Consider the following 116695-nt stretch of genomic DNA (forward strand, 5'->3'; position numbering starts at 1 on the left):
CCCCTCTGCCTCACGTCTCTATTAACAGCAATTGCAGCTGCAGACTAGTTTCTATTGGTCAGAAAACATCCCTCTCTCAGTCTGCCATACTTAAGAGGATGAATCCTAAATGTCTTCCTACTTTGTAATTGTTGGTGCTACACCTGTTTTTTTTTACCTTTGACATTTAAGTACTTCTGAAAATGACTGACTATACCTGAGCAGGGTTTATTACTTAATTGTCATGCTGCAGTAAGTCCCACCTGTGTTCTCCCACTTTTTCAGTTTAGTGTCTATAAATTCTCTTCAGTGCTTGTTGGTGTTTTTACACTTAGGAAGCCTTTCTGCAAGTACCAAGTCTGCAATAAAAGGAAACTGCCAATGTTTCAAAACTCATAAGAAGCTATACTATTACATGTATGAATGACATCTTGGGTTGTGTACATGTCTCCCTCTTCATTTCACAATTGTTCATACTGTACTCTACTGTATAAGTAAGGTCCCTTCGCTAATTCAATATTTCATAATTGTTCGATGTAGAAGTCAGATAGCAAAATAACAAGGGAGCACTGTACTGTATTTCTAGGTTTAAACATTAATGTTGGCTTGATAAATTAAAACTCAACCAGGGTATTAGACAGGTTGAAAAGTGAACCTTTCAAACTCTACAAAGTCATAGCACAGTATAGATGTGGCGATCAGTCATTGGGCAGTGTTATTGGCACAATAATTTTAAGAAATATGCAGATGCGTGGAATTACTGTAGCTACAGATCATGTCAAATGGAACCTTTTACTGACCTGCAAAAAGCCCAATGTGGCAGATGAACTTATAGATAGTTGGTTTGAATGCATGTCATTATGGATGTGCCACAGTTTGGATGAGAGATCTTAATCTCATCTACTTCAGTTTGCCAATTTTACAACACATGCACAAAAAAATACTGTAATACCAAATAGTTGTTTTTTTGATAGCTGATACGATAGTTCAGACGCCTACAGTAAGTTCAGATTTGAAAACATTCTGTCGTATTGGATATCCTAAGAATGTCACTGAGATCCTGTCCAATAACATACTTGATTGAATAATGCTTCAGGGTTTGTTTGCTTTACAAACACTTGATAGTTTAATTAATTAATAACATGTCATTAGTGTCTGTTGGAATGGCAGGTCTCATACTTAAAGAGAATTATGAGATATTAAAATAGGAGGAGGAACTCCATTAGAGCTGACCTTTTCTTTTAAATTACTGATATTTGAGATTTAATTCGGAATTCAATGAAAACTTCATTTTTATTCTTATGGCCGGGCCTTTTGTCTTCCAATTCTGAAATGGGGTCTCCGGCAGGCTCCAGGTCATTAATTATGATCTTTATAAATTAAATTAAAAGCATGTCAGTATTTGATTTCTTTTTTTTTTTTTAACACTTAGATTACCAACGGAATAAGAAGTATTTTTTTGAAAACCTGCTACATGCAAATGTAAAAGTTTGTATTCATTGAGACGAATTTGTGTTATGCGACCAATGCGTGTTATGAATCACAGTTGCTGGCCTGATGTGGCTCGTCACAAGCCAAAGTTTGCAAGCAAGGAATTAGCCTAACCTTTAGTGCTTGGTGATAAGGGTCGTCTTAGATAAACTCTCAATTGGCTAACTCGGTCCAATAATACAATCCCTCACACACGCCTATTCTCAAATTAGACAGTTTACGGTAGTAGGCAAACATTTCAACTGCTTCCCAGTCAGGTTAATTCTATTATGCAAGACCTCACTAGGCCAACTGCATGGAGCTCCCATAAACCTTTGGGGTTCAAGATCACTTCAAATGGAAACCGTAATATATAACGAGGTTTGTTACGTCCATTATGAGAAGTATTAGCCCCTATTGGAATTCTACTGAAGGGACGATTTACATTAACTAAATATAATAAAATCATTCATTAAAGATGACATTATTGTACTATTTTTGAATGCCATGGAAAAGATTCTTTTGACATTCAAAATGCATGTCAGGCATATGAATCATGCCAATAAGCTTTTGACTGTTACTTTGACTCAATTATTATTTTTTTGCTAGATATTCAATTTTGATTTAAAAAAAAAAAATAATAATAATAATAATAATAATAATAATAATAATAATAATAATAATAATAATAATAATAATAATAATAAATCATTAAAAAAAGAACCGAGGAACATTTTGATCACCAAGTTTAATGGGGTTAATCTTTAAATAAAGTATTCAGGACGCAATTGCAACTGTCAAGCTTTATTTCTGTGAAAGTCGATATTTATGTCAGCTCTGCCAGGTTGCCAGGTTAATAAAAGAAGTCCCTTGGTGTCTGCCAGGGTGTCTCTGAAAGCTCTACCTGGCTTGTACACTGGCAGATATAATTGCCTGTATAGCTGGGCAAAATAGGCTTTTAACCCTGAAAACAGGAAATATATATTGATTTCATGACAGTGGCTTTCAAAGAGGACATTAGGTATGATTATAACAGGATTACGAGAGGAATGAATTAAGGAGCGTTCTGTAAGATTAGAGCAAAAAAAATGTTGTACACAATACAAGATAAATCCAAATAAAGAAATGAATGAATGAATACAAAAATAACCCCTTTGCCTGTGGCGAGCGTGACCAACTCATTTTTATTTGCTTTGCTAAACACTGATTACAGAATGGAGGTGCTATCAGCTGTATGGATACAGACTCCTCTCCTCACGTTTATTTATTCTTTATATTTCCTAATTCGGTTTGATGAATGAGTGACAGGTTTGACACCTCATTCGGCGAGATTAATAGAACGACACAATATTTACGTCGCACGGACAGCCAATTATCCAACCATCTATCATCGAGATTATCTTTCTGATTGAAAACTACTCGTCCATGTAATCGGAATTATTTGGAATTAGAAGGGAATTTATGGTTTCTCGTGTCGCTCTTTCTAGGCGATGGTAAATTAGAAATATTAGCTACATGGAGAGAGAGAAAGAAAAAAAACAGCTACAGTATGGATATACAGTTTGTGGATCTGTGATGGACTGCTGCAGAAGCAGGTATTTATTGCATCCATAACCATTTTTAACCACACTGAGTGCTTCTATTTATTAGAAATTGGCAAGTTACAAATGTCAGGCTTGGATTCATTGGGGCATACTTTTAAACAAGTGCCACTTATTGATGAATTCATATTAGACTACATGTCGGATATGCATTGAAGCTGTGCAGTATGTAGTTGTAGGAATTTATTTTGAATTCATTGAGGACAGGGGAAGAACCACAGAAGAGAAAAGGGCAGAAATAGACACAAAACCATCGGTTTATAAAAAATATCAAATGCTTTCTTTCATTTGTACACTCAGAGAGACTGGTTTACTCTAAAGTTCACATATACAGTATATACCGTACTAGTGGCTAAATAAGAGAAATCAGTACTTGATTATACTTTAATCTCATATGAAGCTATGCAATACAATACATTACACATATAAATAAAACGCCTGTTATTATCCAGATCAACAACACTGTTGTGATAGCAAAGTTTTGTAAAGCATAAAAATACAATGAAAGCATGTTATATCCCAGACAACTATGGTAAATCACAGACAAGAATGGTAAAACGCTGTGAATTCCATTGTTAGCATGATAAGATGTGGTTAACGTATACAGTACGGTAGTATAAGAATGAGGAAAGAATGAGAAACTGCAGAATTACTGTGCAAATTAACCATGATAAAATAAGGTCAAACACCCGAAAGCAATAAGTCACAGGCCATAGTCCTTATTGAAGTGATAATTAATTCCTTGTTAAGCAATTATTTCACTTGGCTACCTTATATTGATTCAATAGGAAATCATATAATACGTTAGCTCATGTCTAATACTATTGGAATTATTGTACTGACACATATTATAAGCTATTATTGTACATTTTTATCATGCAGTGTTTTGTTCTAACCCCTACAGTACCCCCCAGCTCACTCACATCCCTTCCCCAATCATCCCCACCATCTTCCTCTCTCTCTCTTTCTCTCTCTCTCTCTCTCTCTCTCTCTCTCTCTCTCTCTCTCTCTCTCTCTCTCTCTCTCTCTCTCTCTCTCTCTCTCTTAATATAATCCATGACACACACAGATAGCCTTCCAAATAATTGATCAGGAGGAATCAAATTGTAATTATGTTCCTATTATTTTAGTAACAATGTCATTCTTACACTTTAAGTTGTGTAGTTACAGTGTACAGTGTAGTAACTTCCACCCACATAGGCTTCTGCAGCCACCTTTCCCCCCTCAGAATATGCAATCCCCACACAAACACCTTGAAAAGACACCAAGCTGGCACCTAGCCACTGCTTGAAGAACCTCCTTGGCTGAAACTGTAAATAATTGAGATGTCATGAAAACCGTCAGGTAAGGGAAGGGAACCATGAATAGAACAGGAGTAACAGCAGAGTCACAGTCCCACGCTACTGTAGTGGCCACAGAACTCCAGTTTAAAAATAGCCCTTTTAAATTATACACCTTTTACAGTCTTCGGGGGCACAGATTCAATTTTTTTTTAAAATTATTATTTCAAGATGTTAACACGAGCCCCTAAATTAAATGTTATTTAGTTTGACTTTGGTAACTTTAGTGGGTTTGTTTTTACTTGTTTAAAACAAGTGTGCTCATAACTATAAAGAGGAAGAAATGTATAAGAAACCTATATATATATATATACTGTATATAGTTCCACAAACCCCCATTAGCACTCAGACTTCCTTTGCTACGTTAGGTAAGGTAGTCCAATATTAATGCTAATCATGTTCTTTGAAGTCTACCGCTAATGTTTTAGGTCAAGGAGCTAGCAAGGCTTCTAGATTATGAGATGGATTTGTGTGGATGTCTGACATTTTATGTAAATTCAGCTTTCAGCGTTGTCTGATTATTCCCAATAAAGGCTCTAAGTGAACAACATTTACAATGGCTAGCGTCTGTGGGATGACTCTACTGATCCTGGCAAACAACAACATCATGAATGATTATATGTCTCTTTTGCATCTTGGCCCATCTGGTTTGCAAATGATGCTATGTCAGAATCTAGGAAACTAGAGATATTCTCCACTGACTGTTCCAGTTGTGGGGTTGTGAAATTACTGTGGGAGCAATCCTCAAGTCCCGAATTGTGTTGGTATAGAAATCACATGTGTTTATTAAAGCGTTAACATGCTTGTGGTGTTGAACAGGTTAGGCAATTTCAGATGAACGTAATGTATGATTTTTCTTTAAACGTCTGACTTGCAGTTTGCCTTCTTGAAATTTTCTGTTTGGCTAATACACTGATATGTCATCCCTTTAGCTGTCTTCCCTGTCTAATATTGTTACAGGCACTTTTTTGTTTTAAAAATACAGTATGCTAACCGTATAGATAAAGGTTAATACCATTCCTCACAAACTCTGACTTATACAGTATATATATATATAGGATTATAGCATCCCCAGGCAGTGTTTCTGCAAGTACCTGGTTTATTTTTATCCTCATATTAAGGGACTTATATTCTTAAAGGATGCCAAAATTATCCAGGAAAATGCTGACATTGAAAAATGAAAGGTCTCTAACGGTTATTATAAGCAATCTGCTTGCATCGTGCACAATGTGACTGCTGTGGTTGCTGTAAGAGCAGAGGTGCCCTAAAGGACATCTAAGGGACAGCCATGTTTGAAAGTCATCAATGGAAGGTGTACAGTGGTGAAGAGGAAGGCTGGATGTCACTTTAAGATTTTAGTAGCATACGGCTGAATTCTGTACCGAGGATTATGCAGTATTTGTGGACACGTTGATGGAGGTATGTTATCAAAGCTTAAAAACAAGTCCTAATTGTTTTTGCATGTAGTATTTTAGTTTTCCAGACTGCACTCATTTACCACCTACAGTATGTGCAGCATACAGTAGAGCACAAGAGTAAGCCCCTCCAGGTGGGGTCCAGTTATTATCTTTAACTGTAGCACAGGACGTGAACTGTGGTAGGAAACATTGGTTTTGCCACCGTCAACATGAAAATTAAGTCTGTAAGAAAAGGGGTTTAGATTCAAAACACTGTTACCAGAGTTTTTCTTAAAGTGAAAAACATATGCACACTCATAAGGGGAGTAGTGAAAAGCAAATGATATATAGTAAGGGTAAGAGATTGGATTTTAAAATCTTAGACCCTTCATTTACATATTGCTGACAGTAATAACACTTCCTGTGCCACACAGTGTTACCTCAGCATTAAGGATTTCAATATTTACAGTGTTGTACAGAATGGCCATTCTCACACCTTGGGGAACAAATTAAACAAGTCCAGGGCTTGTTGTACCTATAACCTTTTTTGAATATGAAACCGCAGATTTCAGATCCTAGCCATTTCCATGGCAAGCTGCTTCCAAATGATTGCAAAATAAAAACATGGCATGTGTAAAATCCAAGGGAGGGGGTTTTGCATGGCTCGGATAAATGTCATGACTGTTTGCTGCAGTATGGTTTTGATCATCGTGAGGAAATCCCTAGTGAAACCTGTACCTGATCTTGCTCCAAGGACCTCCGCCTGCAGTACTGTACACTACAGTGTTCTGTAATGATGTCCAACATGACTTTTTGTGAATTAGTAGTGGTATCGAAGATTTGTATTTCTTGACAACTATCCAAATTATTCTAGAAAGAAAACTGCGAAAAGAAGACACCACTATATCTTAAAAACAATGTGCCAAGCTTGTATTAGAAATGTAATTAAGCAAAGTTATGGGCAGTGAAGGAACTGAAGATAATTTACAGTGTACAGGGTTTTCAAATATTTGTTACCATACCTTTCAGCAGACCTCAATGAGAATCTCCTGTATGAAGAACAGATAGGAATCCAATTCCCCATGCCCACAGAATAACACCTTCCTAAAAAATTCAGTAAGACAAAGGTAAACCCGTAATGTACCTGTACTGGATACAGCATAAAGCATGAATGCAGTGTCTTTGCAGAAAGTCACTGTTTACAATCGCTGTTGCTCAACGGGCAATGTGCAATGTGTGAACGCTCATGTATTTAAGCTGCGAGACCTTGGCTTTGAGGATGATGCAGCATTGTTTGAGGGAACAGAAGAAGGTCACAGACAATAAGCAGATGGGAAACAGAAGTTCCACTGAAGATTAAGTGGCTGAGTATATGAACTGTACCACCGATGACAAGGGGAGACAATGAACCATTGGAACTGTTCCAATAGTAGCTTCATTACCATAGAGGATAAAGCCTCTAGTGAGTGCTCAATCTAAGGGTAGGGAAAGTGGCAAGTATTTTAATATGGATACAGTAATGCATCATTTAGAACATAAGAACATAAGAAAGTTTACAAACGAGAGGAGGTCATTCAGCCCATCTTGCTCGTTTGGTTGTTAGTAGCTTATTGATCCCAGAATCTCATCAAGCAGCTTCTTGAAGGATCCCAGAGTGTCAGCTTCAACAACATTGCAGGGGAGTTGGATCCAGACCCTCACAATTCTCTGTGTAAAAAAGTGCCTCCTATTTTCTGTTCTAAATGCCCCTTTATCTAATCTCCATTTGTGACCCCTGGTCCTTATTTCTTTTTTCAGGTTGAAAAGGTCCCTTGGGTTGATGTAGATGTAAGATGAAGAGATAGCATATTGCTGTATTTGTGAGTTGTACAGTAGGGCCACTAGATGTGCTCGACCATGGTGAAGAATATGAAAATGAAGATCTGCTGTATATGAAACACAACACGCTGTAGGTGGGGTGGGGTCACCTGAGAGACCATGGTCGGTCACAACAGATGATCAAAAGGGTTAGCCTAGATATTCTTTTTGATTCGATGTAAAGAAATAACTACAGTTCAGCATTGCTTGTGCCTCTTCCTCTAATTTGTTCCCCCTGTCTGTCTGGTCATTCAGTGACAGCAGGGTTTCAAATCTCACCCCTGTGTCAATATCTATTTTCCATTCAGCAGTGCCTCCCAAGAAATCTGCCTGGAATCTGATTATTATTTTTTTTTTTTTTTTTGCAGCCAATAAAAATGCTCCTACTCTGAGGTAGTGTACTGGAATGTATATATTTTTTAAAAAGGAAGCAGGTGTTTTATTTTCTTCCACAATCCTGAGGCTTTTAATTCAAGGGCAAACACAGTGAAACATTTATCACTCTACTAGTGTTTTTATCATACTTTACATTCATACAATAATCCCAGTTCTTCTATGGTCTGTGCTGTCACAAAGATGGAAAGGACTTTCTGTAATTGAAACGAATGTGTTTATTTGTTAAACCAATCAATATGTTTTTGTTGTATGTTTATATTTTATGTGTTGATATTGTTTTCTCCTATGTATGCACTTACATCAGTTTTGGATGGGACATTTTTAAATCTCTGAATATTACATTTTTGTTAAGATGTAAAAATGTCTAGCAACAGTTTAAACTATAGACAACTAACGATCTAATTTTTAAATGGTGTTTAATCTAATTTTTAAACACCCCCAAAACATGTTCTTAACACTTGTTATTTATCCATTGCAATGTACATGTTAGATTGTGATTTTTATTTCGCTACCAATGTGTGCAACAAATCAGTATTGCTTTATTTTAAACTAAATATAACGTTCTGTGTTGAAGCGATGTTGTTCCTCCCGCTGTGTAACTGTGACTTTATCTATTCTTTGTCATCTGCCCGTTATATCAATCACAGAGACTGTGCCGGTGGGTCTATTTATAGGCTGCAGGGGACTCTGTCCTCAGTCATTGGTGAAAGGTAGGCTGCAGACAGTGCAGGAGGACTCAGAGAATCAGACAGAGTTACTTGGAGTGCCAATCAGAGAAACAAAACAACAAGCTCGAGAACAACCCCTCAAAAAACCAGTCTTCATAACACACCTTTACAACCCACAGCATGTAAGTAACTGATGACTTCACTGTTCCTTCTGTGTGACTTTTGTCATTCTTTAAGGGATATTGCATTTCCCAAAAGCGATGGTTAAGACTGTTGGTGCCAAGTAGTACTCTACCGAGTTTTTAAAGCGTGTATTATCATTATTATTTTTTATTATTTTCATTGAAAATACATCCACTGACAGAGAATGGAAAATACAGTATTTCTGCCTCTTCCTGATTTTCATATATAAGAAATATTTACACGTCTTTAGCTGGTCATAAATATTGTACGTATAGAATGAATTTATGGTCAGACTATATTCAGTATATTTTATACATTGTTTACTTAGCAGCAGTAAAAAAAAAATGCAACACCTTTTCCCTATGAGATAGTAACTATGATCTGTTGACGATAACATGATATCGATTGAATCATACCAGTATAGCCTGGTATGATTGATGGCTATCGATTGAATCATACCAGTATAGACTAACTTTTGCTGCCATAAGTAATTATTGGGAGATGCATCCATTTATTTATTTTTGTTTGTTTGTTTGTTTAAATATTTATTGTCAAAATTCGGACGTATTCGCAGTTCAGTAGGCTTTACAGCGTAAATTGTGCAAATAACCTTGTCTCCCTATACTTTTAATATTCATATTTTAATATTTTAAAAGTGATGCAGTTCATTTAGAAAACTTGACAGGGAAACGGGCAATGATGCAGATAGTCTATATTTAAAGGAAGAGATGATCTGGTGTGTGTGCTTTTCTTCTAAAAGGAATTATGATATGCGCTGTGATTCAGAGGAAAAATTATCGTAACTTTATGCTGGCGTTATCGGCTAATCGAAGCTGATGAAGAAATGGTTTTGCTGTTAGCAATAAGGGAAACCTATTAGTGTTTTCAAACAAACAAAAAAAGTTTAAGTGGAACACTATTGATTATAACATAAAACCGTTTCAATTACTTATCAAAATGTACTGTATTAATTGTGAACACATTACAATTAATATTGTTATGCATTTCTTTCAATTGAACGTGTATACATAATTCAATTCTGTCGTTGAGTGGAAAAGCATTAGAACCGATTGCAATTTGAAATGGTTCGATAGTTTGTAGCTTAGTAATGCTGAAAAGAAAAAAAAAACATCACATGTTTTTTTACTTTTTTCTTTTCTAACCTGTAGCTGTTGAAACTGAGCATTGTTGGTAAGATATTTCAATTAAACACACATTTTTACACCATTGATTGACATTTTGTAGCGATAGATATGTATAGATGCTAAACACAAACGTTATAAATGCTTAAGAATAAAATGAAATTTAGATATTCCAAATATAAATATTGTATTTTTGTAACAGCATAAATGAGTTCATAAGCAGATATTCATGACATACTGCTTTTCAAACGTGCATCTTATTAAAATACAGTTTAATAACGAGTTAAGGGGTACAAAATAGAAACCTGTTGAGGTGAGAGCTTTAAATGCGTATGCTGATTATTATATAGTGTAGATCTAACTTATTCATTTGTATTATTGGTATGATTCGCTTCTGAGCAGGTTCTACCCGAACAGAACAGTTCTCGGAATAATTAATCACAGCAGCCCTTGCGCTCTGCAGGTTCAATTCTACTAGTTAAGTTGTAGAGTTTTTTTTCCTTGCCTGGGGATTTGCACAGTGTAAAAGGCTCATTTCCTCATCAAACACGGAGCGAGTGATTTGGAATATTTATGAGGCTCGGAATTTAAGTTAAACATTTAACAAAAAGCATCAGATTAAAATTAAACTGCACAAAGAGTTAAACCCCCTTCGGGTATAACACGGGATAAAAATTAAACCAAGGTACGGTTCAAAAGATAATTTCATGTAAAAAAACAAACAAACGAATATTTAGATTTTACATACATGGAAAATAACCTGTATTTTAATGTTTTTAATCATACCTACATCAGAGTTGCAATTAACTGAATGGCATATTTAAATTGTATTTGTGTGTGTTTGTTTTTTTTTTTTTGGGGGGGGGGGGGGGGGGGCGATGTACAGCTAAATAAATAAATAAATAATTAAATAAATAAAATCATACATACACACATACATAAATACGTCTTTATATGCATAATCTACATCAAATAATACAATATCAATCACTGTTGATAAAGGTGTGATATATGATTATCACTGGAAAAAAATTCGGTGGTTCTGATTTTGTGAAAAGAACCACGTGCACTCACAACACACACAAACGCGCACACACAATGTGCAGGATACAATCACAATTTTGTTTTTAAAGAATATATGAAGCAAGTGGGTGTAATGTTTATTTTTAAGTTTAACATTCCTGGTTTGTCTTTTTAACATGATATCCTTTAAACTTATGACAAAAATTTTACACTGTTAATGTTCAGCATATCTGGTTTAACCTATCAGTGACACAATGTACTAATGTACTGTAATTGCTCTACCTGTAGTACCTCAGTAATACAATGAGTACCTTCACTGGTGACCAATTAATTCAGGTTACCATCAAAATGCTACTTTGAAACAAACAGCAGGCACTGAAGTAAGGGCAATTCATTATCATTTGAATCAGAATAGTGAGCTTTTTTGGTCTTTTACTTTTTGTGAATAATACCCAGCACAGTATTACCATCAATCCCCTCCACATTGATCACACTGACCACTTTAGCAACACTCTTCTTCTCAAAGTCCCTTTCAGGAGTTCAGGACTTACTGTATTCCCCCCATGTAGAAGCTGAAACTGCTGTGCGTTCTCATTGACATTTAGTCAGAGCCCCTGAGGAATTGAGAACCTTCATCAATCATGGAGGAAATAGTTCAGCAGTTATAACATGTAAAGAGCAGGACATTCTGCAGTGGGGGGGTCCTAATTTATTACTGATCACTGAGATTCTGTTATGACAGGGAAGCTCTTGACCGAGGCTCACTGAAGTCTACAGGGAGCGTTCATGTATTTCAATAGTTCTGGATTTATTGATCAAATTCCTTTATAGACTCTCAGTGAGTATTCATGGGTCCTGTCATTTGTGGCATAACCAGCTGCTTTAAGACAACTGTAATACACAGAGCCAGCCCTGTTCAGTGTGACTGTTCCTGCGGTCCCACGCTAATACTGCTCAAAAGATCGAACCTCAGTATTAGAAGATCCTGAAATAAGAGCCATGCTAAATAAATACATCACCTAATACAATGCAGTGCAAATGGTATAGATATCGCTTTTGTGTGGCATCTCAGATTGCTGTGCAATTTATAATAAAGACAGATCATTAGCCTATATTGCGCTTCCACAAATCATCCTAAGACAAGTTACTAAATGATTACTAAGTAGATCTTGCTACACCAAGTAGCTTTGAGACAAACAAAAATTGGAGACGTCAACAACAGTGCTGGTTTAATGTTCTTTTATTCCGGTGTAACGATAAGTTTTAAGCTAATAAATATATACTGTATATTCAGGTCAACAGCTCACACTGTTGTTAGTTTTATGAAATGATAGTGAACAAATACTTTCCACAAGGCAACTTGTTCAATAATACATGTGAGAATTAGCTGTGTTGTATCTGTATGGTGAGTGACACTAATTGAGTGGCAGTTGTTAACATGTGTTACCAGTGTGCATTAATGTCATTTATTACTGCACTTGATTTATTGTAATCTTCACAGAATTTATGTAAATTGTTCTTACTAACAGCTAGTGGCCTGGAGTGAACCACAAAGGTCTGCAGCCCCTGTGGTTCTATTTTTATTTCAGCAATGTCGTTGCAAAGCCCACAACATACTCTGGAGGAGCGCTTGTAACAGAAATTATGTTAGCGTCTAAAATTGCAACAACTTAGTACGTTTCAAACCAAGAGGTCTAGATTGCACAATTGTGTTACAATTCTGCCTTACCTGTTTAATATTCTATTGTGTGTATTCTGTATAAATCTCTACTTTTCTATTCTTGCACAAAAAGGCTTCTGAAAAGACTGAGGCTGATTTTTTCTAAGGTGGGGAAGTATATTAGTGTTGCACAGGCTCAGTCGTGCACAATGCTCTACCAATGGGCTTCACTGCACAGAGCAATGCTACTGTGCATCTCCATCTCAATGTGTGTAATAGTTGGGATAGTTAATAAGCATGGCAAATAAAGATGTAAGCAGAAACAGCAATAGAAAATCGTACTAAACACACACAATGTAATTCAATACATAGAAATTATACATGAAATAAAGTACCCCCTTAAAGGAGGAAACATGCAATAACTATCAGACCTTGTTTATTATCCAGCTTGAAAATCTCCAGTATGCATACTTGACCATGTTTGCATGACACAAGCCCTCGGTGGCCAGTATCCCACATCACAGACATTCTGCACAATTGGCACTGGGCACTTTTGCAGGCAGTCTCAAAATAGAGGCCAGGGATTGGATGGGTATGGAGTCTCCCTAACGCCCTAAGAAGGAGGGCCCTCCAGGCAGGCTTGAGGCATGTTCAAGGAAAAAAATAAAGAAATCCACCAATCACTCCTATTCCCCCTTATCAAACATTTACCACAGTCGCTTTGCAGTTTTCCCATGCTTTTCCAATGGTTGTACTCTGCATTTACCATACTTTACACTGGTTTGCCAAGTTTTTAAATTTTTCTTTACCATACCTCTCTGTGCTTTAAAGTGCTTGCCTTTGCTTCACCATGCTTTCACTATGCTTTATTACTCTTTGCTATGCTTTTACTGTGGGAAACTTTTATGACGGCCTTCTCTGTGGAAATGTAATATAACAAGTAAATGGCTATGTTTACCTAGAGTACACATCCAAAAACCAGTGCAGTTTATTTACACCTGACCGTTTCATGGTAGAATTCTTGTTAAATTGCTTTAAGAGCCTTGCATTTGAACAAGTTTACTTTCACATTTTTCGCATATTTCTTAATAATGCGGCCCCCGTTGAGAACCACTGGGTAAATGTGATGGACTCGCCACCACAGCACCTCACACCAGCTGCCATGCACACTTCACCCTGAGCTGCCGTGATCACGAGGTCTTGAAGACCCTGATCAACGCGAACCAAAGACCGCTAAACGACAAGCCTGGCCTCCCCCCTCCCAAACCAAGCTGCATCAACAACAGTCAAAGCTGCACAACAGCAGAAAACACCAGCGGAGGCCCGGAGTAAACCCCTGATGCTCACAACATCAATATACATTGTAACTCCTGAATGTGTCCAAGACTTTTGCACTTCAATGACCATATATATATATATATATATATATATATATATATATATATATATATATATATATATATATATATATATAATTATCCGGTTACAAGTGGATTTTGCACAAGGTGTCATTCTCGTTAGCCATTTGATAACAGTTCTGTAAGCACAGCTGGTGTTCCTGATTTTGAAAATCCATTCACTTTAATATGCCCCCAAGGCTGACTGCGTCACGAACGAGCAGCTATTACACAACTGGCTAGTCGAAATGGACATAAAGTAGTTAATAGTGTACTAGATAATTAATATCACATGGGGGTTTAATGGACTGTGACTACCCCTCATCAACTGCAGATCATGTGCCCAACTTTAGAGCACAAAACCTAAAGGCAGGGTAGTCATCTGACTAGTACAATATAGTGAAAGTAGCTCTATAGTGCCATTAAAAAGCATTGTTCTGTATTGCTCTGCTATAATAAGTGGTGCTATAATTTTGATTGAATCCTGCCTTTTTATTTAGTTGAATAAATATAAAAGAGAGTCTTTTTTTAACATTCTCTTATTTTTCAACAAATGGCAATCAGTCGTTGACCTTTTTGTTTTTACATTGTTTTAAATAGTATTTTCTCTTTTCCTATTGCCTGGTAGTTCTTGAGCTGGCTTGTCTGCAGTACTCATCCGATCAGTCTGCTCAGCCAGTTTAAACTCCTGATTCTTGATTCTCCAATCCTCTATCACTCCAGTGTAGAAGCAGAGAGTCTAGAGAGGCTTATAGTCTTCCTAAGCCTCCTTAGAGATCGTGGAAGCAGAGCACTCACAATCTGCAAGTGGATTAAACTTAAAGTAATCAAGTCAGACCTGGTTATGTTTCTTCTCCAAACATAAACACAATCTGCTTAATAAGCCTGTAGTTTCCCTTTCTCCTTGGGAATGATGACTTTCAGAGCCTGCTTGGCATCAGGAAAAGTTTCTGTTGATGTCAACTACGCATCGATGTCTTCATGATGGCTTCTGTTAAATACAGTGCTCACCACATATTCAAAACAAATCTTTACCCTGAACCATGTTACTGTTGAAAAGGCATGCAAGAAACACTTCAACATTATGTTGTGGATGTCCACACTAGATCGTATATCTCTACATCTATATTTGTATATTTCTTTGTATATTTAGATATAGGCGCTCCCTCATTTACTTTGTTTCACAATTTTAACAAATGTGCTTAATTCACCATAAAGCAATGTTGACAGTAAAGTGTACAGTGACAAATGTTTGGGCAACAAGTCTTCACATACTCATCTGAGAATCTTAACTGATCTGCTGGTTGTGATCTCCACCTCCACATCTAAATGTAAAACTGCAGGATAAGTGTGCAGGAATACAACTTCTACAAAATGCAGATTTCCCCAGAACAGATGTAGTCATTTCATATACTTTCATGAGGCCTACCAGGATGAATTACAAATAATACAAACAGCTTGGCCCCACTTGGTAGCATTGAATTAGGAAGAGGTGGATTTTTAATATCGCAACTGCATGAAATACCCAGTGTAATTGTTTTTGTTACCAATTTTATTTCTTCTATTTAATATTTTATTTTTCAACTACTTCAATAATTACATTTATGTTTTTTTTCATAAACTTTGTCACGTACGAATTAAATTCTTCAAAGGGATTACCCTGGTATCTGAGAGGTTGATTATTAACTGCTTGCAAGGTTTCATTTGAATTACCCCCGTTAAACGAGAAATTATAGGCTGGAGAGAGAGGCTAATAATGGTTATTAACCTCGCACAGGCGTCGCCATAAAAGTCTGCCTTAATAACGAGGCCCACCGTCAAGCCTGCCATTGCGCAGTCACGAGACCCCTAAGGATCGGCTAACTTATTAAAATAATGAATTAGCCGACCAGATTACTGCAGCCTGCGGCAAAGGCAATTATCCCACTCCAAATCCCTGGACATCGCTCCACGGCGTGATAAAACAAGCGCTTGGAAATCGGAGCTCTTACTGCAAATGAATAGATTGTTAATTAGGATCCCTCCCGCTGTGGGTTTCCTTATAGAAAACAATGGCGATACTAGCTGAGCAACAGTTTTAGATAGAAGCTAATCAGGCTGCGCTTTCTGCCTCCTCAAAACACATATTGTAATGTGTTTGGCTGATGCTGAGTCCATGCAGAAAGTCTCTGTACTGTGCTTGGCAGGAGTGGGGGAAACTTGCACAAGAAACATGCCAGCCACTGCCCGGTCATATTACAAGGCCTGACAATTAAAACCCCTTTCCTCTGAGGGGAAACTCATTCATCATCTAAGGGCCAGCGGAGATATGGAAGGAGCAATTAGGAAGGCAAATCAAACATTTCTGAAACTGGTTTAATATGCTCATACTGTGACACATTTTCAGTGCTATCTGGCTACAAATATTTGTCCCCTGATTTGTTGTTGTAAATATTTGTATTTAATTTGTGTTTGTGTGTTTGTGATTGAGCTTTTACTTTTGCTTAACTACTGTAACAGTCAGGAGTGGACATTAAATTATTATCATCGCCCACTGTAATATAATCATGTTATAAGAGTATATTTAAGTATAATGGCATTACCCTTATAAACATTTATCATAGTAAAAGTATAGCAAAGTGTAATAAACATAGTGAAAGCATAGTAAAGCATAGCATAGAATAGTGAGGTACATTATGTTAAAGCATATTAATAATCATGACAAACCATGGTGAATGCATAGTATAACTGTGCAAAAAAAACCCCATGCAAAACACAGTGGTAAACTTTTATAAGGGTACTGTGGCATGTAACAAGGTAATAATGGAACTCCTGATAAAGGGAGTTTGAGGGAGTTCCGTTATTACCGAGGAACATATCACACCAACGCCATTACCACAATTATACAACAGATTTTTAAAGTGATATATATGCCTTAGTTGGTCTGAAATCATCATTGTAGTGCGTTTCAAAGAGTTAATTTTTGAGAGCAGGGCCTGATCATCTGTGTGGCTCGTTTTATCAGAAAGCAGTGATTTTAGAACAGGCGTCATTACTTAGTGTCATCTCAGCCATGCTTTTTTTTGCCTTTCCGTTATTGAATAATAACGCAACAGCTGACCTCCATAGAAAACAATGCAGTGTCTGTTTGTTGTATAATATGTTATATTATGGTCTTGCTTTAAAATAACTATGAACAAACCTTTATGGACAGACTTACTAAAAGCTTGCTCTAATGCACTGCAAAGTTTGCACTGCTGCTTAGGTGCATATGATTAAATACTGAGTTTCTAGTTCAGAAGCATTGAGTTGTGTTTTTCTTTTGAAAACTATGTGGTGTAGCTTAGCCTCGAGGCGTTCTATTTAGGTATTCTTCTGAATAGTCCAATGAACAATGCGGGTGCATGCCTATGGGATTTAATGGTGTTAAAGTAGCACTAGGAGCCTAGACTGTATAATGAAGCTGTTGTATAATGTTCAATGGATTTATAACTTTAAACACTCAATCAACTGATACACAGTAGAATAAAAAGAAACTAACAGTAGTAATACAATTTGAAGATTTTCAATGTGCAGAATTAAAAAAAAATACCATTTAGAAATTGTTGGATTTTGTGTTTGTAGTGAGAACTGTAATCTGAAGCGTATGAAAACCAAATCAATACATTGCAAACAGCCTGTCTGTCCTTGCTGTCATGGCGTGCGGATGGGGTTAACTGTTCACTTGATGGCTTGGTTGATGAGTGAGAGGAGCAGGTAACATCCCTTAGTGACACATTTTACCTGCTTTAATAACTCTGTCATGCTTCACAGCCAAACATTTTTCTAATTTGCCCCAGGTTATAAAACTCTCCACTACACTAAGCAAAATATGGTACTGTTGGATCATTTTTCCACATAAAAAAAAAAGGTGTGAAAGTATTTTTTTGTAGCAGACACAGAAATGGACACAGGAATCAATGCATCCGTGTTGTAAATGATTATTGTTTCAAATATAATGTTCATTCAGTGTTGCAGGCACCTGGTATAGTGAAGCAGAGCTTTCACAGATTAGATAAGATGTATACTGTATACAGGGACTGTTTCTCCTCATCCCGGTACAGTGGACTCTACTGGCCAGGTGCCTGGTGAGCTCAGACAGACACCTGCAGGGCTGGCCTTTGTCCTTCAGAGTCCAGTATCTGCTCTTGAGTTCCTGGGAGGACATTCAGTTCTCCTAAACTGCGTGGGGAATTTACTGTGGTGAAGGAACATAATTGGACTTTAAATCAGGGAGAAAATCAGGGGTATAATAATAATAATAATAATAATAATAATAATAATAATAATAATAATAATAATAATAATAAAATGTGCACTGCTGTTATACTATTTGGGTTTTGACAAGATTTCCGACATTTTGTATCTATGGGTATAATGTGCCTGTGCTTTAAATGATGTATAAGGAACTATCAAATAAAACTGCTTCATTGTCCCCTCCCTCCTGCTATTTATCACTTAAAGCTTTACAGGGACAAGGAGGTGAATATTAATGAGATCATTTTCAGAGGAGTTCCACATGAAAGCCTCTCACGGCAACATACATTTTTAATCATTGAAAGAAACAGAACAAAAAATGCAGTAATTTGCAATGATATAGCACTGTGTACTTAACACAGGTTGGGGTTCTGTGGAGGAGCAAGCAGTGAAAGCTAATCTATTTATTATTTATTAATTACAGAGATGCAGTAAAGATTTTTTTTTTTTAGTGGTGCATACTGATTTTGAAAATTGTTTTTAAAAAAGTATACATTTAGTATACATTTAGTTAAAACACACTTAAGGCAAGTTTTAGTGATGGCACATGTGCCTGGATTAAAAAAAAAAAATAATAATTTGTACGGTTTGGAATTTATTAGATCTGAACAAGCAGTTTTTAATTAATTAAAGCCAGACCAACTTAACAAATTATGTTTTACTTGTCATGCTACAACATGTCCAAATTTTTTTAAAAAAAACCCTACCCTGGACAATCCATTCCTTTAATAGTAATTGTGTAATTTAAGAAAAGCACGACGTGAACACCAGGGGTACAGGTTTTTCAATGTGAAAACAAACGCAGATGAAATGTAATTACCTGTAAACCTCACAATAGCACCACGACAACCATTTTTTCAGTTGTCCTTCTATATATAAGTTGAGCCACAGTAAATTTTAAACATCTATTAGGATATGTAGCATGGAAGAAATATGCACATTGATACTGTAACAATTACATTCGGTCACTGAGGGTTGAGCATTCATTCCAGGAGTTAATGGAAGAGAGAACTTGCTACAGCCTCCAGCCTGTGTCTGTTTGGATCCTGTTTCCTTAAAGCTGACTTTCTGTGTCACTGATAAGCAAGCAATCTGTGATGATCACTTTCAATAACCTATAACTCAACCCACAATTGTGATTTCCAATGGCTCTATGAAGCACCCTAATGGCTCTTTCCTGCTATCCAGTTGTAAAGTGGCTGTCATTCCTGAAGAGAAGCCTCTTTAGCAGCAGCAGTTTGAGGGTAAAAAGGTGAAAGAAATTTCAGTACCAATACACCTGATCCCCCTTTTCACCTAGTAATGGTTTTTATTTTGCTATATAGAAATACTTTCAACACATTTTCCTTCCAGTAGGACTTTTCCAAAGGCACACATTAAGTCTACTTTGAAACAAGTGCACATTAAAATTGTATAAAGCTAGCAAGAAGCTGCTTTGAACTGCTTCTCTGTGGTTATATTTTGTTCCTTTAAATTAGTTGTAGCTTCATAAGAACATAAGAACTTTTACAAACGAGAGGAGGCCATTCGGCCCATCTTGCTCATCAAGCGTCTTCTTGAAGGATTCCAGGGTGTCAGCTTCAACAACATTACAGTGGAGTTGGTAAACATTACTGGGGAGTTGAGGTCCATTGAGTCAGACGAACTGGAATTCAAACCCTCTTCCTCTTCTGCAAGCGCTACCACATTTTTATATACTGTATTCATTCTAATATCTGATAAGCAGAGTGGGTGTGATTCAAATGCATTTGCATGCTAAAGGTGACTTAAACAGATATAAAACCTGTTCAGCCTCATGACTCAGGTTATTTGCTTGATTATTCCATGTATCCGACTTGGCCTGGAAAAGATGCCTCCTAAAGGAAACGTGGGAGTAAAACCTGACACTGCTGCTCCTTGTTCTGCCAGCATTTATCAATCTTAATCTCTGTGAGGGCCCGAGAAATTGGAAAACTAAGGAAAGTAATGTTGTGCTCAATGGAAGTTTTCCTTTGGAAACTTTGCTTTCCATTAAGAGGTAAATCAGTCCTTGGAACACTGCTCTCAGGAACAGTCTTTTTTTTTCTTTTAATTTGTGATTTATTAAGCTCTTGCGAGGGGAGCCAGGTTGGCAGCACTGGAGAGTGAAGTCCTCTGTTTATCCTCAGAGCAGGCCCAGAGCAGCAGCTACAGTGCGCTATAGAAGCAACCTTGCACAGCAAACAGGGCCGGTCACAATCAGGCCCGGGGAGGCATTTGTTAGAATCTGGCCCAGAAAAGTGACAGCTTTATTAAACTTAGTATGCTGTGAGTAGTGCCTTTTATGTGAACTGACAGCAATGTAAATATATTTTGCACATTTAGGGCCGGTTTGGAAAATAAAAACTTGAACTTGTCCTCAAGGACTGATCTTGGCAACTCTTTTCTTAGGACAAGCCTGTAACCTGTGTTAATTCAGCCACTTCATGTAAATATCTCAGTAGTTCTGTATTTCCATCATCCACAAAGTACGGCTTGAGATAAAAGCCCAAGGTTTTCACAGCCAACAGATAAAAATAATTTTCGATGTTGGAATTGAACCTGTGATTAACAAAGGTCACAGGCTTTGTATCGTATTTCGAAACCCTTAACCACTGCAACTTATCTGAGTTAGCATTATAATAATAATTATTATAATAATAACTGAATACCCCAGTTTCAGAAATGTTCCTGCTTATACTTGGAAATGAATGGTACCATAAAACAAAACCATTGTCTTCTGTGTGCTTTGAAGGCTTTTCCTCATAGCTTGATGAGTTCTATGTGGGTTGGGTGGTATAATAGGTCTTTTTTGTTCTTTCTGAGCTGGGGTCCTTTTTTCCCTGCTGGAGTATCTGTACCCAGCTGATGACAGCCGAGGCTGGAGGCTCTAGTTCTGAATATTACTGAGGTAAGGATTCAAGCCTGGGCTCCTATGGGACACGCGGACCAAGTGAAAGCTAACACTTTTATTTATCTAGTGTATTATGCCGAGTACTTTCATCTTTTTTTTGTGTGTATTTCCAGCCTCTCTATTTTCAGAAGTCGTTCGTTGAGAGATAAAGGTGTTTTTTTGGAGATCGCCTCGGGGGTCTCTCCTCACTGATTGCATTAAACTCACAGTAATTCTCTCCTCATTAGTGACTGCCATGTTTAAACTCCTCACCGGAATGGTTTGATGAAATATCCGCTGTTGTATTAGCAAGGAGGGGAAAGAAAGAAAATTAACCACAGAACGGGTAACAAAAAAGGCTTATTGAATGTCAGTCTTATCAATTGTACCTGGTTCTCTTTCTTTCAATTCTGGGTTATAAGAGGCATCCAAATTAGTGGAAAACCTTCCACCTGGAACCCGGCCTTGTACAGAGCAGTCGTGTCATTTATTTATTTTTTAACATTAATTCATTTGATCAGCTTGTAGAAAAGTGACACTGCAGGTGGCATAGGGACACATTAGCCCTGATAGATAACACAACTCTGATTTTGAAAAATGTATTTCGTGATAAAGTGATAATGAGCTTGGCAATGACTTAAACAAAGGAATTGTGAAGTTTAACTGTGAGCTCCCATTAGATTCCATTAGGATACTACTTTTGTTTTATTCAATAGTGACTGAAGCACAAAATGACTGGCGTAGGAGACCCAAGGTGGCATATCTGAGAGTCAGCATCCAATTCCCTATGTGATCTAGCTCATGCTCAGTGTTACAGAGACCATGGCACAGCAGGCACAACTTAGATCCTATTTTATTTTGCCTAAGGTACAATCACAAGCCTGCCACATTTACTTGTCTTTGCTTGGTGCTGTTGGAGCCAGGGTTTGTAGTTTTCATAGATGTGTTCTCGATACAGAACTAACTTCTCAAGGAGATGTTAATTAAACAGAAATGGAGACCGAGAACCCTCCATTATAAAGCAATCGTGTGAATGGCCACAGTAGAAACACAGAGAGCGTTGATCAATAACATGTGATGCTTTCCCCGGGCTTTTCTTCATATCTGTTTTGTTTTATAAAGAGGTCGCTAGAAGGGTCAGGTAGGTAGGGACGGAGGCGGGGTTCTGCTTCTTTATCAATCAGAATTTTAATTACACACGTCTAGGGCGACAGCTAGATTAGAAACCAATTGACGCTATCGGGCACTGAAATCTAATTACAGTTTATTGACAGATAAGGACAGTGCCCCTTCACTTTTCAACAACAAGATAACCCTTCTATAAAACAGAGGGGAGAACAGCAGGTCCCACACAATCAACATTTGGCTCCTTTGAAGGAACTTGTTGGCAGTAAATGAACGTTCAGATTGCACAAGCAATTCAACCTGTTGCAACTACGGGGAATGGGTCTTACAATAGAGGTATTTTAATTAGCCCGTATTCTACGTCAGCTTGTTGTTTTAATAACTGAAGGAAACTATAGATACGTTTAGATATTGCAACAGAAAAACACCAGCTGAACAATGCTCTTAGCCTGGCAGTAAACAGCTGCATTCTATTATCTTAAGCTGCAAAGGTACAGTTATTTAATGGGGAGAAGGAACTAGAAGATAGTCTACCCTGTAAGGGGGGAAGCATTTCGTTTTTGTCAACCTTGGCCATCTCAGTGGAAGGCTTTCTTTTTTTATACTCACAAACGGGCTGCTGGAATGGAAATGAGTGGAGAGTTTTTGGAGGTGATAGTTCCAAGGAGTGGGCGGGGTTGTCTCCTCTCAAGTTGCTTGCATGTTTTCATTAGTTCCTTTTTGTCTTGAAAACACGTGAAGGCCATCTTGTACTGCAATACGCTGTTAATATGATATTAACATGACTTTAATAGAATATTAAAACTCACTCGGCAGAGTTTGATGTATTTAATAAAATATGACTGCACAGCAAATTCTGTTGTGACAAGTTTTGGTGCACATACAAAACTGTGGCAGTATATAATATTTTGACAGCAACATGCATCACATATACATCAAAACAAATAGCAAGAGGCACTATAAATACAAGTCAATGCAGTTGAATTTAGTTTTATAGGTTCAGTAGTTACATTTTAACTTATTACACTCTCTGTAAGATCGGTAGGGAGGCAGTGAATACAACATGCATATTCTATTGTCTAGTACATATCCAGTGCAATCTCTTAGCCAGTAGAATACCCCTGCCACAGGGACCAGCATTGACTTCATTGCAGACAATGAAATGGCAGGATTTCTGTTCACCACACCAGTGCCCGGCTAGCTGAATGGAACGGATGCATTGTATGTTGCATGAGGTTAGCTTAGAGTGTGACGTGAGACACAAATACGTGCATCTCACTATTACAGGCTTTATACAGACGTATAAGGTCACAGGTCAAAGTGGGTGGTACCAATACATTTTCCATAACATAAAATAATGTGAAGTCTGGTAAAGAGACAGCAGCGACATTACTGGATGCTTGTGGAAATACACAGAGATGCTTAATAAATGTTGTCAAAGTGCTGCTGTTTAGTACTGGTAAGAGCAATGCCCTGTAAACCAGTCAAATCCCTGGGTTCAAAAACCACCCTGAGCAAATCTCATAATGTCTCAAATGAAACATGGACATACTTTGGACTAATGTCATTTCTCTTCTTGCCAATTCTACTGTTAAGCACCAGCATACTTTGTTTTATGAAATAGGGTACTTCACCAACACATACTGCAATCCACTGGCCTCTAGTTTATCAGCTGAGCTGCCCAATGTATCTGTGGTCTCATTGTAACCTAGAACTGTTAGCATTGGGGTGCTTTAGTCTGCACAGTCCTATATAGTCTATTAGTCTAGCGCATTTAATTTAGCCCGTCACATTAGAGCTTGTTAGCCCACCGCATTCGGTTCCCAGCCAGTAGAGAAGATGTACTTCACCTTTAAAGCTGAAAATCTGCCTCAGGTAAATATGGAGTAAATTATTGGATTGTTGTTCTTTCATTTGGCTGTGTAGTAATGGCTGGATTATAAACATTGCAGCATATAGATTTCCTGTCAGTTCCCATGAATCAGACATCCTTATCTTATTTACCGCTTGCATTCCCACCAATGCTGCGAGCTCTTTTTAAAAAAAAACAAAAAAACAGAGGCACTCCAAAGTCCATTCAAAGATTTCAAAAACCACTTAGTCCTCCTGTCCACATTGGGTAAGTAAGTAAATATAAAAACTGATGTGCACTGACTTCAGAGCCAGCAAGAAATGTATTCTGGATCAAAATTGGGTTAACTAAAAACATACAACCCAGGGGCTGGGCTGGTTGCAGCCAGCTGAACGTATAGGCACGCCATACAATCAGAGAAATGGGCAGATTCGTTTTAAAACTGTATTCTGTCCCCTTGTGATCAATGTTTTATTTAATTCAACAAGGTTCTGGAATTTCACTATGTATTGTATCAATCAAGACAGTATGCAGTAGACTTATCATATGGGTTAGGTAAGCTTAGCCTGGCAACAATAATGTTTTAAAGCACATATTCTAATTAATCCTGCCCTCTACTTAATTTAAAGTTGAAGGGGTGTGGTAAGCAATTAAATTGCACAGTGTTCCATTTAGTATTAAGTAAAAATAAATAAGCAAATAAAAAAACAAACAAATAAGACACAGAATTGAAGCACAGGGGAAACTGCTTTAATTCTCAATTTTCTCTGTTTAATTATGAATACATTATTTTGGTGAAGCTGGATAACGAGGCAGTGTCTGTACAGACATGGAAGATGCTAAGAAAGATCTATATAAAGCTTCAAGCAAAGGTATCTCTCAAGCTCAGGGTTAATTCAAGTTTTAAATGGAAATTAAAAGCTGATGTATTGAAAACTCAAACCGTATAGCACAATTCTTTCATATTTGTATTCTTTTGCAGAACATTTCTGTGTAATACTTTAAATCTGAAAACACTGATAGTGAACCCAAGTTTTATTTCTGCATACAAATGATATTGCTTAGATGGTACCACTGTTACAAATAATCTAGCCCTTCCAATGGGAATTGGTACTGCATCTTGCATCTTTGTACAGTTATTTTAAATCAGTCACTTCCTATAAGCATTTGCCAGTGTTTAGGTCAGACTGCAGTATATATTCCATTGCAGAGCCACTCAGTTAACAGTTAACTGTGTAGAATGCGTTTTTTTTGGTAGCACCTGTTTTTCTGTCCATCTACAGGACTGTATATTCTCAGACAATTAAAATAAACACAGCAATGTGTTTACAGGGGAGTATTGTTTATTGTTTCTTTATTGTTTTTAGGTTTCCTATTTTCCATCTCTGTCCACACTGTATAAATGTAATCTCGTATAGCTTTGTGATAAATATTTGTTCACATTTAAGACAGATTGTTCACTCTTACCTCGTTTATCACAGGTAAAGACTTCTGTGTGACATACTGTAGCATCAGGTTTATATATATAGCTGCCTTTAAAACCCTCCAGTTTGTAAGATGTTTTGCATTGTTTGTCAGGAATAGTGGGTCTGTAGATACATACTATTTTATTGTATTGTGGCATTGCCTTGTATTGCTATTCGGAGATGTAAATATGTTAAGAATATAAGTACATAAAGACATACATAAGTAAATTGCCCATACGCACATATAGAGGTAATGACCGTGATCTCTACAGTTAATGAAATACACTGTCTGGAGCACAGATTAGTGTATTACTATGCATGCCATCAGGTAAAACAACCAAGAGGCACAAAGCAGAGAAGGCTGGCAGAAACCTGTCCGAACAGAAAGTGCAAAAATGCTTTATTCTGCTCTTCCACAAGTTTCTCCCTCTCTTCTGAAGATAAAACTTACATGCGTTATTGTTGGTTGTTTTGCTATTGATGGTGTAGAGCTTGTTCTTAAAAACTGAGGTTAGCAGTTTTATCATCACCCTTATATTATACTCTTACTATGCACTGGTCTCACACCACCACAGTTTATAGGAGAATTACTGATTATTGCTCACCATGTATTCTAATAATAATAATAATAATAATAATAATAATAATAATAATAATAATAATAATAATATTAAACCTGCGGTAGACATTCATTTGATATATTATTGTTAATTGCTACATCTCATTTATGATACATTTTGCACTGGTTGAAAATGCATCAATTTGCAAAGTTCAAAAGACAAGGTCCTCAGAACAGGTAAATAAACTAATTGCATTTTGGTAGGAAACTGTTCAGGAAGTAGCTTCCAGTTTTGAGGAGATAATCTTCTGATCAGGCACCGTGCAGACCAAACAAATGTAATTCCAATGATCTCAGAAGAAATGCTTACGAAGCATCTGTCCAATGTCATAATATTTAATAACCTTTTGTGTCTGAATGGTCTTAAACATCTGATGGTTTTATGATCCCAGCTAATAACTTAATACCAGTACCAGCTCTGGCCTTTAAGAAGACCGAAATATATAATCTCCATTTCAAGGTTTCTTTTCATTGCGTCTTACACTGAGGCTGCTGCTAATAAGCCTGGGCAGAGGGATTTTGCACCTTTAACAAATTACATTTATAGATTTTCCCTTTGTGAGGGATAATCTGAGCTCATAATTTATACCACATCTGAATCTCAGCAGGGAAAAAAAAAATCTGATCTCTGAAATTGGAACATCTCTCAGATCTCTGCCTTATTATTTCATTCCCACAGTGTAAGAAACTGTTGTGTTACACATTCCTACAGCAGCAGTGTCAATGGGATTTTGTATTGATTTTGTTGTGTCTATAATTAATGACAGTATGCAGTATGTAGTGCTAATGATAGTACTAATGATTACTTCACGCAGAGGCCAGTGATTTTTTAAGTGTCTGAAAAGAAAAAGACAAACTGCCTAAACATGGTCTCAAAACCCAGTTCCAAACTATTTGTGTTCTGTCAATTAATATATAGCTCTGATGCCCAAGTGTTGTTTGAACCCAGTGCAAAAGTAAGCAGTTTATTATTGTATAATTTGTTTAATGATGAAACTGGAAACAGTAAAAATGCAATTGGTACACACCTGGCTTGAGTGTGCCTGTGAAAAAATGCTCCCTCTAGTGGTGGACCAGAAATTAACATCACACAATACATTACTAATGTCATTTTAGTTTTTTAGTTTTTTTGTAAGGGATTTTTACAATCTGCCATCAGGTTACAAAAAAAAAAAAACTATTAGAAAAACAATAAGATTGATAGAATATTTTTTGTACATCTTAAAGAATGAAGCAAAGAAAAGTCAAGAAGAAAGAATGGATGGTCTTCTTTCATTTTTGGCACACAGATAATTATGTACTATACAACATTTGCTAGCCTACATTTCCACATTTCCACACCTCTTACAAAACACAGTAAAATAATACACTAGCACTAAACAATAGTGTTCTAACATGTTGGGGGTTATTTAAACTATTGTGCGAGTCCGCCACTGTATAATGATGCCAGCTTGTGACAGTTTGTGATTTATGGTTTATACACTACCTGGAATTGTTGTTAGGCACCATGCCATCAATATAATACCTTTATAGAAACAGCATTTGAAAGTGTCCGTCTCAGTGGTACTGGGGTTTCCAGGGATTCTGTTACACACGCCGGACAAAAACTAATGGTAACTGTCCAGCTAATGCTTTGGCAAAATGCTCGGTGCCTGTTCCTCTTGCTTTACATTAGTGTCCAGGAATGGAGGTGAGCAGCTTTAAGGCTCTGAGGTGGTTTGTGAGTTTTAAAGTGTTTAGCTCAGTAGGCTGGGCAGTCTGAATGTAGGAGGAGGAGGAGGAGGAGGAGGAGTTGCTAGTCCTGTGTTAATAAACCCTACATTTACTAACACAGAGGCTGGGGCTGCCACTGTAACTCTGAGACTTCATTCTTCATAGCAGTACCTCCTGGGGAGTTCACTATGACCTACCTGTCTGATAAGGTAGAGTAACCATTCCTCCTTTACACGTCTTCTTTATCATGCAAGTGCAGTAGTTCTTTTTCTCATGTGTTTATACTGCATGTGATTGGGATAGGTCCACAAAACAAGGATACATGTTTTACTTGGAGAGTAAGGATTTTTTATTTTTTTAAATGCAAAGGTAATCTGTATGAGCCTATGAATCTATTTAAAGTTTTTTTTTTTTTTTTTTTAAGAGTTTGGAATTTTGTCTCTGATTTGCCTTGAATTAAAAGTTGTGCCTGAAGACATTGCAGGGGTCACGTAAAACTATGACTTTGCATGACTGGTGTCTTCTGTATGCTGTACCGTTCATGTGTTCAGCATGTGTTAAAGCTGTGATGCATTCTGTTGAAAAGTAAGTAAATGAAACTAAATGGGAAAATAAAATAAGAGGAAGAGAACTGTTGAGTTCAAACGAATGCTTGTTAGTCCAGTGAGTTTTCACTGATGGTTTGATGAAAGCAGCCCTGCTGGTGAGAATCTATTGGCTTGCATTTAAAAGAGAATGCTAGACTATCAGTCTACTGGTAGTGGACACCTGGTAGTCTTCAAACAGGGGTTAAGCATGAACACAGGAAAACAGGGAAGGGACAATGGTACTTCTGGTTACCCATATGTTTGTGATATTAGAAGTTATTTCTCTGTTTCCCAGTCAAGTCAAAGATGTACACCCTATAGAGATTGATTTATTGATTTATTTTGAGATGCCCTTTTTTAGTATGAGAGCTGCTGCAGTACTTGTGTTGAAATACTGTGTGACTTTGCTTGCTATGTGGAAAGCCCCGCTGTACAGTAAACTGCAGCTGTGCTGAGACAAAATACAAAATACAAAGACATCGGCACAGTTCTAACATCATGCCGTGCACGTTTTATTATCATTTATTGATACGTTTTTATTTACTGGGTTGTTTTTTTTTTTTATAAGAAAGTTGATATTTAAAAAAAATAATTTAAATAAGTAAAATGTTTAATTTAATTATATATTTTTAAATTGTAGTACAGAATAGAATTCATAACATTTTTCTAAACTAATGTTATTGCTTTTTCATATTCCCAACAGTCCTACTATATCAAATATGAATAAACAAGTGTAATTACTTTTACATCATTCTTACTGGTTTAATTAAATGAAAACAGTTTTAAAATATTATTCAATTCACACATTCGTATGAATTCAGTAATAGATACATATTCCTGTCCTGTGATGATGTTTCTGTGTCTGAATTAAATAGTAATATCATGGCAAGCAAACGCATACATAACATTCGGAACCTTGTGTCTGTCAAGTAGAAAATAATGCAGCATTTATTATGTTACATGTTATGCTCTAGCAGCACAAACAATTTATACTTCATGATAAACAAGGAACATTAAGCATTGTTATCTGATTGTTTTTTTGCAATACCTGGATTCGCTTTTATATCATTACATCCCACATTTAAATATATATATATATATATATATATATATATATATATATATATATATATATATATATATATATATATACAGCTGTATTTTTTGCGATGTACTGATTGGCAGTATTCTTAACTGTGAAATATGGTAGTATATTTAGAAACACTAACGTATATAATGATTTGACTTTCTCAATGTCTTGGCTGTGTTCTGTATTCCAGCCAACATTACACAAAGATATTAACATCAAGGGAACAAGGCATTTGAAAACGGGCCTATTACTTGACTGCAGCTCATTTTACTAGTAGGATTGATAATGCTTCTTGGTGTAAAGTTAATCTGTGCTTGTAACAGTATTTTTTCAGCTGAAAACATAATTATGCTGTGCATTGTGTGCTTTCCCTTTTTAAAAGTTGAATTATATAGGAATACAAAAGGTACCAAAGGATGTGCCATTGCTTTCATCTAAATGGAATCCGGAACCCAATTAGCCACATTAAACTAAATATAAGCTGAGCAGTTCTCTCGTACTTTTGTGTTGAAGGAGAGACTTCGTGATTTGAATGGCGGTGCTTGGAATGTAATATTCATTGAAGCCTCAGAGCCATTGTTCTTGCGCGTATTTTCAAAAACACATCAGGGGCTAATATATTAATCTTTTACAAAGCCTCCACGTGCAATATTTCTGTCCCCGAGAATAAAAGGTTCGTAGCTAGTCAAACTACAGATAGCTGTGCTCCATTCTTTTTAAAATGATTTTTATTTCTTTATTTTTTTTTGCTGATTTTGTAAGTGTATTATTACATGTTCACAAATAAAAAAAAAAAATCCCTTCACAAAGGATAGCAAACCAGATGCATGGCGTGCAGAGGGAATATTGTGTGCAGTAATTTCAGTAGCCCTCTTTTTTGGGCTGTGCACAGTTTGGTTGTAAATTTGTTTATTAAGACATTAAAAGGGGGAAATGTCAACCAGGTAGAAATAGAGAGAGTATGAGAGGACAGGTAGAAAGTGGGCAGAGATTAACGAGCTCCGCCTTGACCAGCTGCCATTGACCCTCCTTCACAACCTGGGTGTGCATTATCCTGGTTCAGTGTGTGCCTCAAGCCTGGGTCCTCTGTGTTCTCAATTACTGTAGCTGACTGCACTTCTTTATTGTTACTTGTATTATTATATGGCTGGATTATATTATCTTGCACTGCAATTAGTGTAAAACATAAAACACTAAAAAAACTAAAAAGAAAGAAACCATTAGAACCAGAAATAACCGGTCAGTTAGCTATTCAGAGAGAGAAAAAAAAAAGGTGGAGATAGGAGCTGGCACCTAGACCACTAGGTCACCTCTTTGGAAGATGGTTCAGATATCGAGGGTTTTGTCCCCTGAAGCAAGTGTTATAACAACAAGAATGGTCAATTCTGGTTGTAAAGGTGTATTATACAACTTGCTTTGAGGTGATGTCATTTCCTTAAAAAAAACCTCAAAGCCTTCTAGCTATTGTGTTTTATAGACAGTATGTTCATAGAAAAATAACTCAATTTGCTACTGTAGCTACTTCATTTAGACACCTTGTTTTCTCTGTTTAATAATAAACAAAAACATGCCTGGTCAGAAAGAAGTACAGTTTTAAAAAAATGGTATTTGTGGTGTGGAATAGATGTATTACTGGCAGATATTTAATTCTGTAAACATTTCGTTTTCTACATTGTCAAATGAGAATTTTAGGTGAGTTTTGATCTCACAATTTGCCCCTCAGAGCAGCAGGTTACTGAGATATAATGGATTATCAGATTATTTCTGTTTTTAACTTTGTATTATTTACTGAAAAATAACTGCTGTTATTAATACCAGCAGGAAATATTGCAGTGTTCAAAATCATTCCAGATGTATACTGTTATACAACATTATTAATGAATGGGCAATTATATACAATTTGCAATACATTTTCCAAATTATTTCATAGATTTTATGTTACAAATTACCAAAAAAAACCAAAAAAAAACTGTTTTTGTATAGCAAGAAGGTGTCCAAATTGTCATTTTGTTCCTAATTATTTATATGATTAATAATGTCTGTATATTGTCTCCAGTACGGTAGTGTTTTCCTGCGTGAGTATTTCAATTGTGACTGGCTGCCCCCACGTCTCCTCCTCCCATTCCTGCCTGCCTGCCTGCCTGCCTGCCTCTGCTCTGTCATTTTAAGACCAGCCCCTAAGAGCCAGCCAACAGCAGCTGCTCCATATTCATCAAGCCCTTCAGTCTTAAAGAGCCCTATCCTGACCATGGAGAGCTTCATTCCTCTCACTATCTCTCTCACTGTCTCTCGATCTTAGCTCTCTCTCTCCCTCTCTCTTTCACCCCCTCTACCTGTCTCTCACACATACATACATAAACACACACATACATTCTCACGCAGGGGTTTTGGGCAGTGCTGAAAGTGGTCTCTCTGTGCCTCTGCTGCTCTCCTACCTATTGGGGTGAATTGTTGTCAGTTCTTTCTCTTTTCCTCTCGCTGTGATTCCTGGAATGCTAAAACTGGACTGATGGACATTTCAGAACTTTGTATCCCAGACCCTATCAGCTATCACAACCAGTAGGTGCACTTCTTCTATTCTATTCTATTTCTTTTTCTTTTCTTTTTTTATAAATGTTTGCTTCTTCCTTGGATGAGTTGCAGTGGACCACACGCAACTTCTTCTCGTAAGAAACAATAATTGATCTCCCTCTCTCTCTGCTTCTATTTCAATGATGTGGTTTTGCACAATCGTTATACAATAGGTAGTAGCAGGCGCAGTATTATATCTGTGTTGAGTTTCAAGTGAATTGTTAAAAGGAACAAATGAGTGGTCTTATAGAAACATCCATAGTGCAGTGAAAGGAAAATTGTCTCGCAACTCAAAACTTTTATTTTGAGCAATGAATAAGTCAATAAATAACCAAACAGACCCATACTCCTCTTTCTGTCTGCCTTCTCTTTGGGAAGCACGCTGTTTCTTCACGGATAATAATGAATTATTGTAAAGGGGTTAGCGCTGCGATGCGTACTACAATAGCAGAGGAAGTTTTTCCGGCTGGTCCTGTATTTTCAGCTTGGCTCTCAGTGTGATGTGAAATAAATTCAAGCAGATTAGACACACTGAATAGACTAGATAATGAGCGGAGGATTACACTTTCAGAATATTTGCACACAGTAAGATAAATGAAGGCACCTTTAGCCCTGGTTTATGCTGAGTACCAGCTGAATTGTGGTAGAACAGATTGCCACTGAGTTTGTGTAACATCACAAAGCTGCTGAGGAGAGTTTGGCAGTTTTAAACCTATTTGTCTTTTAAAATGTGTATTTTAGTGTTGTGCTGCTGATTGGATTAGTTTAATTTGCCATTTGGAATAGGATAAGAAATTATATTAAAGTGTTTGTTAATGAATTGGTATTTCATAAAAGGGAAAAGCAGACTTGAGCTGCAGCAGGACATCAAGCAAAGGCATAAAAGTTCTAATAAAATGAACTATACCATATAAAAAGTGTGCTGCTCATCGCGTAACTTAACATGCAAAACAATTAAGGAGCTGTTTGAATGGTCTTTAATGCTTGACCTTTTTTGTAGATTTTATGAGAATTGTAATGTTTTCAAGCAGTTTTATACATATATACCTTTGTATTAATTGTTTATACAAAAGATACATTTAAATGTCTGTATAGCAATCTTATGATACACTTATTTTGCATTTGTGAATTCAATTTAAATATAAATTGGTTTGTTTTTGGCATAAGTTTAACTACTTGATATCAGCAGGTTTTGTTTTCCCCCAGTGATCTCAGTTATGGTTTATTGTTCTGAAATATATACCAATATCAATCAATAAATATCTAAAACAAATAGTTCTTGTCTTTGCACAATTAATTCACTCATAAATAAACATGCAGCATGTGGCACACGTATTGCATTTTTTAAATATTATAAGTATTTGCTATATGCAATCTGATTAGGGAAATTAATTCAAATGATTCCCCTTTTTTTTTTGTAACAATAAATGATGTATAATCAGTTATGTCTAACGTAACACAATGTGAAACATGTATTTAAGCATTGTTTAACAATGTAGTTTGAATAACTTTATAATTACAGTAATTAGCAAACAGAACCAGGAAAGTGGAAATTAATTAAGAAACTGGCATTTTGGTAAATATTTTAGGATCTGGTGCCCAGACATTAACCCTTGAATGACCAGGGGCCAGAAATGCCCTTTAACCCATTATCATACTCGCTTTAAATATGAATCCCAATTTAATCTGCTTTGTGTTTAATACTGATCTGGATTACAATGTTTTTTATATAGCTCTGCACTTTTCACCCACGATTCAATATAAATTGGATGGCTTAAAATCTTCGAAGAACATAAAAGTTAATATTTTTTCAATAAATTGTAGCAGATTGCAAAATTATTGTTGCACTTTTTATGTGCTTTATTTTAATGTGTTGCATAAAGAGTATCTTATAACTACACATCGATATCTCATGGTTAGCAATAAATAGATATCAGGATTTAAAAAAATATTTTTTCTTGCATTTAAATTGTTTTAAAAAAATACAAATATATTCCGTTTTTATTTCTCACATGGTGTAGATAAACTGGACTAACAACAACATATAATAAATTAATTTCACTAATGTTTATATAGGTTTAAAGCTTTTAATTAAATTAGACATAAATATATCAATTTGTAGCACATTTGGAACACATGTTAATATTTTAATAAAACACCAGATTCAATTTAAAGTGTATTACAGTTATAATCTAATCTGTAGGGCAGTTTATAATAAACAATATTAATAAACTATGCCCTGAGATACAATTACAATACATGTATTGGAGCTATACAGTGAAGATACAATTATAGTATATTGAAACATTGCATTTTACAGTTTAAGATTCATTTTTTCTCTCTCGCTGGGGTGTATGCAAACTTGAGAAGATGTTTTTAGGAACCGTTACAAGAATACTGTTCCACTGTACCACCTTTCACACTTCAGAAACATTTTTAAATACTTTGGTGAATATCTCATTTTTGAAAGAAAACTGGTGGAGTGTGATGAACACTAAATAAAAATGTTCAGTGTTTTTACAATAAATATAATTAAAATATGTGGCACTGTTGTATGCTTTCTAGAAATAATGGCATTGAATAACTGTATAATTTTAAAAATAATAATTCAAACTGCAAGGAGGTGCAGGCTATTTTATCAGATATGTTTGGGATTTGTTACTTTTTATATAAAATAAAAAAAATAAAAGGAAGGTGAATAAAATAATATAAAATTAAAATAAAAACAACATCTAATAACTGGGATTGTACAGATCTTGAAAAAATGTAATGAATGTGTAATTAAATATTTTAAATGTGGTGGATATATTTGAATGCTGAAGTGTTAAATGCAGAGAGTGTTTGTAACATCTCTAAATGTGGTGCACAACATATAATACTTTTATAGAAGTACACATGTGCTGTTTCTGCGCAGATTTACAAATGTGTTGAACATCTTTGTTGTTGTTTTAATTGTGACTATACAGTAGGACCAACAGTTTTGCATCACCCTATAGAATTAACTCATTTTGCTTCATAAAGTCCAGTGAAACCTGGTGAGTTATGTTATGTTAACATATTGAATTACATACCACTTTGTAGTTTTCCATATACTTAATGAAAAACTGACCAAAAATTAAAAATATAACATTTCCAAATCTAACATAAAAAATACTGTATTACTATTGTGGCTTTCTTTGATTACATGATGTTAAATAAAATATCTAAAGAGGAGTTTTAAATTTGACAGAGAATTAACTCGTAAAATGAATTCTAATGAGTGCAAGGGAAACAACTGTTTTACTGTTTATGATTGTATATATAGAGAAGAGTGTTTATCCAAAGCCAGGTACTTCAATATAAAATGTAAAAACCTTATTAAAACAATTATTAAAACCCAGAGTGGTTAAATTGGCTTTAGGTTGTCCGATTTGTAATGATCGAATGGGTGAATTTGACAGCGGTAAATGACATATTGATAGTTAGATACTAATAACATGCTCTAGATGTTTAAATAATTAAAGCACTACCAACGAACCTAAAATATCTCCCGAAATGTTTTCGCTTTACAAATGACCTTTGAAAGGAGAGCGGTTGGTGGAGCGCGGTAGTCAATATACGAGGAATTCAGGAATGTCTAATGTCTCAAGAAAATTATTCGCTTGATTAAATTCAACTTCCTCCACACTTTCATTCCAGGATTTACAACAAGTTCTCAATGTGCATTTATAATTACATCTAGTATTTCTTAGCCAGTTAAACCAGACACAGAATATACATGCTATGGTGAAGAATACTTTTTAAAAATGTGTACCGTTCTGTATCAGTCACAAGTCATTTAGAGTACAGAGATTGCAGATTAAAATAAAGTTTTCTCCAAATGTATTTGAACTTAGTGCCTATGATGCCAAAAGAGATTTCTTTTCAACAGAATATAGAGTAGGCCCTTGAATCCGCCTTGTTTTATACACTGTGTGTGATCTGTATGTTTAGGTTGTATGTCTAGATGTTTTTAGTGAATGCAGTTTATCTAAATGACAATAAAGTCACTATAGGAATCAAAATCCGTTCTTAATTAGTAATTGCTGAAGTTAAAGGGCAAGACTTTTTTTAAGACGTGTATTTTTATTTTGAATTGAATGAACTAATCATACTGTATGTAGATATCATTGTTTTAGGGTAGTTGGGATCCTAGTACACTATATGTACAGCCTTCTACATCCAAATATACCATATAACATTGATTTTTAAAAAGAAACTGAACATATGATTTAAAATGCTGTCTCTTTAAGGTTTGGTGCAGAACTTCCATATGAAAGAAAATAATTTGTTAATATTGTATTAAGCTTCTTCTAAGAAATTAAATGTGCCATCAAAATCAAATATGCTGTACACAACAAAAGAAACCTGAAAGATGTCTCTTGCATTCACATTTATCTTTGATTTTATATAGCTAAAAAATATACAGTCAAAAAATAAATATATATATATAGATAGATAGATATATAGATATTTTAAAGGAAAACTGCTGTGTACAAAAAAAAATGGGTATAATTGTTTTCTGCACTGACATATAAATGTTGCTGGGGAAGTTATTCACTAATGTATACTGTAAATTGCACTCATATCACAAATGTGGTCATTTTAATTGATGGACTTGAAAGCATGTTGAATCATGTCTTGTACTGCAGGTATGAAAACACCTTAATATTAATTAGTGAAAGAATGCATGATTTAACTTATATATATAAAAAAAAAACATAACTTTGATTAAAACAAAAAAAATAAATACAGCACATGTAGTATATATATATATATATATATATAGGCATTAAACAGTAGTGTTAGACAAAACCCTCGGTGGCTTGCAGGAATAAAGATTTGTTATATTGGAGAGTTGATATCAAATATTTTTTATGTAATGTTATCATGGAATGCACAGAGATCAGAGTGGAGTTATTTACAAGTTAGTTTAAAAACAGAGAAAAGCAATTCCATTAGTGTATCTCAAGTTAAAAGCTCTTTGTGAAATTACAAAGTGTTCCTTTTTATTGAAGGTAATCACATTTTTGTTGTCTTCCTCGAGATGGTATCGGTGGTTCAGCCAGTGGAGAGTAACTGATTCAGTCCTCACAGACGCTATCCAGATGGGATCAGCTGACAGTAATTTAGTTTCAGAATACATTAGTGAAACAAGCTTTTGGGCACGATCGGAGATCTTGGTATTAGCTGGGGTCCTGGCTTCAGTGTCCACTTCAAATAGTGACCACTGGCTATTTAATTAATCTGAGTAAACAGAAGCGACGTATCTGCAGATCTACAGACATGTAACTGGGGCATTAGGGATTTTCCTTAAAACCTAGTGCTTAAATTAAATTTTACACTTAACGGGGTTTCCATAAGAAAAAATCTAAATCCATTGCTTTATTTAAATCAGGGTTTATTTTCTCATTCATTATAATGAGTATCTCTACCAGACCCATCCCTTTTTATTGACAGCTTTATAATCTATACTTAGTAAAGAAAGCCAGCTGTAGTACAGACTCACACTGTTTAAAATTGCGGTCTTACATTTTACATGCTAATTGCACCTTATGGTGAAACCAGTGAATAGCAGTCTTTTTCAGGCAGGATTTCAAATCTCATAGTAATTGCACCCCTCCTCTGAAGCTCGTGCCACAAAAGACCTGAATTCCACCTCTCTGTAAATTGAATATCTATTGAAGGAGATTGGGATCCAAGGTTCCTCAGTCAAAGTGGCATTAGCCTAAACCTGCTAATCCACATTTACATATCTGAGTACATCTTGCCCTTTAAACAGTAATCTGGCAATTAGCGAGTCACCAGGAAAGGTGTTACAATTTTTAATTGTAACAACATTTACTTTTAGAACGCTCTTTTCTATATATAAATGTATAGTACTATAATAGATAGATAGATAGATAGATAGATAGATAGATAGATAGATAGTTCATTTCACTGACAGAATTGGCCAAATGATTCCTTTCTGAATAATCAGCAGGTTACATTTGTAAATCAAATGCAACACTTAAATGTAATAGTCAAGCTAATTTGTATCACCAGATGGAGTATTTCTGTGTAGTCTACTGCTGAGAGCTAATCCCTTCTGTTTTGCGACCATGCCTAGAGTCCACCCTTTACCAGGCTAAATGTATCAATGTTTTCCATGCATACGGAGTACAGACCGTCTATCTATATGTGTTGTTTTTGATATTTGTATTTACTGTATAAAGGATAGGAGTGAAAGAAAAGTTGCTGCTATAGACATGCAAATTCAGTCTCACACATCTTAGGGCAAATGCGTTAAACGACTTGCTTCTCTCCTGAAGCACCACTTGACCTCAGAAAGAGTTTTGTTAAGAAGGCAAAGCTACCTGCACTCCCAGAGGAGCCTTCCATTAGAAAAGTGAATAATAATAATAATAATAATAATAATAATAATAATAATAATAATAATAATAATAATAATAATAACCTTGTATTTTTTATAACAGAATAATGGCTTTAAAAGCACCATTGGTTAGTCTTTGGGATTCCATTAGGTAGCCTGGCATGCTGATGCCTCAAAGGCATTTGCTGCGCAATGGTGTCACCATCACAGTACCAGCATGTCAGCAATTCTCTGTTCGCTATAATAGAGGATGGCTTCTTGATTTACAGTTACAGTTACACCTAGGCATTTTCAGGGATCTGGTTGGAAGCCAAAGGTATACAGCCAAATAAAAACTTAAGATGCCCCATAAATTAAAAGCAGAAGGGCAAAATGTCATCTATGATTATTATTATTAGTAGTCTTTTTCAGAAATTGAGAAAATGTCATAGAACTAATTTACTTATTTGTCTCTTAAATATTCCAGATGCTCTTGAGGTTAGTGCTCTTATTGAAGCCTCAGACAGTGCTATTTTTAACATATTTGCCGCACGCATCACCCAGGCACTTTAAAGTTAAGTTAAAGCTGCACATTTGTACCGAAATTAGGATCAGCGAAATACATTTTTGCCAAGCGTTAGCTAATGGCTTCCTGGAAAATCAGCTGCTGTCATATTAATCCATCTTTTTTATTTTTTTATGGAGGAAAATGTTGAATAAAATATCAACTGATTGAGTAGTAAAGCAAACATCACATGACAATTTGATGCAAGGAACTGTCTGTGATTAGCACTGTTTCATTTTTAAGGGGTCATTGTAACTTTAACTAAAGAATTATAAGTCAGTTATTACACAGTAACACTTCTGTGTGTGGAAACAATTTAGCTGTGGGATTAATGTGCATTACTGTTTGCAGACAGATCACGGTAACAGCTGGCATCAGATACTATTTAAACATCAATCGTGTCTTCTAGTGTAACAGTGTTTCAAATGGAATTATACTGTAATACTCTGGTGAGATGGTTATTCTTACTCAGAATTAAGCATTACTGATAATTGGTTCCATTATTAATAGCACAGTGAGCATTCTGTCAACGTATGGCACAGTTTTCTCTTCTGGGGCTTAACACATAAATAAACTGAATATTTTATCTCATGTCTACAGGATTGTCCAAATGGAAATATTTAGTTAGAAACAAAACACTCTCACAACACATGGGAATGTGTTTTTATATCATCCCTACCTTTTTTTACAGGTAATAATAGGATATTTAATATGCAGCATTTAGACAGCATGTTATTGCTTGCAGTTTGTGGTCGTTACACACCGCAAGAAATTGTATTCAATACCTATATCATTGAATAAAATGTCACAGTAAATTGAGTAATAATGTATAGTATGTGTATTTACACATTAAAGAAAGACAACGTGCTTGAGCCAGGCATGCGGGTGTTTATCAGCGAATGGTATTGATATCGAGCGAGCAGTCGTTTGAAGGTTATGTTTCTGAACAGTAATTGAAATGCAAAATAACATTAGGATCGATGGTTAGCTCTGTTTATTTATTAAATCAATATTAAAACTGTCCTTCACAATACTCCCTCTGATTCTAACTGACAGCTTAACCAAGTACGCGATGTACACAGCTATTCAGTGACCTCCCATTGGCTCTCGTTTACATTTTGTTTTTTAATCTTACTCAGAAATGGAAGGGTTGACATTGGTTTGTATTTTATTGTCTGCACTAGGGGGTGGGGGGGTGGGGGGAGTTGGTATGCTTTCAATGTGGGAATTCACAGGTGTGGACATTTGTTAAGTGTTTTAGACCTCTAAGTGATGCTGGATTGACATTGGAGTTACATGGGACAGTGTGAACCGCCTCACAAAGCACTCTGGGGTGCAATGGCATCACAAGCACATTAGTGCTGAAAGTGCTTTGGTTGCAAGAATAAAGCACCACAAATGAATTCAATGTGAAGTAAAAGGTATTTAGTAATTTACTGACGCTCGATGAACCCCAAACAGCTGTGTGCTGCAGTGTGCTGACGGCAGGGTTTTATTTTATTAATACTCTCCTTGGGAGAGTGTGGAAAACCCTTGCTCTCTGACTATAGGCTGGGGCAAGGTCTGCCTGATCAGTCTGCCATTGACACTCAAAGAGAAGGAGAGAGCCTGATGTACACAGTGTTTACATTCACAGGCACTTCTACATGCTGAAAACGTTTCTCTCTGTGCTGCAAAAGCAACCTGATTCAGCTACATTGCAGTCGGTCACAACAACCTGTATGAAGAGGGATGTTTGGATGCACACACAGATGTTATTTATTTCTATATTATATAGGCAATATACTGTATACAGTATTAACCTTATGTATTATGTACCACAGAATGGATTGTTATTTTACAAACGTTCTCAGGGGAATCAAGAGATTTCTCTATCAATTCAATATTAAAGGAGCTATATTTTTCAACAAAAATCTTATGCTATAAACTTTCTCCTAAAATTTAAATAGAAACGTTGTTATAAATGATCTATGTCGTGGAGGATCGAAACACTGATGCCTTTTAAATATCGCTGACATACACCAATTAGACTATTTGGGTGAGATACATATACAGTTACTTTTTCAATGAACATCAGTGGTATTTACTGTGGATCTGACACCATTTAAAATGTACAATATACAGAGAAGAATCAAAATGCCACAAATTAATTAATAAAGGTTTACACAGTCCCGATGTGTAAGCAAGATCAAATAACATAACACATTTCGTTCTTTTTTATATTATGTTCATGAAGTATCCGTATAGCTGTTAGGGATCCTCTAGGCACCCCACAGGGAATATTTTGGAGATGCTAGTTTTTCCTTTTAATTCGATTTGTGAACAACATCAACAAAAAAAAAGTAAAAAATGTGGCAAAAGCTCAGGTCTGGTGTGATTTGCCATGAGAAATCACCCCTGTTATATCAATAGAGAAAATTACAAAAGATAAAGGGGATTTATTCTAATCTCATTATCTGGTTTTATTTTATTTGGACAAATAAGGACAGTGTTTATTTCCACGAAAAATAGAAAAAAAAACACCTTAAATTGTCTTGCATTAGAAAATGCTTGTTACTGAAAAATACATAAAATTTATTTTTGTTTCAGTCATCCAATCAGATATTGTACGTGCTCAGATAAGATCACATAACAATTACCGATAGTAAGATTCAATACAGTATGTTGCCTCTTCGTGGGCAATCCTAAATAGACAATAAACAACACACAGGTGGCTGCACAACACTGAAAAGAAAGCACAAGAAAAAAACAGATGCTTGAATCACAAAAAGCGTTGGAACTAAGCGCTGCCTTTGTAAGAAAAAAACAGGGACAACATTGAAGAAGACATTGGCCAAAACTTTTGTTTTTATACATTATATTTTTTTATACATTTATACTTAATTTATATAAATTTTATTACATAATTTATGTAACTGAAGTTTGAGAGAAACAGGACAATAGTCACTCCAGCGGTCAATAGTCAAAAAAAAGATTGCCTTCTGACATCACAGGTTTAATAAACTGTTGGCCTACTGTCTGTGACATTCAACCAGCCTCAACCCCAGCGAATATCTCTATATAATGTTCAATGACTCTAGTATTACTTTCTTTTATGATAAGTCATTTTCAGACTTTTATTTCCAACAGTGTTTACCAGCACTTGGACCTTCAAAGTTGCAGGCAATCTGAAAACTAAGTTCTGTGTAATTATTGCATACAAGGAACTAGAAGGCAATTTGTTCTCACCTTGATAAATTCACTTGTGGGTGCGAGGATAGGTTCTCCTGCACGGTCAATCAAACTGATCTGAAGGGTTCAAGCATTTATCAAAATGTGTAAGTGCAACAGTTAATTACTTTTAAAACACTGGCATTTATTTGAGTTTGTCTTTCTAAGTAAGCAGTCTATATTTACACGTCTTTTATTTGTATTTATTTATTTTAATACTCGGCATATTATTTTTTGACCATCACAATATAAACAACAATCACAACAAAACATCTGCAGAAGAAAGGAAAATCTCACAAGTCATGTGGATGCCAGGAGTGAGATGTATGTGTGGATTGCCCCCTGAAGGAGACCCATTAATTCCAGCAATTTCCCCACAGTTTAATTAATCCTGAATCGAGTTGTGCTGAACGCTGGGATATAAATCACTCAGGTCCACTGGAGTTTTTATTACTATCGCTGTTTATGGGAGAGGAGAGGAGAGATGGAAGGGAAAAGGTTCAGATGTGAAAGATCTACATTAGAACATAGCTGTTGAAGGGGGGTGAGCCATGCAGGGCGGCAGTGTGGAGTAGTGGTTAGGGCTCTGGACTCTTGACCGGAGGGTCGTGGGTTCAGTCCCCTGTTGGGGACACTGCTGCTGTACCCTTGAGCAAGGTACTTTACCTAGATTGCTCCAGTAAAAAACCCAACTGTATAAATGGGTAATTGTATGTAAAGATAATGTGATATCTTGTAACAATTGTAAGTCACCCTGGATAATGGCGTCTGCTAAGAAATAAATAATAATAATAATGCTGGCATTGCTATTAAACTCCTTTATCCTTGTACCCAAGCACTGCAGGGTTGACAAGTTCAGCCCTGTAGACTACCTGAGTTATATCTGAGACTGCCCCAGCAGTCAGAAGTGGCATCACACAGGCTCTGAGAATGCTTCTTGTTTTATTGTCTGAAACATTGCAATTCTAAGTGGAAGGGGCAAACAGACCAAAAAAAAAAAAAAAAAAACATAAACGGTGCTGTTGCCCTATAACTTTAAGATACCCTTCAACCGTAGTGGATTATCCGAGTTGAGTGCTGCTCAGCTACAAAGGCCCAAAGAACAATCTGCTTTACCAGGTGTTCTGCAGGTTATTTCAAGTCTATGACAAAGCGGTACACAGTCACAGGTGCTGTGGTAGAAAAATCTGTATTTACTGTACAGTCTCCTGAACCGAGTGGTCAACTGCTGTATAACTGTGAGTAAACCACAACAGATTTTACTTTTTCAAATGAATAAAAGAGGCCACTTGAATAAGCAGCCATTATTATTATTATTATTATTATTATTATTATTATTATTATTATTAGTAGTAGTAGTAGTAGTAGTATGACAAGCATGTGAAAGCACATGTGAATTTCATGCATGCACTTATTCATTATAAAATAATTTTCAAAAGCCAATTGAATTTGAGTGGAGTGAGCGGTTCTCTGTTACAGTGAAAATTCAAAGTAAAGAAAACAATACATACTCAATGGAATTTAATTGAGATTTTATAAGACGTTTATCATTACTCAACAGTCCTCCGCGATTATTTTAATAAACCAGACCTAACCAGTCTAATATCAATACTGCAAGGCTGGAAAACATAAATCATGTAACAGTGCACTTTAACATGATGTAGAACTACTGGGGGCTTATCAACAACACGCAGAATATTACTGGAGTACAGTAATACTGACAGTTCACTTCACATCTTACTTCAAATGCGATGCCTGCGTTTTAACATGGAAGAGATTCATCCTTTTTACTCACCCTATGGTCCAGACAGTGTATAAGTAATACATTTTTTTTAAATCTCAGATTTATGTTTTTATTTATTTATTTATTTATTTTTTTTACAAACTGAAATTTTAAAATATTAATAGTTTAAGCTAAAACCAAACAGTACTACAAAAGCTTTAGAGTGACTTACTATAAGTGTGTGTACATTTTTTTCAAACCTTAGTAGTTTGTATATTCATTATTTGCTTTATGGTACATCTGTAGGCCTGTACACCGGGTCAGTACTTTATTTTCATGGCATCTGTCTGAAATTCAACATCCAACAGCCCCGATGTATTAATTGCTGCAGCATTGCCCTTTTTATTAACTTTATATATATTTTACTTTTTTTGCAATGCCACAATCTCCCCTTTTTGCTGATGAACAAAATAATTTATGATTTGGGCAGGATGGGCCCTTTGTTTAAATTAGATAGAGTTTCCCTAAACAAGGACAGCCTATCAGGGGAAGATTAATGAACTAATTTCAAGCATGGCTCCTTGCCTCTGTCCTTCTGTACACCAAGTCAACCTGTGATTTACGTTGGACCTCATACAATGGGCTTTACCCCTAAAAATGATGTGCAAAAAAATGCCAATTATAGAATACACCCCCAAAACAAATGTTGTATTCAGTCCAGTAATGCCGTTGTATACTTTAATCTCTTTGATTACTTAGGCAGGCATATTTAAACTGTTTCCGTGGTTTCCAATATAAACATGCAGTCCACACATGAGAGAAAACATCCGATTTAGATTATGAATAATCAGAATGTTCTACAGTAGTACTAGAAAAAAAAAAATGCTTTCAGGTGAACAAATACATTTAAAAAATGTTCAGTGTTATCCAAGCTATACATCATCTATTTATAAGGGTATGGGACACTTAACCCGTGCTATGATAAAATGTGCGGCTTGAAACCTTCCGAATGTATTCATATTGCGCTAAAAATAGGAAGCAGAATGCTTTTATTAAGAAAAGATCAATTGATCAGGATTCTGGCAACAACAGTGCTATCTTGCAGGCAGTTTAAAACGGGTCTCATGTTGTAGCGCTGAATGACATCATTGCTTTATAAAGACACGGTTACATAGCTGGAGGAGCTAAATTTACTCCTTGTTGGAGACAGAATAACTTAATTGTCAGGGCTTTGCACAGCCAGGTCCCCCTGTGGTAATCCGGCACCATCTCGAGGCTAACCAGAGTATCGATCCAGGCACAGTCCAGATGAGCTAGCATAAACAACACACTTTCTCTCCCATTCAGACTCCATTTCCATTTATGCTTCTGCATTGCAAGCCTTGGAATCATAAATCTTTGTCAGCTTTACATATATAGTGCATTTTACAATAAAGAGGTCTGTTCTGTCTCCTTTCAGTATTAAGCAACAGACAAATGAATAGAGCCCACTATTAGGGGCGTCCCCAGCACAGGAGATTAAAGTGGGTCTCACTGGAACAGATGCAGTGCATTTTTTTCATCATCAAGAACCCCCTTCGTAATAAATCTGAAGTCATAATTGGATAATATCTTTTAAATAATATAAAAACTTTCCCCCTATTTTAGCAAGACTTATCAGGGTTAGCCAAATAAGTATTAATGGAGAACTTTTATTTCTGAAGGTACAAAAAGCGGTGTCTGTTATATTATGCTATATTTTTTATTTTAATCTTACGCTCTCCAGCATAGTACCTGTCGACTCCACAGAAGAAGCCTCTTCAATATTTCCACTCACAGAGAAACTGAGGGGCAGTTTGGAAGATCATTAGGCCGTCTAATCTCGGTCACAGCAGTATGAGCAGAATATTATTAGGGCAGGGAAATGTGGTTACGAGGGCCAGGTGCAATCAGATTAAAACTGAACTGCACATTATGCTTTGTGCTCTGACCACTCAGCATGAATCTTGATTGGTAAAGTGGAAAAAAAATAAAAAAAAGTATTTATTTCTTTGTCGACAAACAGAGTTAGCAGTACAGCTCAGGGAAGCATTCTGTGGTATGCTGCCAATTAGGACATCATTGTATTAGTGCCCTTTCCATACAAGTGGACCAGCAGGAGTATACATGTTGTAAAAGCAAATGTTTTTTTTTAATAAAACTAATATTTTTTAAAGGAAATAAGTTATTCATCAAAAAATGAATAATCTAGTCTTATGGTAATGTACATGCAAAGCTTAGGCTATCAGCTTGTGAAACACTTAATAGTTTATTAGGATTTCACCATCCCGCAATCTTCTATTAAACAGTAAGGACCAAGATCATTCTTTTGAAAACCCTGCTCCACAAGGTCAGCTGTTTTAATGGGGGGTATCCTGTCATTTTTTAAGTTTTAAGAGATATTTAGAGCTCCAATGAATATACATGAACGCTGAGAGTGACACCCGAGAATGTGATTTAATGTGACACGGTGACCCCATCCGTGTTAATTCAGGAAGCAAGGGTGAGAAAATAGCGTTGGCCTGCTGACCTGGAGGCCTGTGTTAGTGTGAACCCACCATCACCCAGACAGAAAAATTAAATCACAATGGAATGGGAGAAAAAAAACAGAGAACACGAGGAGTCACTTCTCAAAGTCCTTCAGTGTCTCCCGGTTTGGCGACGGCTGTGGGCGAGTGTTTGACTTTCAAGATGTTACCTTCTTGTCACTCTGTAATTGTCTCACAAATCCCAAATCCCAGAACTATCAGTTCTGATAGGCTGTCACGATGCAGTTACAGTCTGGGAGGTTATTAGTACTTTGATTCTACAAACTGAAGTCTTGTACGGTACAGCAAGCAGTGTGATATTGCAGGCACAGCATCTAAACCACAAAGCCTTTTACTCCACTTATCATAACATGAACCTCCATTCCGTGTTAGGCAAAGCATGTAAGCAGGACAATCATTTAACAAAAAGTCATTAAAAAGGCCAAAGAAAGCCAAAACCTGAGTATATTTCTTTGGTGGAAATATATGTTTAAATATTTTCATGTTTCAATTTTGGCAGTCAACTTATTAAAGTTCACATATTAACACTGAAATACACCTGGTCCATATTTTTTTGGTGTTTATACATTTTTTGGAAGTGATAACTAATATGGGAAAGCCAGGATTTCTACTCATTAAGAATGAAGTTACAAGCTGCGGCAATCAGAAGTTGTATTTCTCAGGCATTATTAGGGCTGTACTTGACATTTGCCACGGTGTGTGTCCACTGAGTGGACACTAATGAAAGACTGCCATGTTACACTACAGAAAGGTTAACCACAGTCTACTGCAATTGAAACACTTCCCCGCTGTTTCCTCAGTGTGAAGTGGCACTCTGTACACCACTGACAAAGGCAGGAGGAAAACAGTGTCGATTTCGAAAACCGACAGCAGGTGGAAAGTCGTGTTAGTTTTAACATTCATAAAATATTACAATAAAGAACACCAAGAGCTCAGTGTAACCTTTTTGTGAGGGGTCCTTTAAATGGTTTATAAGTTGTACCTGGCAAGGCTGCAGGGCTTATGTTTTCATAGAGTGCATGTTTCTCCACAATAATTCTTTTTTTGTATTTTTTTTTTTGTATTTTTTTTTTTGTAATCAAATTTGCAGGCTGCTTAACAGAATGGCCGTTGATGACCGACACTTGACCTCAAGCTGCGGGTCGTACATCAAGACAGAACCGTCCAGTCCTTCATCCGTTATCGACACGGTCAGCCACCACAGTCCCAGCGGCTCCTCTGATGCCAGCGGTGGATATGGCATCATCATGAACGGTCACTCCAACGGCCTTGACTCACCACCCATGTTCACGGCCGCGGGTCTAGGGGGCGGGGCCTGTCGCAAGCGCTATGACGACTGCTCCAGCACCATCATGGAGGACTCTCCCACTAAGTGCGAGTACATGTTGAACTCCATTCCCAAGAGACTCTGCCTCGTCTGTGGAGATATTGCATCCGGCTATCACTATGGCGTGGCCTCTTGTGAGGCCTGCAAAGCCTTTTTTAAAAGGACAATACAAGGTATTTCTATTTTGTCTTTCAGAAAAACACACAGGCCACAACTTTTACACCTTTTTTTTTTTAAATGTATTTATTTATCGTTAAGTTTTTAAAGTGATTTTAAGTTTAATAAGCTGAGCTAGTTGAGCTGCTGCTTTAGCTCTGTGGCATATCCTTCTGGCATATAAGCTTTGTACATACTGTACATTTCAAATGATTTCTGTGAACCACCCCATTGACGAATGGATAATGTATTATGTATGGAGGTAAGTCTGACTTGCATGAGGTGTACCGGCTTATAGATACTGTACAAAGTGGAAGTGTTAAATTATCTTGAAACAGTATGGTATTTACAGTACCAGTATCTTGATTTGTTATGTAATAATGTGTGCAAGTTAAGTAACTGAAGGTTATTGTCTTTAACCCTGAACATTTAACTCTTTTTTTTGTTTAAGTTTTAATTCAAGAGAACATATTCATTCACGTATAACATTTTACTTTTGATAACAAAGTGTTCTTCTGTAGGTCTGCTCCCACACACTAATGTACATCTATATTTATTAGGTTTTAAACCCACAACCATTTACTTTGGATTACTCATAGCTAACGCTTGCCCTATGTATGTAGACAAACAAAACCTATTTATATTAACTCTGCTGCTTGCTGACAAATCAGGTATTGACAAAAAACACTTTCACTTGAATAATACATTTAAAACCGAGATGTATTCCTTTTCTGAAAACATATAATGTAAACCCTGCGTAAAAAAACAGATATTTACAACTAAAGTCAGCTTCACACCAAACTACAGCACAGCGAGCTCCTGCACAATTAAGCGCAGAACCATGAAAGGAAAATTGAGAAAATACTTTTATCCTCACTTTGCATTGTCGATTCGAAATCCCTGTTTTATTTTCTCTCTCGTTGTGCTGCCTGTAAGTGTAATGGGACTAATCTGCTGTCGTTTGTCCGAGCCACAGGAGTTTTGTCAATAACAATCAGCGTTTGCAAAGTGTAATTAAGGACGAGGCTTTTCATTAGAAATAAAGGGAGGGGGCTGTCTCGAAGGAGAAGGCTGCCAATTAGAAACTCAGGCACGCGTCTTGCTATAATTTCAGGAGAAAAAGAAGACTTCTTTAGATTGGAGAGGGACCGGGCTGAGTCTTTCCGAGGAGAGGTCTTAATGGAATATTAATCAGAACTGGGCAGGAGCCTGGAAGAAGGCGAGGGATAATTTGGGGGAGGAAAGTCAAAATAAAATAAAAAAAAATGTTTTTAACAGAATACCAAAATTAAATAATGGAGTAAATGGAGTCTTACAATTTACATCTAACTGGAAACTTATTACTGAATGCGCTCTGACTAATAAAATAATAATTAGGCTAATGGGATCTCTGAATGCCAGACGACTTTCTTAATGAGAACAAAATAAAAAGGTTAGTTTTAATTCGTGACTTAATTTTAATCAATTAGCCTTGCACAGAACCTTAGTAAAATGTGCCATTCACTGCTTGTTCTGTTCTGCAAAGCCAGCCACATTACAATCTGCTTAATGTAAATGAGGAGAAGAGGAGGGTCAATCCTGTCTTTTATTAAGAAAGAAGTACCATTTTTGCAACTAAGATATTTCAGGTTATTATAATGAGTTAAAATGCCTGCAGTACAAGAGAGGTAGTGTGAGAGAATATTTCTTGTTGTTCAAATCAAATATAAGTTGGACGGATGACACACGGATGGAACTTTAATAGGATGCATCAGCTAATTGTATTTTGCAAAACACACACACACACACATACACACACACACACACACACACACACACACACACAAGGTACTGTCCAGGTGTAGGCACAGTATGGTGGTAGTATGTGTTTTGTAGTTGACAAATTTTATGACTGGGATATAATTACAACAAAAAAATTAAAACCAGTCACTAGGACACCAGTATTTCAGTACTTAACTATCCACATTGGTTTAAACAGTATTATTCGTTTGATTTTACAGATATGTAAAATATATAATTATACATGTATTTAGAAATGCACTAAAAAGGCTTCAGCTATCTGCTGTAGCCATCATCTAGTAATGTGCTTTTACCCCACCATGCCCTCCAGTGTTTTATAGATAGAAGTTACTGTATCTCTGAATGTGGGGTTAGGTAGGCATTGGAAAGCCATGGCAGGCACCTAGGCACCTATAAAAACATTCCATAAAAGAAACGTCAAGCTTGATCTGACCTGTACTCACCACCGCTAAACAGGTAGGTGCAGCTTTACTTGAGGTGTATTTTCCAAAGCCATGACACCTAAGTGTACTGCAGGTATACGATCAGACCAACGTAATTTTTCTGAATGGGGATAGAAAATCCTAATTAGTAAAGTCAGTTCCAAAAGTTTCCTCTGTGCATTTTGTCCAGGACGCGACCCATTGAATGTTTCTCCTTTAACTGCGGCAAGCAGTAAATCCTTATACAGAATATCACCTATCTGTCTGCCAAAGCCCATAGTCCCTGGCGTACACCCTAGATAGTTCCATTCATCAAGGCAAGTTACAAATTAACGTCCTGCTTTATCATCATCCATCCTTAAACCAAGTCAATTTCATTTACCTAAAATTACACCTTCATTCTTCACCTCTTGTGCACTACCAATCATCTGTTATTGAGCGGTATTTTTTTTTCTTCAACTGCAGTCCATTTTTGTCCTGATTTTTAAACACAGGTGTAAAATTGGTTTAAAAAAGTAAACCATGCACATATTTCTTGTCATTTGAAGTAATAGCCCTTGACAGTAAGCCTGTAAAAGTCTGTTTAAATTTTGATGAGAAATACCTGCCATTCTACTGTAATTTACTTACGAGGACCTACTCTCTACGACTCGAGACTTAGCTCCCTGGCACTGGTCCTGCAAACCCATAAAATAAATTGAGACACATACAAATCTTGTATTGGTTTAGTACATAACCTTAGAAGTATAAACATAGTATTGTGTTTTCCAGCACCATTCATTCCTGAACGCCCCTATAGTTACTTGCTTTTGGTGCTACTTTTTTTTTTTAGGGGGAGGGTAATAGAAAAAAAAAAAAATTTAATGGGGGTTGTTGTAACTTCTAGAGAGCCATTTCACCTGTAAAAAAAAGGGGTGACATTAAAATGATTCTAGAAGTGCTCCTGCCTACACAGTAACTGGTGGAATCAGATCAGTTCTGGGCTGCTCCTTGGGAAATGCAAATAAGTATTGCTTCAGTATTTCTATTAAATGGCTAAAGCTATGGAAATGGCATTAGATAGAGAAGAACTCTATTGTCTAAGCCTTGCAGGATTTACAACCTGAGTCCAGATGATCCTTTATTAGCAGGTGATACAGACTCTCAGTGGATTGGTGGATCAGCGGTTCAGCCACTGCCTCTGCAGAAGGCCTTGGGTTTGAATCCCAGCTGAAATTGAATTCTGATCCATTGCAATTGAACAACAACAGCAGCAGCATTACATTTGTATAGCGCCAGGAAATTTACAGAAATCTATTTAACAGCTTCTGTAAATAAACATAATGTATTGAGCACATTGTGATGCGAGAACTCGTCATTGCCGGAGATTAGCAGGAAAACCAAGAGATCTTGGAAATACCTCCAATTATAATCTGCTAGAACAGAAATTAAATGAACAACGGTGTGAATTATTATTTTTTTTTATATATGTCTGAGCTATTAAATATAAACATATATTTGTTACTATTTGTAACCAGGATATAGGGAGGCTTGGAAATTACAGACTTATTTTACCAAAGTCTGATGTATTGTTAAATAGTTTAATACAAGATTCAATATAAAATATAAGCTGCTCCAGCATACATTGAGCTGTGCGTTGATGATCAGAATTGAACCATTCAAGGCTTCTGGCTCACTATTATTTATTCTGTAAATTACCAGTAAGACACATTTGCCAGTTCTTGTTATTTAGCTCTGACTTAATGACCAAGATCAATGTCCCCAAATCTTACTTCTTTCCAAATGTTCTAATGTTTTTGTATCTATACAAGATCTAATGGCTTTATCAACATGTTTCCCATTAGGATCTTCAATGTGTAATCCATAATCAGTGAAGGAAACAAAGTGATTGATGTAAATGTAATGAGGAAGATTACACACGGTGGAGAGCACAAGTGTTACCCATTTTAATTCAATCCGAAGCTGCTCCTTTTCTGCTGCTAATGACAATACATTCACATTCATGTTTTTTTGTTTTTTTTTTTTATCACAGTGAGTATAATTTAGCTGGTACCCATACATTGTTAGTGAACTTTACCAGACGGTCCTGGGCCTGCTATGTAAAGTTACTTTTCCATTCGCAGCCTCTTTTGGATTCAATCAAAACATCCAAACAGTATGACCCACATTACTTACTTTTACATGGTCCTGTTTGTTCAGACTTCAAGACATAAGAGGACACACCACTGCAGCAGAAAAAAAAACAATCCCTGTTTTCAAAGCTTTTGTCATTGGATTCTCTATTTTCTGCTCTTTTATTTTTCTCCATGTTTCACATACAGTAATGTGCTTACAGTGATTGTCTCAGAGCATAACAGAGCCTGAGAATTATCAATTAATGCTAAGACCAGGAAATATAAATCAAAATGACTTGCACACCTGTGCCAAGGTGGTGAACACGATGCAGCATACACCACCATAGCCAAGATCAGCAATAGCATTTATTAACATATGGAGGGGGCGGAGAGGGGAATCATTTTGGCAGTACCATATATTATAGTATAATATAGAAGGTTTACATATGTGAAGAGCTTGAATACTTGTTTTCCAGGGCAGCTGACTCCTCGGGGGTTATTCTCTCCCACCACTTCCCAAACCTCCACCATGTGCCTGCTGTCTGCTTCCAGTTTCAATGGCAGATTGGCAGAGGCCCGCAGCCCATTTCTTGTGTATCTGACCTTCTCTTGTCTTGCCAGCTCTCCTGGCAATGAACCATGCCACACCACATGGCACTGACACCATCGGCGTGGTCACAAGTGTACTGCCAGCTTCTTCTGTCCCCCTACAGCAAGCCCAGTGATGGCACAGCAGCGCATCCTATTGTCTACATTTCTGAAACAAAAGCCCGAATAAGTAATTAAGAAGCCCACATCTTCCACAAAAAAATGTATATTGAAAATTATTTTTTAAAAGTTAGTGTAGCGCATACACTTTTTTTGTAAAATAACGTTTGAACTTGTATACATGGGAGCTGATGATGGCTTTGTAATTCTAATTCTATTAAACCTCAGTTTGAAAAGGGTTATTTTACAGCATGCACTCAAAATATAATTCAGTACACATATAGCCAGCTGGGGTTGAACAAGTGAAAAGAAAAAAATTCACTACAGCAGGTATTAGGATCTCATCTTTGCATTATTGAAGAATATGTGTTTTTTTTTGTTTGTTTGTTTTTTTAAAGCACAGGTTGCTACCCTTTTGAAGCAGCTACTAATATTAAGTACCTTTATATTGCTGTTAGAATGCTGGTCATATACTTTTGACCTTAAAACTGAATAGCATGTATTGTGGACTCATCTAATTTTCAATTTGGCCATGGCTTTAAAAGAAAAAAAAAGGAAAATGTGTTTCATAAATCCAATAAAACTACTAAAAATACTTTGGAACCCTTTCCTGTTATCCCAGATTTATCCCCAGAGCTGAAGGGAGAGTGGAGACATGCTCTGAATTAAGAAAATGACATTTGCATTGAGGTGTTTTGAGTGCCCCGCACTCTTCCAGGAGCGTGCCACAGGAGCTCACAATGTTCTGGCGAGTGTGACTCAACCAGATAACCCAAATTGCTTAAGAAATGGATACTGGACATACAGTATTACAGTCAGTGAAATGGGATTTACCAGTTTGGAATGCACTGTTTTTTTTTTTTATCTCTTACGCTGCCTCCTGAGCACCTCTCCAGAATTGAAACTTTGATTCTGTGGAAAGGAGATCTGTCTAGCTTGTGTAGATGTTTCCTGTGTGTGACCAATGAGAATGTCAAGATTTCAAGCATTGTGAAAAAAAACACAGCTGATGATGGGGCTACACATGGAAAGGTTACTGCATGGTATTGCAGGCAAAAGATACATTAATCTGTGTTTAGTTTTATTATCCCCCTTGTATTGACAATATGTATGTGATACAGAATACACTCTGCAATAGTGTATTTTGACATCAAGGTCTGGGTCCACAAATATGGACATTAAATGATTATTTAAATATTTAAATTACTGTTGTGTATAATGTTGAAAAGTACTTTAATATAATACGTTTATTTAACTTTTTTAATTATTAAAATTATTTTCTTTTTCATCTCTGTCTTCCATAGTGCTTACTTCACTTTCCAGTATTTCAATTTTTTAATTATATATATATATATATATATATATATATATATATATATATATATATATATATATTACCTTTACTTCTAATTGGACTAATTAGTAGCCCTCCTGATGGTCATTTCGTGGGTACTTTGAATGGTCAATGGATCACACGTTTCCAGTACTGAAACAGCATGCACTGACAGCCCCTGTACATCTGTCTCTCATTGCATTCCTTTCTTGCATAAGCATGAACTTTCTTCTACTTAGATTTTCTTTTCCCCAGGAGATACAGCTAGCCTTTCTTAGCTGGGTTAAGAATTCAGTCTACAAAATTGATAGCATTGCAGTATAAACAGGGGGGGTGTACACCTGTGCTGCTTTCAGCCCAAGCAGGTTTAAAATGTCCCTTGTTTTTAAAGGTTTGGTGATCACTCAGCTCAAGCTGGAACTGTTTAATATCATTCCCTATTGTCCTGATCTAGTTTCCTATAAAAAAATGCATTAAATCAAACAACACAAAAATAATACCAGCACAACTAGAAATAGTGCAGTGGCATGCTAAATAAATTGCAAAACAGCAGGTGGCTAAATGTTGCAGGTGTAAACTGTACCAGACAATTGCATTGGTCATGGGTTTCCAAAAGATGTGCATGAAATCTAAAATTCTAAAAGGTCATATTCATGTCATTTTTCTAATATGCTGGAAAAGCCATGTGTCTTCACAAGCATCTCTGTACATTTTTATAAATTGCTTATTAATCCAGCTTGTTAAAGATTCATATCAATAAGCAAAAAAATAAAATAAAGACAGATGGGTTTTAAGAGAGAAATTGTATGTTTGAATATGCCTATGAATATGTGTGTGAGTAAATACTTAATGAACTACAAAAATCTGAAAAGACTACAGTACAACACTTGATGCTGTATGTAAGGAAAACTGCTGGCTGTACATAAAGTATGGCGTCATGTTTTTAACAGGTAATTTAATACATTTGAAGAACACATATTTTTTTTCTAAACTTGCAAATTCAGTACATTTCCCAATTGCCAATGTATTGTACTTTGCTTGAAATCTGTGAAATGGTGGGTTATGTTATATTGACAACTCTATGAAATAGGTAGGAGATAATGGTGATGATGACGGGTGATTGTTTGCAATGTTGAAGCCTATCAAAGTAATAATTGGTTTGTTGTTTGTTGTAGGTAATATTGAATACAGCTGTCCAGCCACAAATGAGTGTGAGATCACAAAACGGAGACGCAAGTCATGCCAGGCCTGTCGCTTTATGAAGTGTCTCAAAGTCGGGATGCTGAAGGAAGGTAAGAGAGAAACAGCCAGCATGCTGTATTTGAATAAAAAAGCAAAGAGGCTTGGTGGTGCAGTGGTTAAAGAAAGGGGCTTGTTACCTGGAGGTTCCAGGTGCAATCCCAGCCACTGTGTATGACCCTGAGCAAGTCACTTAACCTCCATGCGCTCTGTTCTTAAAACTGAGGTCCTATTGTAACTGCAGCAGCAGTTGTGATGTATAGTTCACCGCCATGTCTCTGTAAGTCGCTTTGGATAAAAATGTCTGCTAAATTATAATAATAATGAACAAGTTACATATCAACATAGTCTTGTAATGCTGTTCTAGAGTGTGCACAACTTTTATTTTAGCATTGCATGCTTTTTTAAATGTTTTCCTATACACTTTATTTACATGGCACATAACCAAAAGATAGTTAAAAAATAACATTGCCCTTGGAGTATAGACAATGTATTGTGCACTCTGCATTTTACTAGCCCCACTGCACAACTGTAACAAATGTCAGATCTTATAAGCTGATATATAATTTAAATCAAAAGCAGATGAACCAGAAACGAACATTAATATATAGTATAAAGTACATGTCAGCTTTAGTCTGAAGTGGCAGAATAACACATTCTAAGTTTTGGACCTTACAGTGGAATTTACAATACAGCCTTGTCTGCGTGAAAGGGTCTCAGAATAGCAATGAGAATGCATTTCATAACCTTTGCTTCTGTAACCAGAAAGATTAATCTCCAATCACAGGTTCTGTTTACATTGACATTATTGTGATGTCATTTAAAATGTGCAATCATGGCACATTCATGAGGCCTTGCCAAAGCGTGAGGAATGTTGGCCACAGTTTGGAAAAACACCACTGATTTTACGAGATAGCCATAAACAATGAGCAGTTGGTAGGGACAAAAAAAAATGCTGAATAGGTCAATCCTTACTTCTGACTAATAGAAGTGTAACTGTATTCCGACTGGAAAAAAAGAACTGAGTCCCTTAGTGTGCACTGGAGTGGGTCTCAGCTCTCATATTGATCCAGTAAATGTTTTCCGAACATCTCTGCTCTCTTCCTGCGGATGGTTTTTTAAAGGTGGGCCACTGGGAATTCAGTGACAATTAAACATGCTGCCAATGGATTTTTTCAGCTCAGTTTTTTTTTCAGCTCAGTTTCTCTTGAGAGCACAGTGTTGCAGTAACTCAGGGAATTACTTTACCTGGGCCTGCACATTAATGGGATTTTTATTTAACTGTTTCTGACTTGCTGAGCTACGTGATGAATAATGTGAAACTTGGCTTTCAGGAAACAAAACATGTTTTTTTTAAGACCTTAGAGACTACCCCTCCTCCATACACACTTTCTGTACTTTATTGCTGTTACGAAACTGACTTCAAGACATACAACTGGTTAAATATTTTGGATTACCTTACAAGAACAGTGCTCATTAAAGTGAGGTGCTGTACCCTGTGGACAGGCATTAAGATAGCTTCATACCAGTACACATGAGTTCAGATTGAAGGCCCAGCAGAGGGCTGAGTTCAGCTAAACTGTGCTGATCTACTGTTAGATTCACACACTAGAGAGGACAGCCTCGTGAGTTAAACTACTTCAGCAGCTTCACTGACATTGACACTTGTCTAACACTTTTGTCTGTACTGTACTTGATATTAGGTTTTAAGATGCAGGGGACCAGTTACTAAGCCACCAGCAAAAATATTCAAAGTTGTTCAGATCTATAGAAACCAATCCACATGGTTTCCTGAATTGCACTGGTCTCCATAAAGAATACCACATGATAAAAGTCAGTAGTGGAATCAGTAAGTAATCACATTACTATGTAATGAAATATTCATGCAAATATATTACCTGGAGGAATAAAAGGCCAGGGAATAAGACATAAATGACTCACGAGTGTCAGATCAAAATGGATGATATGATCATTCATGAGTTCAGCTGTAATGTAAATGGTACAAAGCATGCAAAGGAACCAAATTCTAGTGCTCTATGTAACTGTATAGAGATTTTTTATTTATTTATTTATTTTTTTGTCGAAAAAGTTTGAAAGATGCTTTGAGTTAGATTTCTTTTAAGCCAGGGTTGATAGTATTTCGTAATAATTGTTTAGTAATCAGTCTCCTTTAATTAGGGCTTTATTGGCTCTCTGTGTGACCTTCTGTAAAACACAATTATATATTATGTGACTTGGTGTATAATGAAATCATTTCATTGCATGTGCTCTTTTAAACTTGGATATGTTTTTTAAATCAAGCCATTTTCCTCTAATGCAAGTTCAGGTCCTGTAAGTGCAAATCAAAACAAATCCGGGAGCCAATCAACACTACCAACCCCCCCACCCCCCCACAAAAAAAATAAATAAATCCCAGTGAGAACTTTCTGTTCTCTTTGCAAAACAAAAATGTACACCCATAGCGGGCAGAATGGACTTTCTGACAATTCCCATGTTTTCTCACGGTTGATAGAAATGGGACTCACTCTGTCAGTGTTTTGGAAATGGTACATTCTGTACTGTGACACTTTGCACACTAGCAGCAGAAAGATCAATCAAGTTCATTGCAGAAGAAAGGTCACCAACTGTGTGTGATTAATGCCATATCATTCGAACTTGAATTATAATAATGCCATATCATTAGAACTTGAATTATGCTGCTCCAAATAGGCAGACTACTCAAAGCCGGTTCCGTGAAGCACCGAAACACTGTTTTGTTTTGTTTTTTTTTAATTTATACAAACCAGCGTTTATCAGTTTTCATGAAACATCTGACTGCTGGCCTCCGGGGAATGGCTTGTGTGTTTATTTGTTTTTAATTATAAAGTGTTGCTCTGCACAAAGTGCTGTACAAACTACTTACAGTGAGTGCCAGTTCAAAGGAACACATTTTTCTATGTATTTACTTGCTGATGTTTCTCTCAGTCGAGGCAGATCATGCCAAAACAAACAGGTAGCTTGAGAATTACGTTAATAGGTTTGGCATGGCATTGCTGGGATTTAAAAAAAAAAAAAAAAAACGTTTACAGTTTAACCCTTTTACAACTGAAAATTTAGTCTGTTTCTTATATTTCAGCATACTGTATCAGAATTGGCCTGTTTCAATTTGATGCACTGGTCCCTTTAAAAGCACTGATGCCGTCATTAATCCACACAAAACCTGATGTGTTTGATACAAGTAGCTTTGCAGATTGGGGAAATTGTTATGTTTGTTGGTCTGGACAGATAAAAGATAAATGTTAAAATGGCATACAATGTGCTATTGCTCAAATTGGATTAAGTATAAGATTACAGATGCAATAACGTAAAAAGGATACTTGGCAGTTTTATTGGTAAAATGTTGTATGCTTTTGTTTTGATTTATGTCACATTATAATATTTAAAGAGTTATTGTCATGAAACACCTTTACACAATACTGAATTATGTTGTTTACGGAGAGCCTTTCTGATGCCCTGTACAATCATAGGAGGTGTCTTTTCATTGCAGTTGTAGTTTACTGAACATCATAGTCTTTGTTTCTCTGGAATTGCATGGCTTCATGTCTGAAAGAAGATGGGTCCACAGACAGCAGCCAAAGCTGCGGAGAGATCAACAGTATATTCTATTTTAGAAGCACGTACCTTGTGAGCATCAAACACAGGGCTCTTTTTTTTCAAGCCAGTACAGAAAGAGGAAGCAATCAATAAAAGAATCAGATGTCAGGGGTGGTGGGTTTACTTTCTGATCAATCAACTGAGATCAGAGCAGAGTCTTGGGAGTTTGGAAGCAGCTAGCTCTCGTGAGCTGACGTGAGCAGAACTAAACCGAGGCAGAGCCTTGTGTGCGAAAAATGGGAAACTCAGCCTGTTATTCTCAACTTCTTTTCATATCTGATGGCAAACGTTGTGCATTGATCAGCATGCTTACCAACACTCGTTACAGGGGAAAGGGCAGGTACAGCACAGACACGAGTGTCTTACCAGGTGTTCTTCAATAGTTCTTGTAGGGATTCCCATGGTCCCAAAGGACCTAGCCTCTGCATGAGAGTATTTGACTTGTTCTACTGAAAATGCAATTCATGGCTTTCCCAAAGGGTCCTGCAACATGGGAGTTCATGCTGTTTTTTGTCAAACCAGGGCTAAGCTAGGATCACCAAGATTCTTTTATCTGTGATAAATCCCAAACCACGCATCAAGGCTGCCAATATTTTTTAAGAAATGCAGTGCCAGATTCAAGCATTGATTTGTAGCATAGGGAAAACAAGCTGGTAGTATTGAACAGAAAATGTGTGTATTGTATAATCACTCAGTATAGTGTATACTTATCTAAAAATCTGTAATATTAGCATTTTGGCAGAATTTGCACTGGAGTAAATGCTAAGTGAAAAGGTAAAAAAAAAAATAGAATATATATATATATATATATATATATATATATATATATATATATATATATATATATATATATATATGTATACTGAGCTACAACCTTTAAGGTTTCAGTCAGACTGACAATTGTAAATCTCATTGGTTTTTGTTTGTTAGCATATGTAACTTCATTATTGGTAACATATGCATCAGATATACCATACATGGGTCAGATTCTAACAAGGAAATAATGGCAAACTGCAATATGAACTATTTAATGTTAAAAACTAGAAACAAGCATTTTAAGAACACATTATCACCCTATGAGCTCGTGGCTAGTTTGTAACATTAAGATTAACATCAGCAATAGCCTCCTTTGCACTTAGAGACCTTGATATATGTAGCCCATAGTCTTTAGGAGACCCCCAAGCCCATACTCTTCCTTACCCACTAAGAAGCCTTTTACTTTTATTGTTACACACCCCTCCCAGGCCCGCCATACTGAAGCCTGTGTCTGTTTTGTGGTCAGACAGGTGAGAGAATTGCAACAGGCGTGAACACGTGTTCACATAAGAAGGGGATTAGTTGAGCTGCTGAATTACAGCCCCTCACTCTCACAATAAATCACTCCTAATGGGAGACACAGCACTCACAATTATAGTGACAGAGTTATGGGACTCTCTGGAAAATACTTTCAACACAGAAAGGAAATAATAACTATGTGCACTTGCAGTAAAGTGTTTACAAGAGAAGAGTCACACAAAACAGAGACACAGTGAAGTCTATTGAACTCTGCATTCATTTGAATAAATCCAGTGCACATCTATTGGCTAGAAACTTGGACAGAACAACCCTTTGGATGAGACAATCAGCGTGCGCTCAGATTTAAATAGAGCGATTTGGGTCATCTTCAAGAATCTCTTGCTTACCTTGCAATACCACGCATTTCACTATGGGAAAATGCTTTGATATAGATCAGTATATTTTGAATGGTTTGGTTTTTCTCTGAGCCTTCTGTGTCCCTTTGTGGAAACTTGTGGATGTTTGGTTCTGCATCACTTTTATCTCTGCACTGTAATCTGATTGAAGTGATGGGTTGGTGGGAGTGTGGAAGAACAGATTATCTAGGTTATGTTTTCCTTTTGTTTTAGCTATGTAAAACGTTTAACTGTAAAACAATGCTTACATGACGGAAAAGGGGTTGTGACTTGACAGGTCTGGCTTTCTGTAGTGCCCAATGGGCGCAGCAGGTGCAAAGTGGTCCTTTTTCTCACACCCTGCGATTAAACAAATGGTAGCAATAAGCTTATGACCTACTCAGCCGGCAACAGGGGCCCTTTGAAATATTGCTGACAGGGTTTAGCAGCGGCAGCCTTGAAACGAGAGCGCGACCATGCCTCTGGGTAGAGCCTTCTGATTTTCCCAGCTAAAATAGGGTCCCGTTAAGCTCCCCATGGCACTGCCAACCATCCCAGTCATCCTGACACATTCCCTAGGAAGAGACACCCAGAACAGGTGAGGAGACTAAAATTAACCCCCTGGCTGAGACACAAAGTGAGTGAAGACAGGCCCTTTTGTAGGAGTATGTTCCGGAGGGGATTATTATTGTTTTTGGAGAGAAAGCGGAGCCCGGGTCAGCTGGCAGAACCCTCTGGACTGCGCTAATCCCGGCACAAACACTTCCCGTGTCTGCTGAAATCCTTCCTCAAACAGGGCTCCTTTGAAGGCCGATATTTGATAACATTGCTGTTGCTTTCTCCGCGGTGTCACAGTGTGGGGTTGTAAAAAGAAAAATGTTTGTTGATTAATCTGAGCTCACCCCTCAGCCCTCTGACTCCTGGAAGCGATTCGGAGGGTCACGCACACTTGGAATAACAGCAGTGTCCCCTTCCCAAAGCCTGCTGCAGCCCTCATAGGAAAATACACTCAGACGCATACTTTCAGAGTCATATAATACAATCTATCTATCTACTGTATCTACAGCATATATCTATATGTGTTTTAGAACAGGTGGTCAATGCACACTAATCTTTATTGATATGATAAACTTGTATGTAAAGAATCAGCTAAAATCTAACACGTACATCTATACCTGCACTAAATTCTTTTCTCAGCACTGTGAGAAGTTTCCTGGTCAATTTCTTTCCCAAAGCCTGCTTCAGCTGACTTCTTGCTGTACTGTGCTATACAGTACATTATGCCAGCTTTGCCAGTTTACACTATGTGACTCATGGAAGTGGAGCAATTAGATAGATAGATAGATAGATAGATAGATAGATAGATAGATAGATAGAAACGCCACTTTCCAATTCCAGCAAGCCATTGTTTTAAAATGAATAAAAGAAGGGGAATAATAGGGAATAACTGACATAAGAGATACAATAATTAAAGGGCATTATTGATCCTTCCATAAAGAAACATCTATTTGCAATCCTTGCTTATATATTTTGTCTGTCTGAGTGATTATCAATAGAAAATGAAAAAAGTTGTTTAAAGAAATGTGATTCCATTGTGACCTGACAGCCATGTAATGATCTCCCAGTGTTTGCTGGGAAGAATAAGCTCCCAGTGGGAATCATGGGTAATTAGGTTAGTGGGCTGCCAGTGTCAGGAAATTGAAAGACAGCCCTAATCAGATTCCTGTTCCGAGGGAATTAAAGAATGTATATATGCAGCAGAAATATCATGATTCCACTCATAGAAAGTAATACAGTTTATGTTACCTAGCCATGCGTACAGGTTGTAGCTTGAAAACCAATGTGGCCAAAGGCAAAAGCTAAAACAGATTTTCAGAACAGTGTTCTATGCAGTTTGTTAAAGATTGAAAGGCAGTTACCAGCCTTTGTATTGATAATTAAGTGCAGTCAACAGAAGGCTGATTTGGCAGGTGTACATTAAAAAAAACACCTCCTTCAGTAATGGTTCTTCCCCAGTTAATTAACTGCAATTCCAAACACTGGTATTATTGAACCAGTTGCAGCTCCTAACTTTCAATGAATCCAGTTTAGCTGAAGTGTTTCAACAGTAACTGCTTTTATAACACAAAATGATTGATTGCCATATATGACAGCCAGTTCAGAGTGTCTATATCCATATAACGATGTTTGCTTTCTCTTGCAAAAACAATACAAGCAAACACAAATATGATCAAACAAACGGATCCTAATGCTCAGCGATGAAAGGCTTCCCTATAGAAATCACATACAATTATGCATGAATCATTTGTATTTAGCTTCACTTGGTCACTTATCTATATCATAAAGATTTTACTGCAGTATCTTAATTGTGTTTAACTTTCTTTATGCATCACAAGTAATAATGCTGAAATGTTGTTTTTTTTTGCATAAGACTATTTTCAGTCCTACAGTAGGTGGTGATTTCCCCCTGCTCAATTGTATGCAGGATTCTCAGGCAAATAGAAAAATCCTACAAAGATTTCCTTTCAAGAGTGAATGGTGGTGCCCGGAGGCTGGTGGATTCATGAAGTCTTTGTTGTCTACAGACAGCTGTCTTTAACATAGAATAAAATCTATTCCTACACCAAACACTTCATTGACAGAGACACCGAGCACAGGCAGAAAAGCAGAATGAGTGAGTTGAGGTGTGTCAGCCGACAACCCTTTGGATAGTGGCAGAGATTCTGATTAGGATGAGATGTCAGTGTTTTGTGTTAATTGTTTGTAAGTTAATAAAATGTTAAAAAAAAAAAAAGAAGAAAGTGCGACTCACACCCTCAGGATCACAACAAAGCGTGTTTAAAGCGCCACTTGATCTATCACACAATAATAATAAAAAAAAGAAATGTTTTCTTATCTTGCATTAGATAATACATAACATCTGTTATGGACAGGGCTGCTGTTTCCTTATTTTCCAGTGTTGTACAGGCTACCTCATTATAACACTGTCCCTGGGTGATAAGGACTCTGCATGTTATAATAGATTGTGTCAAAATGAAGACATTTCAATAGAACAGCTAGAATTGTTACATAGAGCTTTGCAGTAGGGATAGTGTCAATAGATATTATTCATGCAGCTCCGGAGGAAGCGGAATGCTAAAAAAAGCATTGTTCTACGGAGCAGCCGTCCTCTACTGTGATTTTACAAAACCGGGGCCCGTAGCATATTGTGTACCTGCCAGTTCATTAGTATTCTGTCTGTCTTTCCTAAAAAGAGAAATAATTAGTCCTGGTCTGTGGGATCGTTGACCCCACGTTAAATATTCATATGTTTAGAAATCTGCCAGCACTTGCCATGTCATAGACCAGCCAGGCATGTTACATGTATGGGCAGATTTTTACTGCGTTGACATTTTTGTTTTGTTTTGTTTTTTTTGTTCAACGACCATACGATTTCAGAAACCATCACATATCATGCCCTAAATGTGCTTTTATATAGATTCCTTCAGTCAATGAACTTGTGACTTCTATGCTTCATCTTTTTCTGAAAATCGAGAGATATCAGAAAAAAATTCTCAAGCAGAAAATTCTTCTGTAGATTTTAAGTACACGGCAATAAGGTAAACATCAAAATATATTTATCTGATAAACTTGCAGGTTTGTTTACTGGAAATAGGTACATTACAGTAAGTCAAATTAAATGATAATTAGGTCTTATAGTACTTATCGTACACTGTAGGTGTGAATGCCAGTGAATGTGTGTTGATGTGTCGATGCTTTCCCTTCAGGGGTGCGTCTGGATCGTGTTCGAGGAGGGCGACAGAAGTACAAGAGGAGGATGGATGCTGAAAACAGCACCTATCTGAGCCTGACACTGCCACCCCCAGCAAAAAAACCATGTAAATACTCTCCTGTTCCTTTCTACAGACAACAAGGTCTGTTCTTTCAATGAATACATTGACTGCTACTGCATGTACATGCATCTGTACAATTACTAATTCTGGTGGGTTCAACAGTAAGCAGGAACCACACACACCCATTTTCTAATTGGTACAGTGAAGATGGGATTTTTTAAAGCCAAAAACTAAAATTGATTTCTGGCATGACCAGGCTTTGCTGTGTAAATAATTTTGTTAAAAAGCAGCAGCAGCAGCAGCAGCACTGTTAATTGTAGTTATTTTTCCTGCAAATCACCAGAGCATAGCACAGAAAATTACTGAATTAAAACCACTAATAACAACTGCATTTGTTTGTTGGTTTGTTTTTAATACAAAACAAATGTTTCCTTCCAATTTATTCCTTGGGTGATCCAACAATTATAAAAAAAAAAAACCTTCAGGCAATAACATTTTATCAAGCAAATCTAAAATCAATATTATACATTAACCTAAAAATAATTTAAACAGAATGTTAATCAACTAAAAACGTTTTCAGAATTTGGAATCTGCAAATTACTTGATTGTCATCCCTTGCATAGAACATACAGCACATTCATCTTCAAGAGCCTTCAGGTGGCTGACATGCATTGCTGCTGTACAGGTTGGTTTGCACTGTATTGAAAGTAAAAACTCGTTCTTTTCATTCTAGTAACGAAGATCGTCTCTCACCTGTTGGTGGCAGAGCCAGAGAAGATCTATGCCATGCCAGACCCCACGGTGCCAGAGAGTGACATCAAGGCTCTCACAACTCTGTGTGACCTGGCGGACAGAGAGCTGGTCGTTATAATTGGGTGGGCCAAACATATCCCAGGTATGAAACCTCCCAGCTCTTTCGATTCCTTTGTAGAAAATGCCCAGCGCTAAACCCCTTGAACACCCTTATGATTTTTGATCTAGCGCTAACAATACAGTAAGAAGCCCTTCAGTATACGGCACCAAGATTTTAAGACTTTGCTAGATTTCCGTCTTACTCTTTGAATAGTTCACTGTGGCATCCAATGCCCATCAAAAAGAAAAAAAAAAGAAAAAGAATAGAGAAGCATTCATGTCCTTTGTAGTGGATTATTATTATTATTATTATTATTTATTTCTTAGCAGACGCCCTTATCCAGGGCAACTTATTGTTACAAGATATCACATTATTTTTACATACAATTACATTATTTTTTTACACATTATTTTTTACATACAATTACCCATTTATATAGTTGGGTTTTTACTTGAGCAATCTAGGTAAAGTATCTTGCTCAAGGGTACAGCAGCAGTGTCCCCCACCTGGGATTGAACCCACGACCCTCCTGTCAAGAGTCCAGAGCCATAACAACTACTCCAAATTAACAGAAAACATCAAGAAAGCTGAAACCTTTCCCATATGAGAGCATTGTTGAAACAGATTACATTTCGTGGCAGCCTTTTTTTGCAGTTTGATGATCATTTAAATGCGAATATTATGTCTGATGTAATAAAATCCCACTATGAAAAGCCTCCATAGCCTATTAGCAGTAAAAGTGCACTAGGGAACCAGGGAGTAGCCTTTATGTATCTCTTGGTAGCCCCTTACCTCTCTGTGTGGTTGGCAATGGATGAGTGAAGATACCCCCCTCATATTTGAATTAACATTTGCTGCAAATGTGCACCTGGGGGAGAATCAAAGTCAGTCCAAATAAAATCGATAAACTGCTCAGTAAAAAAATGATTTAAATGGGGTGGTCCATTGGGCTCTCTTTGTATATATTCCATTATCACTCCAGAGAGAGAGGTCCTCTCAAGGAATAATAGCAGTACTTTGTTCAAAATGAATAACATTGATGTATTGATTTGTAAGAATAATAATAATAATTTAAAAAGCGGTTTTGATAGTAAGAATGACGGAATGTGAATGTGGACAGCCAGAGAGAGCTTACAGGAGGGAAGGTGGAGGCAAAGGGCCACCAATCCAGGTTCATTTTCAAAAACGGTTTGAACATTAGAATAATTGACCTGTTTGTTATTAACTAAAATACTCTTTAAACCTATAAAATACTTAATATGTGTAATCATTACCTCAGTACAGTGATTTAAAATTGAAGGAGTCTAAAAAAGAAGTACTATTCATAATTAAAATATTGAAAATATTTTCTAGTTATTTAAATATTCTTGAACATCTCTTTGGAGACAGTTTTCCTTACAAACATTATAATGCTGGGCTACATGTAGTTTAAATAAGAAGTCCCTCTCAACCAAACAATAGCAGTGATTATTGAGTGATTAATTTAATAGCAGTGATTGAGAGAGCAATTTTTTTTTTTTAACTTTTGCACAGAAACAAGTATTTTATTGGTTTATTTTGACTGTGGATGTTTGACATTACTTTGGGGGTAGTCCCCTAGTTGATCAATGACCAAAGATTAAAAACAAAACAAAAAGAGGTTTGCAACAAGGCCTAGTACTCAGGAGACAGTAAGCAGCGAGAGTGGTATATAAGTCACAGGGTGTTCAATAACCTTACACAGCAGCCAACAAATACTGACAGTGAGAGATTATAGGGAAGAAAATGATGGCCATAAAATCCCCATAGGGAGAAGACAACAGAAAATTGAAAAGAATGAAAAAATATATTAAAATTCCAAACAGACAACATTTCAGCACACCTGTTTACACAAGTCTGGCCACCTGTTGACACACATACAGAAATGAGAACCTTGGGGGTTAGTGATGTTGATAATTTTGAGACACAACTAACACTGCCTGAGGTGAAGCTCCACTGAGGCCAAGGACATCCGTAGCACGGTTTGTTTGGGCGTGACATAATTTACAACATTTTAATGATGGATTGCATGTATTCCATTATGGGGTTTCCATAGGGATGTCCTTGCAAGTCCTTGTGTTACGAAGCAGTTTTGCTCCGTTTTCGGGATTGCCTCTAATCAGGTGCAGGGGGAGGTGTTATCACATAAGGAGATTAGCCTGATGGTATCAGTGTAACCCCTTCAGACTGAGGAACGCTGCTGCGCTGCATCAGCAAGGAAAGGTTTACAGACCTGATTATTCAGGGGGGGATCACAACTGACCCAATAACTCAGCACAGCAGGGGAAGACACAGCAAATCCATTACAGCAAGCCTGTGCACCGCTAAAAACACAAGCAGGAGAAAAACCAGGGACCTTTGGTTACTGTTCTCAAACATTAGCGTTCGCGGCAGCTGGGCATTTTAGGGTTTTCGTTGCAATCTGTCACTGTGCAGTTTCCTGGTTTGGACCCATATTTGCTTTACATTCTCCCAAATCTCTTTACATTTGCCTACTCTTTGGTTTGCAAAGGATAAATATAATAACAATCGCTTCACTAAGAAGATTAGCATAAGCAGATTAAAATGTGCCTGTTGAACGTTGTGTTTATAGCCCAGCTTGTTATGTATTAGTACCTTGTTAATAGTGTCAGTGTTATACGTGAAGGTGCAGTGTGCTGATGGAAAGGGGAGGTCAATATCCAGGACATAGACACATTTGTTTTGCACAGGGTGCCCACTTTATGCATATGACATCCCCTGTCGATTATGGAAAATCAAATTTTGAGTCATGGATGAGTCTTTTTGTTATTGGGTAAAAAGTGCAAATATGACATGGAGGGCCCAGAACTAGTTTTGCATGCATCATGGTTTCCCTGGGGCATTGCAGTGGAACACACATCTGGCCACATCTGTCTTCTTTATACGTTTTTTTTTTTTTTTTTTAAACTGCTGATTGCATTTTGATAGATTTTTGTAGGCCCTGAGCATTGGAATTAAAAAGATTAACAGTTCATTATGAAGTGGGTCGCATTGATTAGAAAAAAGGCAGATGTACAACGGCCGAGTCAAGAGGTAACAATAGATTTGTCAAGACAATGGATACTTAGGTCGCTGATTGATTTTTCCTTACTCCTTGGACTTGCTTTTTTTTAAAAAGCAAATCCAAGCATTTATACAAGCAGATACTCTGGAGGTCATCCGTCATTTATAAAGAAGTGCAAGAAAATAAAACTGGAATATGTTCAGCTGTTATGATAAACATCAGAATTGGGTTGTCACGGTTTTTATCGGCACTCACTGGTTTAATTACAATTCATTATTTACCATGTAACAATTCTTACAGTATATTGCTGGCATTATAGGGATAAGGGCGTCTGCTAAGAAATAAATAATAATAATTAACATTGTTGCATTTTGTTTAACTGCTAAACTTAATAAACGTAATAATGCCTTCAGAAGGTCAACTGAATAGAGGCGTCAGTAGAAAGTCAAATACTCAGATATCTGTCTTGCACATGTCGCAAAAAAAACCCAGTTGTTGCAGAGGTATATCGAGTTCTGCAAGAATTTAATCTGCTGTTGGTTTGTTTGCAGTTAGGGCAAACAGTACAAAATGGTCCCTTTAAATGCATCGGTGCAGGGGCTAGCCCCTCTAATTTGATTGTCATTACATTGATGAGAATGAGCCTGTGACAGATAGCTTACGGTTACAAAGGTACTAAAGACCTTTGACACGTATTGCTATTTGTTGGGTAGCAGTCAATTTCTCATTCCCTAAAAGACCGAGAAGCTTTAAGTGTTGACAACTTGACAAACACGCCCGTACGTGCCCCGAGCGTTCTGTGTTAATTTACAATGGTATCTACCATTCCTTCATGTTTACCGTATACCAATCCTTGATCCAACAAATACTGCAAATACTGATTGTGCAATGAGGGGTGAGACAGTCACCCAGGACAGCGGAATCATATCTATACACTGACCATATGTGCCTGTTATTAAGTATGGATGTTCTATTTAATCTCCAGTTTATATATGTATGTGTACAGTATATTTACACATTGTTAAAATATGCTAAATTGATATACCCACATTTTCAAATGCATGCCGTATTTTTCCAGAACAGTATTCATTTCAAGAAATATCTGGATTATTTTAACAATATATTGAAATATAATGGCAGTGGAACTTTTACATACAATATGCAAAGCAACCAATTCATTTTTTTTCCTGCTGCCTGTTTTTTTTTTCTATTAAATTCTCAAATCTAGTTACTGTGTTGCAATGCTGATCCCACTCAAGCTGTGTAATCTCCTTGTAATAGAGTGTGAATACAGCAGGAGAACGGCCAGGCGATAAATCAGCACCTCATCAGCACACTTTATTAAATATAGAGACCAACAGACAGCTTTTAGTATATTCAATTTTTTGTCTGACGTGGAGTTATAGAGATAGATCGAGTAATCAAGGGGATGCTGCAACTAAACATCAATGAGGCATACTAGAGATTTTGAGAAAAGCTGAGGGGAGGGAAGTGGTAGCAGGGAGTGATAATATCTGCCGTTTGGAAAACTGGGAATGTGGTCAGCTTACACTGTGTTTAACCTGGAATTTGCTTGGCCAATGTCCTGTTTGCAGGACTCCTGGTTATATAAAACAGGCTCCTTAATCTTTGAATTTTATACAGTATTATACTTGAAATTGTGCTATTTGCAATGCTACTTGCAATTTATAATGATGCGAAAATCCCTATTCATATCTGCTGTAAGCCAAACGATGTTCCACAACTATGTGCAGAGTAACTAAAAGGCCATTCCCCTCGAGTGCCCTGTCGAATAGCAGGTTTACAAACACCCAGCTCTGGCCTTGTGAGCGCGTCCCTGTTGACTTTTTGCCAGTGCACATACTGTACCTATATCTGTCTGAAACATTGGAGGGCTCTACAAATGTTTCCGCTGCCATTGCGAGCGTCAGCACTGCCCTAAAGGGTATGGAAATATGTTTTAAAAAGCTGACAGTGCTGAAGCTAGTGCTTTTTTTAAAATTTGTTTTGTTTGGATAGATAAGGAATCATTGACCCCCATGCAAAGGTTTCTAGTCAGGAATTTACCTGGAGATACATAAAATTGTTTTAATGTAGCTGCTTATAACCATTTACCAGCAAAGGTTTAAATCATATTTAAAGCATGGTAAAGCATAGGGAAGCATTGTAAAGAATAGCAAGGTATGGTAAAGCATATTAATAAACATGGCAAACCAAGGTAAACTATGGTAAATGCAAAATATAACCATGGGAAAGCATGATAAAACTGCAAAAATACAGTACACTGGTACATTTCTATGAGGGGCATGGTGCAAATTATGATAAACTGTTGTTTCTAAGATCCCTCAAAATGAAATAAAATGTAATATGCACCCCTGAGACAGGGCGACTCTCAGTTAAGGGGTCTGGATTTGATACAGATTCTTACGATTTTTAACATTTGCTTGCTCGAATACTGAGTCCCTCAAGTGAACGGAAGTGACCAAAGGTTAAATGGGTTGGAGTGAGACTGGTGACCCAGATTAGGTTCATGTGATTTATCAGGCAGAGATAAATATATATAAAATGGTACCTATAAAATAATTCATGTAAAACCTACTTATATATAAGTAGGTTTTACATGAATTATTACTATCAATGTGCGGACAAAAGTATTACTATCAATGTGCGGACAAAATTGTAATATAGATAGTAACTCCTGAAAAAACGACGCTGTGGGGATGCCCACACTTTATAAAACACGTTTTTAAGAACCAAACATGCCTTAAAAAAAAAAAAAAGTGCCAAAATATTCAGTTTGTTGTCAACTTGCACCCTGTGTGGAGTTTTGTCTGACTGGATTTAGGAATAATAAATAAAAATATAGTGAGAGTCAATGAGAAGTCCCCACAAATACAAGAATGCAAACGTGTGTGTGTGTGTGTGTGGACAAGGTTCATGTGGTACAGTGTATTAGCAGGTCATTAGTTCATACGAATACTGTGTTAAGGACAGTATATTTCCATAAAATTATGGTAACTATAGAGACAAATAGCATTTGTAGATTTTGCATAGACATTTAATAGTTGACAAGGACCTTTAGATATAACATTCACCAAATGTTAGAGAGTGAGTGGGGCCATTTTGTACAGTAAAACTACTGAAGAATTGTAACTGATAAAACCTGAAGCATTTCCTCCATTTTACAGACTACTTCAGAATCAGTGAAATAAATTGATAAAATTGATAGTTGCAAAAAAAATAAAAGAGAAAAAAAAACATCAGACTTGTCACTTTTTATCATGATTTTTACATCAGCCTTTAAATCTGTATTTATCATTTATCATTTATCATTTTGGAAACTTCGATTTGGAAGCAACAGTGTTTTAACTGGTGAGATTTATAAATAGACGTTGAAAGGGTACTCTGCTTGTTGAAGTGAGATTGCCCCTAGTTACAGCTGCTGCTTTAGGGCCATTTTCCTGCTTGATTGTTAGCCGTGATAGATCTGCCCCTGTCGGGTAAGAATTACTCTCACTAAAAAAAAATTAAAAAAAAACAAAAAACCAAGAGCTGTGATTGAGAATGAAATACGAAGGGGCTGCATCTGGAGGGGCCACGGAGTCTCGTAATTACATCTGCTTTTATTACCACGACTAATGTCCCCCGGGGAGACGGAAACAATAATACATTAATAGAATATGAACTCTGCTCAGCACAAATTAGGAGATTTTAATTCTAGACCCAGCTCTAAAAGATGAACCAGCCTCTGATCATCGGTACAGCGGCCCTGCCCATAACAGCCCATAAAACCCACCTTTTATTATTTGTATTCTATTTTTTAGAAAGGAAATGCACCACATTTTTTAAAAAGTGTCCCTCCCGACTGTATGATTCTGAACAGATTTGTTTTAAGATAAAGATGACAGTTTGAAATTTATCAAGTGAGAAAGAGAGATTGCCCTCCCCCCCTTACTTTTTTTTTCTTTGCTGGAAGCTAAATAAATCGCATTCCACTGACTGGGAGAGCCGTGGAGCTCAGATACAGGCTCTGCTGATTATATAGACGCATTCAATTTTAATCACGTCGAAGAATCTATTTATCTTTTTACTGTCACCTTTACTGGTTAATCTTTTTTTTTTTTTAGGCATTTCTCTACCTGCTGTCTATTTTTTTCTTCTTTTTTTTTTCTTCCCACAGCAGGCGATGTTTTTTTCACACAATTGCTTGTGAATCGACGTGTGCTGTACACAATTTGCATACCATACAGTGAAATCTCTGTCAGTGGTGTGTCAGCACATTTTAATTTAAACGCTGTGGAGTCAGGGTCAGGGGTCAAGGAGGGACCTTAGCAAAGTTACATTGTCAGCCACCAAGGAAAGATTAAAACCATTTAGCCAAGCAAGGTTTATAATAAATTGCTTTACCTAGGATGGTGGTACAAAAAAGTCTGGTTAGCCTAAAAGTATTACATTCTGCCATTAGAATTACACCCCAGACAATTTCAGATGAGATCTGGCTGGTCCAGGCTCCTTTATTTTTACCCATTTCAGCATATACTGCAGCGTTAGAAATTGCATTATAATGCAATGCTGTAGTGGTGCAAAGGGATATTTTCAGTATTAATATATCCAAAATACAACTGTATTCACCTGGTATGGTTTTCTTTTAAAGACAAAATATTTAGTAAGCAAGGTGTCTAAGCAGGGTAAAACTGGAACAAATACCCCACCCCCATCATTTTTGCATGTGTCCATCTGTCCCATTATTTATATTACATCTGCACTGCAACCCTTCTTTTGTCATGATATTCTGATGAGTAAAAATGATCATGACCGAACAGATCTCCCTGTCAGTTACAACCCAAAGATATGTCATAAGTATAAAAAAAAAAGTCTAAACCACGTTAAAAGTGAAATGAGCGATGAACCTCTTGCTGGTACTGCTGTGCACCAGTGTCTGTCGTTTGCATCAGAGCAGAGGGACAGAGCTGTCACTTCCTGTGTGACAATATAGAACATCTCTCTCTCTGATAGCCGCACACAACTGTACAATAGAAGGTCTTCAGAGAGACAGAGATGCATGGGATTCTGTAATGATGTCTTTCTGACTCGTACACTCTATCTCTCCTGCTGTTTATAGCACAGATTGAAAGAAATTGAAACACCAGAGTAACGTCAGCCCAGTGTATTTCAGGGGAAGGACACAGTCCCTCTTGTTTTCACAGCTTTCTATTCAACAGCAATAACGTGATTTTACTGTACACAAGTTTAAGGCTATTACGGTGGGAAAAATGTTAACAGACCCAACTCAGGATCAGAAGAGATAAACAGCGCCTTCAGATTTCTGTTCCTAGAGGTTTTTCTTTTTTCAGAAATATTATTTAGGCGTTTAGGCGATTGACATCGGAAGTGCTTTTCCTTGGTGTAGACTTCTGCATTAGTTTGTTCAATATTGTGTCATGTTTGGTCATACAGAAAACCAGTAGGTTGGAAATGAAGATGTAAATATTGATATTTCATTAGAGGAAATCACCTGCTCAAAAGGCACTTAACGTGGCCGCCTCGGTGCAGAAAGATTTCTCAGGCTGCAGCGGGTGACTGACCCCAGTGACTCCAAGTCACTTCATTACTGAATTCAATTGAGCGGAAAGAGCCACTCCAGACACAGCAACCCATTTGGAACGTTTATTTAAGCTTCAAAGTAAAGACTCTTACCTTGTTTACGTTTGAAGATGATTTGACTTCGATTGTCTTAATTCAAGCCCTTCAGACTCACCTCAAATTACACTAATTTGGCATGCATATTTGACAAGCCATAAAAAAAAATGAACGTGAATAATTTGACCTTACCATATTTGTGAATGCTAGGTAGTTTAGATTTGCTGTCTTGTCTTGTCAGTTACATTTAGATCATTTTTCTTTGCAAAACCGCACAGCACATAGCACAAACTTCACCAGGTCCCAGTTATAAGGCATCAACATATCTGTCTTGGGCTCCTAAGTGGCGCATCTGGTAAAGGCACTACACCCGGAGTGCAGGATGTGCCCTATAGCTTGGAGATCACCAGTTCAAATCCAAGCTATGCCACTGCTGACCATGGACTGGAGTTCTCAGGGGGCAGCGCACAATTGGCCAAGCGCTGCCCGGGCGGGGTAGGGGTTAGGTCGGCTGGTGAGTCCTTGGCTCACAGCACACCAGCGAGTTTGGGGGTTGCAGCGATGAGCCAGGTTGAATAATAATTGGACATTCCAAATTGGGAGAAAATTGTAAAATGAATAAAAATAATTGTTAAAAAAAAAAAGAAAACATATCTGCCTTTTTTAAATCCCTACAGATCTTTGTGCAACAGATTTAGTGGTGGAATTAACTTAGCAGAGAAACAAAATAGACATGCTTGCTTGGCCAAAATGCAGAGTGGGTTGTATATTAAATGCATTCACAATACACGAAATATAAATGACCTGGTTTGGTTTTTTGTTTGGAAGGAGTTGAAGATGGGCTGCCTGTCCGGCTCTGCAGATGTTCTACCTTCTCCATCAACAGCGTTCAGTTTGATCGGACGCCTCTATTCTTGTACCTATTGATTACCCTTCACATTGTGACGGCAGATTACAATCTGTTAATTAATGTATCCTAAAGCACTTTTTGTGTTCATCAGCCCGATAACAGAAATGGGACACTTGGGTACCCCCTTTCCCACAGTGGCACAAGCACTGAAAAGTGTCAGGTTGATAAAAATCACCCACCCCCTCTCCTCCAGAATGAGATAAAAAAAATATATATATATATAAAAAAATCTGCCCTGGTCAATACAGTAATCATCAGTCTTTTAATTACAAGGCAGAAGATAGTAACTCAACAGTAAACTTGTAAAAGCAATCATTTTAATCATCAGACCGTGTGAGGGGGGCTAATAGGCTGTCAGAATAGGATGCCTAGGGGTAAACGCACTGAACGTTCAGGGACTGGGGACGAGGGAGAAAGAATGAGGAGCGTTAAAGAGTTTATTGACATCCGAGTAAAAATGAAAGATGGCTATCTACTGCCTATCTATCTACCTCTTTCTTGTGATAGATTTATTCTTTCTTAATTTCTGGGTTCAAATTTATTTTTCAGGCCTTTTTATTTAGGTTCTGTCTCGCTTGAAATGAAAAGGTTAAATAATTGCCCCTCCATAGTAAATGTATTACACAGGCAATTTGCCCACAGTTGGAAATCCGGCACTTAGAGACAACTGGACATGCAGAACAGGCCTCAAGAATAAAAGAATGTTGTTCAGAAAACGCTCCAGCTGTTTACAGTTCTGTAAAAGCAATGCCCGTTAGCTGTGTTCCTTTGTAGTTGCCTGGGGTAAGGTAACTACTTTTTGGCTATACCTAAATGGAAGTGCCTGAAGGTAACCAGCGACTCCCGGATCCTGAGACCAAGCCAGGCTCATCACATTGGAAATACTGTCAAAGTGCCAGAGAGATTGTATCTAAACCCCCTTGCTGAAGTATTCATTTCTTTATTTCTGTTATTGTTCGTGCAGGTTTTTCAAACCTATCGCTAGGAGATCAGATGAGCCTCCTGCAGAGTGCCTGGATGGAGATCCTGATCCTGGGCATCGTGTTCCGCTCGCTGCCCTACGAGGATGAGCTGGTCTATGCAGAGGACTACATCATGGACGAGGAGCACTCGCGCCTCACCGGCCTGCTCGACCTCTACGTCTCCATCCTGCAGCTGGTGCGCAAGTTCAAGAAGCTCAAGATGGAGAAGGAGGAGTTTGTCACGCTCAAAGCAATCGCACTTGCCAACTCAGGTGGGTTCAAAGAGATTTCTATTTATGTTTTGTGACAATTGAGGCCCAATTGACATACCTTCTTCTTAGGTATAAGTCTGTGCAATTAACAGTGCAAGTGGGGAACAACACACAATGCATATATAACAGAGCAAATATTTATTTGACATTATCGTTGAGAGCTTAGGACACCTCTTTGTCCTACTCCCAGTGTTTTCAGAATATGGGGGCTGTAGGTTATTTATTTTTGGGATTTTTCACCTACAGACGATATTACTTAAATTTCAAAATATCCTCAAATTCCCAGTACCGAGCTGCTGATTCCATCTTTCTGGGTCTACTGTTTTAACTGGTGATGCCTACTTATACTTTCATCATGGATACAATTAGTTTCTGTTGTAATACTGTTTGATTTCAGTGTTTTTTTTTTTTTTTTAATCATGCAATGCTATATAATTAAACTCCTTACTTAATCAAGTACATCTAAAGGCCAACATATTTTAAACAGGAATTATTTGTAAATAAACGGTATTCCTTGCTGACAAAAATAATCATGAAATCAAGCAGTTTTAAAAACACAGTTGAGGAACATGTCCGATAATAAATTATAAAACAACAAAGAATACCGTTTCTACTGTGACAGAACATACTCTGCCTACACATTAAAATATTGCCAGGTGTACTTGGGATATGCAATTCCCCATGCTGAATTGTAATCTGTCTGTGAAAAACCAGGAAAACAAGCCTGAAAGCAGAGGCACAGATTGCTTTGTTTTTAACACTCAGTCCCTGTTGTGGTATTTCTCTATTCTCTCTATCGCCATAACAGTGGTGGCTGCAGGGCAAGACAGCCACGGGAGATGAATTTAGCATTTCATTAGGAGCACAGTGGCTGTCAATAAAATGTGTTAAGTGGAATGGAATGAGCATCAGGAAGCGACGGGCCTCGTTTGTTCCAATGAGAAGATGCTGTAGCTGTATCGACAGTTTGCTTTTCAGAAGGTGGCCTTGCCCCTGTCTGATCAATGCCTGCCTGGGCTTTTTTTTTTTTTGTCCCTCTGAAAAATGAAAATGCTGATCAGGAGCTTTGCTTTGCTTTGCTTTCAAATGACAAACCTTTGTAGGGGAGGGAGTCCTCTGAACATTTAAACAAGGACTCGGAGAGATCGCTCCCCTGGGAGGCTCTCAGTCTGACAGCTGTGAAAATTCATAGCCATTGATTTTGTAATTAGCAGTTTATCAATCGGATCGACACAGGTCCTCTGATGGATTGCAAGGAAATTATTTCTTCAAAGTTATTTTTTCACATGCATGGTACATACTATCCCAGCCTTACTGTGTCAGACAATAAATGCCTTTTTTAAATGTACATTTTACTACCTGCATTATACTATGTTAGATTTTGCGCTGCAGCCTGAAGATCATTTTTGCACTGTAGATTGCAAGCACCAATTATTAAAAATGATGTTTTTAAACACCATACATTTTTTTTTTTTAATAAATATTAAACCCATTTTTTTGTGGTTTTCTTGCATCTAGACTACTAATGGCTAATGGTACGACAATATTTACAAGCACACTTAACCTAGTAATGATCTAAATGTTCCGGTATGCCCTTTTGGGTAGAGTCTGCCTCCCTTAATTCAAAGTGCAGCTTTAATATAGAGTGATAAATGTTTCAAGGACTTGCGAATACAATTGTTCCAGTCAATGAATTCCCACAGAATTTTAGAGTCTCATTTTTATTGTCTCGTGATGTGAAGTATGCATCAAGGTGAGGGAAGTCAATGCATGAGAAGGGAACACTTTGATGTTTCCGTCGTGGGTTGTAACATGCATGTTTGGAGCCAGGTATAGCAAGGACCGTGGCCACAGTAGAAATGTCCTTGCTTAGGTCAACATGAAAATAGAAACTGAAATAATAATAATAATAATAATAATAATAATAATAATAATAATATAAACTCTGGATCATCAAGACCCACACTGACATGAGGCACACTGAAATACACACGTACAGTGTGTATGTGCATTATTGAGAGTATACAGTACATATGGTAGTTTTTGATGTGTATTGTTGTACTCCGGCGATTGATTTTTGACAGGCTGATATTCATTCCACATGAGCCCTGCGTATCTGTCGGATTACACTGATTTTCAATCACTTCGGTCTGAGGCAAAAAGACATCCAGGCTTAGACCAAAACTCATGGCATTACGAGTCAGCTTTACGGCACTGAATGAACATTCTGAGTTTGTTTCAAGGAAGAACTGAATCTGCCTTCTTAACTGTACAGTCTTGTATTAACTTGGGCACCACTTACAACCATGCAGCTGCTGCTTCCTGCAGCCCATCGTTCTGGCCAAGCCCATTAAAGTTTCCCTTGGTACTTATTACAGATTCCATGCACATAGAAGATGTGGAGGCGGTACAGAAGCTCCAGGACGCTCTCCATGAGGCCCTGCAGGACTACGAGGATAGCCAGCACCAGGAGGACCCTCGACGGACAGGCAAGCTCCTGATGACCCTCCCCCTCCTCCGCCAGACCGCCACCAAAGCAGTGCAACACTTTTACAGCATCAAACTACAGGGCAAAGTGCCCATGCACAAACTCTTTCTGGAAATGTTAGAAGCAAAAGTCTGACTGAAGACCTTGACTACTGTTTAACCACAACGTCAGGAGTGAGAGGGAGATGAAAAAAAGACTGTGGAATAAAGACTTCATGAAAACAAAACAAAAATAAATAAATAAATAGACTGAGAAATTATTAAGAAAAAAATGATGCAGATTAATTTAAAATATAATAATACTATGTACAGTGGTAAGAGGTAAGATACTTTTTTTTTGTTTTCATGGTCTGTGGTCATAAAAGAAAAATACCCAGTATACAAAGTCTGTAAGCTGGAAACCTCTTCTCTCCTCCCCTGACAATAAGCTGCTTGGTTTTGAAATAAAGTGTGTGTGCCATTGTGATTAACTGGAAGAGCTAACTAATGCTGATTTACACCTAAACTATTAAAAATGATCAAAGATCAACTAGTAAAAAATCAATCCTTTTTATTAATTAAAACCCAACAAAACCAAAAGCTAGACTACATGAAGCGACAGAATTACCTGCTAGATAATAAGCATTCTGAGTCAAATGCGAGTGCAATTGCAGAAGGACAAGGCCAGTTGCTGTAGGTGAAGTGTAATGTTGCCATGATGAACTTAAAACATTGGTTGAATATTAACTGTGATTTAAATTGGTTATGTACTGTATAAGCTAAGCCACAATTGCAACGAGTTCTAAGATTCTAAGTGTAGGGCATCAACAAACAGAACTACTGTCTGAACTATGAACCTGGTTGTATAGTAATGCCCCAGCCATTGTTCTAGCAGCCTAATTGTCATCCTGGCTCGGAACATACCACAGCATCACAACAGCCTGTATTTCAGGTGCTGTCTTGTCTTCCGGCCACAGACCACAAGCTTTTTCTATTTAACCAAACTGGAGGTGATAATATAATTGGGTTTACTTTATTTTGTTGTACAAAAAATGTGTAGAATAATGGTGTTTAATCTTAGAAAAAAATGATTACCCCCCCCCCCCCACATACATATTTATGATGTGCTGTCTACTTTTTGGCCACTGTGTAAATAGACATCGCTGAGAATTCATCTAGCAATATCTGTGTTTTTTGTTAAGAAAACTGTGAAGCATTCTGTTATATATCATATTCAGTCCCAGATTATGGTGCTGTTTGAGAAGCAGTGGCAACAGACAGTGCAAGTCTAAAATGGCAGTGTACAAACTTCACACCACTTTAATGTGTTGGGATCCAATGGGGCAAGCTAATTACAATGTTATTACACTGTAAAAACAGCCGTGTATGTAATAACATGGTAATACACGTTAACACGTCATATGTAGGGTGTCTCTTAGTGTATATGAGATGCTAGCTGCAGTTTAGGGTGAGAGGATTGCAGACTGAAACTGATTGAAATGAAGTCTCTTATATAATGAGAGACACCCTATCCGCGATGGATTAACTCATTATAAATCACACGAATGAAGATTGTACTCAGGAATAGCTTTAAAATGAAAAATAACTTTTGTTCTCCCCCCTCCCCTGGTCGTGAAATGGTTCAGTCCAAAATCAACAGCAACAGACCCTGAATAATGCGTGTAGGCCGACAGGTGCTGTGTTGTGGTGAGAGTATTTATTAAAAACAGAAGTGCTGCCGCAGAAACGAGTGTTTTTAAAAACTTGTAGTGATTTTTTTACATTTTTTTTTTTTTGGTTTGTTTTTTGCTTTTTTGGAGTTAGGTGTGGTGTTCTATGCACAGGGTGACATCTGTCCATTGGATAAGATGTACTAGAATTTTGGCAAATACTTCACTGTGATTGGTTGATTTCTGATATGTGCTTTATAATCAACAGTGTATACACTTTATGTTGTAATAACTCTTGCACTACAGTTTATAGTAACTACACTGTAACTACACATATTTAACTACTGCCACTTAACTGTAACGTCAGGCTTCCCAAGCTTGCCTTCTTAGAGTATGTACAGAAGCTTATGGTGTCACTTGTAGCAAATGGGCAGTGAAGTACTGTTTAGCTGAACATCTCAGGAAGAGAACAATGTATTCAAATCTATTTGTGCAGTTTCATGTAGACTATTAATCTTAGAAAGATTTCAAAAATACAATATATAATGTAGCAAAAACATCTTTCCTTTGAATACAATTAAACCTTTTGAAATCCATATTTTAAAAAAGCTGCTTCCTGTAGTCGATTTCACAAAAAGAATATATTTTTCTGTATGGCTTTAAAAAAAAAAAAAAAACAGATAGATGTAATTTACAGTATGGTACTCAGCCATTACGGTTGTGTGACTTGCACCCTCTGTTGTTAGCCTAACTAAGCTTTCAAAAAACAAAAACTGTGTCAACCTTACAAGTGCATTTTATGCCAAATGTATTTGTCTTACTGTATCCCACCCCCCTCCCCCACCCCAAAAAAAACCCTTGCTCACTGTTACTGCTATCAGACTGATGTTTTCTCTTATTTCAGGTTTTAAGAAACACAAAATGTGAGATGTAATTTTTTCTGCTTTCTTTTATTCATTTAAATTTAAAAGACAACAACAAAAAAAGACTACTTTTGAACTTTTTAACGTTGATGAATCGTGTTACTTGATACTGTATTCTAATGTTAAAGTAAAGGACCTTGTAAGCCAATTCACACAGGAGCTAAATACTTTGATCCACCCCCTTGCAAACAAATTCATCTGCTTAACAAATCCTTTTAGAGTCAAACCTCCTGGTGACTTGATGACACATGTCTTTAAGTTCTAAAAGCCATAGGAAGATTGCCTACTAGGCCTCTTATATATTGATTCATGCAGACAATCTAAGAATCCCTGCGTATTTTAAGGCTAGTGAAATTCTACAAAACACACATGCCTGGAAGATGCTGCTGGCATGTGCATTAAACAGCTCTGGTCTGGAGATGATTGGTGAGAAGGAGGAAACAGACACTCAAGGAAAAGAAAAATCTAACTTTCTAGAACCGGAGAATTCTGGGACTTTGAATTCCCAGATCTATATACTTCTAAGGGCAATTTAAGATAATTATGTAAAAAAAAAAAAGAAAAAAAAAACTAGTACAAGAACATAAACGAAAATCGGTTTCATAATTTATTTTAAGTAGCTAAAATGGTATATAACCAATTAATTTTAATCATTTTCTAAACTGAAATTCTCAAAAGAAATAGGACAATTAAAGAAATACTGCATTTGGTTTTATCTGTCTTGGGGATGGCCAGAATGTGGAAGCAGATGATTTCTGTTCTTGTTGCATTTTCTGTGGTCCTTTTTATTCCATTTGCACTAGCCCTAATACAATGGCAGTTCTGGTATTTCAATATAACCGAAATATGTTATTTTGAGTTGCGTTTGCGAATAGGTTCATTCCAACAAACAGGCCACTTTCATTACTATGTACTGTATATAACAAAATAAGAAAAACACTGTTTAAAATACAATTTGGTGCAAATGAATAACTTACAACTTTGTTTGAAGTGCCCTACCTTTTAAATGTAAAACCATTTATTTTCATTATGCAGGGTTTTTCAAATTGCATTTAATGTCAAATATCATCCATAACTTTAAACAAGTTAGAACTGTAACATACTAAGTATATAAACATTTCATGATAATCCTTTGTCAGTGTATCCCAAAACTTCCTTGTAGTGATGTAGCAACAATCAAATTTATACAGAATTTAGCAGAATAAAGCCAACAACATTGCATAATGTTGTTAGTTCACCTCATTTGGTAAAAATGTAGTCTTTTTTTTTTCTTTGAGGGTGGTGTTCTCATTTAATTTTCATATATTTTTATATCAAAATTTCATTATTAGCATTTGCAGATTAGTAAATGGAAATTATAACTCAAAGTGTGACATGATTACACATTATTAAATCAAATTAACCTAATGCCATTTTTTTTTTTTAATTTTTACCCCGTTTTTCTCCCAATTTGAAATGCCCAATTGTATTTAGGCTCAGCCCACCGCTACCCTGCGCTGACTCGGGAGCGGTGAAGACGAACACATGCTGTTCTCCTAAGCGTGTGCTGTCAGCCGACCGCTTCATTTCACTCTGCAGGCCCGTCATGCAGCCAACCCAGAGCTACAGCGTCGGAGGACAACGCAGCTCTGGGCAGCTTACAGGCAAGCCTGCAGGCGCCTGGCCAGTCTACAGGGGTCGCTGGTGCGCCCTGGCAGACCTAAGCCCCCCCGGGTGGCGCTCGGCCAACTGTGTGCCACCCCCTGGGAGCCCCCGTCCACAGTCAGCAGTGGACTAGCCTGGACTCGAATCTGCGATGTCCATGAGGAGCGCCTTTACCAGATGCGCCACTCAGGAGCCCCCCTGATTTCAGATGCATTACGTGAAAAATACTTTGTCAACCAATTCATCATACAAGCCTAGGAATTTTTTTTTTTTCTTTCCAGATAAAAAGGAAAAATAACAGCAGAGCAAAGTAACAAAAAAAACACTCTTTTCATTCTTCAAGCAATAATTTCAACATGAAAAGTAGCAAAGAGAATTCCTTATTCCAATGTAACTGCTTACTGTTACATAATGTAAATCACTTGTTTCAGCATTGTGTTATCTATGCATACTATTCGTTTTGTAATATTACAGGGTTCAGTAGCATTAGCAATTGATTCCCTCACACACCCGTCTTTTTTAATCTTTGTGACACCAATTTTAGAAGTATTTTGGATTTAACAGGACGCTTCATTTTTCTAGTGCAACGTAAAAGTATAGAAAACTGCTGAGCATTATAAAAAAAAAATTATATATTGTATAAAGGAGATTGACTGGTAAAAATAACTTGAGTCGTCTTTTAAGAAGCACCTGGCCCTACATATGTTAGAATAACTAGTGAAAATGTGATGATGTGTATCTGTATATAGCAGTACACTGAATCACGTTGCTAAAATAATGTATTTAACTAGAGAAAACTATTATGCAATTCAAAGAAGGAAATAATCTGTGATCTCCATCTGTGAAAGCAGACATCGGTTACACTGTCACATTGTCCCTTTATGTTTTTGGTGTTTTGTTGGTTGGTTGTTTTTCAGCTTTCACTCTTGCCTATATAAAGGCTTCATATTCAAACAATCATCATGTTCTGCTAGTGTAAAGTTTCATTGCAATGTCTTGTGCTGTACTTGTGGTGTCCTGTGCACTTCAAATCATGTGTAACTGTGAAAAATTATTTATTTATCTTGTGTAAATATGTTTAATAAAAATACCTTTTGTTCTACAATAATGACTCCTTGGTTTATAAATGATCTAATAATCCGATTTTTGAGTGGTACCAACACCACTGTAAGGTTTAAATGAATAACACATTAACTTAACACCATTACTCCACACTGTTTAAAATATTTAAGTTAAGGAAAAGTAAAAAAAAAAAAAAGAAAGAATTATAAGGCTAACTGTGACAGGCAATCATTTTATTTTATTTTTCTGTCCATGTTATTATACTATTGTAATACTAGGAAATCAATCAAATTGTTTACAGTTGTATAATTATGGAATTATATACAGTATAGAAATAAACAGGCCCACAGCAACAGCGAATGAAGAATATTTTCTGTGGATTCCCAAAATAATGGAACAGAAACAGCTTTTAAAAAAAAACAATGATTTATTCTATTGTTTAACAACATTTGCCTTATTTTGCAATGAATAAATATTGCTCTGCTGAATGCATGCAACTTGAAAGTTGCTGCAGCTAAGTATTTCATAGAATTAGACTCAACATGATCATTTCAGTCCGATACATTAAAAACGTTTTTTAAGAGGCTCTAAAACAAAAGATGGAATAATGGCTTCATAGTCAATCTGAGAAGGGCATAAATAATTTGCAAAGGTAGCCCTTACATGCCTCGGAGGCAGTATAACCATTTAGGCTGCTTTTGCAGTCCTTTCCAGCTGATCAATAGCTTCACTAATAGGAGGAGAGGTAGAGCAGAGGAGCAGGAAAGACACAATAACCCTGCCCCTCTCTCCTTACACAATGTGCGGAACTTCACTAATGCTGCTGGAAGCAAACGTATTAGGTGTCTGTGTCTCTTCCTCTATTTCAGTATTTAAGCTGCACAATAATACCCTGTGGCAACCGAAAGGTCCCCCACCAGACAGGGGACCTAGGCAGAGCGTCAATGGCAAAGTGGTCTTAGTGCACTGAGGAGACCCTGCAGACAGGACTGTGCAGCAGCTACTGTATCTGAGAAAAATAACACTAGAGGACAATGACATGCTTCTGGCCATCGTCCCGATCTAAAACACAGAACACAGACTTTTTTTACATAAATTATTTTGCCAAGGAGACAAAAAGGGAAACAGATTAGAGCACTATTTTCCTTATTCTTTTATATGTGGCATGTCTGTACATTTCTAGTAGTTTTGACGATTATTAACAAAGAATAATAGTTTATTGCCATTACATTTTGATGACTGGTGTAAAGCTGCATGCTAGGTTAAACAGTAATTATACGATATCTTATAAATGCTTTAGTTACAGGTTCTTATAATAACAGTGTATTCCTATAGCCTGTGCAATGCTGTTGATAACGTTCCTTCACAACAACACATTTCCAGCGATACTCATTACTGGGTCTCAGGGATATGTGGATTGTCTATTTAGGACACGTTGAATAAGCAACAGGACTCTGATTAGAGGGCATTACTGTCTGGTACTTGACCACACCAGGAAGGTAAGACTAGCTGGTAAATGGCTCTGTAGAGGGGAGGCTGGGCTCTGGTTTCAGAGAGTAGCAGAGTAAGCTCATGTTATCTAAGAGAAGGAAATGAGCACAATCTAATGGATGCACATGGTATTTTCTACTAGTCATAGAAAAGGCCAGGAATACCTAAATAGCCTTGCGGTATTTGTAATGGTCACAGGGGGAAAGGCCGTCTTTTGGGATCAACCTGTGTAGGATTTACACCTGGCCAAGTTTTGATCCTTATTGGAATGAATCTCCTCCTAGCAGCCGATGAGCTAATAATACTGACATCAGTCTCGACTACAGAGCTGAATGGTAAAATGATTGTGTCTAAACCATATGGCTTCTGCTTCATGTCCAGCCCTTGCCTTTTCATTCAATTCAGTGGGCTGAGATGCAAATTAATTACATTATGTAGGACACTGAAATCTAAACTTCAACCAAGCTAATATTTACTCTATAGGAATCGGTCATTTTTGTAACATATCCCAACCTAACTCTTCCTTTTATAAGCACAATTTAGACCAGCAAACTTAATAACACTTCATATATATATATATATATATATATATATATATATATATATATATATATATATATATATATATATATATATATTACTGTATATTGGCTATTCATTTCTTCCAAAATACAATCTAGGAAAAGGGAGAATTATTTATGCAAGCAAATTATTCATCCAGACCATTTTTTTTTTAGATTGAATTGAATTCTGTTTTATTTAATATACAACATCTAACTGTTTTAGCTGTCAAAATATAAATAATAAAATAACACTTTACTGCAATTTCCACCTTGTGATATTGCATAACATTGAAGGAAAACTTGAATTATATCATCTGTACATGTAGGGTTACTCACTAATTGATATGAAGTACTAAACCTTAACCCTAACCCTAACCCCAACCCTATATGTCTCAAAACATCTCTAAGACATTGTGGCACAAAAAAAATGTCATGCGTAAAAAACAGAGACCACAATCTGTGTTAACAAAACCTCTTAAAGAAAAATCAATGTTTTGGAAAGTTTGGTAGGAGATCAGTTTTCTTTCTACTAAGCGACACGGGGATTTTTCACATTATAATTCACTACTTGCCATCAAAACCATACATATTTCAATGTTCTTTAATTAACCTTACAATTTAGACCAGCAAACTTAAAAACACTTCATATATATATATATATATATATATATATATATATATATATATATATATATATATATATATATATATATATGTATATTGGCTATTCATTTCTTCCAAAATACAATTTAGGAAAAGGGAGAATTATTTATGCAAGCAAATTATTCATCCAGTCCATTGAGTGTCCTGTATATGTGCCCCAGCCACTGCTGTGCTGTACAAAAGCAGCCCCCCCGCGCCCCCTAAAGTGTCTTCGGATTGGCAGTAAATGACACTGTGCAGTCCATTTGCTAATTTCAATATGGTCTCAGTCTGCAGAGGCTGGGCCTGGGGGCTGAATGGCAGCTCTCCTCGCCAGTCCTGCTCACTCATCTGTCCCGTTTGACCTTGTGCTGAAACATTAACAGTTTAATAAATACGCAACTGGCTACCTTTGTGATCCAGCGCTATGGAAATAATTCCATTTGGGAGCCATTCAACCTCCAGAACAATGCTTTTTCAGCATCTAGAGCAGCCTTTCTGTAAAATGACAGATTAAGTAAAGATAATAAAGATCCTTTTCGATCAATTAATGGCATTCACTTGGAGCTAGGCTAGCCTGCTTGGAACCTTTCACTGACACTTGTCTGTTGACACAGATGTGTAACTTCCAACTGCAGATTTAACATTTCATTGCCTCTGCTGATTACATTTCCAAGCCATTAAATAAGACCATATGTTGAAGAATACATACCTTCTAATTAATGATCTGGATTCAATCAATGTGGTCAAATACATGAACGTATTCGAAAAACATATTCCTTACTGTGCTGCAAAAAAAAAAGAAAACTTTCAGTATTCAAGCAGATGAGAAGTCCTTCTGCAAATAATGTACCGAAATGAACATGGCAAGAAATCAGAAATGAATTTAGAATGTTTTTGCTAGAGCTCAAGAATCTCCATCTGAAAACAACCTACAATGAACACTTTGAATTATGTTGTAAAGTTATCTTAGCAACCGATGTTCGTTAAAAAAGAAAATACATTTAGAACCGGTGAAAAGGCATAATTATCTATGTTTTTATTTCGATTAATACAGATTTCTGTTATTGAAACTGATGGTAACATTACATTAAGTGTTTTTAACTACACTGGCATTACACTGTAGTAACACAGTAAAATAAACGTTGTGAATTTCCAATCCAGCAACGTGCTTCATTACAAAATGAAAAAGTTGACAGTTTCTAGCTTCTTTTGCAAGTACATTGTATTTGCACATGTGTTTTTTACAATGTATTCACAATTGAATTACTAAACCACACTAATAATGTAATCACAGTGTAGTTAAAGATAATAAGTGTAAAGTATTACCCTGGACTTTTAAGCCTTTTGCACAGACCATTGTGTGGATTGTAATTATTCAGAAACATACCAAACAGTAATAGTAATCAGTAATATAGACTTATTTGTTAAATCATTTATGTATTTTTCATAAGACACTGGCCCTGGATAATAGTAAACCTGTAGGTTCACTCAATCAGACAGCATTGCATATGATCATACATTCCTCCAGAACAACACTGTTAAATCATTTACCAATTACTTTAAAGTGACACCCAACAGTTTAAAAGAAAAAAAGGTACTCGTTTTATATATAAATGAGAAGCCTCCAAAGCACCACATGCTGAGGTCACCCTTTCCCGGCTCAAGGACAGGTAAGGGTGCCTTTACCTTTCTCCCACTCTTACCGAAGGGCAGATCCTCCCTTAGACAAGCTCTAATGTATTCTAATGAGAAGAGCTCCATCTAAAGACCACCTGTTGAACTGCAATTAATATTAAATTGTCCTTTTAGATTTATTTTCTGCTGCCCCAGTGATGTCACACATTTTCAACTACATACTAGGTATCAATAAATAAAAAAAGAGAAAGACAAATCCAATGTTAATAATATATCAGTTATTTCCATTACTGATATCACATTGTACATACATATTTAAGGTTATTATAAAGTAAGGCTATAAAGAAAACATATTTTTGCTAATTCTATATTATTATTATTATTATTATTATTATTATTATTATTATTATTATTATTATTATTATTATTATTCATGAAAAACAGTGTTCATATACTGTACTGTATCTGGAGGTCCAGTCTATGACAAAAGAGCACATTTTCATGATATGTGGTCACATCAGTGGTTTCAAGGCTGATTTGAAGTTAAAATGCTTCAGTAACATTTCCTTGTATTGCTATCTGTAGACCTTGGTTGAAATAAATGAGTTGAGACAAGTGTGTGCAGCTGATGCTCCGAACAATTTCTTTTTTCCACCACACTCCTGTGCATCAGCATTTCAACTCTTACATGACTCTACAGCGCTATTTTTCCTACAGATGTCAGGACTGCCCAGTCCCTGACCACATTCCGGCGCCTCCTTAAGACTCACCTCTTCAAACAGCACCTGTAGAACTCCTCTGTTGTATCCTGGGACACTATCAGCCTTCATTTAAATATGCTTTATTTTGCTCTTATCTGCCCCCTATTTTACTGCATTTAATCCTGTACCTCAGAATATTGTAATCTGCCAAGTGTTTAATCTGTAGTATTTTGTACTTAATCATATCCTGATGTAACTATCACTATTTAATCATATCCTGATGTAACTTTCACTATTATCTGCTGTATTATTGAATTGTGGTTTGTCACACTTGAGAATTATTGTATTTCTTGTTCTTATTGTATGACTTACATTGTAACACTTGAATGTATTTGTATTTGCTTGCGATTGTAAGTCGCCCTGGATAAGGGCGTCTGCTAAGAAATAAATAATAATAATAATTTAATGTGTTTCCCAATCTTTTCTCTTTTGTTTGTGCCTACTGGTTGTTACATTAAAAATCTTAGAAACATCGTCTCTTTAAGTATTTCCTGTAAAATGATATCTGTATCACAATAGCCCCATCTGGAATAAAAAGAGACACGTGTTTTCCCCCGTTTACAATTACATCAACCCGTAGCTATTGATTGTGTCAAGGAAAGGCTAACAGACACATTTTGTTTTTTTAAAGTCTTGGTTACTCTTCTCTGCTTGTAGTACTTATAACCTACTGCACCTACGACATTTATAAACATTGTGATTAACTAGCAAAAAGATTAAGGAGAATGGATTACAACTTCTGCATTAAAAACTTCCCCTGAAACCAATACAAATGATGTTTATTCATTGACTTCTATTGGTGGCCCCACCAGCTAGAATTCTGAATCAACTTGTAGTCTTCGAAAACTGTTCCTGGTCTCTGCTTCATCTTAAACACTTGCTAAGTTTAAAGGGGGAACAGGATTGCCTTTCATCGGGGTTAGGCAGAGAAAGGGTTAAACAGTAATAGTTCATCAACAGTCTCCTCTCTCTCTCATGTATCACACTCTGCCTCTGCTTGAACTTTGACATATTTTTTCCCCCTAATTAAAACTCTAAGAAACTTCATGATGGCAGCTTACGGCAGCTGTTGCTAGCTACAAACAGTAAGTGTTACTGTACATCAACTGTTAGGAATCTATGACATCAGCTTTCAGTACATGCTTATTGTGGCTGTTGGATGTCTACTACTGTTTTTTTTTAAAAGGGCAGTTGCACCAGGTGTTTGGATCTGGAGCCATTCTCAAAATGATCCTCATTTTTTACTCCTCATAGTACACAACAGAAATGCAGAGACCAGCTTCATCTATTTATATTGTTCCAATGTACATATGAGGCCCATAGCTTAACTTGATGCATATTTAGTCTGCTAATTTTTTCAGGTATGAGAGAGAGAGAGAGAGAGAGAGAGAGAGAGAGAGAGAGAGAGAGAGAGAGAGAGAGAGAGAGAGAGAAGAATAGCTATCTTGAGAGATTTACAGTACTGGGAGCTGCCCCTGTTGGCCAGAGTTTCTTAGCAGATTTACATTTTGTTCTCTGAGACTGAAGAGCTAGGGAAAAAAAAGATGCACTGTCCCTTTGGGATTTGAAGTCAGACTAGACCGAAGTGCCCCAACAAATGATTTCGACCTGACAGCTGTTGAGGTCCCATGTGAAAGGAGCACAGCCAAGTTACTACTATACAAAATCACACAACAAACAGCTGCAGAGAGGCAGCCAGCCTCAGATCAGAGAGACCCCACCATCAAAAGTATGACAAATGGGCCTGTCTCAATCTCACCAGCAGTGGCGGGTTGCTCTTGTCCTGGGATCGAATTCCGCAAGGCCCTCCCTAACACTGTCCTTGTGATGTTTTTTTAACTTCACTACTGAAGTACAGTGAGTGCATCCCCCGGTTTCCCTTTCCTGACTTCATTCAGTTCCAGATTCCTGTTGCTCCTCATGCACATTTAAGTATAAACATAGGAGTTCCTTTCTAGTTAATATCAGGCAACTTTCAGACACCTTTTAAAGCAAAATGTTCATACAATTTCCCCAATGCACGCAATTTATATAAAGCTTGCAAGGTTTTCAGGCAGGAAATCTATAGTATCATTAATGCAGCTCCTAGTACAGCACATTTATTCATTGGTCAATCTAAGCTCTGAAGGATGAGGCTGTGCTCCAACTGTTTTTATTCTACTTTTTATTTTTCTTTAACCATTGTTTGAGTTCATTTTGGGAAATCTGTAAGATTTTGTATTATAATAAAGTTGGATATTTAACGTAAGATTGTCCTGACTGAAAAATCGTTCCTGTAGCATGTGTGTGTGCTGTTGACTGGTCACCACTGTGGGTAATGCACTACGAGGTTCCTCCAGTCGCACGCGGACACTGATCTCACCATGCGAGAGACCAACAAAATTGAACCTCAACTCTAACCTTAAAGATCCGGAGGGTAAAATACTTTATTCATGGAGAATATCGGTGACCTCCAGTTTACCGAATGCATATTAATTAGTAAATTCCATAATCCTGCTGTCCGCAGAACATTAGCGATAGAGCGGAGGAGGCAGGGAGAATGACCTGCACTCTCCGAGGAGAAGAAACCTCCAATCCCTCCACAACCGCACTCATTTCATTAATCCAATGGGAAATACACGGCATGATAAAGATGCAAAACCCCCATCCACTGGACGCGTTAATGAGCGCTAGACAGATCAAACATATTGCACCAAGGTAATAGCCATCTTGGTAAAATGCATTTTCCAGCGAAGCATAAACGACATTTCTATAACATGTAGGTTCTATTAATAATACTTGAGGAGGCATTTCTTTTTTTTAGTTCCATCCTGTTACCATTTGAAAATATTTGTATGTAAAAAAATATATATATATACTTGTTATATAAACCGAATTCTGGATTGTATATAATATAATACTGCAAGACAGTTCATGGAGTAGTGTGTTTAATCACTATGCTTGATCACTGTCAGGGGACCATGGATTATTTTGATATCTCCATTCTGCAAATAAACACTATATTCCATGGATGGTCATGTAGCATCCTCTATGTATCCCATGTACCAATATTCCACAATATCTGGGGAACTCCCAAGTAAACCACATACAGTAGCACATTCGTTCATAATACCATCTTATCCTATTTTACTTTTTGTATATTATTTCAAATATTCTCCACTCTCCCAATTAAACCCTGCAATAGAAACAGAGAATCATTAGAATTTCCAAAAAAATACTGTATTGCTTCATCGATTTTGCTACTACAAAATCACCGTCATATTGCATCATGAAATATTGAGCTCTTCAGAACAATATTAGATCAGGAGTGAGCTGTATGTGTAGAATGGACGCTACGGAGCAGAGATGGTTTCCCATTCTCGTTGATGTTGATTGTTGCTGATATTGACCTTGAATGGAGGGGGGGGGGCATCTGGACTCCTGGATAAATCTAACCCTCCACCCCCACCCTCAAGCTCTCATTATAACCTCCCACAGCTTAAGAAATCGAAATGCAAGTGACACAAATCAAAGGCCATCAATAAACATGCCACCCTAACCACTCTGATCAATCGCTCTCGTTTCATCCTGCATGCGGTAGAAGGGATTACACAGCACTATTGAATATCTCGCTATGAATGTAGGATCCGAGCTCCCTGCACCTGACCCCAATCCTTCAGGACAAGTTCACTGTCCCTTCTTCTCTTCCACACATGCAGTCAATTAATGGTCAATAATTTGGATTTGTTAAACAGAGGCTGAAAAATAATCAATGCGGGCAGATACCACAATGCTGTCTTTGTTTTATTAATGATATCTTAAACAAGCATATGCTCCTTTCTCTAGTAAAAAAGAACAAGTATTTCAGGCTTTGTGCATGTGGTTCCATTTTAACTACCAGTGAATAGTGTTCAGTGAGTTTGATGTTACAGTTTAAAACATGACTCTACTATGCAGCTCAGAAACAGATCAAATTAACTTAGGGCTATACAAATGGTTGCCTTTTTTCCATAAAATAACTCTTTTTATTCAGCCTTTGGTTGCATGGCGGACGCCTTTCAAAAATCTTAGTCAAAAGAACAGCAAAATCAAACTTCCACAATACCTTTTTCAATACATCATTTTGTAAACATGTCATGTCAAGTCATATTAATTGGTCCTCTTTGACTATAAGACGACTCTTTATATTTACAAACAAACACTGCACCTTTACAGGAAACCAGACTCCCGTCTAATGAAATGGGTTTTATGATGTGACATTTGCTCTATACCTCTGCAATTACTTTTCAATTAGTGCGATGAACATTTTTAACACTGTGGCGCAATTATTTTATAGCTCCATGTCTTACTCCATTAATGACGCTACCAACAGCACAGGAGCGATAAACCATCTGGGCAGCATCCCAAAGAGATAGTGCACACTTAATGGAGTGAAAAAGTAAAAGCAATTAATGTCACATTAATATAATGATAATAATGCCTTCCTTTGCAGTGCTGTGCAGTCTAGCTTGCCCAGTACAGAACTCTGACTACTGTGCCATATACCTCACTGGCCTGCGAGGAGCAGCCAAAAAACAAGTATTTTTGTGATAACTGATGGCTTTCTTGTGAAATATTCAGGCAGGAATTTAGCGAGGACAGAGTTTAATTGACCCATATTAGAAATTAGACATGTTACAGGGCTAGGTGGTGATAATGATTGGCAATTGGATATAAACGCAGGTTTGAATGTAGCCACGGTGATAATGATTTGTCTGGCGGCTTAGGGAGCCGGATGTGAAAAGAGTTCTGAGAAGACTCAGTCCAGTTCTTAGTCACTTTTACTACAATTCCTTGCAGGCCATCCTTTAGGCAGGCTTAGGTTTGGATTGGCTTGAATACTGAAGTACCTACTGTACTCACCCTCAGAGCGTGGTTCCTCCAGGGTTCAGACTCTGGGCAGTGTAGCTCACATTGCTACTGCTCATGTGAATAAATAGCACAGGCATGAAATTCACCAGAAAGTCAGACAAATACAAATTATAACGTTATCTTATTGACACTTTTCCTAACCCTAACCCTAACCCCTGCCTTCTATCTTAAAATGCACAATAACCAGTCCAATCGCATGTGTATTTTTAATAATAGAACATAATAATCTGGATATGTTCTTTTTTTTTTTTGCATAGAAAAAAATGCATTGAGGTGAGACATGTGGTTTGGATTGGGAAGGGGAGTAAATTGGAGACTGTATCCAAGGTAAAGCAAGTAAGAAGCTGACCAAAAAAACAAAAAAAAACAGCCCTCATTGGTGGTGTACCAGCTCCAATGGGATATAATACATTCTAAATAAATAAACTGAACAACAACTCTCCCTCTCTTTTTAACAATCTTTTATTTCCCATAGAAAGGTAGACGGAGAATGTTATAACCCTTCCCTTAACACTAACGATCCCTTCTATCTCCTGACCGCTCTGTGTTTTAGCTGCCCTGAACTGTTTGTGTTAATTCCTTTACATCTTCAGGGTGGTTTACATTAGAATATCTTAACCAGCAGGCAGCATTTGCATACAGTGATGGATGCTGCTGAATCACAACACAAGATAAAGTCCACATTTTGCATTTTAAACTAAGCAACGCATAGTATGCGCTATCCATTCTCTTACAAAATTAGGTCCTCGTAGACTCCTATGTGCCTTTGAATATATCGTTCTTATAAATGAGGTTTCAAGTTATTTTTGTCAGGCCTTGAAGTGCTATGAAGATTCTGGACTGTAAATGACGTTCCTTGTTTAGCTGAGATCATTAAGTTTTCTTCTGTCATACTCTTTCTTTGGGCTTATATACTTTTTTTCTTAATATGGGTGGGAGCGAGCTGGAGATAGTACAATACAGAAACTGTAGTTGCCTCACCAATGTAATTGTTTTTACCTTGTAAATTGGTATCTGAGAGCAAATGAATGGAGAATCCTGTGAAGCAGATTTCTGATTGCTGATTGCTTAATGCACATTGTACAGTATGCATATTTTTATTACAGTTCAAACAAACACTTCCAGTAACGGGAACACTGCAAATACAACTCTGACTGGAGGGGGGAGGCAGAATACAATACCATACAATACAATTGTATTTTTATATAGCGCCCTTCACGCCACGGCATCCCAGAGCGCTGTACAAAGATAAAAAACAAACTAGAGAGCTCATAAAATACACTTCAGCTACAACCAATTATATTATAGTATGCTTTAAATTTACATAAAATAATCCAGTGTTTTAACATGTCTAATGTCAACTAGAATAATGTTCCACAAACGGAGAGGGCAACAGCAGAAATCTCTGGCTCCAGTTGATTTAAGATCATTTTTTGGAATAACTAAGAGTTCTACATTTTCTGATCTCCCACACATAGGAATATATGGACAGGAGATTCTGAAAAAATGTGTGCACTTAATCTAACAAACAACTCCAATAAGGTATAAAACATATTCTATTTATGAACCTTCCGAAATGATATTTACTACAACTTGATTAATGTATCTGGAAAGCATGCAGAATCTACATCAAGACATGCCTCTCCACCCTTAATGACATCTATTTTTAAGCTCACATACCACAGACAGCTGAATTTAGAGACAATCCTGGATTTGTCACTTTTCTAGGAAGTCACTCCATATTTGCACATGACCTTTAAAAGTCATGATTAAAAAGAAATTTTAGGTGAGAGGTCAGAGTATTAATTCCCCCACCTCTCCGTGGTGCCCAATTGAATTATGAACTAATAAATTATAATATTTTAAAATATTTGATTAGTGTACAACACCAAAAAGGATCATCTGAGCAAGTTTTTTTGTATCCCCATTACTGACAAAGAGCTTTATTTTAAAGCAAATTGTCAGAGAGGAATACAATCATTTTAACAGAGTAAAACTGGAAGGAAATGACATTGGTTAAACTGCTCCATCTTGCAACTAAGCGTTGCTTGGAAGTATCATGCAGCTATATCTCTTGGAAAATTTGCTATTGCACGTGTACACAAAAATATGGTCCCAAATCTCAAGGGCATTAGGAAACTTTTATATATTTTTTTCTTTTTAGTTCCAGAGCTTTGTTTTCTCAGAGAATTACTCAACATAAGTTACCAAGCTTTGAAAATAAGGCCCTACAGTATGCATGTCTTAGTCCTGTCTGTTCACTGTAAAGCAAAAGGCTTAAAGTACAGAGAGTAAACTGAAGTTAAAAATGTTAACTGATGCTCCGAAAAGCATGCAGGACAATACTGTTGACCGCGTATCAAGCTTTGTTAATCATGGGAATTTGATGGATTCTATAGACACAGCAATGATGTGGCCAGTGTGACATGCACCAGGGGGCTGATTCACAGCTGGGTGCTTGAACCACGTCCAGTGTTAAAACAGATGTTGAAACCATATTTAGCATAATCATTTTCTTTAAATTATGCACGAAACACTGTTGTGGGAGTTCAAATGTAAATGTACAGGCATACGATCGACCCCAACCTTCCAAAGGCAAGCTGACGAATGAACTCCAGATATCTCGAAGCTCTCCGAATCCAGCTTATCAAGTTAGAAAGCTCTCAGAGGCATGCTTATCTAACTAACTAAAGGTGAAAGCAACAAAAATAAAATGTGGATGCCACTCGAGTGTAATGGTACAACTTTTCTCTTCTATGTAAATCAGTAAAGATCTGCATTCTGAGAAAGATGGACAGTTTGGTCTTCATTTTCCTCGAGGGAGCCAGACAGAGATGGAGAGGCTGGGTGAAGGTTGCAATTTACTATATAAACAAGTTACTGTCGCTAGGACTGCAAGTAAATGAAATGAAATCCCTCAATGGGGAGATTTGTATTAATAATCGCTAGAATGTATCTTGGGGTACATGGTGGTGCCCTCTCTCTCTGTCTATATGGCATGATAATCACTGACATGTTCTGCTGTTTTTTGTTTAACTAGGGTTCAGCCAGAACCCAAATTTGTATTTGATTTCATAATAAATATTTCCATTTATACAGCATGGAAAGGTTCTAAGCTAATTACACAATGCACAATAAACACAGCAGAATGAAAACACAGAGAATAAGCAGAAAACACAGAATCAGTTCCTTTAACTGATAGCCACAATCATTGTCCTTGTTTTCCTCCTCTGTTCTAGCTTAGCAAAAACATACTGACTTGGAAACGCTCTGATCCTGTTGCATAAAACACAACCGGCAGAGCATCATTTACCTTATGGATGGACAGAGTGATTGGATAATTCATAATGACCCACTCCATTGGAAAGAGTAAACAATATGGCCAATGACCGGAGATGGGAATCGTTCCCCATCTGCCCACAGTCCAGACCTGCCCTCACATCTATCTCTAGATCCTGAGGAGTACCTCCAAGGATAAATATGGAAGCTAAAGTGCCACTAGAAGTGCAGTAGTACAGTTGAGGTCCTTCAGTGGTTTCAATGGATTCCTTAAGACTTGTGCGATAAGGGCAGCCAGAAGCTGGGTGACTTTGTTTCTATTTAAAACCAGTGCATACACATACACAGGGACCTCATATAATCACACAATAATTGCACAGTAAGGATAGAAATATTTGTATAAAATCAAACTTATTAGATTATGGCCAAATGCAAAAAAAAAAAACATTTATGGGAGGCTAGGAGTGTAGGATAAAAGTTATGTGAAGACTGGTGAAGTTAAGGCAGTTATCATGTTCACCATGTAGTGTGACAGACAGACGGACTGACAGACGCAATCTGCGTATAAGGATCCCCATTTATAAAGAAGGACCCTAAAGATGGATCTATCCTCCAAAGAAATATGACCATCGTTATTGTAACTAAATCTATAATTGGAACAGAAGAATCATTTAGGAATGGGTGTTAGTTCTAAATGGATCTTTCAAGCAACAGTGTCATTATAGATGCATGAGAGCCCTAAATTACAACATTTCCATTCTGTCATGTTCTGCTAATTAACTTCTGCTAATTGTTTGTGTTATATTTTATATGCTGGGAGTTCTCATTTCCCTGTAATATCGTGGTTACTCTTTTTTTTTTTTTTTTGCTTGAATGGCTGTGATTGGATTTCAGAGACCCCTTTTTTTTGTTTACTTTCTTATTAAATATTAGCTTTGACCACTTCTGAGGAAAATGAATCAATTAATTCCACAACCGTGAAATGCCTAAAATGTGATCATGTGTGACCTTTTTTCCCAGCATTGAAATAATCCATTTTCTTGACCTATTAGTTTGATCCGGGTAGGGCTGTGCTAGGTTGGGACACATCTTAGAGCCGAAAGCCTGTTATTGTTCTTAATGTTTAAACACATGGCTAGAACTTCCTAGATCTTAATTACCTAATAATAGCAGCACTGGGTCCTACTTTTAACAAGTGCCAGGACAGATTTTCAGAGAGGAACAATTTTCAACAATCAGGGTATTTGCACTTGCTAAGTAAATAGATTTCAAAGTCTTTGTTTTCTCTCTAAAATAGTTTACTGGAGTGTTCTTCTTCATTGTACAACTTAAGATTGAGTAATTGTATTAAACTGGTTGTTCCCATGCAGGGTATCAACAGTTTTTGGTTGTCACTCATTTCATTTTGCAGCAGCCAATGACTGTGAGTTTCAACAAACGTTAAAATTAGAACTATTCATATCTGTGGTTGCTTTTCGCCGTAGGGTCGACACATTACTGACTGACATCTGCGGCTGCTGACTGACATCTGGGGCTGCTAAGTTGCTGCTGAGTTTTATGTTTTATGTTTTATGATTGACTGTGTGTTTTATGTTGTTTGCTGTGATGGTGTGAGCTTCTTGCTTGGTCGTCATTGTAAGTGAGATCAAAAAAGTTTTTTGATTGATTGATTGATTGATTCTACGTCTAACTACAACACATTTTGTTCCATTTCACAAAAAAGGGGCACATTTTGTGCTGGAGCAAAAGCATGAGCATTGAACTCCTAATCTGGCTGGAGGCTGTGTGGTCCAGTGGTTAAAGAAAAGGGCTTGTAACCAGGAGGTCCCCGGTTCAAATCCCACCTCAGCCAATGACTCATTGTGTGACCCTGAGCAAGTCACTTAACCTCCGTCTTTCGGGTGAGACGTAATTGTAAGTGACTCTGCAGCTTGATGCATAGTTCACACACCCTAGTCTCTGTAAGTCGCCTTGGATAAAGGCGTCTGCTAAATAAACAAATAATAATAATCTCTTTAGAGGTACGCTAATTATTCATTCTGTGTCTCTCTCCCTGCAATGTTGGACATTAATTCCAAAGTTACTACATGATAAACTATCAATCGGCTTTATTCATGGAGTGCAGTTAGAAAAACTACATGGAAAACAGGGGAAATCATTTTGCGGCACCCTTCTAGATAAGTAGGCAGGGTTTGGCAGATGCGAGATGTCTCAACAAAAAGTAGAAGTGGGACCGCGCTTGAGCAACGGATGATGGATGGTAACAGTAGAAAGAACCCAACCAAACATCCCTCATACTGTCAGTGCAATGAAACCGGGACATAACAAGATTTGGTCACAACGCAGTGCATTATTTCACAAAGATGCCAAGCCATCATGCAACTTCTATTGGAAGTCAAAGACTCAATTTATCACTGTTAGGTCCCCTTAGCAACTGACTGAACATGTCCTGACTTTGTGGAGGTTTGAGGAGAAAGTGCATGGGTTTGTTTGTTTTATTGTCGGGGGGGGGGGGGGGGGGGGGGGTGTTGTTGGTTGTTAAGGTTAGAAACAAAGATTCTCCTTACTATGTTCTTCATAAAACTTTTTGACTCTGTTCATCATGCAGTATCACATGATCAGTCAGTATCAACTTAGTCTCCTACAGACTGGTGGCTTCCCCCATGGGGCTGGGCATGGGAGCCTCTTTAACTTTCAGGGTATCACTGAGTTTAGTACTACAGTCCCTGACAACCAGATGATTGTATAATGTCAAATTTAAAATCCAGGTGAGCCACTTTTCCAAACAGTGAATTTGAAATGAGCTCCAGTTAAGATCATTAAAAAGTACTTGGCAAGGGGACAAATGTCCATAATATGAAGTGCTTCTGGATTCAGAATGATGGACAGCACAGCAGTAAGATATCACGGTGAACAAGATACTGATAAGCTTTTGGGTGAAGACAACATGCAGCGAGTGAGGAGACAGAGAGACAGGCCCAAGGACACACTGTGACTCGGTCACTGAGCTGCCGGATGAACTTGGGATCTTCTGACACTCAGCTCTAACCACAGCTACAATTCCTCCAGGTTTATTCACTTTATCAATGGAAAACAGAGCGTGTTTTAAACTATTTTAAATGAAACCTGGGATGGCAACAACCCCAGCAAAATAAAGGTGATCACTTTAAAACCAATTCAACAAGGGAAATGCCTATTCTTTGCAACTTTCCTCTGTGTTCCAGATCTCTGTCGGGCTTATAACCGCATACAGATTTTGTGGTCAGTACGCGGTTATCCTCTACAAAACCTCCCCTCATTTACCCTACTAAAAATTCGTCATTGCGGTTTCTAAAGGCCACCTTGATACTTGATACTGCCCATTAATGACACCTAGAAACATCACAGCTCAAACACAGTGGGCTTTAAAGTAGCAGGGAAGCTTTGGTTTCAAAGTGCAAAGTGCAGCTCTTCCCTCTAGTATCACTTTATGTAACACTAGACCAGTCATTATTTTTAGATGTAAAATAACTAAGAATTACAAGCAAAACGTGGATTAATTAGAACCCATTGATTTTTCTTATTAGACCTAATACAGGATTTATTTTTTGTTCTCTATAATACACCTACCAGCATGAAATCATTATGGATGATTTGGTGAGCACCATCGTTATTTATACAGTAATGCTGTACTGCACATGGGGTACTCTTAAATGGGGCAGTGAACAATAACAGTCTCTGGGTGTTAAGAAGCCCTCTGTTTCTGAGTGGGTGCACACATTCTCGATGTTTGGGATGGGGGAGGTTGGGGGTTTGTTTCAGATGTTTGTTCTGGGGTCTGCTCTGGTTTCAGCAGCAGTGGTAGTGTGGAGATGGTTGCTGGCACCCGCTGGGTTCATTCATAACAAGCTGGCCCGCTCTCTTTATAGCTCTGCCTGAACGAGACAGGCTTGCATACACCAAACACGCGCTGCACTTTAAATAAATATTTAGGTATAAGATGAAGATTATTGTCTCCTTACTTCGTAGGTATATCGCAGCAACATGTTATAAATGTATTGGAAATATATAATGGCAGAAATGGAGAGTGGGTGTTTGTAAATGGCACCAGGGCCTGACCCAACTAGGTGTTCACTTTGAACATGATTCTGGGTAGCCATTTACAGTACAAAAGAGACATAAAGAGTTAAAAGCATAATACTGAGCATTCATTTTCAAGAAAAGGAACCGTTTATTTTGAAGAGCAGGTCCGTTATATATGAAGTCACTTATTTTCTGTTGAATTTAAAATCATAAAACTGACATAATGGGCTTGATGGATTACAATACCAGAGAGATTAATGCTAACTGTCTCGACAGAAAAGAAAAAAAAGGTGAAATAAACATTTAAAAGGAAAACCACTTAAATGCTAGTGATCTGTTAAGCAGGTACTGCTCTTTTCTAATGAACCAATAAGCAAGAGAATACTTCAAAAGTAAATGAAAAAAGACACCTGGGGTGGTAATAATTCACGATGATCTAAAGCTACTGTAAAACAATTGTCAAACAGATTTATACCGGCTCAGAAATCTTCATATATATATATATATATTTGTGTGTGGGTTTGAAATGTTGTGGTCATGAAAGGTAAGGTGACACAGTCAGGCATGCTACAGCTAGGCTGTACTGCATGTAGCCCACATAGCTTTACTAATGCACCTCAGTTCTGAACTAAACAACCATTGCTGCTATTGAGTCCTGGGCTTCTCCCAAAGCAGTGACTGCAAATGGTGTTAAACTGTGAGCTGGTTTTGTTAATGCTGGCTATTATCTAATGAGGCCTAGACAGAGACCAACAACCTTATTTAACACTGCCATTGTTTTAATTGAAAATAACATTTCTCAAAAAATGAAGATCAGTAATTCATGTTAATAAAACTAATAATAGGTAAGAAAATTGATTTTAAAAGTATTGGTTAGTACAGGTTTCCTGAAAAAAGGGCTGCTTTCTGGTTTTTTACATATATAACCTGGCTGACCTAAAATGTGTAGTTTTAGAATAAATACAATTAGATAATGTACAATATAGATGATTAATGGAAAATACATGGATAAATAGACTCAATACCATGATGCCTGAAGGTTTAAATAGAAAGGAATAGTAGAGCATTACACCATTAACTATGTGGTAAATGACATCACAATAGATTTAAATAGAAATAAATTAGTGTGGTTGCCATGGCAGCAATAAAAGGTATAAGTACCTCCACTGTTTGTTTTCAAACCCAATTTCCCTTGACAAAGGCACATTAAACATACCAAAACGCTGGAAAGTTGGCTCTTTTGAGCAAAACATTCTTATTTTAATGCTATATGAGAAAATAATTTCTTATTATAGGAATTATAGAAAAGATTCGAACTTTAAAATCTCAGTTTATTAACATTATTACTGGTCACCTTTTTCCTTTTCAGTTCACAAATCATGGTAAAAAAAGAAGACAAGGATTTTAGATGGGAAAATCATTCTGTGGATCATATTGTCTCAAAAAGGCTAGTTTTGTAGAACCTTTTCACATTTAGTGGGACAAGACTTATGTCTTTGCTACTAGGCCTATATTACATGTATTCCATGATCAGATAACAGTACTTAAAAATCTGGAACAATTGAAAGTAGAGTAACACTTAGCTGTTTCTTCATGGGTTAAACATGCTGCTTCTATCATACAGTGGCAGAAAAGCCTTTATGTTATATTTCATTAAAACATTAACCTTTTAGTGAAGGAACGCACATTGTTTACCATCTACTGTATAAATCGTAATGCAGAAGCTGTATTTCATTTTTTTTTTTTCTAGTATTTTCACAGGAAGCACATACATGGATTGGGTTAAAATAAAAAGCTTTCTTAAAATTAAAACGTTGTAGCCTATTAGTCTGTGCTGGGTAGCTAAACGCTCGCCCATGCCTAGCGCAATTGCTAATAGGAAAAGATGTGTGGACGTGTATGATTTATGGTAGCACGCAGACAGGGGTGGAATAATTTGGTGCGGAACGGGTACTTACTGAACGGCAACAACTCAGCTACTTATCCGTACTTTCTCTTGATAAATTAGCTCTTGTTTAAAGCAGCCGGAGACCCATTTTTCATTTTGATTACTACACTTGATATCTCTTTCTTTCTTACTGTTTCTTTGGCACCACTGGCCCTTAGCATTTTTTTTTTTTTTTTTTTTTTGTGAATTGAGGCAATGTGTTTAAGTAACTCTCCCTGGCTGTTCCTGGTTTAACCCTTCGGGGCCCTTGGTCAGCCATGGTTTCCAAATCAGGAGCATTTATCTTTTGATTTTGTTTTTCTCAGTCTATTTTTTTATGAGCCGCAAGATAAGAAGTTTTTGAAACTGCATAATATGCATCATTTATACTATGAAATACAAAAACTTGACCAAGCTTGGATCTGTGGCTATGAGTGCATGTATGCTGTCATTACATTGTACCCCCGGCTTAGAGAACCCTTGCTTATATGCTAATTTTAATAATGAGCTAGTCTCCATATGCTACTCCATACAAAACAGAGATGAAACCTTTTACTGACCTAGCTTGTGTCAATCTTGCATGCATCTATATTACCAGTATGTGCTTGTGTGTGCTGAAAGTAGGCATGTGTGTGCACATAAGTACAGGCATGTGTGTATCTGTGCCTTTATATATGGATGGTGGTGTTCAGCATATTTCAGTTATTTATTGCTTTATATTAATAGTTTATGAACTGGGAAGCAGGGTGTGCTGTCTTTTTGTCAATTCTTCTTATTTAAACCACAGTATCTACATTACAGCAGCTGGCTTTGCAGTGTTGCTGTTATCACCTCTTTTGGCAGTGTTGGTTTTTGGAGGGGATGAAGCTGGCAAAACTGGACTCACTTCAGTGTAAATAAAACCCGTAATAAATGCACTGAGAACTGCAATAGCCTGAGAACCTTTATTTTACAAAATACACAAGAGCCTGAGTTTCAATCATACTTACTGAAAACACTATTGTATTCCACTGATCTGAACAGCAGCTGATCTGAATACTGTTAAAAAGTTTTTTTTTTTTTTTTATCAAATTACACATATAATATTGTATGTTAGTCTATTCTGTGTATTTCTGTATGTCAAAATGTTTAATTACTTAAAGAATGGTGGTAGAGTATTTAGATCCAACTCCCTTTAGATCGATCAAGTAGACGCTCTGTTCTCTGTGAATCAGCTTGCTAGTGGTTATAACTGAACCATCATCTCAGACAGGGCGGGTTGTAACAGCTACAGTGTAACTGCAGCGATGGAAATAAGACTCCCATTGCATAGCAGTATGATCCATTCCTGGTTTTGCTATGAGTTTGGTACCTATACGCTGTCTAATCAAGCTCACAGCAAAGCTTGGAATGGGTGAAACTGCTATGCAATAGGAGTCTTATTTCCATCCCTGTTCTGGAACACTGATGTTGTGGTTGAGGTATCAGTCATTGGGAAATATCTCAAACTGCAATCCAGATATATCACGGGTAAATAATTTAAAAATACATTCATATATACGCAAATACTGAAACATAAAGGAGAAGTTGAATTGGACAATAACATTAGGAGGAACACACTGGTACCAAGATCAAATACATAGCAAAATATAACTCAAAACATTATGTGTAAAATGTGATATTTGACCCAAATGACGTAAAAACTGTCATCTGTATGTATGAGGGTGTGTGTATTGGGGGATCTCTCATCTACCCAGTATATCTGCTGTGCAATATTGTCCTCACTTGTGGTTCTCAGTCAGTATTTGAATCAGTTTGTCATTTGTCCTTCAGGTCTGTGTCATACTATGGAGTTCCATCACTCATCCTCATTCCCTGTCAGCAGGAGCCAGCCCTCCACTGAGACCCCCTATCAGACCTCCTGGTCCCCACAGAGCCCAGATACCAACCCCACCCAGGTGACGGTGAATCAGCAGCACTAGCCCAGCTGTCAAACCCGGGCACCCCGAACAGAGCCGCTCGTGTCCGCGGTATCGACGCAGAGACGCGATCTCGAGACGACTCCCGGCTCCTGCCGTCGAGCTGACTGACTGACAGCTATCTGAAAGAGACAACGAACTGCCCCCACTCCGGCACTGATAAAATGTTAATGTAATTAACAGATAATGGCTGTTGTTTTAGCTGTCAATACTTTCACTGTGCCGGGATAAAGGATGGCAACACACAAAGTCACATTCGGATATCTACCAGGCATTGTGAAATTCAATTATTTAAAAAGTGAGAGGGGGGGGGGGGGGGGGGGTACGGACACGACAGTGCCCCCCTCCCTTCCTTGAGGACAGCTTCAGTCTTTTAATAGATTCTGTCTGAACGTCGTTTTGAAATTGTGCACAGGCCCAATCATGCCAGAAAATGGAAAGACAGGTCTCTGGTACTGCTTAACAGTCATCTGAACCGTTGAATCATGCCTACTTCATTAAGTATTACTCAGCATTTTAAAACTGCTCACATTTCATTATTTGAGTAAATCTGTTTTAGCCATTAATGCTCACTGCTCTATCCACCCCACATTTTCTTGTGAGCACACTGAAACATCAGCTGACTGTTCTCACATCCAAACAAAAAAAAACCATTTAAAAATGCTATGCAGTACAGTAGATGTTTGGAGTGAATCAGACACATCGATTGGGCAATGATTTATAATAATTTATAACACATCACAAAATACAAAGGAACATACTGGTACAAAGACCCAATATAGAGTACAATATAGCCAGATGCGCTGTGCACCCAAGATGGAATCCCATTACGATGAATGGGAAATGTATTTTATGTTTAAGAGCAATGTGGATGACAGGATGACATGTTTGTATTGTGTCTAACACTCAGAATACTGTTGCATTTCAATAGACATCAAACCCGAACAGGATCAGGCTCTTCTAGTTTATAAAATGTCACGCCCAAACTGACACAAATAAATAGTCATTTTTGACAGACGTTTTAAAAACTAGTTGTGAACAACGTGAATGGCAACCACGTGGTTTCAGCGCGTGTTAAACACACATTAGTTAGTTAATATATTTAGTTGAAAATACTTCAGAGCAAGTTAAATTTAGAAATCAACGTGACAAGACAACCAGCTACCTGGAGGCAGACAAACAGGCTGCATTGCATTGCTAGCAGTATTTTATAAAAGCATAAATGTTTCAACGTATTTTGGGACATTACTACTATATTGAGAATAGTGCATTCAGACAATTTGCACACAAATGTGGTTAACCCTTAACCCCCAGGGTGGCAGACAGAAGCAGTTCAAGGGCAGGTGCAAACACGGTGTGAGATGTCACAAATAATTCAGCTAATCCTTTTCTATTCCCTAACATCTATTTGAACTTTAACCTTTTTACTGTGGCCCAGTATTTTCTGAAATACCAATTTAACAACAACAATTGTTGACTGTTGAGTGTTTAATATCTGGTAAATTCAATCGTTTTACTTTTGTTTGATTCATCTCTTTGATGAAAAGCGTTCTATATAGTTGCATTTGCAATCAAATGCATTTCTTTATAATTTTATACTACCATACATTTACAAATAATAATGCATGCGCACAGAAAATGTTAAAATATGTAAAAAGAGACCCAGTTAACCTCTAACCTCCACACCCTCTAAACGGTTGTTGAACAGATGAATATGTTGCACTAACCCTTTATTCAAACCCCTAACAACATTTAACTGTTCTCTGAAAATAAAGAAAAAGATAGTGCTTAATTTTTTCTCTGTATGAAACACCATCGTTTTCTCTCTGCCCTTCATTCCAAAGTCTTTACCGTGGCAAATGAGCACCATCATCCCTGTGTTAAATAATTTACTTGTCAATATTACAGCAAAGGGGCTGAAGACCGGTAATGAATGCACTGTCCCTTTAACAAGTGTGCGGCCATTCTCTCACTATAATAAATAGGTAAAAGCTATTACTGATAAATGCTCTTGTCACCCAGGGACTTTTTTTCCTTCTTCTCCCCAGAAGGATGTAATATCTTCAGCATTAGTCAAAAGAATTTGTCAAATGGAAGATGCCTGTTTTCACATATTGGTGCTAGGCATGTCATTAAACACAGGTCAGTGAGGGAGGCTGGCTGGCTTAACATTCTACCATGTGTGCTGGATGGATTCATAAGGCTCCAGTGTGCCAGTAAGTTTATTGCATTAACTTCCTTTGTAGTTTTAGCTCCTGATGAAAACACATGCTTTCCAAGAACACTAATAAAATAAGAGGCTAAACAAACTCTATTGAATCCGCAGTAGGTGATTTCCTGAATGTGTCAAGAGCCTTTTAAAACTTGTCTGTCTCTGTAAATGTAAGAATATTACATGCACACTAAGTATAACACTGTGGAGTAGCGGTTAGGGCTCTGGACTCTTGCCCGGAGGGTTGTAGGTTCAATCACCGGTGGGGGACGCTGCTGTACCCTTGAGCAAGGTACTTTACCTAGATTGCGCCAGTAAAAACCCAACTGTATAAATGGGTAATTGTATGTAAAAAATAATGTAAATGTATGTAAAAATAATGTGATATCTTGTAACAATTGTAAGTCGCCCTGGATAAGGGTGTCTGCTAAGAAATAAATAATAATAACACTTGCCCCATGCATTGCAAAGCCTGATTTGTATTATAGACCTTATATAACATGCACAGTACTTTAATGTAACCTTAGAATAAATGGCATTACAATGCTATTATACATAGTTACAATGCACTTAATGTGTACATCTTTTTACAGGTCGGGTTAGGGGGCTTAGGGTTAGGGTTAAGGTTAGGGGTAGAGTTATATATCATGCAAAAAGATTTACAAATTAAGTACATTGTAACTATGCATAATAACATTGTAATTATGTGCAAGTACACGTCTATTTACTAAGTAACTACTATGTAAATAAATAGTAATTTGTGTCAAGTGTAAAGTGCTATCGAATAAATATATATATATATATATATATATATATATATATATATATATATATATATATATATATATATATGTTTATATACCAGGCAATACATACAGTATATGACAGACAGCATGGTTGTAGCTGGCAGGTTACATCTAAAACTGATGACACTTTAAAAGACAATGCTTCTGATATTTGCTAGAATTGGGTAGCCCTCATTATTAATTTACTTTTGTTTTGAGCTGGCTGATGGTTTTTGATAGATAAGACTTAAAATGATTGCCTGTGTGTACGGCGTGGTGTCTCACTTAAAAAAGAAAGTTAAGAAAGACAGACAGAAAGAGAGAGAGAGAAATGTGCTGAACTACCTGAATTTAATTTGGATAAAAGGCTGGCAGTGATGTATCCGCTGGTCGATGGGCAATTGAGAAAATGTACCAATGCTTGTACCATCTGTCTGCTACCAAGAGTGCAAACCAATGAAAAGTGCAACAATGAGTCAGAGGATTTCTGGAATGCTGTCCCTTGGATGAGTCACCACCAGGCTCTACTATCTGTGAGTAACGGATGAAAAATACACACAGACAGTGCCATCCAGTGGTTGATCCTTATACACAAGAAAATCTGGACATTTTTTTAAATGATCACCTGGAGGTTCTGTCATGATCAGTTGGATCTATTCTGGTCACTCGTCGTTAGAAGCTATGCGGTTCTGTACAGTATATACATCTTTTCCAGATATCTCTACACTCCATGTTAGCTCTGTTGAGGGTTGCTCTCTATAGAAATATGCTGGAATGACCTACAAAGCAAGCTACCACCCTTTGAACAGCGAGAAAATACAACCAGACAAGCTACAGGTAAAGATTCTGTCACGTTAATCAAATGATTGACTGGCATGACAGATGAGTTGTCCTTTACTGTATCCACTCTTGAGAGTCTTGTTAAAAAATAAAAAAATAATAATTAAAAGTATTTTTGGTTTGACCTCAGCTCAGTAAAGTGTTGGAACTCTGATTGTTCCTTCTATAGAGTGATCTTGTTGATCCAGTCTTTTCTTGTATCTGGAATCTCTAATTCCAAGATTCAGGAGGATTGAATTGAAAGTTACCATTCAACAAGGAACTAAAACCACTGAGTTTTTTATTATTTTTTTTCCTTGATTGAATTCACCCCTTAGGATAAACCGAAGCTCTGATTCCAGAGATTTCTAATTGCTTTTACCCACAGAAATTCAGCTCACGAGTAAAGGGAATTTCTATAAAGATGAAGCAAAGATGGACAGCTCTCTCCTGTGTACTTTGTCAACCAGGGAGAGATGAGAGATGATCGTCCACTCACTGTGCCTGGAATATTGATCTCTCCCCCCTGGGCTTACCAGGAGACTTTTTTTTTTCAATCCCCCATTCCACTCTTTGATCAGCTCCACATGCTTTAAGAAAAGCTGGCGGCTACAAGGTGTTATTTGGCATCTGCTGTACAACTATTAGAAACGGTGTTAGCGCTATCATCCCAGCTGCCTTCCTCAGCCCTGCACAGTTAACTGTCTGTCACACATGAATCCCGCAGAGCTAATTGAGAGTTGTGATCCATGGAGCTTTTTCCATTAGCGTTCCTAATGACAGGCAGCGAGACAGCTACACATGTTCACCTGTCCCACTGGAGGATATGAAGAAGTTACCACACTGATACCAGTCACCGTCTACCCTGGAGTTCACCAATAAACAATGTCAAGAGTTGCCACATTAAACTTTATCAAGCTGGGATTTATTTGATCTTCCAACCACTATTATATTATAGGAACAGCCTGAACTAACATATAGTACTGGTACTGAGCACACTGTCAGACTAGCAAGGAACTACAGCTTTGGCCAAAAGTTTTGCATCACCTACAATTTTTGGATTGAGACATATATGAACATAATGGCTTTCTACCGGAAGCCATAATAGTAGAACAGTATTTCATTTTAGATTTTGAAATATCACATTTTTCAATTTGTGTCAAAACTACAAAGTGGTATGTGAATAAATATGTTAACGTAACGTTATTCAGCAGGTTTCATATAACTATGAAGCAAAATTAGTTAATTCCATAGGGCGATGCAAAACCTTTGGCCATAGCTGTACAGTACTCAGAATAATAACTTAACTATATTGTACCTTTTACAGCTAACCCTATAATTATATTTATTATGGCACCAATATCCTTATAGCAGTTTTTAAAAAGTACCAAAAAAAAAAAAAACATGATAAGTGATTTTATAGTAATTTTATCATAAAGCAAATCATAGTTTATTAGAATAGTTTTCTACCGTTATTATATTCTTTTGTCTTGTTAGGAAATAGGGCTGTTGTATAAACATTGTCTTCCTCTACATGGTCCCTCTCTCTATCCCTGTCTCTTTATATACAGTAATAAACAGTGTTAAGCTCTTTTGACTTGGTCTGGAAAATACAATTCCAGCTCATTGGTTTAACAACGGATGCACTGGCTGCCCATTAAACGGTGAATCGATTATACAGTTGCATTGACCTACAAGGTATGTGTGTGGGAGACAGCACCTTACACGCATTGGCAGCCTTTTAAAACCATGTACTCCTCCAGCACTGGAGATCCTTCATTAACGTGCACAATCTGAGAAGGCAATGATTGTTAGGGGACAAAGCTAATTCTACAGTTGAAATATATCCAACCCTGATCAGCTGAAGTTCTGATTTTACAAACACTGCTCTTAACCAAACAGCCCCCTGGTAACCCCCTGGTCATTTGCACTAAACATGCCTTCCATCGCTGGAGGTTTCTTGGTTGGAAATGCCATGTTTTATTATTATTAAACATTTTCAAATTAGCAGTAACTATAAGCTTTTAATATGTAGGCGTAAGCCCTATTTTAAAAGTATATTGATTAATAAAAGATTCCTCTTAAAAACACATAGCTATTACACCATATCATAAGCAGACTAGAAATGGATGGAATGTAACCAAACACAACCATGATTATGCCTTAAACTGTTGAAGAAATGGATTATGAATTGTGACTTGTTTTTGCAAAATGACTAATATCACCTGAATACTATCAGGTCCATTGTAGCTCCTATGCACACTTCTCCATGAAATAACTAGTAAGTACTGTGGAACCAATCCTAAACAGCAAACATCGTCTAACAAATTGTGGCAAATGCTACGGAGAGTTTTCAACTAAAGTGCTTTCCACTGATGTGAAGACCACCCACCTCATTTAACTTGTACAATTACAGTTTATTAACCCCTCTTTCCAGCCCGGCTACTGTGTTTTGTTTTTTTTCGGGAATTCAAACATGCGAAAGAAATGTTCTGCCTGCTTATGCCACAACTTCAGCTCAGAAATCGCCTCCCAAGCCCACCCAATGCTGAGAAACCGCTGGGTTATATCTTATAAAAGGACTTGTGATACAGACCCTGACAACTAGGAAACACACACACACACATCACCAGGATCTCTGAGGATTTCAAACGACCCATTACCACTTTTTGTTCCACATTCCCATCTGCTTGATTTGTGTGCGTGAAATCGGGCATTTCTATTGAAGAGGGCATGGAGAGCAGATGGGGAGAGACATATTATACATATTATACATATTATGACATTTTGGAGGAAATCATGGTAAATAGTGGTTATTTTTTTGTTTGTAAACAGGTGCAACATTTGCACTTTAGCAAACCTGGCCTAATAATTTATAAATAAGTAATGCATTTCCATTTTCTGTTTTTCTGTAAAATGATTCCACCATTTCATTTACTTAAATTCATAGTAGACTCAAATCACAGATATCCATTATAAAAACAAGGGGAGAGGAGAAGCCTGACTCAAGGAAGAAGACATATAACATTTATGGTATCCTTTAACATCTCCTTAACCCCTTACCCCCTCCCGCTGTTTCCACCCCAACCCGCTCCCTCGGGGGGCTGCTTGTTTCTCTGCCAAGTGTACAAACGCTGCAGCGCTGATGAGCTGCTCAGTCCACCATGAAATGTGCTACATCTCCGCACTCCCTCCCTGTGATTGCAGTATTTACTTTTTAATCTAGCCACCTTAATACATACGATAAAAACTTTGTCACTTTAGATGGTGACAGATGGGCGAGGAGATGCTATTACTGTGAGAGCGTTGCCCCCAATCACGATAATTTTTCATCACCCCAATTACATTGTTGAGTGCACAGTGCCACGTAGGGGCAGCAGGAATAGAAAGACATAAATACAGATAAAACCAGCCCCCCCTCCCCCCCCCCCTTTCAAATCCACCAAGCTGGTTCTCTGCCAGTCCTGTACACTGGTAGTGTCAGAGTTCAACCAAAGGCTAAATATCATTTAGATAAAAGAACCATACAGCAGCTTTTACTTAATAAAGACAAAAAGCAGACATAATTTGGGTTGTGGTTAACACGTACAGCGATGCTTTAAAAATATCTCTGTAGTATTGTGTATTTCAACTAACCTTTATCATATAGTTTTTCTTGAGGAAAACCAGCTGAAAAAAATATTTAGATTGATCAGAAATGTAAGATTGCAGTATTTTATCCCCAGGTGGAAAACAATTGCCTTTAAACTGCAATGCAAATGCTATAAAGTGTAGATGTATTTTATATATTTTTTTCTTACACTGGAGAAATAAGGAGAAATAACTAGTTTTTAAAGTGTTCCATTATCATGTTAAATTGTACACTAAAACACACAAAAACATTTTCGTCTGTTTGTTGCATACATCCAAAATCTGTTTTAACTCAGGAAGCCAATATTTCACATGAAATATCTATAAGGTAACCTTCTTAACATAACTATTTTTGAAATTGTATGGGATACACACCTTAAAGAACACTGAATTTGACATTGTTTCCACAGTTCTAACTCTTTGCTCAGAATTAAATAGATATATTGAAAAGGATAAGGTGTCTTTAATGACCTTACTAGATACAGGGTGTCATGTTTTTACTAGTGGGCAAACCTTTAAAGGTTCTGCCAGGATCAACCAGAGTCGGATCAGTTTTAATCTGCATATCAAAAACTAATCCAGACCCTTGAAGGCACTGTCGTTCTTAATGGGGACAGCGTGGTTATCATAGGCCTGGAGGATTAACAATGCCGAACAGCAGCACCTAGTGCAAATCTTGTCATTCGGGTACAGATATCTTACAGATCTCATCAAACTTTCAGTGCACTTGGATCTTTCTGAGAGGTAGCTCATTATGTCATCCAGTCTTTGTGCACAGGCTATAACCGAGACAAGCATGCTTCCTCATGTATAACGCACAATGGCATAAAAGAAGCTTTGCCTCCAGTGCCTTGACAATAATAGCTGGTCATTACCTACCCTGTAAAGGATGAACCAGATCTTCATTATTGCTCAAACATCAAGGAGCATGAAAATGACATTCTAAAGAGCAAGGATCTGATGTAGTTTCCAGCAGACCTACTGAAACATCTTAGCAGAAAGCTGAAGTAAGAAAAGCAATACAAACATATGCATTTGAGAAACACATTTCCACTGGTATTAAAATCTCAAATAGGCACATGCACCTTGTGCAGCCTTACCTCTTGTATTGATCACTAGGTGTTTTGTGGTGCTGTTTTCCTATTTCACATTCCTGTACATCTAAGCTTGCTTTCCAGACATAAAGCTGCAGTCACAACTCATCTCTGGCCCATGTTAGCCGCTTACAATAAAAGTAGATAATATGTACCAACATGTTTGACAGAAACTGCTTGATGAAATCTAGCAGCTCCCATCTATGTGGCTGTATCACACAATAGTACAGTGTATTACCACAAATAAAGTTCATCAATTGAAGCTAATCAATGGCCAGTCTGGCACGGGTTCAATTGCTGATCTCAATCCCAATTCCGGGAATACACTAATAAAGCCTTTCTCTGCTGCTTTATCTACAGATAAAATGCATGGTGCATATTTGCAATGTGTAAGTATAAATAGCTCCTGGTTACTATTATGTAGAGTAATTTAAACCTCGTACTGTCTTTTGGCTTTGTTTGTTGTAATAGGTGTGGTGCTGTACAGCATGTTGATGCAGCCCTGGCAACAGAATCAATTTACATTGTCTGCTGCTGTGTAAAGAGTGGAGCAGATGGGCTCCTGTTCAAACTGGAGGCTTGTAAACGCAGCTCACCTTATCAGCACCCCGTGCTCCAGGTGAGCGTGTCCACATGGAACAGCGGTTTAGATTCCCCTTGCTGCTCATAACATGGGGAACACCCCTTATAAACTATTGACCACTATAGACCTGTGTTAGAGAATGGATACAATTGCTTAGTACACTCTGGTCATCAAAGCAGTATTACAAAGCCAGAAGTTTAAAGACCTTAAGTATTTAAAGTGGTAAAGAAACAACAAGCCTTACTTTCAAGTGGTGGCCATTGCTGTTGCAGTGTGGCAATGGTCCCACCCCTTCAATGCCTTCTTCTTTGTCATTAACCAACCAGCTGCTTCCCTTGTTGACTGACATTCTTTGACACCAAAGAAGCTGCTAAGGTGAAGTGTCCTAGGAACTTCCTTTAACCTAGTACTAGATGTTTTAAAAAATATGTGTTTTTTAGATTCTGTACACTAAAGGGAATGGAAGTGCACAACTGGTAAGATTATGAAATTATTTTCTTAGCTACAATTGTGGAATTCTTTTTTTTTTTTAGCTAGAACCACTTAGAGCAGGTTTCTTCTTGCTAATGTAGTGCTGTGTTTTTTTTTAAAGAAGCCAGTGTGTATAATTTATGCTCAATTAGCTACAGTAGCCATACAACCAACATATAGCATAGAAAAGAGGACTGTAGATTAACTTCCTAATAGTGCGTGTCAGTGCTTAAACTTCACAGTATTTCCTTTTTTTGTGAAAGCCATGCAACACAATTATCAAGATCGGGATGCAATTGTTCTTTTTATTTAAATATAATGTATACCATTATTCTCTCATGCACTCAGACAAACACTAGGCATGTGTCCCAGATTTGTGATGGTGTTGGGTTCAGGCAGGTTGATATACAGAATTGGTCCAATAGTCCCAAGCAGCGGAAGTTTAACAATTTTTACTTTTTAATTGTTGCTCAAATTAAATAAGCTGCCTTGCTGTTTGTGACATAACTATGCAGTAATACACAGGTCTGTTAACACCTGCTGTTTCTGTTAGCCTGCTAGTCATTCGGAATTGAAAAATCTCTGCCGCTCCACGCCGCTATAACTCGTTAATGAAAAGAATGTAGTCACAGATCTCATTTTTCAGACAATTCTTGTGTAAACTGGAAATTTTCCAGTGTATGCGCTTTGGAACAGACATGCCATAAATCACTCCGAGCAGGCCGCCTCCAGCGCTGGAGTGAGATAGTTTTAAAATTGTGCCACCATATGTTCACAGAAACCGGAAACTCACAGAAGCAAAACCCAGAGAGAAGACATACTGCACCCCCCAAACCGTCTACCTTGCTCCGGGCAAACCAGCAAGCAGTTGCCTGCGTGCAAGGCAACGAAATGGGTCATTTTTTAATTAAATACAATATTAATTACTGCGAGCACCATTAACGATATGTGAGATTTGACTAATTAGTGTAATAGTTTCCGAGTCACACTCATTAAATATGAAAATTACAGTGGTAGAAAGGGTTGGTTCCGTGATCAATCTTGTATGGACAGAAAGGAAATGATTTAGAGAATAGCTTTTATTGTACAATTAACTTCATTACAATCAGCCTGACAAGAATAATGAGAGGGGGATTTCTTTTGAGCGGAAGCGGATCGGGGTTTTAAAAGTGCAGTGTCTTTTCTTTTATGGGTTGCCTTGTTTTTTTGTTTTTTTTTTACAGTAAGAGAGATGCCAAACTGGTTGCTGCTGGGATGGCTTGTAATTTACCAATCAATCAGAACAGACATCAGGTGTTTGAAGTATGAAGCCTTTGTCTACCACCTCTTCCATGTCTCTAATCCCGTATTCCAAAATACATCCCTCTTTTTCTGTACTTGACAATACCTTCCCAAATACAATGACACTAACAATATGTTATAAAACAAGTTTAAAACTAAAATGTAATTTTAGGAGGAGCTGTCCGTTCAGCAC

At 37.1% G+C, this 116695-nt stretch overlaps 1 protein-coding gene across 3 annotated transcripts; it reads left to right on the plus strand.

Moving 5' to 3' along the window:
* The first annotated feature begins 8776 nt into the window (after window positions 1-8776).
* On the plus strand, window positions 8777-84456 carry LOC117422071 (steroid hormone receptor ERR2). Of its 3 annotated transcripts, none has more exons than XM_034036713.3 (7): window positions 8777-8890; window positions 47827-48236; window positions 55772-55888; window positions 64906-65016; window positions 65705-65866; window positions 76382-76651; window positions 79030-84456. In XM_034036713.3, coding segments are annotated over exons 1-7 (1317 nt in total). In that variant the 5' UTR covers window positions 8777-8888; the 3' UTR covers window positions 79275-84456. The 3 variants fall into 3 exon arrangements, with proteins under 3 accessions (XP_033892604.3, XP_058843869.1, XP_058843868.1); XM_058987886.1 differs by lacking the exon at window positions 8777-8890 and adding an exon at window positions 28191-28262; XM_058987885.1 differs by lacking the exon at window positions 8777-8890 and adding an exon at window positions 31920-32289.
* The last annotated feature ends 32239 nt before the right edge of the window (window positions 84457-116695 follow it).

This window comes from Acipenser ruthenus, chromosome 15 (assembly GCF_902713425.1).
Source record: "Acipenser ruthenus chromosome 15, fAciRut3.2 maternal haplotype, whole genome shotgun sequence".
NCBI classification, from domain to species: domain Eukaryota; kingdom Metazoa; phylum Chordata; class Actinopteri; order Acipenseriformes; family Acipenseridae; genus Acipenser; species Acipenser ruthenus.

Excerpts from the sequence above, each read along its gene's own strand:
- LOC117422071 (XM_058987885.1), top strand. The coding sequence starts at position 32,240 with ATGGACATTTCAGAACTTTGTATCCCAGACCCTATCAGCTATCACAAC. Across the intron at positions 55,889-64,905 it reads AGTCGGGATGCTGAAGGAAG|GGGTGCGTCTGGATCGTGTT; the intron begins GTAAGAGAGAAA and ends CTTTCCCTTCAG. Across the intron at positions 65,017-65,704 it reads ACCCCCAGCAAAAAAACCAT|TAACGAAGATCGTCTCTCAC; the intron begins GTAAATACTCTC and ends TTTTCATTCTAG.